Source organism: Solea solea, chromosome 5 (assembly GCF_958295425.1).
Source record: "Solea solea chromosome 5, fSolSol10.1, whole genome shotgun sequence".
In the NCBI taxonomy this organism is placed as follows: domain Eukaryota; kingdom Metazoa; phylum Chordata; class Actinopteri; order Pleuronectiformes; family Soleidae; genus Solea; species Solea solea.
The window spans coordinates 16716263-16860441 of record NC_081138.1 but is presented as its reverse complement, the minus strand read 5'-3'; the positions used below and the strand labels follow the sequence as shown (position 1 = coordinate 16860441).

General features: G+C 41.2%; 4 protein-coding genes and 1 long non-coding RNA gene across 7 annotated transcripts; 4 read left to right on the top strand and 1 right to left on the bottom strand.

Moving 5' to 3' along the window:
• Positions 1-23493: 23493 nt before the first annotated feature.
• Positions 23494-72613, bottom strand: LOC131459344 (uncharacterized). Of its 2 annotated transcripts, none has more exons than XR_009240239.1 (4): positions 72358-72613; positions 44910-45088; positions 27962-30567; positions 23494-27372 (listed from the first exon to the last, which is right to left on the bottom strand). It is a non-coding gene; the product is annotated as an uncharacterized LOC131459344 (long non-coding RNA). The 2 variants fall into 2 exon arrangements; XR_009240240.1 differs by having other exon boundaries at positions 23494-27347.
• irx6a (iroquois homeobox 6a) lies at positions 37528-42507 on the top strand. The gene is made up of 7 exons (XM_058629060.1): positions 37528-37903; positions 39011-39292; positions 40026-40135; positions 40296-40588; positions 40701-41381; positions 41533-41644; positions 41963-42507. Exons 1-6 carry the CDS (start codon positions 37838-37840, stop codon positions 41637-41639), a joined length of 1539 nt encoding a protein of 512 aa, XP_058485043.1. The 5' UTR covers positions 37528-37837; the 3' UTR covers positions 41640-41644; positions 41963-42507.
• A 14946-nt stretch (positions 72614-87559) lies between the features above and the next one.
• Positions 87560-99920, top strand: mmp2 (matrix metallopeptidase 2). The gene is made up of 13 exons (XM_058629056.1): positions 87560-87899; positions 88054-88280; positions 89183-89331; positions 90072-90200; positions 90651-90824; positions 91580-91753; positions 92563-92736; positions 92854-93009; positions 93157-93283; positions 96769-96905; positions 97399-97558; positions 97868-97977; positions 98814-99920. The coding sequence occupies exons 1-13, from the start codon at positions 87747-87749 to the stop codon at positions 98915-98917; spliced, it is 1974 nt and encodes a 657-aa protein (XP_058485039.1). The 5' UTR covers positions 87560-87746; the 3' UTR covers positions 98918-99920.
• Positions 99921-102655: 2735 nt separating this feature from the next.
• On the top strand, positions 102656-111757 carry lpcat2 (lysophosphatidylcholine acyltransferase 2). The gene is made up of 14 exons (XM_058629059.1): positions 102656-102976; positions 103289-103431; positions 105632-105849; positions 106575-106687; positions 106838-106898; positions 107034-107092; positions 107745-107779; positions 107953-108007; positions 108312-108394; positions 108692-108817; positions 108914-109067; positions 109738-109836; positions 110373-110514; positions 110610-111757. Exons 1-14 carry the CDS (start codon positions 102863-102865, stop codon positions 110786-110788), a joined length of 1581 nt encoding a protein of 526 aa, XP_058485042.1. The 5' UTR covers positions 102656-102862; the 3' UTR covers positions 110789-111757.
• A 5511-nt stretch (positions 111758-117268) lies between these two features.
• Positions 117269-143311, top strand: slc6a2 (solute carrier family 6 member 2). 2 transcript variants are annotated; one of them, XM_058629058.1, is made up of 15 exons: positions 117269-117356; positions 117753-118224; positions 119565-119696; positions 121131-121368; positions 128691-128829; positions 129116-129250; positions 130471-130574; positions 132654-132778; positions 132875-132987; positions 134859-134987; positions 135951-136050; positions 136634-136734; positions 138226-138393; positions 141104-141175; positions 141393-143311. In XM_058629058.1, the coding sequence occupies exons 2-15, from the start codon at positions 117927-117929 to the stop codon at positions 141414-141416; spliced, it is 1878 nt and encodes a 625-aa protein (XP_058485041.1). In that variant the 5' UTR covers positions 117269-117356; positions 117753-117926; the 3' UTR covers positions 141417-143311. The 2 variants fall into 2 exon arrangements, with proteins under 2 accessions (XP_058485041.1, XP_058485040.1); XM_058629057.1 differs by lacking the exon at positions 117269-117356 and adding an exon at positions 117604-117623.
• The last annotated feature ends 868 nt before the right edge of the window (positions 143312-144179 follow it).

The window sequence follows — 144179 nt, the reverse complement described above, 5'->3', positions numbered from 1 at the left end:
ATGACGCTCTCATATTTGACCTGCTTCAAATTATCTCTGGGAAAACAAAAGCCTTCTTCTATCCATATATGCCAAGACAATTGTTCTTCAAAAACCTTGGCAGATTATAGCATCTCTGAAAGACACTTGAAAGGTACTAAAGACAGCGTCAGGTACTATTAAAGTGAAGGTCTACAAAAACATGCACTTACATATACACACAGACAGAAACGGAGGTTACAGGCCCAGCAGGCGTTTGTGCGAGTCCGTAAGAAAAGCCAACTTTGCTTGAGTAATTATCAGCCAAGGAAACCATAACAGTGTTCGCACAACAGAAGAATGCAAAAACAAAGGAGCCATTCAGCAGCAATAACACCCAAGGTGTTTTCATAGTGACGGCCATCTTGTCAGCTCAACGAAATGAAAGATAACCACCGCAGGCGACCAGGTGCTTCTTCCATTTCCCATGAGTCTATTCACAGCACATTGAGCATGACTGTGTGTGCCCACGTGGTCATTTGAAACAAAGACTGAATTAACAAAGTGAAGTACCTGTCTCGCTTACACATCTGGTGGGAATGACGTCGAAACGACATCAGTCAGGTAGTCGTTTAGAAGGAAGGATATTTTGGTTAGTTTCAAATAAATGTATGTAAATGTCTAAGTGACTTACATTAACATACCATTATTCCCTGGTAACTTATCGCTCTATGAAGGAAAAGAGCATGACATGGCATAATGATACTAGTGCATAAAGATACATAGTGCTGTACAACTCATTGTCATATGTTTATTAAGCAGAATGACTTAAGTTTTGTTCCCATTTCTTCTGTTTACTGATGACTGAAAGGAAAACTAGATCTTCCCAAACTTAAAAATCCCTAAAATCAGGGATGAAGCCAAAGTTGGTTCACATGGCAAACATGCTGTAAAAAGAGTTTTACTACACGAACGTGTGTCGGTGCACAGGCTTGTGCATGTGTGCAGGCGCCAAATGAGCTGGAGGAGAGTGGAGGTCTCTCCTCACAATACTGGTTATAGGGAGATGATAAATAATCCAGCTGAAGTCAGCCATAAGGAGAGTCTGCCTGTCAGTCCTCTTACCCTAGAACAGCCTGGGGTTATCGTGACGTGCCAGCACATTTGGTGTGAGCATTTGACTGCTTCACCTCCTAATCGTGCCTCCACTGCGCAGCACTCTCCTGGGAGACCTCCCATCTTCTCCACTTCCTGCTACCCATCTGCAGGTTTTGTTTTTTTTCCAGAAGGCTTTCTACTGTTATGCTCAATAGTCACAAAACTATGAATGGGGAAACTTGAGAAGTGTTGGGTGTGTTTCAAAAGTGTCGGTATAAACTCTTTTGTCTGTTTTTGGTAACTAGTGTGCAGCTCTGTTATCCCATACTTTACACCACGTACGATTGCTCTAAGACAGCAAGGAAGGGAAAACAAATAAATGGTTAAATATGTCCTGTTGTGTTCAATTTAAACAAAGTGCTATATGACTTTGTTTTTTTCAGAATCAGCCGTTTATTACAGATCGTCTGACATGCTATTCTTTTCATACATTCCCGTGGGGGGGGGGGGTTGCAGGCCTAAAATGAGTGCCACTGTACTGTACATTCAGATAAACTATACAATGACATGTGGCATTCCATACTGCCACTGCATTGATGAACTAAACAGATTTTTCCAAATCAGTTCATCTTTTTACTGTCCAGCATTATCTGCAGGAATGTAACTGCATATTTCATTGATATGCAATAGGCAACACGGTTAAGACAAATAAAAGAGAAACTTAAATCACTTTTTAAACATATGTACATTGTTAAAGTAACTACCTTAATACTTGTGCAAGCACATCTCTAAATCAAACATTTCAACTAGAAAAAACAGCAAGTACAATGGCACTTCCATCCACAGCGTTTGATTTGTAGTCTAAAAAGATGCAGCAGAGATTATGTAGCACTGCCCTAAAGCACTTCCAGTAAAACTATCCCTTGTGTGTCAGAGCTGACTATATTTAACTCTTGATTGCATGAAGCCAACCATTATTGAGTCGACTATAAAGCTAAATAATACACACTTCAGCGTTTCCACAGTCAAGCGAGCAAAGAGAGCCTCAGTTGAAACAATGTTCAACATTAGGCAGGTTTTGTAGGAGAGAGGAGTCAACCACAGTTAACACCATTTCTAGCTCTGCTTGTTGTGAATGTGTCACAACTATTTTCTTTCTCCATGTAAGCATCTATTTCCATGGCAGAGGCAGGCTGTTTGTATGTGGCCTGCATAGGCCGCATCTTCCTCTGTGGCTTGTTGTACTGCCCATTTCTGAACCCACCCATTTATTTTGGTTTGTCTTAAACTATATTTAAATGTTTCTCTCTGACAAGTGGGACTGGAAAAAGAACATAGTACAAAGAGCAAAATGTGAAAAGTGTTCCGTCTTTAGGTCGAAATAAGTGGCAAAAATTACAGAAGGTATGCAGCATATAGAGTGCTGACATTCCACGATGTTTTCATGACACATAGCAATGCTTGAGCAGGCATGTCATTGGAAGCCTTACAAAGGCTCGCTGGTCAACCTGTTGACAAAGACATACATAATGCAATGTCAAGTGTCCAGGTCATGTATGTGTGCATGCACAAAACTAAAAAACATGAAAACCAAGATGATAAAAAGCAAAACATGAAGCACACTGTTCCCTCAGAAATGTCTGTGAATTAATAATGTTAAGTTTCAGAGTTTAAGACGAAGAAGAAGAAGAAGAAGAAGGGCTTGGGCCCAAAATGTCACCAGGGGCCTCATTTATAAAACTGAGCGCTGGATTCACCTAAAAAGTTGGCATATATACAAAACACAACTGAATTATAAAACCATGCACAGGCACGTCCCGGGTCATGCAGTTTCCCTTTAGAAATCCCCATCGACTTGGAATTCGGCACAGCTTTTGCGTGCTTCCGGTAACGCCCATAGTTGCCCATAAATAGTCCGAAAAATGCCCCCAATTTATATTGATTGATCTGGAATGATTGGAAAGTCATGCAAATGCAGAGAGAAGAGGACTTTCACAGTGTGAAATCGAGTTTTAATATGTCAGATGCTGTTTTTGTCACGCCAAAAAAATAAAAAGGAGGCAAACTCAAGTGCCAGTGGTAAAAGAGTGATTAACTATTTATGGTTAGGTTGTATCACTTTTTTAAAAAACTTACAGGATACTTGTGGAGTTTCAGAATGATCCAAAAAATGATACAGATTTAAAGTTATAGTTTATTACAATAATATAAAAAAAGTTTACAAAAGTAAGTTTTGCTTTATCCAAATTCTGCTTTGATGAAAACATTAGTTATTGAATGAATTTCTTTTTTTTTTCTTCTTGCTAAGCTTGCTATTAGTGAACATATAAATACCCAGCAAGAGTTCAGACTGGTTGCGCTTCTGTCCGCCTCCCTGCTGGTTCAGAGTTTGTGTCTTAAAGTGGGTATAAGTTGATCTCAGACTGCGCTTGCTCGGACTCTTGTTGCTCTTTAAAGAAGCATGGTGACTAAAAGGAAGCTGACACTCCTGTCCACCCACGGAAACCTTCCCCTGACGCAAAAAAATTTGACAGCTCTACTGCAAAGAGCGTCGAGCAGACTGAGCGAATAAGCCACAGCTATAGAGGCTTAAATGATGCAAGACGGTGGGCAGCTACTCAGGAGGATGAATCAGAATTTTTCAGTGCAGGGGTATACACTCTAAATATGAATTATTAAGTTGCTATCATACCCCCATAGTATGAAAATAAATCCAAGGTTGAATGGAATGAGAAGGGGCTGAGGTAGTGGACCTGAATACTGATGTGGAAAGAGTTCCCAGAAGGGGTGCATGTACTAAAAGGCCACCAGGAAGCTCTGTTGGATCCCCTGCTCCAAGCACCTGATTGTGTATTTTAACCTTAGACGAGGATCACAGCACAGACTATGACATTCTGACTAATTCTTAGACACTCCACAAACAATGGACACACATTTTCATCTGTCACCTGGTAAATCAATTCATTGTTAAGATCCATCATACCCATGGTTCAGGATGCATCCTTTTGTGGTGATTCATAAGTTGTTTTAAACAAAAGTAAAAAGTTTGTAGATAGTAGTTATGACTATATTAATGGTATAAAATATGCCTTAATCAACAACCTGAGCCTTTTCTCAACCATATATTTTAGTGGGAGCCTCCTCCTTCTGACCCCTGAAAAAAAAAGGTCACCACCAACAGGAAAAAACCTGGGAAGTTAATTATATTTTCAACAGAGAGATATATGATCAAAGTGAGAGAAATCAAGGTCATAAGAGGGCATACATCCTCCAAACTGTGTCTGTAAGGATGCGAGAGTAATCACAGCCTTGTGTTGCATGCATTTCGGGCCTGTAACACAAAGCATATTGCACACAATAAGTTATGGTGTGTTATTTATAACATAGCTGAAAAGCAGCTTTGTCACTTTTTCACCAGCCACACCCGCAACCCACAATATTTTCTAAAAAGCATGACCCGAAACCTACTGACCAACATGTCAACCCACAGGACCGTGGATTATGAGTCTCACCACCAGTCATAAATAGATACAGAGGCTTTCTTATGTTCATAGGTTTTTAGTATAAAATTGAATGTCCCTAAATTACATAGGAAGATAAGTTGTCGCCGACGCCACACGATCACATTTACGATATCGGAGTTACATTTTTTAACCTGCACGTAACGGTTTACCACCAAACTATCTTTGGTGGACTGCAGTTGCATGAGTAATGTTGCAGGAACACAAAGTATACATTGCATTCACGTTGTTGATCATCATTAATACGATACAAGGTCCTCAAGTTGATGAAAAAACTGTTTTCTGCTGTAGGCATCGGGTGCAATTTGTGAGTGAGGGAGGTTTTGGGAGTAGAGGGCTGAATGTAATAGAGTCTTTCACCACAAGATGGGGTCTGTCTAAGAGGTCTTAATCCTCTCCACACATGCTCCTGTGGCTCTGGGACACAGTGCCCTGGGACTGTCACAAAACTGAATTACATAGCAACGCAGTTTGTGCCTCTGATGTTCACATCATACTCCTCAAAATAAACTCCGAGCTAAAATAGTCTAGTTACGTATCGACCCACTGTTCCATTTTGGGACAATGCCGGCCAACTGTACAAGCTTGATGTGCACGCAGTAGGCATACGGTATATGAAACAGGAACACATTTGCAATTAAGATTTAATTGAAATGTAATTATTTTATGAAGATTTTTTTATTAAAAACTATTAAATTAAAAAAATAAAAAAATAAAAATTATATTTCTCAGTTCCCCCCTCCCCTATATTTTACAGTAGCTTTCAATTTAAAAGTTTTGATTGCACCTATTTAAAGATCATAGTGTTCAGGTTCTACTTAGGAAAGCCACAGAGGACACAAGGATTAGGAAAGCATCTGGAAAACTCTAGCCCAACAAAGGACAGTTCAAATGTTTTGGACCTCACAGCATATCTACGCCCTAACATTTGAACAAGTCGCACCTGATAAGAGGGCTTTAAAGCCCTAACCCCTACATGATTCCCCCATAGAAAGATGTACAACACTTAACCTTTGGGAGTGAAGCAACTAAACCACATCCATGTGTGCAGCAGCATCCAAGGCAGTGCTATGCTCTTTTGGAATGAATATGGTCTTAGAATATGGTCCATTCCCATTGCATGTTAATCACTTTTTGGGGGGTTCACCTGGTTTTAAAAAAATAGCACGTACACCTCCTAATTTCTGTCGGAGAATCAATGCTCCAAGAAGTTCAATGAAATTGATAAAATATCACAATGTTTTGATTTTGTTTCTGACATCTGATAAAGTGTGAATCTCCAGTGAGTACACAAAGAAAAACATGTTTCAACTGCTCAGACTGTCCCATGTAGACCCTATTGTTACTATATGCACTTCTGTAAAGCCTGTGGAGACCAATATATTTCACAACAAAAGTATAAAACAAAACAGAGCATGGAAACTGCTCCTGGAAGCAGAACAGACACCAAGTACTGTATTGGTTGCATTTTCAAATCATGCTTGACCATCATCTTAATTCAACAAAACGCTTGACCATCTGCACTTGATTTTGTGCCTTTCTGCAGCAATTTATATTGTTATATATTTAAATTCCTTTGACGTAAAAAATGTGATATGAAAGGAGCATGATGTTACCCATGTATTAATTCAAGGAATATCTTCCTGTTTATCACATAATCGTCCAAGGGCTCGCTTGAAAGGCCTTACATTTTTCTAAGGGCAAGAGTGTGTAAAGTGCACTAGAAATGCAACAGGTATATCGCTAAACAAGCCTTTTCCACATGCCTAAATTTGTGCCAATAGCGGATACGTAAGGCAATGTGCCAGGCTCTTGATGATGAGTCACTAGTACACACAGTTACAGGCTGATGTGATCCGTTGTCTGTGTGCCATAAAAAATAACTTGTGTAAAATAAGACTTTTATTTAAGTTGCTTTTCTTGCCCTCACACAACCATCTGATCCGATGCGTTTGGCTGCTCACCAAAATCTTGGTTCAGTTGGACGTCTGGAGACAGCCCATGCTCCCAGTGGCCAAAAGTCATTTGAATGACGAATTTTAAATGACGCACTAGTTGTAAAATTCTAGGTCAGTACAGATGTTTAAAATAGCAACAGGAACGCCGAAAGCAGATACTGATAAATGTTTGTTTATTTTTGTGACACAAAAAAAAATCTTCTGCAATCACACTATCTTTGAATAATCATGTTTTGCATGTATTATCAATAAACCAGAGGAGAGACAGCAGTTGCCCGACTGTTCATCAGCCCTATGATTCACTCCTTAGATTGTGATTTCTTAAAACAGGCTGCTATAACCCTGGCTTTTACTTCCATGTTAAACTGGGTCTTGTATGAGCCTGTTAAAAGAGTATCTTGCAAGCTTGATCCCAAAGCACCCAAACTACACAACAAAGCAGAGACACAACTGGGGCCAGTGTCTGACATCTGCTTCCACTATCACAACTGGCTGTTTGTTTTCCTCCTTTCTCTATTGCTCTTCTTCCCCACCCCGTCCATACTCCAAGCACAAAGAAATGTGTAAAGAAAGAAGCAGTATGAGACAAGAAAGAGATTTTTAAAAAGAAATTCAACTTTTATCTCACATACAATGTGTGGCAAACTTAGTGTGTTGGAAGGAAACACTATGAAGTGCTAGGAAAAATTAAAGATGAGAGCCGAGAGAAAGAGAGAGAGAAAGCAAGTGAGCATCTGAGGAGAGGAAAAAGAGTGGGGTGTTATTTCTTTTCTTGAGCATATACTCTGATCTGAGGAGGAAATGTTAAAAGTCATTCCAGACAGATACAGAGAGCGTGGCTATTGCTTTCAATTTCTTCATTCCTGGTTTTGATGATCAAAAGTTCTGACAACTGTCTGCCAGGAATGGCATGATTCACGATGACACCATGCATCATGACAAAAGAGCACTCCATTATTGAGATAATAAATAAATCCATAAAAAAAAAAACAAAATAAAATGTCGGTCCAGAGAAATTATCCACACAAAAATGGAAACAGACGTGTATGTTAAATAACAAATTCTTATTTGGTTCAATTATTATGAGAAATTGACAAACTAACTCTTAATCATTAACATCCCTTATTTGAACCAAATGAAGATAGAGTACAGACAGAAGGCTCTGCCTGTTAATGCTAAAGAGTTGAAGAAAAACTACATTACGAACATGTTTCACACTTTTATCACAATAACGCTGTGAATCACAATTATTATTTTTATTATTAATCAAGACAAGGAATTTCCATAGGTTCCAATGCCTTCTCGCTGCATTACCTATTAATGAACCCTTCATAAATTCCTGTAGAATAATCAAATAAGCTTCATTGTCATTGCAGGCACAGCATACATCGAAATTGGGAGCACTGCTCCGCTTGGTGCATCAGTCACACACTTCAATCAAAACAATCATAAATCAATAATTAATAGAATTAATATACAAGCTCAAATTTGAAAGACTATATATATATATGTATATATATATATATATATATATATATATATATATATATACACACTGTATATATATACATATATACACACTGTATATATATATATATACACACACATATATACACTGTCGGTGTATATATATACACACACACATATATACACTGTCGGTGTATATATATATATACATATATACATATATATGTATGTATGTATGTATGTATGTATATATATACATATATATGTATGTATGTATGTATGTATGTGTATATATATATATATATATATATATATATATATATATATATATATATATATATATATATATATATATACACACACACACACACACACACACACATATACATATACATATATAAATGTGTGTGTATAAAACAGTGTTTTAAACAATCTTCTTAAAACATTAATCCTGTCAACAGAGAGACCAAATAAAGCGGTTTCCGTGTAAATATTACGGGATGTACTGTACACTCTCCTCGACCCTGCACTGCAGTAGCCTTCAGGTTAATTTAAGTAGCATGCATCTGAAGGTGACTGAAATAAAGTTTGTTTGTTGTGACATGCTTTCAGCTCTGATCAGTCAACTATTTCCCTCTTACTGGCAAATCCCAGCTGCTGGGATACAGGAGAGCTCGGTGTAGCAGCTATCTGGCATTGGCACCACAATAAAACTGCTGCGGAGAGGCCCACCATCGCATCAACGTGAGTGATAATACACTTAAGAGCGGTAGAGTTTTGAAGACTGTCGATGCAACTGCCGCTGGCTCGACTGCTGAGTGTTATAAGGAGAGGCTGATTCCCTGCTGCCTCCACATCACTTGACAGGTAGACGGAAAGGGGGAGGGACGGAGCACAGTTTGGGTCTCTCCAATGGTGCATCACTCTGAGTGACCAATGAGAGGTGACGGGGGGCTTATTGACTTGACCACTCGGTGGCTGACAGTGCTGTATGAAGCATCCTTCAACGCTAAACCAAATAGCCAAACGATTATATTCCTTACCTACTAACCTCTTTACACCAGGGCACTCCTGGGATTACAATGCAAGCTGCCCTCCGCAATGCATTATGATGGTCAATACCATGTAAACCAGTTTCATCGCACCTTGAGGAGAGCCTCGGTAATTCAAAGGCTGTGTGTAAGTATTTAGGAGACACAATCCTGCATGTTCTCCGTCGAGAAAAGGTAATGTTTCAAAAGGGTTTTCAATTAAAATACATGAAACTTGTGTTTATTTTATCCAACATTAATTATTGACAGTAAGGATGATGTCCAGCAGATCACTTTCCATCTTAATTAAATGTCACTGTCAATTAATATGAGCATGTTAATGTCAAGAAAAGTGCATCAATGTATGGAAGCGCAGAGCAGCCACAGGGGAGAAAAAATATCTGAGTCGTTTCTCATTTCATAAGATAGCTTTCTTGCTACAATGAGAAAGTTTCTCATTGTAACGAGGGAGATAAGGAGAGGGAGAGTCTAAAAGCTGGTAAGCCATGCCACTATCTCTTTACACGTGTTTCAGCTCCAAGGCAATCGTGGTGACGGCCAATAGTAAAGAAAGCCCCTCTCTCTTCCGACAGAGAGTAAATTAAGATGAACCTACTTGAGATGAACTCCTTATCAGTTGCCAGACGCAGACAATCTCTCTGATGACTAGTGAAAGGTAGTCATCGGAGAGCAGTGTAACATCATTGCATTTGATTGACTGGGCTCTCAACCACTATGGGTTAAGGGGGCTCCTGGGGTTAGCCCGGTCAGACAGAACAGGGGAGAGAAAGAGAGGAAGACAGGAAGATAGAGAAAGAGAGAGAGAGCTGCTCAGTAAATAGATAGTCCATAGAGGATTCTGCAGCAGTCTAATGGAGCCTCATCACAGCCAGTCTGTCTGTCAGTCAGGTGAAACAAGGTCTTACAGGGTCCTAATGAAGACAGCTTCACACCAAGTCATCTTGAAACTGCTCAGGTAAAAAGTTGAAACACTTACTCTCCGTCTCTCTTGCTATGGAATATCACCCACTCAAAGCCCCTAACAAGAGCAAAGGAAGATTCGAGTTGTAAGAACAGGACAGCCAACAGCTGATTAAGCCGACTTGTCTTTGGACTGAAAATAGCACCACTGTAGCACTGTGCAATAGCAACTCACATGTAGAGACAAGGCCCCGAGGCAAACGCTGATGATAATTACAGCTGATTCATAAAGTACATAAATACACTCACATAATGCCTCTTGTCATATCAGCTAATTCATGACAGCCTTAATATAAATATAACAATTGTCTGCCTTTTGTGTGGTTAGCTGGTACAAGCCATAAGACATTATATATGATAATTATTGCAGTTTGATGTAGCTTGAAAAAGTCATTATTAGGGGTATATTGGTAATATGTTATAGGATTAAAAGATACATATATCATATATCAATGTAATTATACTTTATTGATATAAAGGCGCTATGAAGCTGTTATTCTGTTCTTTCCTCACATTGTCTTCAAACAAGTTGATAGCAACAACCGCGGGTGTTAAGCTTTCCTGCTGTAGCTACCGGATCATAGTCAGGAAGCACAGGTGTGGTGAACACACGGACACTCTGCTTGATCCAGAAGAGTCTGGGCATTTATGTTTACCCAATGCTGAACAATGAATCGAAACTTCAATAAAATCGCAAAGTGGTTTACTGCAATTTTCAAATCACAAGAGGCAGAATATTGATTCAAGCCAAAATGCATCTCGAAATACCATTTTTAGAGTAAATATTGTCCCGACATACACATCATATTTTACAGACAGACAGTATGTAAAAAATTACTATTCCCTCTAATATCGCACTCTCACTCTACTGCATTGCTCCCTTTCTCTTGCTCAACTACACACCCAGTGCACAAACACAATGAGAAACAACACATAACTGCAACTATAAGTTTTGCCTCGGATATCTGAAATGTTTTTCTGTTTAACAACATGACATTTTATCACAAAATGATGTACTTACTTAAAAGTGTTATTTATCTAAAAGAATGTTTTTGGTCAATTAGGCAAATTGTAATATTTACAACAAAGTATAAAAGTAGATTTTTCTTGTTCATATAACACCCATTATACTGCATGTAACACTGCAGCCAAACCAACAGGTCAGGGTTTTGAGTAAAGACAGAAACATGCAAGCCCTTAGAGATGTTCTCTGATGCCGTCTGAAGCCCATTCCATAGGAACAAGAAAAGAAACGCTTTAGGATCATTACAAAAACAGTTTATAAACTGATGAGCCACTCATCCCCACTGCCCATCCAAGCCCAGTAGCATTGCCTCAGGACACAGCCACTGGGTGGCCCATAACCAGGCCTTAGCCTGTCGTCTCTATGGTAAGTGCTCTGTCACGAGGCTGCCAGGGGCGAAAGCATATGCCACCAAATCCCTGGCGTATGCCCCATGGTAAACACAGACCTTGCTAATGGAGGCATGACTCTCTGTATGTACTGTCTCTGTCTGAAGACTGACCTTCAGCTGGTCCACTACTCCTCCTCCTCTTCACCAAATGGCTTCACGGCTGGATGACTTGCTGCATGTAGGAAATGGAGAGAGAGACAGACAAAAAGATAAACAAGTTTGAATGAGACAGACAAAGAGAGACCTCCGCATCTCTTCGTGACCTCAGGGTTCAAAGAAAGCAAACAATTTTTCTGCGAGTCCAGAGAACCACAGTGCATGTATGATCTGTTTATAAGGTGGGCAGTCAAAGTCTATTTGTGCACATTCAAACAGGTGCACTTAGAATAATCAAACACTTGTGGAAACACATGCCTTTAAAGTGACACAACGTATGATTTGTTCTCAGGGTCCACTAGCATTTTATATAAATATGATTACACTGTAGAATGATGTAGTTCTTCTTTTGTGGCCCAGACCTGAAACAAGAAGTTACATCATGATGTATCGGCACGTTATTAGTTGAAGTACATTCAAGATAATCTTGGCGACATTATTTGAAAGTTAAAATCCTACATTGTGTCCCTTCAACACACACAAAACATGCACTCAATACATGCTACTAGAACAACTACAAGGATGCTTCATGAGCAACTGTACTGTTTTGGTTTTGTTTTAAAAGTATACAGAAAGTTCCAGTAAGTTGATCACATGTTATTGTCACAGTAGGTATATTTTCATTGTTTCAACACATAAACTCAGTCTTTACACATAATGACAGGCTTCTAAGCCACCTATGTGTAAACAGTCTGCGAGGACTGCTGAGTGGAAACTGCTGCTCGGAAGATCTGACCCATGGGCCTTGGCAAACAAACTTTTCCATATATTTATTTGTGTTCACTCTGTTTATGCCGCATGCATAACGACTTTAAGTCAAGCACACCACTGCCCACACTGTAACCTATGCACCAAAGCACAATCATAAAGTGAAACAGTTTTAACAAGACCCTTGGTCCCTCTTTGCCTCACAATGGTCGGTGCCCCAGTGTGTGTTTGCCATTCTGTGGGCATCTAACATAATTACAGGGTTTTGTAGGTTTGTATTGGGGCTAATTAAAGCTATCATTACTACACACACACATATACACAGTCAATGCACAACCCCAGCACTGGGTACAAAGCAATCACTACAAGTGTATTATCTTTATGGTACAAGTCTATAATTAGTTTTCCCCTTGTTACAGAGTGGGCATATGCTTCTTGGAAGAATGAAAAGAAAGATTACTTCAAACCTTAACCCTGTCCTATTTCTCTGAGATAGTTTTATAGCAGGCAAAGATAAGAGGAGAGCTACAGGGAGGGACTTATAATGTGTCTTGATATCAGAGCGTATGTGGGGAGTTCAGAGGCAGAGTGGAATGAGGAGCCCAAGGCTTATGTCTTCAAATTGCTGCTTTCCCAAGCACTGTCTCCGCTTTTGTAACAGTGAAGATGTCAGAGGGATGGGAATTAGTTTTGACGGTGTACATTCATTGAGGCTCTTGCAGTATGTGGGTATGCATGTTCATTACACACAGCCAATAATTATATCAATAATACCAACTTATAATATCATCTCTCGTGGCTTCTGTCCAATACGGTGCAATTAGTTTACAATATAGCTCCCCTCTCATATCTACATGGTGTTTTAGCAGTGAAGGGGTTTATGCTGGCATCCATAAAACATAAAGGGGTCACATTTAATTGCAAGGGAGAGAGGAGATGAGACAAGACTAATTATCTTTATGGCCTGAAGGCAATATTTTATTTAACTTCAGCACTGCGACGTGTGCTATGGGCAGTGGACATGAGGAGATTTACTCCTTGAGCTGGGCAGGTTACAGAGGAAGATAACAAAAAAGAAAAAAAAGAGTCACATGCAGATGTAATGTATTCATTTTTTGTGAAACAAATGCAAACAACTGACTGAAATAATACAATTCAACAAGCAAACACTGTATTTGTCATCCATCTCATCGCACCCCCCCCCCTCCTGTTGCAGGCTGCACAACCAGGTTTATGACTAATGCAGACTAAGTCTAAGGCAGTCAAGGGGAAGATGAGGCCATAAGAGAGAGAAGATAGAAGGAGAAGATGAAAACTGAAAAATAAATTGAGTGAAAAACTCAAGAACAGAGAAGAGGGCAGGAGAGTGGTGTCATGGGAGCTGAGAGAGACTAGTGCCATGCTATTGAGCGCCTGGAAGAGCACAGTCTCTGATTTCTTCCCCTTCTGCTTTTTTCCCTTTCAAAGAGCACTTGAAAGCCCTTCTGAGGTATCGAGCAGGTGGGAGTCTATGTTAAGGCGGACTGGGGCTGAAAATGGGCAGGGCTGGGTAAAACAGTGAAACAGCTCCCCTCTTTCTCTCCCTCCAACTCACAGAAGTGTAGGACTCAGAGGTCCAAAGGCACAGTGGCCCAGAGCTCCAGCCAAGCATCTCTGAGGAGCCTTCAGCCAGGCAGAGGTGCAAATTGGAGGCGTGAGGTTGGGCAACTATGATGAAGGCTGAGCACAAAGGCTGCCTAAAAAGTATCCACACTTGGAGAAAAAAAAAAGGAGCGCAATGCTGATATATATTTCAACAGATACTATCTTGACACTTGGACTTTCTTTAACCAAAACCACATAACGACTGACACCTATATCCTGAGTACTTTACACTGCTGATAGCATCTATTAATCTACTAACCTGTACTGTTTGCGTGTTGTTCAAGCAAGTTTTAAATGACTTTATTCATACTAAAATATATTCCTAACAATTAATTAAGTTAGAAGCACGTTACTTCAGTGTATTTCACATTAACAATATCAGTACCAAACTATGATGACGGCAGTTTTACTAATATCAACCCAAGCCAATAGTAACAACCGACCTTAACTTGAGTCTTTATGACTCATGCTTTCATTGAGACGTGCATAGAGCACTGCTAAATGAAGTCAGACTGTAAGGCAATATTGATGCAGTCCAGATTTTTTTAAAGTTTGCACTTTAATATAATTGATCAAAACAACGGCCAGCCTTTGAACACTTGGTCCTCTGGGAGTTACTTCAAACAGTATCAATTATAGAAATGAGCACAGAGGAGAAGAGTCAATTCCCCATCAATAAAGTATTCACCGGCAATCACCAAGAGATTAGGGAAGAGATGAGCCGAGTGCAAACCCAAAGGACTGCCGAAATCTACTACGAGGTGGATGCTCCAGTAAACTAAGTAGCTTCAGATGATCAAACAGAAGGTATTCTAATAAAACACTGCATGAAACTACAGTCGCAGGAGCTGTTAATACAGTGTCAACCTATGGAGTGAACTGCATTCAAGCCTAACAAGTGAAGTGAGTGGCAGTAGATTTTGTATGAGCTGCACAGTGTCTATTGTTATCCTGCAGCCAAAGTTATACAAATAAATGTATACAATATGTGAAAATAAGACAATGACGCTGGATTGTGAAGTATAACAAAAATTGACTCGACCAAGCACAGTCATTGACTTTCAGTAATGAAGAGATACTGTCAGCTGTGACTGTTAAATCAATGAAAGAAAATCTAGATAATTACTCGTTTCCTGTGTTTTTTCCTGTGAGAGTAATACAACGTATCTGACGATGTAAACACTAAACAATTGACAAAACCACATTTTCCACCTTTCATGGTTCATATTGAGGTTCTGAAATGAGAAAGTACATACTGTATATAGAATAATAGTCTATTTTCAAGATAAAACTTTACACTTTCAGGTCAAACATTTCACTATACATGTTTTTTTGTTGTTTTTTTTTGTTTTTTTTAAATTTGAAGCTAATAAAGACAAATCTTTTGGCTTTAACTTGTCAGTGTAATTGAGATTAAAGGGGAAACAAACAATACCATCCATCTACAGTTACACACACTAAACAAGCTAATACATTACATACTGTATGTAATTTAAGGTGGCAATAGAGCTAATATTATTCTGTTTATGTCAACTGAACATGTTTAATATTAGATTCTATTTCTTCATAGCGTTGCCTTGTAGCTTTGCTTTGAGTGTAACTGTGGTCTGAGTGACACAGAGAAACAAGGGTATTATTAATCTTCCACTAATGCGTGTTCAACACTTAAGAGGGACACTTATCAGATTGTCTCTGATCTACCAGCATCATGCAGAAACAAATACATGCAAATCGCAGACATTCACCCGCATGCAGACAGAGAAGTACACACACGATACAGTGCACCCGCCCCTCCCTCGTATCAGCATGACTCTGTATAGACCTATGCCATATCAGTGACACCTTCAATCTTTACAGGCCCTTCTCCCTGAAAGTCTCTGTTGCGACACAATCATTACAAATTGATTGCAAAATAGCTAACAATCATGATTAAATCATTAAATTCTTGTCTGCGCTTCAGAGAATGGGAAGAAAATTAACTTCCCACCAACCTCATTTTTTTCAGAACACGAAATAATGATTTTCTGCCAGTCTAATTACAAAGCCAACATCTGATCAAGCCCGCATCCAGAGGGGATTATCACATGCCCCAGTATTAGACCTCATTACCAGCCTGAGTGCAGAATTATTACATCTTGTAATTGGATGGTGAGATTTATATACAGATCAGGCTGGTTTCTGTAAGATTGTAATTACAGGCTTCGTTGGTTAGCTACTTATCACTCAGCACTGGAGTGCAGGAAATCGGCGTGTGGAGGAGCATTTCATTAAGTCTTTGCCCTGACAGTGAGGGAGAACACTGTACCTGCCATGTGTGTGTGTGTTTTAGGGACTACGGCATCGCGTGCACGTCAAACTATTCAGCGCTCCCTCCTTCGCCCATCTCCTGGTCAGAAAAGCACCTTCACGGTCTTGATATCGTCAGTGAACAATTACAGATGCATTTATTTTTTATTTTTGACTGAACCCAATTTTCATTTTCTCCATTCTTAAGATAAAAGTGTAGAAGCTCACTTTACACCACAGGTGTGCATCTGCGTGAGCATATAGAATCCAGCTGTTTGGCTTCACCTATGTCTACAGCTAAGAGACCACTGTATATTTCCCCTCTCTCTGCAGGCAAAGCATGTTCTACTCGCCTTTAGCTCATGTAAATGATTGGATACATTTTTTCCCTTTATTTTTTCTTGAGGAGGCCCTTAATTAATGAACCAGGACGCTTGTTAAACACCTTACTTTCCATGGCACAAATCTGCCAAGTGTGATTAGACGGGGCCGAGCGTGCTGCAGTTCATCAGCAGAGCAAAGGAGTGAGATAGAGAGGCTTCTGCCGCCATCATCATCATTCATCATCACAACTCAAGCAATGGCTGCTCTACTTACAAACAGGTCACTCGAGATAAACCAAAGTAAATCTGCTCTGACAATGTCAAGCTCCGACACCTTTTACATATGGTAATAAATTGAAAATGGGACTGAGGCAAATCCTGTGGCAAATGGAATGAAAAATGACAGACAGAGGGAAAAATGGGAGGTTTGTGTAATGTGAAGCTGATGGAACACAACTCATTTGCTGTTCACGATCCTGCAACTCAGCAGGAAAACACGCCTTGATCCACATGTCAGGGTGACACTGGTGGGGAAGAAAAGGAACCATCAGCACCTCTTCACAGTTAACACCGATGCAACTTTAGTTTCTCGCTGCATATCACTGAGCCCTCCCTCCAGCAATCAATACAGGCCTACATTTTATGAGACAAGGAGTTAACTTGTTCAATTATGCCACAGACAGCTCTATTCTTTTGTAACAAGTAATCTGGATAGTGAAATCAATACTGACAGACTCACAGCACACTAGCTAATTTCATATTACCTCAAGCCAATGAGGGAGCAGCTCGTAATGGAGATGCAGTTCCACTTCATTATAAGAAAGGAGGGGGAATCAATACTTGCACAGACACACACACACATCCCTGTTAACACATACACATGCACACACAAGGAAAAAGGTCTTATTTACACACAAATACAAAGAGGCAAAGAGAGCAACCCGGTCACTTCAGTGTCCCCCAAGGGGGGAAACACAGAGCCGTCTGATTCAGCGCAGATGGGCCAGTCGAGTGGATGGGCATTTAGAGTCACAACCCCCCCAAAAAATAAATTTCACTTCCAATCTTCAGGAAACACAAACATACACAAACGTAATTTTTAACACTGTCAAGCAATTATGAAGTAAACGTTCACATCCTTGTTTACCAGTATTCCGTAAAGCCCACATACTACACATTCACAATTAACGCTTAACTTCCTCTAAGGTCATAATCTGAATCGGAGTTTGACTGCTGTGACGGGAAGAGAATAAGAAAAAGACAGAGGAAAAAAAAAAAAAAAAAAGAAAAATAGGAAGGATAACCTTCAGATGGCGGCTCAAGTCTTTGACCTCTGCAGCTAATTACAAATTAAACTCCATATCGTCTTTTGTAAAGAAAAATATCTCTAGTCTTTTTTCCCATTATTGTTATCACTCTGTAGGATTAGCTGGGGACTAAGGGGATGATGTTGTCTAAGCCGATGTCAACTGTACAATTACTCAACTCATCCATCCCTTTCCAAGAAAAATAAGACACTGTAGATTACGATAAGCCATCTTGAGAAAGAATGGGGATGTAAAGTCTTTGACAATTACAAAGTACACATGGCACAGGGTGACAATTGCACATGGTAAACAAAATAAATACTCATTAGATGAAACTGTAACGTTCTTTTTTTGCCATAACTTCCTATTGTGATTTTAATTTGGATTTATTGCACCCATTAATAATCGTCTTTAACTGGTTGGGCTACAAACACCATGACAACAGGATAGTTTAGTTTTCAGGAAAGAGCATGAGCAGAACAGACTGCTACGTGAGAACACATCTCAACTGTGTTGAGAGAGAGAACCCAATTAAATGCATTTTAATCTTAATATCCTTCAAAGTGGCTTATTACTCCGCTTCAATATCCGAGCCACTATTCCATATGGAGCATCAGTTATCAAACAGGCAGGCTTTATGAGCCCAAGGTGCGCAACACTGTGGCTCATCAACACTCAGCCAATAACAGACTGGCTAAGTCTAAAAAAATAAAAAAGAATTTATATATAGCAAAAGCAGCCAGCCAGGCTCAGTAATAATTATCCTATCGCAATGTTTCAACCATATTTGCAGGTATTTATCGCCTCCTTGCTACCTGAGTGCCCCCATTTCAAACCCTACAGGTTAAGAACAAAGAATGTTTGTTCAGAAACCATCTTAATAACTGATGGTCCCATATTTGTAATTAAATAAATGCCAAATAAAATAGCAGAAATTGACGCAGACCACAACTCTACAAAATCTGTAGAGACACAACCGAGTCAATCCCTTTTTGACGGGATGCTCAGGCAAGTGAGACAAACGCTGAGAAACAGAGACAGGCAGGAGCAAGAGTCAAGAGATTAAAGATTCAGACTCACTCTTGCCCATTTTCACCTCCCATTATCTGATTAGCCTCCCATTTTTTCCCCATCAGTGCAGTGACCTGGATTTCGGTAGGATAGTGATGGTCAGCCAGGGCGGGGTCTGGGGCTAAACCATTTGAGGGTGGCGGCACCATAAATCACCAGCAGCAGGAGAGAAGAGTGAGAGGGATTTATAAAGATGTTGTGCTCGACCAGCCCACTTGTGGACACTGTGATGAATTCACAAGCACATTGCCAAGGCAAACTACTTCATTATACCATGGCCCAGTGGTCATTAATCTCCCTGGGAGGCCAGAATCCTGGGGGATCGCCAGACCAGAGAATTTATTCAGGCCTGGAGGTACCCATTTCATTAGCCATTCAATCTGTTCACTCCAAACCTCTCTCTCTCCCACTCTCTGCCTCTACCAACATTATAGTTTATATTATCTAATATAGAGTTATATAATTTCTGTCTGTGTGTTGTCTTTTGTTAAAAAAATTATATATTTTATAATATTTTTTACAACATGGGATATACTTGGCGTCAGCTAGATTTGTGAAAACAAATGGTATTTATTTATTTATTTATTTATTTATTTATTTAACCAAAAGTGTTTGTTTTAACGGATCATACCAGATGATAAAAACATACTATGATTGCAAATGTTGTGTATTATCCTTAACAGATAAAGGGGTTAAGAAACATTATAAACTCATGTGCTTTTCTTATATCAATTCTTAAACATTGTACATTATCAGCACAGTTTGAAAAAGTAGTGCTCCACTACAGCTGTAGCCACACTGTCCTCCGCCCGAGTCACAGTTGTTTCCCTGCACTTTGACTTCTTCTTTGACTGACTATACTCATATTTTGGTTACTGTGCGCCCTCTCTTGGAATGGAAACAGACCCAGATGCTTACAGATTACTTAACATCCCTAAAATATACAATGCTTGTGTAACTCCTATGGCTATTATAGGAAGGCCAGGTTAAAAAAAAATAAATAAAAGAGAACTGCATTTGTGTACTCTGGGTCCAACACTGCAAGTTCAAGTGCAACACACGACCTCACAGCTCGTGTGACTACAATGTGAGGCAGAGTGGTGACAGAGATTAGATTCCCAGGGGCAAACTCTCAACTGCTGGCTACTTTGGTCCTGTAATGGTGTCATTACTGGGGGCAAGTGCTGCTGGCCCAACATGTTATGGGAGGGACAACATCCAGTGATTACTTATTAATGCTGGGACTCTTTATTCCACAAACATAGAGAAAACAAATATGCTATCCCCTCTGTCTATTACTGTGATCAAACAGATGCACCTGGGCACAGAGAAATAGACACAACAGTGCAGGTTTTAACACACACACACACACAGACCTGAAGGTGCCTGTGACGAATGATAGAAGACATTGATGTTTATCTTGAGCCAGGGCATGCTTAACAATTAAGGTTAATCAGGGTGACGTTATGTGGAATTGTCAATAGGCAACACTGTGTCGGACAAACACTTGTGCATATGAATGTTGTCTGACACGCAGACATGCGCGGTCTCACCGTCTCACACACAGAACACAGGAAACACTGCAAACATCACGGTGAAATGCAGTATCGTGAGGTCTGCACCACTACCACCTCAGCTAAGCACACAAGCACCGAGTGAGTCTTCCATCATGTTCATCAAACCGTGCATCTGAAATTGGAGGAAAACGAATCTTTCTATGTTCCTTTAATCTTCCCCCAGACAGATTTAACCATATATACAGTATATATGAGGAATAATTTCACCAACCATGCTCTGTCCCCATAGACCCTTTCCACTTTAAACAGTTAACGGGCTAAATAAATAATGATGGCTTGTGCACTGTGTGAGTGTTAACGTTAACGGCACCAGGCACTAGCCTCAGGTCCCACAGCAGCAGGAGTCCTTAAAGCGAATAATTTGCTTCCGCTCAGGCCGCCACACTGTAACCATTTGCCAAGCAGATTATGGGCCTTTAAGTAGCAAGCCAGGCCTGAAATGTGACTCTAGGGCTCACGGGTTGCTGGGGAGAAGGAGGCAGTACTCCTCGGAGAGAAACAGAGGGACGGGGACAGAGAGGGCTTGATGACTGGCAGTTAGCAGGAAGTTAAATCTATAAATATGAAGGGAAAAGAGAGACGGAGGGTTGGCTGAGGTAGTGGGAATGCTTCCTCACAGTATGTAAACACAGCATATTACCCATCTAGTGCCCTCCATGGAAAAGGTATGGGATAACTTTTAAATATCTGTTACACAGAAACCACTGTTAAATGAACGTGCACAATAAGCTCCATCAGCTCCACACACATCTCTCTGTGTCTCCCAGTATAGCAGTGTTTAGACCTTGTATCGCTCTGCAGCATCGCTGCACAGCAAGTGACAAATGGAGGCAACAGCAACGCCGCGCTAGTAAAGCAAGACAACAGCAAACCGTTTGACTGAGAAACAAAGACGCGCCCCCAAGTAGTTTCAGAAAGTAATTCTAATCTTAAAAAAAAGTTAGCAGTTAGAGAGGATAAACGCCTCTTGCTCCATCGATTTCTGTGCTGCCACTGTATACACACAAACGCTCCCTTAGTCAGGTCTGAAAGTAGTGCTTGACAGAGCTCATTTTCAGATGCAAATCTTACAAATAATGTTACATGATCAAGTAAGAGATGTTTACCAGGAAGATGTGCACAATAATTTCACAAACTTTATGACCTCAAGTCAATAGGGCAATACATATATCCATAGTGTATGCTGGTTTATCCATCCATTCCATAAGAGCTCCATTTATTATACTCTATTTACTTCAATCAACACCATAGTCACTTGCTCCCTCCAGCCCTGTGTATTTATTACTACATTTCTATCCAGTACACACATTCAAAATATCTGCATATAACACAATAGGAAATAGTCTACTTGCTAGAAGGAGCACACATACTGTGTTATGTCACATAACTGTTCCTGTCGATTATTAAATAAAGTTTCTATGTGCGTGAGAGAGAAAATGAGAGACAGGAAGATTATTATCATTTTAAGATTGAATGGTAACCCTGTTTAAAATAACAGGCTCTTACGTTTGACTGTGTGTGTGTGTGTGTGGTTTGCACATTAGGATTCAACTTTACACCCGTGCAGTGCAAGACTCCAGTGAAACCCCGGAGAAAGCAAGCAGACGCCAGCAGTTGATCTACGGTGCCATCTCCTCACTGAAGAGAGGACAGAAACATGGAGTCCTCCAGAAATGACAACTTAACATCAATACACCATCCCCGCCCCTTCAGTGTGACAGTAAAAGATGTATTGATTTCCACCCTGATGAAGGATACTATTGGGAGCAATTTAAACATACAAGCTGAAGTGTCCTGGCCCAAAGATGAGTGGTGTCTTTCACCATGTATAATCACAGCAACTGTGCATTTCAAAGGAGGGAGATAGATAGATAGATAGATAGATAGATAGATAGATAGATAGATAGATAGATAGATAACTGATGTGTCTGCCTTTAAGTACCGACAACTTATTATCTTTCTCTCACTTTGCTTTCACTAGCTAGCTACATGCTAGCAGTAGCAGGCTCGGCTAAACCACCTGTTTGTGTCGCCGGAAATTACGTGAGACAGTTTGGTCGATAAGAGCTGGAAAAGTAGGTACTTCATTGTAAATGAATGGCCTCTTAAGTACTTACATGAGCTAATCACGGCCGCACAGCTGCTAAATCCAAAGTCAACCACAAACGTGTGCTTCAGGTAAGTGTGGAGCTGTTGGATTCCATCACCAGCGTGATCCGTTTCTTCAATTCGTGTGGGTGGGAACAAACGTGAACGTACCTCCGGGATACTTCACGCTTCCTGTAGGGAAGATATAAAATTCGTATGCTCTTTACATTATATTTATCTCTATTCTATTTTTCTTTTAATGCTTTCTTTCCTTTTTAATAACAGTTATTATTAATATATTTTATTCTATTTTGTTCATATGCCTTGTTTAATTATGTGCTGCTAATGTTGAAAAGTGCTCAATTAAAAACAAACAGTAACACCGTTTACTCCCACCTAGTGAGTCCATAAAGACTTTACAAAAGCAAATAATTAATCATTACAAACTAAATCTCACAAATGTAACTTAATGAAAAACAAAACTGTATTTAACAAATGTTAAAACTGACAAAAGATGTCAGTCCCATTTTAATTGTTTGTGTAACATGCCGGTGAATACAGTCTGTTTAAAGTGTGTTTGAATTAAGTATTAGAAGGTTTCAGGTTTAATTAAGCAAGAATATTTTAATAAATGGATGTTAGATGCACAATAAGTGTCCAGGGTATTGTATTTATTACGTCTGCCTTTGAATGTTATGTGTATAGCTGCATTATTTTTGTTTGTTTGTTTGATTTTGTGTGTGCTGTAAAACTCAAACATTGAAGTACACATTTGGAAGAAATTATTCAAAATAATTGAAGTGATGATGCATGGATCCCGTTTTGTTAACTCAGTGTTTTATTTACTTCTGATATTTTATAAATATGTCACTTCAGTACAATAAGTTGCATATTAATGGCCAGAGTCAGCACATATAGTGTCCTGAAGGTCAAGGTATTCTACAGACAGTGTGCAAACAGCTTACTTCCATGACCCTCGTATCTACAGTACCAAGACAGATGCATACAGACACCTACAGATGTGCAAGTAAACACATGCACACACACACACACACAACCATCCACATTTTTCTTCCCCTCCAGCTGCGCAGCAGTGCTGAGGCCATGTATCCTGATGGCACTTATGATGCTCCATGCAGGCCTCGGGCCTCTGAAGGTTAACTCCCTGACCTCTGTGGTCTCATAACTGAGAGACGCTCACAGAGATAGAGAGCAGTCGTCCTTCATAGTTCACCCGGTAAACAGCACACGGCGCCGTCTTCCATCGAGCGACAGGTATTTCATAAGGGAAGTGGAGCTCGTTATTTATATTCTTGCAGCTCATTACGCTGGTCACACGACCCTCATCAGTTTTTTTTTTTGTCTTTCACTTAACATTCTCCCACGTGAGCAGCTTGTAACACCTGCGCACCAACATGTGGTAATATTTATTGCATCCTAACTGATGTCATTTTCTTCTGATGCAGGTGTGTGTACTTACTGCAGTGTATATGTACATTTCTGTGGATGTTTTATATTTTTGAATGACATATTAGCCATATGATATCTGAATTAGATTATTGAGAATTATTTTAAACGAGCTCGATTTACTGATTTTGATAAAACAAACAATTGTTAAAACAATTAAATTCAACAGTAAAGTATGAACTTCGAATCTATGCATATGACATTTTGGGTTGGAAAACAGTAGAAAAGAAAGAGGACACAAAGCTAGGGGTGAATAATAGGGTTAATGAACTGATGGAAGGGAAAACAGAGAGAGATATAAACACCATCGCGTTTAGTGTTGCAGAACAATAAAAGTGACCTGAACATGCATGCACTTGAACTTGGCTAAATGTTGCTCTTGAACATAGGTCCCAGGAAAAACAAGCCATTAAATCTGGTTCAGGTAAACAAAATGGTTCTCCAGCAGGAACAAGCAAGACTGAAGTGTTGGGGGGGGGGGGAGAAGTGGGTGTCTTTGAAGTGGCTCTGAGTATTCCCCTGACAGTCCTGGGATATTTATTTGAATAATGTGCAGATTCACACCCGAGTGAGCAGAGATCTGTAAGGTGGGTGGCAAGATGACAGGGTTTAATTTCCAGCTCTACTGAGAGAAGTAGTGAGAGTGAAGGAGGGAGAGAGGAACGAGAGACAAGGGAATTAAAGAGAGAGGGGGAGATAAATAAAGAGCTAGATATAGGTGGTGGAAGGCAAATGGAGGTACATCAGATTCCCCCCAAAAAAACATTTTGACATTTTAAACCTGAAGCAGTTTGTGGGCAGTAAATAAAGGGAAGGGAATCAATAGCAGTCAGTGATAAGGGGATAAAGCAACTAAATATGAAATACAGCCTAACAAAATGGTATGGATTTCCAATGGGGCCACGTGACACAAGCTGCTTTGAAATGCAAATAGTAACTTGTGCACATTGTCCTTCTCAGGCCTGGCCACCTATTGATCGGCTAAACAGATTCTATTGATCATTGAATATTTAATGGGGGTAATTAAATCTCTCATGGAGGTACTTACACCCTTTTTCCAGTCTTCATCGCTTTACTCAGGAGACCTGCCTTTGACTCACTGAAGCTTAAGGACTGAGCAGTGTGGAGGAAAAAAAAAGAAGCATACAGCTAATTGCAACAGATCTAGATATTGAACTCACGTCGAGAATATTGCAACTATTTCCTGCTAACTTGTGTTGTCCTCACAGGGGGAAAATAAGGATGGTTCTGTACAATATTGATTATAATAACAATGATGGTAGTGATTCTAATTTTGTTTTTATATAGCACTGTGTGTGACTTTTGAATATAATAACACTACGGATTATGCAGTTACTGCTGAAACGCATGACCTATGTGGTGTAAAAACATCAATGCCATGTTAAGTTATTATTTCAACTCCCTTAAACCCATCTACCCTTTGGTCACTGTTTTTTGTTCTTCTTCCCGTCAGTGATGCAGTTTTTTATTACAAAACTATCTGTCCATGTACAGTACGTTTACAAATCACATCATTTGAGGCAACACTGACAGGACATGATGTTCCTGTTGTAGGGCATGTGTGCCATATAACAACATACGTTCTGTTCCGTTGCTCCCGTACCTTTACTTTATTTGTGTGTGTTGGAAATGCGAGGAAGAGTTATACAACCGACTGACAATATATCAAGAGAGGCAGAATCGTTTGTGAGGTTGCCAGGTATAAAAACCAAGCTGGAAACGTATCAGAAGCTAAAGCACACGTGCAAAACTCAGTGTATTAGGGTCACTCAGTCTGGGGAGTTATTCCACCTCTGTGTGATTACCAAGCATATGGCTGCAGGTATTGTGCAGGGGCTGCTTCACTCCTGCCTTCAGGTGACATAATCTAAAAGTGTCCTTGCATTAACAGGGCAAAAACCTCCTTAATCGACTGACATAATTTATGACATTACGAAACTGACAAACAGGAAAAGGTTGTTGTCAGGATGGTATTAGAGGGCAGATCTCACCGCATGGGCCAGTGTTAAACAAAGTGCCGATCAATAGCCCTTTTATTAGTGACCGCAATCAATGTACCAGTGACTGAGTGAGCCAATTAACGTTATCGACCACCTTGACAGACGAAAAAAGGAAGAGAAGGGGACGGGTCGTAGGGGGGAGACAGCAAAGAAAAATATGGACGGAGATAGCGGACGATGAGCCGCAGAGTCTTCCTCAGGTCTTGTTTTCCTTCTCATCTGTAGGGGGCGGGGGCATCTGTGAAGTGAGCAGACCAGATTCCCACCAAGCGAGAGGCCCCAGGGGTCTGTTGCTGAGGACACCCTGACAGAAAGCAGAGGCCTCCTATCTCCCAGGAGGAAGTGTGTGTGTGTGTGTGTGTGGGGAGAGGGGGGGTGAGGATGGAGTTCAGGGGGAAACTACTGCTTACCCATACGCACACACCCATCCGTGCACATCATCTTCTCGTGCTGGGGGTGAGCTGTACTGGGAACACAGCACCACTCATCTTCTCACCGCTGGTTCTGAATAGTAATGAGGTCACGGGGCTGTAAGGTCTCTGTGCTTGCTCAACTCCACCTTTCTCCCCCAGGGGGCTGACCGGTGTTTGTGTGTTAGTGTGTGTGTGTATGTGTGTGCGTGCGCCTGTGATAACCTATATTACATAATTTCCTGAAGATTCTAGCACTAAAACTGCCCGTGACATTACATGTTGGGACGACTGGGTTTGTCTGAGCTGCATGTACACTACAAAAAAAAATCACATTTGCTTTATGGAAAATTAATGTCTATAGATATTCAGTGTTTGTATGGATGCATTTCTAAAATGAGTACTGTATTAGGCATGCTAATACTACAGGGAATACTCTGTAATTAGTCACAATCCACCTTATCCTCTAATAAAGTGAACATCTTTCATTATTCATTTCTGTCTCTCCATTTTAAGGCCATGCCTTCAACAATATATATAGAACAAAACACGCCACAGTGACGCACAAATGTTTTCATAACAATTTCTGGAGCTCCCAAAGTCTGAAACAAACATCAGGCCACACCTTCTCAGTAGCGAGTAGCAGAAGGGGCTCTGCTGACATCCTCTAGTATTTGTGTTTGGGTATCCTGTTCCCAAAGACAAAAGGGTGAGAGGGACATCTGCTTCATGTCACCTGGCAGTGTAGCACTTGGCTCAGAGGTTATCGGGCTGCTTCTACGTGTCTGTGTCCAGAACATGGACCTCTCCTTCCTGAGGGAAACCCTCCGAAACCAGGGTGCCGACAGCTCGAGGAGGCGCTACGGAGGAAGAGTTGAGAAAGAACTGGACAGGGGTGGAAGGAAGAGGATAAGGATGGAGGATGAGTAGGGGAAAGACTATAGGAAATAACAATGTGTGTAAAGTGATAAGCCCCTGGCAAGGACCCCCTCACCCTGAGGGAGGACTGGGGGCTACAAGACTTTAGCCTCAGCAATCAGTCCTGCCGCCGTCCCCAATGACCTATTCCAGCCAAGGTAACACTGCTAATATTTCCAAGGCACTAGACAACATGTACATGCAATAACTGACTAAAAGGTTCTTTATATGAGCTACTGTTTTGAAGTAAATATAAATAAGAACACCAATAGTAACTGCTTGTGTGATTGACATGATATATGGAAAATAACACAATCATAATAAAATGAAGCCTTTCACTCCTGCAACGTGTTTCTGTTTGCAAGTGTCACTAATGAGTTTGTGGAGATGAGCAGCTGTGGATAACATAATGTTATTAAAAGTGAAACATTGGAAGGAAATTCAACATTGAACCCCTGAAACCTAAGCAACGAGAGAGTTTTTCTTTGGTTTTTACAAGTTCATCCGTTCAAATGTAACATATGAACAGTGCATATGAATTTCAACAGTTACCCACCTGAAATCACAGCACATCAGATGTTCTTTGGACTGTCCCCGTGTCTTCATCTCCATCTGGAACAGTGCTTACTCTCACTGAGGCTTGGCGAACACATTTGAGTGCACAATGAGAGGAGCTGTAGTCTGCAAGTCTCCTGTACACGAGGCATCAAGGTGCTCCCAATTGAGTCAATTAACTCCGCCCACCTACCTGCAAGGCAAATGACAGAGACCAGAACCAGGACAACTCAAAAAAGCACAGCAGGCCCTGCTGGAGCAGGAGGGCCGTCACAACAGCGACAGAGACAGCGAGTGGAGGAAGTGGGAGTGAACGCAGTCAGACTTCAGGCTGTGAGGAAACTGCCAACAGTTTGTGATGAGGGAGCTTCAGATGAAGCAGAGCGAAGAGAGCCCCAAAGCCAAGGCTAAGTGAGCAGATTAGAGGACCACACAGTGTTATCACTCTTCCACTGCATCTACTCTCTCACAGGCAAAGGTCAAGCACATTCTACATCCACACAGAGGGAGAGAGAGACTCAGAACACCATCACCACACATACAGGCTTACAAGACAGAGTCAAAGATGATAAAGCCAACAGTAACATCAGGTTGAGCCTGAGTAACAAAGCTCACGGTGCTTTTGGGCTCTTGTAGAGCTGTAAAGAAATAAAATGCCTTTCATTTGCTTGTGTTACTGCTTTATTTTTATTTTTTTCTAGCAGGAGTCGATTGCTAAGCTCTTTCAAGATTCTGCTCCAGACTCCACTATTAAAATGTATGTTTTCCAGCAAAAATATTCCAGCCCAAAAGATAACTATAACATCTAAACACGTAGTTATGCATACTCCAATCAAACTTTTCACAAGGGTTTAAATGATGTGAGAAGAGACGGGCATTGTAAACCAAAATGTACAAAATATGTCATCTAAAGAGTTTGGCAGTCAGACCATAATGTGCAATCTACTGTAGCTCTGATGTTGCTATATACTCTAGCTAAACAACATGTATAATAAGCTTGTAATTAGTTTGCTTGTCACCTGGCTTTTATTTTGGACAAGAATGGACAGAATTCTGTCCAAGAAAATTTGGACAGAATGTAAAAGTGCATGAAAGAAACAAAAACTACCAGCCAGACACATGTGGAGTCCCTAAATAAATGGAATAATAAGAATAAGTTTAGTTATGACAAGAAATCGACAGAAACAAGGGTTTTTGTACTATTTAAATTTAAAAAAATTGCGCTCTTTTTGGTGCTCTTTAATTTAATTTGTTTATTTGTTGTGCTCTTCTTGTAAGCTTCTAATTAGAAGGTTTACTATGGTGGTTTGTTTACTTTCTTTCTGTAAGTTATTGATTCTAGCATGGAGCAATTGTAATGAAACTGTATTGAAATTTCCTCTGGGATGATAAAAGTTTTCTGATTCTGAAAATATAAAATATGAGGAAAATGAGATACAGTATCGGTACAGCACAAAACATTGCATCATTTATTTTTGGTCTTTAACTTGATTGTTTAGATCCTTGGTTCTCAAACTGTGGTACGTGTACCACCAGTGGTACGTGAGCTTCCTCTGGTGGTACTTGGAGGAACGTATGTGATCGGAGTGCATAGAGAATTAAACAAATGACAGAAAGTAAATAAATAAATAATAATTAGAGTAACCTGTTCTCGTTCCATCTTAATAATTTCACTATGCATTGAAGAGACATTTCTAAACACATTCCCAAAGGTAATCCTGTTCAACTCTAAAGGGGTTTTAAATTTTTTTTTCTTTCCTTTTTTTTTTTTTTTTTAGGATTCTAACTGGTTCAATAGTTTCAAATGGTTTCTCTTTAGTGGCCTGATGCATTGATCAAATGGCTGTAATAGTCCATTCAGTCAGTCTAACTTCCCCATATGTTTTCATGTATAAGGAATTGTCTTCCTATTAATAATGACCTCCTCAGTAAAGAAGTTTGCGGATGGAATCATGTTTCTGTAACAACATCCAAAACCCACACTGGTGCCACAGCCTCGACTGTATACATCATTTACAGAGATTTTAAGTGTTATTACTTGTTCTCGTTTTTCGCTGCTGAGAGGTAAAATACTCACTCTGTGTTGTCACTGATGAGCACTTCAATCGCTGTGTGCTTTTGCCCCTATTTAGCCTAAAGGTAACACCATATATTTACTCTCAACACCTTGGGGTCACACTGCTGCGCTTGCTGCCTGGAATCCAAGCCGTGCTCGCGTCTAAAGAGCTGTTTTACGGCCCCCTCAGACGCCGCCTGTGTCGATTTGTTTTCCCACCAGCAGTGTAAACACGACACTTGTTGAAGGACCCTCATTCACCATATATTCAAGGGAATGCTATTACTCCCTGCCCCCACGCAGCACTTTTCTCCCAATATTTTAGCCCCTGGATAAATATCCTTGAGATAGACGGAAGACATAGCTCAACCTGCGAATGGAAAACATCTTGAACGAAGCAGGGGAAAAGGAGGATCTGAAATGGCGCCAAGTTGAATTCCAAGGATACTGCCCCCTTATTTAGAGGCATCCGTGTTTCTCCGTAGCGGGGGGGGGGATATTGTGGGGATCCGATCCAGTTCCCTTGCTTTCTCCAAAGTAAGCTTGACAATCTGCAAATCAGAAATTAGCCTTAACAAGACAAAGTTGAAACATAAGTGTGTGTTTTCCTCCTGTAATCTGATGATGTATTGGCCACGAGGCCAAGGTCAGGGTTCACTTGGCAACCATGTACGAGGCTCGTTTACATTAACCAGAATAAAGGCTAATCAGAGGTATATGATTTCACCTTTTCTACAGTTAAGGGGACCTTTTGATGTTGGCAATCATGTAACATCTGCTTTTAAGTTGGACAGAATGCAGGGGGGAAAAAAATCTTTTCTCAGACCTGCTGATAGGGGCTGAGTGGAAATCCCGACAGAAAGGCCAGAAGTTTTAGGAAGCAAGAGGTTAAATATCACGCTGGTTGATGTTGACAGTTATTTGTGTAAGTCCGAGCTTTGCAGTGTGACTATAGCGTGTCAGACGTGTGCTCGGACAAAATCCGTCAATGTGTAACGAGAGAGTAGAAATGTACGACAAAACAACACCATTGTCAGCTCTGTGCTCTGACAGTGTGGCTACAGAGGAGCTGAGGGGGGGGGGGAAAAGGCTAATACTGCTACAAACAATATGTATTTTTAGCTGCATCTGGATCGAGTTGGGAGTCGACCATGGACGGACCTCCACTGGCTTTGCAGCAAATGAAGAACAGAAGAACAGAGAGTCCAAACCATCGAACTGTCATTGGTAGAATTGCAATTTCCATCCTATCAGCGGCTCTGGCTGAAACACGGGAGACTGTACTGTGTATCAGAGAAACCTTGACAGACAACTGTCTGGAAGCGGTTAGCACTAAGGAGGCCCACTTACCTGGACATGAAATCAGTCGGGATAATTTTCTTATACGTGAAGCAAAGAGCGAAGTTATGATGACTAGCAATTGGTCACTATGTTGTTTTTTTTCTCCCTGTGGTGGTGTGCAATCATAACAAAAAAGAAAAAGTGCCTGCAGTCATGGAATATACCTTTTATTTCCATGTGTGTAACACGACACTAATTCACCTCTCTCCAAAACTTAGCCTTTTCCTTCCTTTAGTGTCGCCTTGACCTATGGGAGCAAAATCAAAGTGGATATGTGAGGACTTTAAGAAAAGAGACATTTTCCCTTCAGTGCGTTGGGCCTCTGAACTTTTCACTGAACTTTTAGCATGTGTTAAACACTACATTGATGTTATTGAAATTGACACTGCTATGCTACAGGAGAAGAGAGAGAGCAGCTCAGCGTTCTCAGGCATCACACACACACACACACACACGCGCATATGCAAGCAACCCACTGAAAAGTTCACAGTCCAAACTCACTGCCAGCAACGGAGAAGAAGAAAAAAAAATCCAAAACAACCTTCTTCTCTTTTTTTTTTTAATTTTTAAAGACGACCAAATCTAACTGTCAGTTCAATGAGGATTATTCCACCACGGTCGGCTCCCCAACTTCTCCACCGTAATCCACCCAAAAAATTCTTGGTGAAGCCTTTCAAAACAATTTATGCAAACAAACATCAAGCGCTGCTATTTGTATTGGCATCACTTTGCAGTAAACCAGACTGAACCAAGACCAGATGGGGCTGGGCCATTTCTTTCTCAGTGTGGTGCAACACTAGAGGCAGCCCATGCAGACATGCTGAACCCAGAGCACTGTCATCTGTAATGGAGAGTATTTCAATATTTAGACCACTTCTCATCACATTCCCCCCGCTTCTGGGTGTGTACAGCATGAGTGGTGGATTTCCACAAGGTCACATAAAAGCTACAAGGGAAACTTTTTGCAGCCTTTTCAGTGTCGTGTGATTTACACACTCATTTAAATGTTTGCTGGGCCTGCGTCGTAAGGAGGGGTAAGCTGTCACTGTCTGACACCGATCACTTCCTACTCTGCTCTACCCTCAGCCCCACATAATGACTCATTTATGATAAAAAACATTAAACATTAAAGGTTTCAAAATCATTTTACTCGCAGTTCAAAGTTCCCCGTCTCGAAAACATGGCCGCACATGAGAGGAAAGACGCCGACGCATACCACGAGACCCGTTTGGCGTTGACAGCGGTGGCTGTGCTGTGGCCGGTAATTGGACTGACAGTAATAGGAACTGTCTTTCTGCCTCTGTAGGCTTCAAAGATGGGCCACAATGCTGCCGTGAATTTAGCAGCTGCAGTCGGACGGAAACCGTGGAACTGCAATCTTCCTCTTCCGTCCTCCGTTTGAACACGGACGCGATCATTTACGAGTCAATTTCGTGACCCCAAAGCCCTTGAAACCTGGTCAACTGCCAATCCGCGATATCAGAAATACATGGTCGTCAATGAGAGTCCTGCATCTGGCACTCCAGGGGAACTTGTGTTTCTGTAGATACTTGTATTTATTCGGCGTTTTGTTGCTGCTGGCCCTCCGCCTTGGGGGAAAGTTAGGTCTTGAAGTGAGCATCCATCTTGGGGAAGGACCACACATTCAGTGTACAGCACAAACACGGGCATAGGTGTTAAAACACAGCCGACACAGATGCCTCATTGCTGGCGACTGAAAATACATATTTGATCACGTCCGAATGTGAACGCGAATGCTTCGAGCGGATCCACACTGTGTCACCGCAGCAGCCCCGACACGCCCAGCATAGACATGTACACACACCCTTAGCCGACATAAACACACACACAGACCAAGAGCCCGAAGGCTACGAGATAAAAGACGCCACATGGATACACAAGTCACACGATCAACAACCCGCAACCTCCGACACACACACACACACCCCAGGGAGAAACTAGGCACACATTCCCCCCAACTCGTTCTCTATCACTCTATGTCTTAATATACTGTACACACCTCCACTCACACAAGCCGTGCAAGCCGTCTCTTTCTCTCTCTCGCTCTCTATAAGCACTTATTTCCCAGAGTCACTGCCAGCACAGCCTTTCTCTCAGTGACAAGCTACAAATCCCTGACACCACCACTGATGATAGCTTTACAGTAGAGCCTCAAGGGGACTCTGCCAGCCTGCACACACAAACAACACACATGCCCTTTCTTCTGCCTGCCTTTCTCTCGTCTGTCTGTCTGTCTGTCTGTCTGTCTGTCTCTCTCTCTCCCAGGAGCCCCAGAGGCCTCTGGGGTACACGACTCCCAACATAAAATGCCTAGGGTCTGTTTGAGTTTAACATCTACAAGTAATCAAAGTCACGAGGGCACAAAATGAAATAGCAGTTATGCCTGTCCATTCCATGTAAATATCCATGTTTAAATAGTGGGGAAAACTAAACCGAGTGGGTATACAGTACAGTGGGGTATAAGTGGTCTCAGACTTTCAGCCTCCCTACTGTAATTGTGTCCTTTCATAATGCACACTGTCTCTTAAACTCAAGCTCAAAGCTTATACCACAACAGAGTGGCATCATTTATGTAGCAATCAAACATGAACTGTCACCACGTACGTACGCCGCTCCTTCTTTTTTTTTTTCCCTCTATAAGGGATTGATTTATGAAGACATCACGATGCCATCCTTGCCCTCTGCCTTATTTTTTCTGTTTGATGAAGCTTTAATGACTCCCTCTGTGCGCTCTAAGTACTCACCAGCCCCGAGGATGTTTGTTTTGGGTGTTAACAGGCCATTGCTGTGACCACATCCTCCATCGCTCCATTATTTCTCATTACAATATTTATTACTTTTCTTTCCATTTTGGATAATTTAGCAGTACTAATAATCCCCTTCATGGGGGAAAGTTTGTGTGTGTGTATGTGTGTGTGTGTGTGTGTGTGTGTGCAGTGTATGTGTGTGCTTGTGTAATAATTCCAGACCAAAAGTGCCTCGGATTTATTGGCATATACCAATTTGGCTTTAATGAGATCAGACACCTCCAGGTATGTGCCGCTTCATCCCCTGCTCGGCTCATGGTTCTCCCTCCATCTTCCTGCCCTTATTACCATTTCGTAACCCCCCCCCCCCCAACTTCCATCTGATGAAAAAAAACAGGAAGGCTTTGTGTGGTTCATTAAGACAGCATAGGAAATGTATTAAGCAGAATAGGGCTGGGAGCTATTGAGTGTTGACTTAACCTTTCCAGTTTTTTGTTTTTTTTTCCACCCAGTGATACTTTTATGTAATCGAGGACGCATGCAATACCCACTCTCATTAGTAGCCACATGGATCATTTAGAGCAAGAAATACTAATAGAGGTTTGGACTAAATAACATGAGTGGATCCATTGTAAGGGTAAATGTCTTTGTCTGCCTGCAGTTAAATGTTCTATTACATGATCAGTCTTGTGTGAAAAGACATAGCTACAACACTGGGGGAGTTTGTTTCAGCAGTTTCTAGCTCGTACACGGTTACTTTGAGTGTGTATTGTGAGAATGCAGCCGAATCTAGAACCTATATGGTCAACTCTTTCTTAATTTTTATATAAATTCTCCAATGAATGGAAATTGCATCTTTCTACAGTCCCCACACATGTGCCGCTCCATAGAGATGAAATGGGACAATGGCTTGGGTTGAACAATTGATTAAATCAAAACTTATGCACCATCCTGTTAAAAGATCCATGCAGGTAAAAACAAAAAAAAGTCATGATATTAATTGATAACATACAGTAAAATCCCTCAAATGACATATTACATTTAAATTAAATGAGTGACATTTAAATTATAGGACTCACTAATTGACATAACAGTGTAACGGCTGAAAAGAAAACAAGCCTTATTTTGTGATTACTAACACAGACAAACACAGTGCAAAGAAACGGCTCATTGTTATAGGTTGTCTTACATGTCTAGGGAAGGGCACTGTGGTCAGTCTGCCATTACAATTAGTGTTCATTTGGGCCTGATTCAGGGAGATCTACACTGACTGCTGGACATGCATTATGTATGAGTCTGTCCATATGCACTTGGGCCATCATGCGTGCCCTTGTAGATATGCATCAACTACCGGCATCATGCAATTACATTTAGCTTCTTTTTTTTTTTTCCCCCTCCAACCTTCTCATGTGCACATGCTCCGGTGCATCATCCTTGGATAATAAGTTCTCATCTTACAGTAAATAGACAAGTAATGCTTATTGTTGACACATCAGTGTTCATATTTGTTTTTCGGAAGTGTCACTTTTTTTTTTTTGCAAAAATCCCCACCTTACGTCATGGAAAACAGGCATTTACATGGTCTTGCTGGTCAGATATCTAATCTGAAACACCACAAATAACCAACAGCTGTTCATGTTTTATTTGCCTCATGTTCACACACATCTTCACAAAATAACATATACAGTATGTTGTGATTTGCACATACTGACTATAAGTGAACTGCCGTGTCTCTGTTTTTTGTATTTGGCATTTTTTTTTAAACTAACAAATCTCTGGGTGCAGACTCACCCCTGCGATGAGGTGAAATATCAATATGTGAGACTGAAAGGAGCGACTGGAGAGGGAGAGCGTCAAGAAGGAAGTTGGAAAAAGTAGAAGTTGGGGCTGGGCTGCAGTCTGCTTCATGAAAGGTTTAGTGCAGCCTGGTAACACAGGGAATAACTTTTACTGCTGAGGACCTGAGTGTACCTCCAACAAGTTCTCTTCTGTCTCTCCTGACTTGTCAGGGTGGTGGTGTGTAAGTGAGTGAGCAGCAGATAGAGAGAGAGAAAAGGAGAGAGAGTAAGAGAGAGAGAGGGAGAGAGAGAGATGGCACTTCACACAGTCTGGACCATAGCCACTCTGTCCACTTTCATCTCTGTAGAACAACTGGCGGGAGATCTTGATCTGTTTCACGTGGCTCTTTAGCGCCCCTTGGAGAGGACGCACGTAATCGCACATGCGTCTCCAGGGAAGGGAGAAGCCAAACACACTCTAAGTTTGAAAATACAGTGTTCCAACCAAATGTGGCACACGTTATCAGTCGAGACAGTGGTATCCTTACACCACTATAGAGAGTCAGAAAATGCAGATCACGGGACGGATCATCTTTGTCAGTGTTAAAACAAACACGTTGTGATTTAATGGACACTCTCTTCCTCCTCCTCCTCCTCCTCCTCGCCTCAGCTCAGCATCACAGGAGGAGGGGGCACCGCTTGTTTGTGTTTATGGGAGAGAGCGAGTAAACTGGTGATGGTTGAACTGCTGATCTAATAAGGCTTAAAATTATTTCTCGTTGCATTCACTTACACCATTCCTTACCCATCCTTCAAGTGAGCATCATTCAATTAAAATGCAATTCTCGTCGCCCCCATCCACGGATATTTAATTAGACTGGAGAGAAGGGCTTCCACAGTCTTTTTTTTCTCCCTCTAGAACAGCTCTTCGGATTTCACCTCTAAGGCATATTTTCACTCAGTAACTCGTTGGTTAAACAAGGGCATGTATCCATTTGTTAATTGATACAATTACGCATTACGCGTAATGGTCACGTAGGTCTCCCGGCGCGCATCAATCACTGGTCTATTGACCTGCCAAAACCCCCCCCCCCTGCTAGGACTGCCCCTCTCTCTAATAGAGAGAGATAGAACATCATAGTCATTAACTTCGGGATGGACCTCTGGCCAGAGTGCTGGAGGCGAACGGACGTCGACATAAAAAAAAAAAGAAAGTCTCATTTAGGTGCTTAAACATCTTGCTTTAATTACAGTATATTATACATGAGTGATTCATGTTTGCCTGCGTGAAGACGAAAATAAATATAATCTGAAACAAATGGGTTTTTTTTATTTAATGTCATTTATAGGGGATTTCTATGTGTTACCACGTTGCAATTATTTATGATGGACAATAACACAATCTTCTCTTGATAAGTAAAAAAAAAAATAATAATAATTCTGTTATAAGTGCGGGACAGGGCTGTATGCAGGGCACCTTAAGAAAACCCTGTGTTGGATGTGATTGGCAAAGACATTATTCTATCCTTGGTACCCTGCCGTTCCGGGATTACAGTGACGTCACGCTGATACCCTTGCATGGATGAATGCTAAAGAACTATGGAGCCACAAATAATAGCACAAGCAGAGTCCATATCTTCCAAGTCTTACGTTATCCTTTAAGCCTCCTTCAGCTAACACAACAACATTTTTTTTTTCTTGTTGTTTTTTTTTTTTTTTTGCACTTAACGACGCTTAATTTCATTTCTTACCGGGTCCTTAGGGGGGATTATTCATTCATATAAAACAATCTGCAGCTGGTGCCAGCCCAAAGTCTCCCTCCTGTGAGTGAAGTCATCTATTATTGAGCAAAAGGCCGTGCGTGGAAATGTGTGTAAGACGGTGGATTTGAAGTAGAATTGGTTGCAATCGATCAAGGGTGAAGAATATTGCTGATGGTAACAAAAGAAGCAGCTATGTCTTTCTCGCAATTCGGATACCCTTACAATGCAACTTCACAGGTAAGACACTGCCTTTTTTTTCATTTCTACAAAGTTTGGTGTCAGCAAACATTGTTTTCTTTTTGGCATAGTTGTATTTATTTCACTGTAGTATGAGGACTCGTCTTCTTTAAGAAACATTTGGGAATGAGTGACTGCTTCGACACTATTGACAGCTCTGTGTTGTTTTTTTTTTTGGCGTGGTGCTTTTGTTGTTGAGCCAAATATCAATATACACGCGCCCGTGTCCAATTACACTGAATTATGAATGAACTCACGTGTTTTTTTTTCTGATGACAATAGAGATGAATGTCACCTACGAAGTGTAATGGAGCTGAAACGCATGTGCTTTGGCAAACTTTCTTCTCAAATTGCTGGGACGTGTATATATATAAAAAATAAAGTTATAGTTAAAGCTTCTAAACGTGATTTAAGTGATTTAGTTAGTTTATTTTTAGACATTATTGTGCCTGTTGACAAGTGCGAAGAAGCTGAGGTGGATAAAGGGACAGAGTTGTTCCTTTGGCAAACTTGTCAAACAACTTTTACCTCGAAAATATTTTTGCTATATTATGTATACTATATGTACAACTATTTTAAAACAAAGTGGCGATTTATTTTTGTACTGACAGGGCTTGATATTTTTTTATTGTCCTGTGTAGAAGTTTACATTTTGAAGTCAATGATAAACTGGAACAAGTCACTTTTTACGCACGGATTACGCACATCACTTTTCATCTTGATACGCTCTGTAAAATATCCATCTGGTGTCATTTGCTTTCCTGTGCGATGTTCAATTTGTTTTTTACTTCCGAAAAGGGGATAATGATATCACATCGCTTATCACTTCTTTCTACTCCCCCTCTCTCACTCCAGGAATCATCTAAAAAAGTGACTTACCTTGAATTACGGCAGGTCACAAGTTAAGATAATGCCACTTGATTTATGATATTTGATCTGAAAACCAACGAAAGCAGTTCTTCGCTCGTTTTAGAGTTAACACTAGCCTGCTCAACTTGTTTATTTTGCTATATTTTTTTTGCAGCGCATTAGTCACAGTCATTTCAGAGCTGTCACCATCCGACACAGCAAATGACCATGTCTATATCCACGATTCTCTTTATGCAGTTTTTCGTGTCGGCAAACCCCAGTACGACTTGCTGCGATTCGATTTCCAGGTCGGTGTCTGATGGGACAGGCGGCTCTCCGTCCTCCGCCGCCGCCGCCGCCGCTGCTGCTTCTATCTGCTGCCCGTCCTACGAGAACCGGCTCCTGGCGAGCAGCCGGACGGAGCTGAACGCAGCACTGGGAATGTACAGTTCTCCCTACGCTGCAGCGGCCGCCGCGAGCCAGAACTACGCCAACTACTTCCCCTACAGCACCGACCCATCTGCCATCTACTCCACTCTGGTGGGCTCACTTCTTCAGCCTCATCTGATGCGCAAAGGGAGGAGGGGGGCTTAGGCTGATCGATCAACGGGGGTTTTGTTCAATCAATTTATCACACAGTGCAAACACATCCATCACGACAAGCCGTTTAATCCAGCATGCAACCGCGTCCTCTTCCCCTTTAAAAACAAGTTTAAAATGGAGAGAGAGAGAGAGGGAGAGGGAGAGCGAGGGAGAGAGACAGAGGCTGTCACTGAAGGGAGAAATGCACTTTCTAACTTCAATATAATTACATTTTAATATTGCACAGTAATCAATAATGTCCCCTGTTTTTTTAAATCTTTGTAGTGGTTCCTGTTTCGCTAAAAGGTTAAATCATATCACTCCCTGTTCAGATTTGCTGACAGTGTGAATAAAGGGCTTGATTTTATTTGACTTTTTAAGAGCAGCTGAAAGTTCTCTTTCTTTCAGCAACAATTTACTGTGGATGAAAATGAAATAATGAAATAATCGTACAAATTGTCGTTCTTAGCTCATGTATAGCACATTTTAAAATAGATTTGAGAGACATGTCATTTAATTACTGGAATTCATTTTATTATCGTCATTAGTATTATTATATTTTATTACTACATAGCTAAAATCACTTTTTTGAGAAATAAACCTTAAAGCCAAATCTCAGATAGTTGTTGTGTTGTAACAATCTCCTCCTCTTCCTCCTCCTCCTCTCCTTCTTCTTCTTCTTCTTTAACAGAACCCACAGTATGACATTAAGGACAGCACAGGCACTTTACACTCTAGCATCACTCAGACTGCTGCATACTACCCGTATGATCACTCACTCGGACAGTATCAATATGACAGGTAAGGTCTGCTCATTTGTGTCCATTATTATGTGTAATGAGCTTGAGGAAACTGGGCAAAAAGTATTCTGCCATTCACTGGGGGAATGTGTCACATGCAAATCAAGGATCAGAGTGTAACTACACTTTCTGTGTGTGTGTGTATGTGTGTGTCTTTCCAGATACGGGACAGTAGACTTTAATGGCTCAGCGAGAAGAAAGAACGCAACCCGTGAAACCACCAGCACCCTGAAAACATGGCTGTACGAGCACCGCAAGAACCCTTACCCCACCAAGGGAGAAAAGATCATGCTGGCCATCATCACCAAAATGACCCTCACTCAAGTATCCACCTGGTTTGCCAATGCCAGGCGGAGGCTAAAGAAGGAGAACAAGATGACCTGGTCGCCTAAGAATAAGGCCAGTGATGACAGAAGGGACGACCTCAAGAGCGACCAAGACTGTGTCACCAAAGGTATGAATTCCACTTTTTGAAGTAAAAAAAATATAACCCTGAAAGTTTACAAAGTAAAAAGTTTTTCTTTATTTTGTCTATAAAAGTAAAAAAAATCTTTAAATTCTGGCAGATTCCAGCGATTGCAAGGATGAAAAGGATCTGCATCTAAGTGATCTGGAGGACATGGAGGGGGACGGCTGTGACAAGCTGATGAGTGACTCTGAAAAGGTGGCTGCAGATGAGCAGGAGCTCCAGAGGGTCATGGCAGCATCTGGGGCCCCTCAGAAAAGAGACTGCAGCTCTGAGCTGCAACTGAGTTTGACGAACAGCTTCCACACGTTCCCCTGTGCCATCAAAAGTATCACGACCCTCCCTCCTCTCCCATCTGACTTTTTGGATCCCATTGCATCCAAGGCACCTTCCTTGACCAACACTGCCACAGGAACAGTGTCACTGTCCCACTTTGAAGCCGCCGATAAACCGCGTATCTGGTCCCTGGCTCGCACGGCAGCCTCGGGAGTCTTACTGAGCCCTCAGCAGCACAGCTCTGACCTGAGGACAATCAACTCACTTGGAGACTGCCAGCTTCAGAGCACCAGGCTTACCAGGGCTTCCACTGGACATTGTGGGGGTATGAGAGGCCTCCACGAATCCAGCATCAATGTCAACAACACTGAGAGCCCCTTCACTGAGGGCTCATCCTTGCACTCTAAAGTCTATGGCACTGGCAGCTACAGTCACAAAGGCCTCCAACTGCACTGTGCGTCCTATGCTGCACTCCCAGACACGTGCCAGTACTCCAGCATTGAAGGTATTTCAGCTTTCCCTTGCAATTTTTAACACACATATAAAAGCTGGCCTTAACTAGGATTTATGCACAATATGTTGTTAGAGTATACAAAAAAACACACAAGGTTGTAGCTCGTCAGGACTCCTAGATGTACTTGTGTTTGGGTGTGCAGGATTCTCTGTTGGCAAAGTGGAGACACAGTCATTGGACCTCAGTGAAGCCTGTGGGACTGTGCAGGACGACAAGGTCACTGCATTCAGACCAGTGATGAAGAGGTGAAGCAGGTGAGCGTCTGCACTCAACTGTGGAAAACTAGTGAAGCCACGACGGGCAGAAACATGACAGCCCCACTCACTGTGAATGGAGATGCATTGTGCAGCTTCATTTTCATCTACTGTTTGTTTCATGCATGTTGTGATGTTATCTAATGACTGAAACATGACATGACATAAGTTATGCATGATGATACAACTCAAGAGTTAGGTTTTGTTAAAATATCTCAACTTATTTGAGACTTAAGGACTGTTCTTTTCCTGTTTTTTTTTGTTTTTTTCCAATTTAGGTGTTAATTATAATTGCCATTGTCATTTTATCCCATATAGATTCCTGGAAGCTGCACCACAATAAATAATGGGACGATTATTATGCACTAAAGGACACACTGGTAGAGTAACGGCCTCAGTATGACGCATGGGAGCTACCTGGCGCCGCTGCAGCGACAGCTGTCAAACTGTGGACGTGGCTATCATTTTTGCACAACATTGTTTTTAAGGTGTAAAAGACTTTATGCAAAAAAATAAAAAAAAGAAGAAGTGGACAAAAAAAAATTCTACATGCAAAGGAATGAGAATGGCCAACTGAAAGCGGCCGAATTTGTATATGGCAATCGTGTAGTGTAGCAAATGTATTTATTTATTTATTTATCTGTGTATTTATAATTTTTTTGTTATGTCGTATGTTTGCTTATTATTATTATTATTATTATGATTATGATTATTATTTATGGTGTTCATTGGTTGAATTATGTGTATGTCATTTAAGTATTTTGTTACATGTTGCGTTAAACCGTGGCTTTGTGTAATTTTACCTGACGTTGAAGAGAAAGTCTTTAGCCATGAAGACCATAAAAGGAAGGGGTCCCCTGTGTTGCGCGTGGACTGGAGCTTTCTGTCACTGTGTTTAAGTGTGAGCCTCTCCTGTATTTTGTCATTAATGACATCTTTTCTAACAATACATTTTTTTTTTTTTTCCAAGAGCTTCTTAGAGTTTTCTCTGTCATGGTTAAACGTGGAGCTGAGCGCTCCAATGGCCAATTAAAACAGTTGCTTATATGCATTTGATCAAAGTTTGTCATCTTGACTCAGCGCGTAAAAGCGCAGCGCTGACGGAGTTCCATCATTCCGGGCGAGGACGTGAGCGCACTGCACAAGTTGCGGAAGAAAGGGGACAGTGACTCTCCATTGTCAGCATTTAATCAGAAGTGGCATCAAACACTTTGTTAGTGTTCAAGCCATGCAAAGAGGCAGGAATACGGGGGTGAATGCTGCTTTGTCCCCAGTGGAGCGAGCCGCTGCACTAACTTAACACTGTGTTAATTAAAAGGTCATTTGTGGGATCAAACCCGGCAGAGATATTCACATGGTCCATCAAAGTCCCTTTGATTTGCCTGTTTTGCCCATAGTCCACCTCGTTATGGGCTAACCCTCCAAGAGACAGCCGTATAATAAGATGAGCACGATCGCCTCTGATGCGCGCTGGCGCGCTTATACTCATCCTAAAAAAACTTTTTTATAATCAAATGGTTCCACAGCATTTGACAGACGTCTGTGCTACAGTATGTCAATTTAGTTTTGACGAGGTATTGTTTCGACCCACTCCTCTATAGTTCACAAATCTTATTATAAATGATTAAACTTGACAAAACTTGCCTCGCAAAGCGAATGGCAACTTTGGAAAGTGTCTGCCTGACCCTTTCGTGATCATTCATGTCCAATGTATGAAATAATCATGTTTGATTTATCTGAGGAAGTGTTCCACAACATCCTCGCCAAGGTCGCATTGGTGGGATTATGCTTAAAAAGTAATAAAAAGTCTCAAAAGGTATTAGGGCAATTCAGACTCAATTTCCGAGTCGCTGTGGTCATCCCTGTGTCCTTCGCCAGTGGCAGAGCTGTCCGTTACGCAGGGAGCCTGGTAAATCCAGGGCAATACATGATGAGGAAAAGGAAGATCAGCAATAATAATTTAGGCCCATGTAGATTTTTTTCGGTTTTAATCTGATGCCCAATATTGAAGCTGAGGGAGGAAACACGTTGTCCATTTACAATCAAGAATATAGTAGCCAGTCTTGCTTTACTGACTAACATTTTCACATTTTAACGGAATAAAGGCATCCAAAATAGGTGAGTCATATTTGGATCACATGTAGGAGAGTTAATGGGACATATACCAGCCAGAAGCATTTCCTTTTGAGATAATCCTTCATTAGTCTCACTACAGGGAAATGTGCTGTGCAACAGCAGCACAGATAGTTACTAGCATGCATTCTAAACACAAAGAATTATAATACATAATGTACAAAAGTGTAAACAGTGAGACCATTTGTATCTGTTTGTATGGCACAGTTACTGTGTGTGGATGGAAAAAAAACGAGGACTAGTGCAGTGCCGGGTGTACAAATAAAAATGTTCAGTGAAATATCTGGAGGTAAAAGTTCACCTACTGTAAGATAGGAATGACGGCTCCTGATGTGACTGCCTGTTAATGACAAGCTGCTAACAGGGGGAGCTTCTCTCTCTCTCTTCCTCCTCAGCAGTAATCAGTCACAGCACCTGATTAGTTGCTCTTTACATTTAAGTGTGGGGTAGGTGTGTATCAAATATTTACAGGCAAATTCAATTAAATCGCGGGCTGTAAAGAAAAGCTGCCGTATGCGATTGAAGGTAATGATGCATGAGCAATGAGACTGCCAGCATGGTGATATACCTGGGGGAAACAGATAGACCTAATGGCCATGATGGGCTTGCATAGCTGCTTATGCCTGAAGCAGCTAACAGGTCAATAAATCGGTGTTTTACATGTGGCTAAGAAGCAGCAGTATGGTGGAGAGAGACACACCAAAAAAATTTTTCATGCACTACTATTCCCAAAAGTCACCTAAAATGAAAGTAACAGTGGGAGGAGACACAAATAAGGCATTTCCTTTGTCTGCCATCTCTAATCTGAGGCCAGACATAAAATCTGTGGCAAAATCTTACGTATTTGATGTTCCCTAGGTAACCTATATAAGTCTATATACGACTAAATCTCCCTAATACACACCCTCCTGTTGGTAAATTACATTTTTCAGAGGGAGGGGGTAAATGAGGGGATGCCTGTGCAAGCATGTTTGCATAATCCAAAACAGATTTTAGATAATCTGTGAATGAGGCACAAAAAAAAAACCAAAACGAAAAACAAGCGATGGTAAACATGAACACTTAAATGGCTTTGACATTATTAATCTGTGACCAGCCATTGTATAAACATAGAGTGTTTCTTTATACTCACATGCCTGTTATTATCAAACACTTCCATAACATCCTCTCTCCACCCCTCCTCTCCAAACACGCCTCTGCTGCTGCCGTTTCGGATCGTTGAGCTTTTCTGGGCCACCGTTGCTGCTCTCAGCCTCTGCTCTTTTCAAGTCAATAGGGCAGCTGCGTGTCAGGGACTGGTACACGAAGCATCTGTAATATAAAGAAACAGGCTTTTCTTTGTATTTAATATTGGAGATTGTCGACTGAACACCATATCGCTGTTAAAAAAAATATTTCATTCTTATAGTTTTCAAAGTGTAGAAACATACATAATGTTTTTTCCCCGGTACATTATTATAAGTAGCAGGAGTGTGTCTTTTGGATTGCAGACAAGTGACTGCATGTATGAATTTTTGCATTTCGGACTCCAGTCAAACACACAAATATAACTTTGATAGCTCAAATGTCTGGGAAGAACAGGCACAGTATGGATAGTTTAGAGACCATCCCACCTTTTAAATGGTTTCACCTTTTATTTATGCTGTTTCCAAGTAGCGACTGGCAGTGATGTCACCCATAAGCCTACAGATTTGCAACCAGGCACCTATTGGATGATACCAGCTGTCCATCACACTGGTGTCCCCTCATACATGTCACGATTTAGTTTTTATTTTACGCATAATTTACAAAACACACTTCATTTTCTATTGAAGATGACCCAAAACTAGCAGGTGAGACCATTAACTCCTCAGCCAAACATTTACTCCCATATTCAAAGGGAGTTCTTTTTGCAACCAGCAGATTTGCCCCCTAGTGGCTGTTGGCCTAAACCATCAAACTGGAAGACAACGTCCATTTCATCCTTTACTATAAAAGTCAACAGTAAGTGGTGTATTACATATAATGTTACACTTTCAGTGACGGGTTAACCTCTGACAAAACAGGGTCAGGAACATCTATCACATGTGCTCTTTCTATTTAGGCCCCCCCACATAAACATTTATAAATCACTCTGACACAATAGCACATGCCGGTCCACATAAATAGAAGCCATAACAATGACAGCAACCACAACATACCACACCACAATTTGTCCTCAAGTCCAGCAAATGAGCCCGCATGGAGGTGGTATTTGTTGTGTCCCACGCAGGGCAGCTCAGGCTCAGGCTCATAAAACAAGTACGAAGTCTCTGTAGCACTGGCGCAGAGTTCCAGACGAGGGGGACAATATACACACTTCATTAAATTTTGTCAAAAGGCGCAATGAAATGTGTGTGGGGACATTGTTTCTGTGCATGTCTCCCTCCATGGAATTTCTGATTGCCGATGTTGCTACACGGTCTCCGCTAATGAGTTTTGTCAAAGACAATTATGGACTTGGTGGAATGGCCAGAGAGGGAATGAAAAGCTGGCTTTGTGCGGTTTGGTTGGTTGTTGCATCGCGACCCCTGCTTCTTTCTATACCCTGTGATTGACCTGTGCTTCATGTTCGCAAAAATCCAGGCCCGTGGTATCCAAAGCGGAGGGATCTGCTTTTAGCACCTTTGAACTCTTCAGACTTCATGTCTTTATTCCAATTTACGCGACCAATGTGTAAGCAGAGTCCTGGAATCTTCTTTACCATTTAAAAAAAACCAAACCCTGTGGTTGTATTTTGCCTAGAGAATGGACTTGCTGCTCCTATAGCGCAAGTGATACTATTTACGTGAGCGTCAAAAAAAGCATTTGATCCTGTGCCAACGGCTTCTGCTACTTGCTGACTGATTCTGTTTTAATGTGTCAAATCCACTGCTAAAAGTGGCAGCAAGGTCATCTTTCCTCCACGAGCCATCTGCATCTACTGGAAATAGTGCTAAATGTTGCTCAGGGCGAAGTATGAGCACCAATTGCTAGGTTCATTTTCAGCTTATAGAGAGCCAAGAGGCTCCCATCACACAATGAGAGGCAAACATGCGCATTTAACGAATCCCAAGAGCGGATTTTACGTGCAGCCTTATTTCCTATATGTTGTATCACAGATGTGGTGGTTACACAAATAAATATCCCCTTGTTTCTCTTTCTGTACAGCTAATTTGACATGTCAATCTAATTGTGCACAGACACGATTGGAACGGCTTAAACTCAACTTTCATTCCATCCAAACATAAACTCCTGTATGCACTCTCATGAGGTAAGATGACAGTCTGAAGGACAACATCGTCATCAACCCTTTAAAACTTTCAAACAGATTTGATTGTTGATTCTTCATGTCCTATCTTGTTAAACTGCATGGGCTCATTGCAAACATAGCTGCTGAGTGACGGTACTTTCCTCTCAGGAGCTAAAACTGTGTGCCCTGTTGTTGCAGTCATCGTGTTTGTTCTCCCATGTTTCCCTGTTGGACTCGCACTTTTCTATTGCCGATCCCAGGCTGGGCGTTACCACCATCATAATAATCTTCTGTGTCATTTTAATGCCCTTTCATAATCCCCTCCATCGCATTTTTTTTAATCGCCGCTCTCTCCTTCTGTTTTTCTTCCCCTTTGTGATTGGCATCTGTTGGCCTTTCATGCCGGCTGTTGAGGCTCCATGTGACTTTTAATCAGGGTGTATCATGTTATAGCCACGACCACAAACCAGGTATTAATCCCACTGTATTCAGGCCAAGAGACATGTAGCTGCTGTAAAGTTAAAACTAAATACGGTATGAAACGTAACACCCCATATACAATTCCATGAATCACATGAAAGACGGGAAGAGATCGTGTAGCTGTGAGGAGCAGGGTGTTGAAAATGAAGTGTCTGGCATTAATTCAACGTTAGCTTTCTCTTTCAAGAATTGTACATCTCATACTAACCAAAAGTTAATTTAATCACTGCAGTAAAGCAGCGTTATTATTTTTTTTTCCCTAATCATCTTAACAGTGTTTGCTTTTCTTTGTGTTGTTGTTGTTTCAGTGACTCCCAGAATAATTCACAGTTCTATTTGAGCTTTTCCTAAGTGCAGCAAAACTCGAGCCCTGATAATCCACTGTATTTTGAAGACATACATTTGAAATATACATTTCATGAATGTTTTGAGTTTTATTTTGAAAATCGAATGAGACAATGACAGGTGGGTGTCTTGTCCAGGTTAATTATAAAATAATTCTAATAATATCTCACTCACTGTTTATTTAATCCACAGATGCATAAATGTACTGAAATGTTGATTTATCCAAGTTTTTTTTTTCCGTTTGTTTCACAGAGATAACAATATTTTAAAAGACATATCTTCAAAACCACCCGTGCTTACGTGTAAGTCCACATTACAGACAGAAATCACATCCGAGGTAGAAGTTTTGGTTTAGGTTCGCTTGTTGATTTGTAGAAAAATAAAAGTCGCAGCGAGTTTATTTTTGTGGGAAGGCACAGGTGACAGCCTGCGGTAGCAGTTCATTTTGGACTCGCACATAACAAAACATTCCAGCAACAGTACCCTGCAAAGCAGCAGTGGGTCTATCAATTCTCTTCAATTTATGTCTCCAATTTTCTGGGTTCAGCCTGTGCCAACACTGCTGCACATTTGACAGATGAAGTCCAGCATGTGAAGCCAGCAGCTTGTCTCTCTTGAAGACTCTACACCTGCCTACTTTTTTTCCCCCCTCTCTTCGCGGCGATGCAGCACAATGAGTAGCAGTCGCAGTAGCACCTATAATGAACAGCTCCTCTACCTGAACACTGAGTATTTCCACTACATTAGTTTCACTGGCATCATGCAGGCAGGAGGAAAACTCACAGCAGGGCTGTGTAACAGTATGGTGTCGACAGCACTCCTCTCCACTGGGCTCTGCTTGGGGGCCTGCCTCTCTGTGTGAAGCTCCTGTGTAGGATTAGACGCCGGTGTGCAAGTCAAATGGTTGCTAGCTCTAATGGTGTCTCCACACCTGCCTGACATCTACATCAGCTCTGCTGCTTACAGTTACTCACGGCCCTCATGCATCAAGGAGACGCGTTTCCAAGAACAGTATCTCCGTGATTACTGAACGTATCATTACTGTGACAACGCCGACCTCAAAAACCTATGCATGCAAAGTGACTAAAATTACACAAGTGCACTTTGAAGCAATTATGTCATGTTGAATACCTACACAGGGCCCCCCCTGATCAAAAACAAAAGTAATTTATGACACCGGGGAGAACCGTATGGTCAGTAAATCAAATGATATCCTTTAAATACGTCGTACAGAAGCCATGCAAATGTGAAGCATTGGCTTTGTTTGTCACAAACAAAGCCAATGGGCTCTCATTAAGCAACATCAATGCACGCTATAAAGCGCCGTACAACAAGCAGGCCCGGGTGGTGAAAACAAGGCATTGTTGTTGTGGCGGGCATACCAAACGTGAAGTGGCTTTGATACAGCGGAGCAGTTAGAGGCATCAAAGAGGGGCAGTTACAACACGCTCCGCAATCCACGGCAAGGTAAACAGCTGAGGGGAGGGGAGATGGATGAGCTGGAGGAGAGCGAGAGGGGAAGTGATACACTAGACCACACATTTTCAAATTTCACTCTTAAACACAGCAGGCTCATAAAAGTACAGGTCCCATTATTCACGGGTGGGATTTTTTTTCCCCCTCTTCTCTTCTCTCTGTCTCTCTCTCTCTCTCTTATAGCACGCAGGCAAACAGCCCAAAGCCCCGAGCTGTGTCAAATGATGGAGCATCATAATTACACCCTTTTTATTGGCCATCTTATTCAGCTATGACTGATGCAGCACCCAACCCTAAGTGTTTCCATTTGCACTTTCATGTGGCAAACGAGCAGAGAAGCCACGGCTCGCCTGCCTTTCAAAGGTGGGCTGACAAATATTTATGGCCTGACGTGAAGTCACTTTTAATCAGGGCTGGTGACCTGTTCATAGGGAATCTGGCTGCTGGAACATGCTTATCTCCTCTGTAATAAATGAGCCTTCAAAAGGCCCACTGTGCTTGCATTATGCAGTTGTCAAAAAATAATAACTGACACATTTCTTTTGAATCACTCATAATCAAGAAGCCGGAGGAGGCAAATGCAGATCTGTGCTGTAATGAGGTAGAAATAAATCAATGACCTCCCTCTACTGGTCAGAGGCTTAACTACACTAGAGTGAATGTACTGCCCTTTGACTCTGCCTGCTTTCACGACCGGTGGAAAAAAATCCCCGTATTCGAGCCGGGGTTTGGAAAAGGAAACTCTAAGACTTACATGACACTTAATAATTTCTGTTCCTGCATGAGTAAATATTTAAAATCCTAAATGTCATCACACTGGGGAAAGAGGGATTAGAAACTGATATATTTACAAAATACAAATTATTCACTTTTGGTAAATCTAAATCTTTTAAAACTCATGGAGAACACGAGTCTGGGAGCAGTTGAGGATGTGATGGATAGCGAAGGATGCCAAGTATAGATCTATTAATAGAAATTACCCCAAACTCACATTCAAGATGTTCTGTAATCTTTAGCTTGGGTTAAATGTTTTTTTCACTATTGTCTATCTATCTTTAATCCTGCACTGTGTTTTATGCTGTCTGGTTTGAAATCTGGATTTATGACACCAATATGTTCTTTTCCATGCTTTAACAGCCTATAAGGCATTATGGGAGTGCTCCCTCAGTGAAAACAGATATTTTTCTCCATATTAGGAGTTATGTGGAGAGTGATCCTTAAAAATGAAAGCCATAAATCATTTTTCCTCTACGATTATACCATTAACAGGAGCATGGTTTTGTCATTTAGGTCATGCTAATAGTTTGGGCTTGAGGTTGTGGCCGTGGGGGAAGGAGAACAGAGCACCCGTAGCCAGGAAGAGGGAGGTGTTACGAGAGCAGAGTTTATCTTGGTGGTCCAGCGTTAGTGCTTCAGCTTTTTTAACCTGATCACTTCAGACGTTATCAACATCTGCTCTGGATTTCTCCTTCTTTTTTTTTTCCCCCACCCACCTCCTGTCTTCCAGTTGGAGCTTCTATATTGGGTCTGGTTGTGGTCTTCTTGAGAGACCCCACGACAAACTATCAGAGCATTTTGCACTCTGCAAAAGGCACAGGATGCCAGCAGAGTGCATATTAAATTTGTTACTAATTTTAAACTTGGCATGGTGGACCACGAACTGTAGCTGCCACTAGCTCAGTGGAAGCAGGCGGGTTCAGCCCCACTGTGACCACAACCACAATACAAACAAAGCATATGGAACAGCAGCTTTAGTGTACTACTGACAGTAAATGTTTAGAAAAGAAACTTTTAAAAATAACCCCCGCGTAATAGAATTAGTGGCAGAGAGGCGCCTGGCAGCATGTTCTCCCCCTTTTTGACTCCCATTCAAGATTAAAATAATAGTTTGACAAGCATAACCAATTTAAAGGAAAGTATGAAGCAGCTTTTGTGTTTTTAATTTCATTCTTGCGAGTCTGCTGCGGCGAAAGAAATGTTTTGATTTCTACGTCTTGCCTTCCCAAAGAGAGCCCGTTACAATCCGAAAATCAAAACGCAATAACTTCGATAATGTTGCACACTATGGTATGCCTTCCTGAGGTTTCCCCCTATTTTTTCTTTCCTTGTACAAGGGATTTTGTGGAATTTTTCTTCACTCAATGTGAGGGTCTAAGGAAAGAGGTCCTCTTTGAGTACGATGTTAAATAAAAGTTGGAAAGGTACACCAGAAACATGGGGATGAGGCCACATTTCATTTTCTGAACCTTGTCTGGGAGCAGACGTGTGAAATCATGCTGATTTGGATCTGTAAGCTTTTTAGTAAAAACGGTTGCAAGGTGTGTTTTGCATGTGCTTGTGTGTGTGTGTGTGTGTGTGTGTGTGTGTGTTGCTACTGACAGTGTGAGACTTACTGTGATAGGTCCTGGTTTCTCTCAGCTTTCCCACCAGCTCAGTGCTTTTGTCTAAACGGCTGTGTTAACAGGATGTTGTCAATGGCCTCTGCTGCATCTGTCACCCATGGAACTGCAGTGACCTCTAGAGACAGTTCTCTCCACATACAGTACAGAGGCAAGCTGACACAAATCAGGTGAAGTGTGTGTGTGTGTGTGTGTGTGTGTGTGCGTGTGTGTGACATCAGAACAAAATTGCACATTATATGCTAAACTAAAATGCATACCAGCACTCACATGACCTTAAATAAACACAAACACAAATAGAAAAGACTCTGGGCCACCCTGCAGATCGCCCCGATCAGTGTGAGGGCCATGTCTTCTCTCATCTAATATGTTTAGCAAACATTCATGTATTCTTCCCCAATCAATAACATTGAGCAGCATGTGTTTATGACTCTGCCTTTACTCACTTAGTTCATCTGCAGTTCACTCGAGCTGGCACGCTGGCCTTCCCTCAAGCCTCTCGCTTTTCTTTTTTTTCCCCTCTTCCAGTCAATGAACATGTCTCTGTCACTCTCTTTATATTACCCTCTCTTCTCTGTCACACACACACACACACACACACACACACACACACCTTGTTTTATAATTTACATTTCTCTGTGCTTTGCAGCTAATGTGACATTGCACCACTACTACAATATGCCGGGAAGCATTTGGATTAAAGAAAATAATGTAATATTTTTCATTACATACAAGTCTGACTGGATTTGTGAGGTAAAATCTTTGACGCCACGACTGCAGCAGGAGAGAGGCAAAATACTATTTTACAGGTTTCCTCTTAACAAAAAGAAAATGTTTTGATAAGGAAGCAGACGGAGATGTATTTATTTCCACCTAATTTCGATGTGCAAAACCACCACACGGAGAGACTCTAACCTTCAGCTGCACTATGAAAGTAGACTGTATCTATAAAAAAAGATTATACGGCATCTTCAAACATGCTGAATGATTCGCTACGGAGCCTTTACACCCCAAAATTCCCAAGTTCGAAAATTATCCTGAAGAAAATGTTCCAAGATGTAGCTGTGAATCAATATCAGATGCAGGGCTGAGTTTCATTTTAGGGTAACCAGCACTTGCTTTAACTCTGCAGTGAGGAGCACAGAACACAGGCTATTGAGAAGAACAGAGCCGATATAGTCCCGCGTGTTGAGGAGGTATTTTATATGGGTAGTTATTATTGTTATCATAATTATCATTCTGAGTGTACCATAAAAGTGGATCATGAAGGATATGTGGATGGCTGAGGCTTTAAATAATGGCTGTGGTGGAGGGCAGTAAAGCTGTCCTTTCTTTTCTGTGGCAGAATAAATAATGTGTGTGTGTGTGTGTGTGTGTGTGTGTGTGTGTGTGTGTATGCATGCATGGGCTCAGTGCACATCTACACTCATTCCTCTTTGTTCTGTGAGGTGGATGCAAACTAAGTTACCCATAGGTCTTTTCCTGTGGTCTCTACAACTATGATTAAATGTGATGAAAGTCATTTTTTTTTATATTGGGTTTCAGTATTTGTGTGCAGTGACGAGACAGGTGAAGGCGTGTGCGCCATTTGCACCACAGTTGTACTGTTGTGTGTATTTAAAGCGCTTGCCATAAGCCATGTACAGTACAGGGGCTGATACACAGATGCCCTGAGTGGTGCCATACGGCCGATGGCTCATTAGAGCTCAGATGGAAGACATGAATCAAAGGAGCAGAGGCAGAGGAAACAATCAATCTGCCTAATGGGAATCCCCTGTGTGGAGCGTGGGCCAGCCGTCCTAGTGCAGCTGCAGCCATCTTCATATGTGACCTCCCAGCTTACGCGACGCACCAAAATGTCCCCACTTTTGCCCGAAACCACTGCCACTGGAGAACACAGGACGCACACCAACAGACACCAAAGCCCCACAACAAGCTATTAGCGCAGCAGTCTCCCACTGAGTGTGTGTGGGCGTCGCATGGTGGTGATGTGGTTTCCAAAGTGGAGCCTGGGAGACCTGACGCTCCCATGCGTCTCCGGCAACCCCCCCAGCCCCCCCGCCTCCCCCCCTTGCACATGTGTTGTCCATATCCTTCATACCACAGAATGACACCCAGTTTGATGTGTGGAGCTATCAAAGAATCGGGATTTATAGCGTGGAGGGCGTCTATGTGCTGGGAGGCACGCAGAAATTGTATGTTTACTGTCAGTGTGTGAGGTTGTGGCCAAGGTTAAGACATCATTGTTGTGGTGCAGCCTAACGAGCGCTTCATGAGGTCAAGGTCAGGTTTCATCTCATAGTTTACCTGAACTTTCTCCCTTCCCCTTCAGACAGCGTTCATAAGCTTTGATCTGTTACGCTGAACAGCCCACTCTGTAAGACTACTTATCTATTCAGCGTGGGGTTGCCGGCAGCGCTTTAAGAATCGAGTTATGCTAAACAGTGGTTGATTTAAACCAGAAGTTGACCTCTGACCTGGGCTTAGAGGATAATGTCCTAGGCAAGGAGAGCAAAGTCCTGTTACCATCCATGAATTAGACCCACACCGACATTATTTCAAAATTGCTTAGTTGCATGGAACTCCCTTTAGTGCTGAATGGAGTTTCATAAAATTGATTTTCTGAGTACACCCTTTTAGCAGCTATAAGCTTGAAATATGAACCCTTCATTGCTGAAAGCATTTCATTTTTTTCGCCCCTGTGACTAATGATCCAGGGAAGAAGTGTGTTTGAAATTATCCTCGGCAGCCATTTCCATAATTAAACACTGCTAATTATAGAGCTTTGGCTGACTTTAAACAAACAGGCACAGTTGCCGAGCATGCTCGCACGCCTTACATTTTGAAATTTATGCAAATTGTAACCATATCGTGTGTTTTCTAAGATGAAACTGACAACATTAAGACACATTGCTTGTTCGCACAAAGATCTGACAGTAACGCTGAGCAAAAATGCTGGGGAGAAGCCGACAAGCCATTGGTGGTTTGGGAGGAAATACCCTGCACAGGTATGTTGCACTGTACAATGAGGATAAAAGCCTGCACTGCAGAAGTATCAGATGATTGAATGTGTTCACATACATGTGAATGTGTGTTTGTGCAAACATGAATATGCATTCATTCATCGCCAGGAGTGCCCCTACGGTAAGGGAAAAAAAAAAAAAAAAAGTCCCTGCCTTGGCCAACAAACATTTCTGCATTGTTGATTCTAGTGCTATGATACTGCTTGTCAATTTATCAGCCTTTGACAGCAAGTCACTAGAAGCCATTATATCAGACAAGTGAAAATTATATATGAAGATTAACATCAAGTCATTTGTTAGGGAGAAAATAATACAGCGTGGAAATAAACAGGGTGCAGGACTGAGAGCTATGCTGCCAGTAATTCACATATCAACAGCATTTAAATTATTAAAAAGATTGGAAATCATAATTGGCCATATATTTTTCCCATTCTTCTCCACACAAATGGCTCGCCTGGGGTACTTGACATTCACCAGTGGTTTGTAATGTAAATGACAGAATGTATTTTCTCCATATCTTAACAGCGGATGGAGTGATTGACTACTGAATATAAGCAAGCTACAGGTGGGGGTCAATTATCATTTGAATAATCGAGCATCAGCGGCTGCCTGGCTTGGCTGCGAAGTGTGACACATTTTTATCTCTATGCATTTCAATGAAGTCAGACTGGTACATAAAAGGTTATCACCTAGGAAACATATTTGCCTAGGCGCAAGTTAAACAGCCAAGTGAGATCAGCATAGATATTCAATTTAACCAGTCAACCCTGACCCATAAATATTTCAACAAAACCCAATGAGGAGCCCTCCCTCCGCTCCAACCCCCTTCTCTCCGTCTTTGATCCAATTCCATTTCAGCAGCGGGAGATACGAAGGAAAAGAGGGAGGAAGGACGTGGGGGGAAAGAAGGGAGGGCACGAGCAAAGAAAGTCAAGCATACTGTTGCTTATCTATTAAGTGAATTGTTTAATGCGACGCGCATCCTCTCACCCGAGGGACGGACACCGAGTGTGAGGGGAGAGAGGGGACAGATTTACACTACAGGGCACTGGTGGTTTCAAAGTTGAGGAGGAGACGTAGACTAATCTATAGTTGTGAGCTAACAAATCTGGCTCTGACACGGTGCTCTGTTGCGGGTAGACTCAGGAGATGGACATTAATCACAGTGTGCGCTCTGCTGAGAGCACCGGCACACTGGGGACACCTCAAAGTGAGCTGGAGGTTATACAGACGAGGGGATTAATCAATATAGCCCAATAACAACAGCCAACCACTAGCACTTAAAGCCCCACTGGTACCGAGGCACAACACACTCGGCCCAGCCATCTAATACAGGGAATCACACTTGGACATTTTCCATTCATGAATGTGTGAAAGAATTTCTGTACACACCTTAGGCAAAAAAGGAGATTCAATACAAAGAAAACATTCCATGATCTGTCAGAGAGGGATCAGTAAGAAATGAAAACAAAAGTAAACTTAACTGGCTAGTTATATGTCTTTAGTATTTCTTTCAGAGTGAATGATTCTGAAAGCAACAAAAATAATATTTTATCTATACATGACAAAAGCAATTTAAGTAGTTGTAATAAATACAGCAAGAAAAAATGAATTGAAATATTTCCTATCGGACTGTATTTAATGAGCAGAGAGCCTTTCAAACGCTCCATCTCATGACCACGCCTCATCAGAGAGCCAGGTGCACACTCTCCGATGCCACACTGTGCTGGGACTGCAGCGCTGCCTTGCCAACACCAAACTGACAAGCCCTCTCAGCTGGGAGTAGATGGGGAGCGGGAGGCCCAGTGGTTTTCTGGAATGCCCCACTGGCACATCCAACCCTAACCTAGTGGTTTGGGTGTGTGTGCATGGGAGGTGTAGTGGGGGCAGTGTGCAAAAGACAACTCGAGTCACTCGTGAGCAAAGCGCCCCCAAAATCTGTCAATGGGCAGCACCATCCCCACCCCACCCCTCCCTGTTTGTAGTAGTCTGCCACCCACAGAGACCTCGATCAGCAGCCCCGGTCTGACAGCAGATCTGTCAGCCCTCCCGCCCCCTCACTTCATACAGTCAGTGAGGGCTGGTTTAGCTGGAAGCAGACAGTGTAGCAGGAGGTGAAAACTCCAGCTATTTGTCAACGTGGCGCCCGTGTCAAAATGTCAGGCCCGGGGACATTCCCCGTGCAGCTGGGCTGTTAGCTAAGGAGACAGGCCGTATGGTCGGAGCAGGAGCATGCTGTCAACGACCAGTCAAACTGCCTGAGACTGGCAATCACGAAGCTCTCTCCCTCTCTCCCTCTCTCCCTCGCCCCCTTTATCAATCTATCACAACTCTCCTCCATGCGCTCACACCGACTCTTATCTATCTGCTGCATTTTTCCTTGACTCGCTCAATCTCTCAGCCCATTCACTCTCACCCTGTCATCCCGCACTTCCTCCATTTTCAATCCGGCCCCATACATTTTTTTGCTCATAATTCAACAACAGATCAATCTGTCCTGTTGTTTGTTTGTCGCTTGCCACGGTGGAGACAGAAATATTTCATAGAAATATATCATACAGTCTTATTTGTTTTGCTGCATTTCATGCTTTTCCCACAGCAAAGTATTTTTCCAAACTTCTAAGAGATTACGCTGAAAAAAAATAAAGGACTTCCCTAAGTCTGGACAGGCTTGACACACAAACAGTTATTTCAAAAATATGATCCTCACATTGTGAATGATGTTGTTTGTGGCAGATGAAAAACAACTATTCCTGCTGAAATATCATATAGCAAAATAGAAAACATGTTTCTATTTGCCTCTAAGTGCCAAGTCTGCTATAGTGATTTTATTGTCCATCAGCCTGACTAAGATATACTCACCATGAAGAGCTCCAATCCCAGAGGATTAAGAGCTGAAATAACAATAACAGGAAATCAAATCAAATGACATATGAAACGTGAAAAAACAACATTAACTGTATTCATGAACGGCAAATTCATTGCTCTGTCTTTTCTTAAGCTTCTTTGACTTAGCATTTGCTCGGGGAGGATGGAGGACGGAGGATTTACTGTGGCAAAATGCAAACAGGGTATTTATGGGTCAAGCACAGCCTAGCTGGCTTTATGACAGATTATGCCCCCCCCTTTTCCAGAGAAGAACACAAAGTCAGTTTGATAGTGGTTTGATAACATTCGGAGGCTTTGAATTCTGAATCTCATTAGGACTTATAATCAGACTGCTAAAGGGGTGGTGCAGGATTTGGGGTGCAAATGACGGGGGGCTGTAGGTTGGGGCTGGTTGATCTTTCATGACAATTTTGACAACGTTGTCCATTAATTGTTTGCGTGTGGCAATGCATGTGTGTTGTGTCTCTCTTTCAGGCCTGTCTATATCTCTCTTTCACTGTCCGTTTTGGTTTTTTTCTTATCTTAACACCCCTCGCAGCGTCCATCTGGCACCTTTGCGCCCCCTCAGAACATGGGCTGGTGGAATTCCCAGGCCTAATTAATGAGCAGACACTCACAGACGGCCAAAGGCTCACATGTCTGTCTCTGTGCACCACCTTGCCTCAGGAGGCCTTTTATTGAAAGTGGAAATAAATTAGACGAACTGGACAGAATGTACCAACACGCATGCACAGTTTAATGACCAATACAGTTATTTAAGAGAGATAAGATGCTCTCGGATGGATTTTGTCAATTGTAGTATTGTCTGATCAAACGCAGTAACATTTTCTCGACGCAAAAGACAAACTCACTGTATCTGTTGGTGCAAGTTTGAATGTGTTCATCTATATATGCAGCGTCAGAGCCTGCAAACGTCGTCATGGTATCTTAGTTGTGACTGCATAGCTGTTTCTCACCAAGTTAGCATAAAGAAATACTAAAAAAACATATTAATAAATTCTACTTAAAAAAATTGGGAAATTCTATGATAGAGTAGCAGAAACCAGTAGCTGCCAGTCCACCCAAAGGACCATGCTGAGATCCCGAAATCATATCAATGATTTTATCTCTCTTTGCCATCCAACATGCCAAACAAGTTCTGGAGAGCTCACAGGACCAGAATAGAAGAGTTGTAAAAGGGAGACAGGCTCTCGCAGCTCTCACAGTCTGACTGAGTAAAAGTGAACAAGAAATTATGTGTTTGAAAATATTTGCCTTTTTCTTGTCTCCTTTTGAGTTGTGACATTAGTCATGTGGGACATCAATCATGCAGTGAGTTAATGACACATCCAGCCCATGAATCTTTCAGCTCCTTTCCCCAACCTCAACAAGGCATGCTGGGGCTGTTCCTGCTCAGCAGCTGCTGGAACAAGGCTGTGCTGGAGCCTGGGCGGATTTGCCAGCATCGGCACTTTGATCTCAGCTTGTGGAACAGATAGCTGTGAGGCTAGGCCTGATTCTGGCTGGGATGGAGGCTGGAAACTGCACTGCACGGTGTACACACAATTCCCACAGACGTTACTCTCCCTTTCTTACTCTGGAGACCTGGGTATGACCACAAAATGTTCAAAAAGGTGTGTTGAGGAATACAATACTTGTTTACAGCTGCAATTATACATTTGTATGGGTGTATAGGCGGAAAGCTTTGTGTTTTAGTGGTTGCTTGAAAATGTGCAAAATGCTGATTTTTATGTATCAAATTCTAACACTTTCTGACATTTTGACATGTTACACACTGAGAAAAACCTTAAATAAAAGAAACTACAGGGGCTTGATATTTTTCATGTGTTCACACCCAACTCCATAGCCCTACTCCCGAACTTTTCATTTTCTGTGAAGCCAAAATTCAGGAAACAGCCCGTTCCATTCACACTCCCTGGACAGCTCCACTGACACACTTTCCCTGCTAATGGGGCCACCTGCAGCTCTGTGCAGGGCCCCGTCCGGACAGAGTCAGAGGGGAATGCAAAACAGAGCGGGTGGTGGCATGGTGGTGCTGGACATCTGTGACTGGCACCAGCATAAGAGCCCTTTCATTTCCCCCTGTTCTGCTGAGTGCCATGGGCACACACACAGAGCCGGGCACGGGCACATGCCAGGGAACCAACACATGTCAGGAAATACTTTCTCTGTGATCTGAGTGAGAAGGGCCCAAGTTAACGCCCCCCTGATATTTGGGCAGCCGAGTGAAAGCTGCAGAAAGCACAAAAGAGAGAAGGATCACCTAGAAAATCCATGCATCCATGCATCCATCCAATGCGACTACTCAAGAAATAATATGAGCTACTGATGCAACTGTCACATTTGTCATTGTGTCCTTCCTTGTGGTAAATGATGGTAGAAATGAGGGTATGGTATCAATCCATGTTGTGTTTACTAATGTTATAGCGTCATATACATACAGTATGACATGTTATAATGTGATTATCGATCCATCTACTTTACCCTCCACATGAACCAGTGATTGGAACCAATCCTAAATGACATAGGGTGAAAGGCACATCGCCAGTCCATCACAGGACTGACATTAGTGTCAGTGACATTGTCTGAGTTTACATTGGTCCACGATGAGCCTTGCTTTCACTATATTCTTCTTCTGGCCACTGGGACAGAGTTTTCACAAAGAAATGACAACTTGACTTACAAACTGCATTATTCCAAATCCAAAATAATGAAGTGCTTTTAACACAACACAACATCAGTTCTGAGGAAAAGTTCCTGTTACCTCCGTATACTGCTGTGTCTTTGCAACAGTCACCAAATACACAGCACTAGGGCTATGAAAATTGTCTATGGCCTCTTTGATATTTTCAACTTTTGCAGCACTGAGCAAATGCATCCAGCGGTACAAGAACAGTCTTTTGATTTGTGTACTTAAAAGTATAATTATGAAAAAATAAGACTCACAGTTGGAATCCATCTGACAACAGTGATAAAAAGGGCACTCAATTAACAAAGCCTGGGAAAGCATGCTACCTGGGGTGTAATTTTCTTTAAATACCATCCTCACTAGTTAAAGAAGGGTGTTAGCGAGAAAACACCGTGCAGTTCTGACACACCGGGCCCTGCCTTCAGGCAGCTGTGCAAATTTATGGGTGGACTTGGCTCATTGCACCAGAGAATAATCTGACTTTCAAAACAAACCTACAATTTTCTGGGCCTCCGAGTCCCATATTTCGATTCCTATCATTAGCCTATCATATATGTCTATTGGTTGTAATTGCTCTCCAGGAACAAGAATAAGGAAAAAAAAAAATGATCAAAGACACATCGTTCCAGTGCTCATTTCAACAAGATGCTTCTCAAACTTTCCATTAAAAAACGTCATGAACCTGAATGCAAAGATAATGCAGGACATATTCACACATCTAGGAATCGTGTTTTAAAAATAACATAAAATACATTTAAAGTATTTAAAAATGACTGGGGTTTTTTTGCCCTTTACAATGTTGCTAATATCAAATGATCAGTTATTTACATGTTATCTGGCAAATCTCGAACCACTGCATCATGGATCATGTATTGATACTGACAGTCGTGGTAAGACGAAAGATCAGGCATATACTTTATCCTGAGCAATTAAATGCCACACACACACACACACACACACACACACACAGAGAGAGCAAGAGAAAAGAGAGAGAAAGAGAGACAGACAGACCAAACACTCAATCACTACGAGCAGAAACTTGACTCTCCATTCAGAACAAAGTCGAAGAACGTAGGCCAAGTTAACAGAGAATCAAAAGAAGAACGATTTAGAAATTCAAGGGGATCAAATGGTAGCTTTATTAGAAGCTGAAGCCGCAGGGTTGGGTGGAATGAAAGCCGAGTCTGTGTTGGGCCCTTACTGGCCAGGTCAGGCGAAACACTGAGTGAGAGAAAGCACTCAGGCCTGGAGAAGCCTTCACACCATCAACCAAACCCTCAGGGGGTCATCCCACCCTCCTGCCTCAGCATACTACGGCATTAATGTCTTTCTCTACAGGTACAGTGAGCACGGGGGCATCCAGGTAACCCAATACTGATGGGATCAGTTGGCCTGTGTCAAGGCAGGGCAGTCATTTTTTGTGATCATCATGTTAGCATGGTCTCTTATGAGATGGCAAGCTTTTAGGTGAATGGGCTGAAGGAATGGGGGAAAAAAAACATTGCGCTGAGCCGCGAATGCAGGTTGACGACAATTCAGGTCAGAATTAATCTCAAGTCTTGCAGGGGTGTGTGGAACTAATTCAAATTTGCAGCATGGACAGAAAGCAAATCAGGCTAAAGAGGATATCATTCATAATTACAAGGCTTAGCCAAAGCAAATGCCCCCAACAGAGAACCGCAACAATAGCCTGAATTACATTTTCCCCCCCCAACTCCACCTCAAAGTAAAAAACAACAACACAAAAAACTAAAACATGGATGACAAATTTGGCATTGGGAATCCAGCTCATGGCTACTCTTTGTGCCAATTTCACTTTTTTGCTACTTGCCAAGACAAATCATATTAACATTTTACTAAAGAATACTAAAACCTTTTGGCGACATACCAGTCTACTGCTGCCAGTAAACTTCATTAAAAAGAAAAATGCTTTTAAGAGTCCTTTATTTGGTTGCAATTATGAATAAGTTCCTTCTTGGAGCTCCCCATCATGGGTGGGCTAACAGCCCAGAGACCACTAGTGTGCAGACAACTGATCACTAGCCTGTATAGAAAGCAAGCCCAGAGAGCCAGCTCAAGTGACTGCTTTGTTACAGAATTAATGTCAGCAACAACAGTTTACAAAGGACCATTTGTCTACATACCAATGCAATAAAGTTCTTTAATTATGGTGATGACTGCCAAAAAAGTATCAGAGCTCATCAGGGAAAGGTGAATTGCCTGTTCTGACATAACACACACAAATCCTTGGTGAAGATTGTGTAATAGAACTTGGACTGAGGAGCACAAAAGACTTCAGATCCAGTGTAAACATTTAAGGTGAGCATACTGGAGCCTCAGTGTGCTACAAAAGTGGAGACTTGCATATTACCGCCAAAGGCGACCATCACTACTGATAAAACAAAACTCGACCTGAGTTGCTTTCCATAATTAAATTGAACTAAAACATACTAAACGTGCAATTCATTCAAGATGCAAATCTGGCAGGGCGCCCCCTTAAAGACCCAAGAGATATGGACAGGCACATAATAACAGTTTTTCAATTGCATTATTAATTACTACAGGGGAAACTGCATGTCCACCCTGCCTGCTAATGAGCTACCTTTTATAGCAGGTAAAAAGTCCATGTTCACAAACACATTTGAGCAGTTCACAGTTCATCTTAGATTCAATTGATACAGTAAACGTCTACATTGCAAGTTACATTTCAATTATAGGATATATTTTCTTTCAGATTTTGTTTGTTTTTTTCATATCTCAACAATATACTGTAGTTCACATGAGGAGAGGGTTGTGGTGGTGGTTATCTGTGTCAAAATGGTGGCCCTCCAATCGATTACATGCGGCCCGCCCACCACTGTGCAAGGTGATGGCATAGAGACAGAATATGAGACTAAATGTATTTGCCTCTAATATTTTTATAATAGTAGTAAGACATTTAGTTGTAATCATTGCTTTATTAAATGTATTACACTCAACATGAAATGACATATATTTAAGCTGTTTTAATCACAATTATCCTCGTCATTATTTGCTAAATTTTCAATTTAATTCTCTGTTTTTGTGCATCATAAATGTGTTTTTTATTATGAATCATTTTCTATCAAAACAAGCACTTTTACTTTGCAATTCTGTCTAATATCATAATGAATATCTTATATTGCCCTCCGGCTACTAAAAAAACTACTAAATAGTAATAGTTTTTTTCCTCTATGTCGGCCCCCGCTTGACCAGACTAGATGCTCATTGGCCCCCAGGTCACCCCTGCTGTAAAGCATCAGACCACAATTTGAGACAGTTCAACAAACACTTGTGCATTGTTGTAAGATCATGTTGATGCAATAGGGAAAAAACACATAATCTTTTCCAAGCAGCTGATTTTAGTGCCTTAACCTGGGATGCGTGCACCTTTACATTATCATGCCTTGCAATGCTGAACGCAATAGTTACAAAAGTTGTGTCAGTTCCGCCAATCCAATTTCTTTTAAACTATGCACGCAATGAATGACGTCCTGGCTTTGCTTTTACAAGCAGGTCTACACGACCACAACTGCATGGTTGTTCATTGTGTTGAAACTGTTGAGTTTCTCTTCTCCCCTCTCTATATAATATTATAAGATATCTTCATTATAACATAAAGTGCCTTGAGATAATTACACAAATTAAATGTGATTTGATGGTGTCTTGCTGACAACATTTTATGGAGTAATTACCAAAGTCCACACATCACACAGGAAATAAGTCAACTTGCATATTGTATCAAACACTGTTTGTCACTGTCACAGAGAGATGTCTCAATCTTTTGAAAGCCTTTTAGGATTTTAGAATGTGTAAAGAAAGAGGAAGTGTTTTATTTCATTTTATCCTCACCTGGCATTATGACAGCGTTATTTTACTGACCACACGGTAAACTGGGGTCAGTAACTGTGTTGACTTCCTGTTTATACATAGACTAGTTTCTGGATAGGCCTACACTGTCAAGCAGTTTGGAGCATGCTGCCACACACTGATCATAAATCATAAATAAGACGTGGTGGGCTTTGCCATGGTTCTTTGAGTAAAAAAGAGTAAAAACCTAAGTGGTTAGGTTGAGGTTGTGCCTCAACCTACCACATTACCACAGAAATGCCACAAGAAGTTGAAGTATTATTACATTGTTATTGTATAATTAAGTAATATTATTTAGTTCAGTTTTGTGGGAACATAATGTTTTTTTTTTTTTAAATAAGGTTTCAGATGAAAACTGATGTAATTAACAATGCTTTCTTTCGGTTTCCCTGACATGGTTTGATGATTAACAGACAATTAGAGATAATCATCTGACATTTTGGAGTTATGAAATCATGTATAGGATTAAAGTATACAAGCCTGTATGTTGTGAAGACATAAGCGCTGTCATTTCTCAGATGTCAACATGTTTTTAGCTTTGCACAAATTCTTCAGCTCAGCCCTTCAGATGAATTAAAAAAAAAGTGCGAGAACAAAGATTGGAGCTTTGGTTCTATTTGAACTGGTTGCTTCATTTCCTCATCTGTTACGATGAGTTGCTCAGTGTTGAGACCTACTGACAACGTATTAGATCCTTTTCATCTGCAGCTAACCTCCTGAGACTTCCTTGACGAAGGGCTATGAATGAGGGGATTCTTTAAAGAGGCCAACCAAAGGCAGTCCACCATCGCCTCACCCCTCCATCACTCAGTGATCACTTCACAGGACACACCAAACCAATCGGCTGAGAGAACTCAAAGATTTTTTGCCTTACCTGCTCCGAGTGGTCCCTAGTCAGTTAGCGGACCCCTCCCCTGATAGGCAGGTCAGTGGCAACCAGAGGAAGACTTTCATTTCAGAGAGGCCATTAATCTTTCTACCGTTTCTCTCCGACACCTGAACCAGATCCACCCAGCACCCTGCCACTTCACAACAGCCTCCTCTCTGGGCTCCATGAGATCTGATCAGAGCTGCACAGCAGGCCACCTACAGAGAACCAGCAGCGCTGCACTGCATCCAAACACGTGTAGAACACGCTCACATATATTGCACATCATGTAAAAAAAAAATAAAATACGATATCAACCGCCACAAACATACTTTTTCTCAGTTTACTAAGAGGAAACCATCTGAGACTGACACTGACAGCACGATGATCCCTTCCCCTCATCCAAACTCACACAAACACATCTCGAACTGACACCTTCTCTCATTGTAGTCAGACGCCAAACGTAGGGGAGTTGAGGGGTTTTGGAGATGACTTCCTACACACACCGTGAAATGAGACACCTTAAAGATGCTCTTGAGGATGGGAGTTTGCCTAAATGCATGTTTGTTTGAAAGCACACACAGGTGCATTCCCGCCCAGATGTTATGTTACTGACACTAAATTGATGTTCCTCCCCAAAAACACCTAATACTGATGCTTCCTCGTGAACTGGGGTGGAATGTTGTGTTGACAGTAGGTTCAGAAGATGCCACTGATGCACAGTGATACGACAGCTTACAGCTGTGATACCTGTTTAGGCTAACCCTCTGACAACAAGATGTGTCACTGAGCAAGGCGTTAGCACATCTGATTCCCTCATAACAAGATGTTGCCTTGCTTGCCTATATGAAGTATGGAGACTCTCACTCTCTCTTATGACAGTTAGCACTAAGCCACAATGTTTACACAGCCCCTTGGGGCTATTTCACTTTCCAGCACCAAAATAGCAGTCATCTCCCAAATCTTCTTGGGAGAAAGTCTTGTTGATGAGGATAAGAAGAGAAAGGGACAAGACAGGCTTGGGGATTAGTTGCCCTAAACTCCTGCACAGCACACTCCACTGTCTGGTACCATGTACCATCTTGACAGGAAGAGGCCACATGGCATTTGAGGAGGTATAGATGTGGTCATGGTGTGCTGCTCAACAGGGATTAGGAGGCATGTGGCCCCTTTCAATCAAACCCTTCAAATCAGGTCAGATTACAATGGGATAAGCAGATTCGACACATTGCTTGGTTAATACTCCTCCCTTGATGGATCCATTTTCCCTGCAACTGTAGAAGAGGTCTCCATTGTGTCAAGAGAACGCCAATTTATTTTTGTAATTGCTCTTTACTTCTAGGTGAGCCAAGAGTGATGAAGATCAACAGCTATCTGAACATCTAAAAAATATTGTTAAGTGGAATTTTTGTGAAGTTCAGTGTGTAGTTTGTTAAATCATTTATTTGTATAGTACGCACTTTTTTCCAGGGGCTTACAGAGGCTTTCTCCAGTCCTTTTACATCCTTCCTCTTTTTCTTTACACTTTGGTCCCTCGGGGCAATGTGCTCTGCCCTATAATGCAGACCTTGTGCTGCACAGTTGATTGAATTTGAAGTAACTGTATATCAGGCAAGTTAGTCATAACTAATTTTTATTTTCTGTTCATAAACAACAAAGACTTGGCCTGTCAACCATGAGACTTTCCCTGAAGCCTTCATTGGTAAAGAGCAGAAAATCGGTTAATGTCTTTGATTTATGTGCATCTCTTTAGATCCATGTCAGGCAGATCACAGGGGGGAGGGGTTTGTCACATCACACTGTTTTACTAGTTGTTTCAACTTTGTAGAGCTTTTCTCGAGAGTTAGGTAAACAGTGTTAACAAGATAGAGGTTTTCATCATCTGACTGAACAAAAGCCGGAGACGAGGCCCTCTGCCTGTGCTTCCATCCAGCGTGATCATTTTTCTTAGTCTGGGAGTCAGACTGCATACCTTCTGATTTCTCTGTATGAATGGGGAGAGGCGAGCGGTGTGGGGAACTTCAAAGGGGCAGGGAGACGCATATGTCTGCTAATTTTTCAGACTGGGCATATATGGTGGGGAGCTTGGATTTGAGGCTCTTCTCTTACTTCAAAGCCAGGCACCTTAAAAGGTCTGGCTGTGTTTTGACGTGGATCTGCAGAGGTGAATGAGAATCAAGCACCCGCTGCAGACCCCTCAGAAGTCAGGCTCACTCTGTTTAACCGCCCAACCACCACCCACCACCCACCACCCCCCCAATTCTCCCTCTGCACACATCCACACACTCCTCCCTGCCTCGACAAAGAGAAGAAGAAAAACAAGAAAATTCAATAATGCCTTAGAGAGGCAGGATTACCTGAGGAGACGCCTGTGCTGCTATGCCGTGAGTGAAATCTCATGTGCCCTCCTCTCCTTCTGCTCTCATCACCTCCCTCCCTCCCTCCCTCCCTTTATTCACTCCTTCTACTCCCTTGCCTGGCTAAAGACAACCCTCAAAAAGCAAATCAAAACTCCCCTTTGATGCCATGGCAGACAATTAACCCCTTGAGTCCAAAATTACAGATTGCCAGGGATGTGACACATTTTGGATGGATAGGGTGTCAAGTGTTTATGTGCCCCACTCAGTGGGGCACGTGTGATTGGGGTGGGTGGGTGTGTTGTTTGTTTGTTTTAAAGCCGGCTCGTTCCTTAATGAAGCGAGTGATGCCGTGGCAGATTTGAGACAACCCATTTCTGTCAGTTTGAAAAGTAAAGTAGGGTAAATCTCCAGAGAATGGGCGAGCTTCACCAGAGGAAGTGTGTGCACTCGACTATTTGTGCTCCTGCTCACTTCTGATGAACAATGCTGCAATACAGAGGGAACAAAGGAGCCAGGCGAATTTTAATTAAGTTGTGGTTGCAGCCAAACAATGCTGAGGTATATCCCATTTTCAACTGTGTTTTTGTGCCACTGGCTCCAACTTGTGTTGCTTTGCGTAAAAAAATAACAATTAGGGTGGGTTCGAGTATAGGACTATTTGGAAGCGATAAAGGTTAGTGCTACCATTACTGACGTTAGAGTAGGTGATGGAGTGCCATCAGCTTATCTGCCACAGTAAAGCGGTGACTATTTTGGAACTTTGTCCATCATAAGGTGTGTAACAAGCCTTGCCAAGTATTTCAGCAATACATGAAGTGTGACAAGCATGATGTGACATGTGAGACCGAGTGTGAGTCCAGTCATCCAGTGTGTGCTGTGACTGGTGACCCTTGGCAACTGGGGCTGTCCGTCTGATAAAGTGCTATGGCAGTCGCTGTCCACCCTGCTGACATAAAACACATCAAAACATCCGCATTGTATGGACTCCTGCAGTCTATGCACTCCAGATCAAGCAAATATGCAGCGCTGTGATCTTTTAGCATGCATCCCAGCAGGTGGCTACGCAGCATCAATCTGCAGTTTTTCCCTCTGCTGACGACCATTGAGTCATTGTTTCCCCCTCACATATGTACAAATGTCTCCTTGGCTTTTTATCGTGCCAGTGCCAGATACAGACAATGCGGCTTCTGATCTCCTCAAGACATTTTTAAAGAAGAGCTTTTTGCGCCGCCCTCCCCTGGCAGACAGTGTGATTACACAGTGATTATAAGTAACGCAATATTGTATGACAGCCTCCTCCGCGAAAGGGACTTACAATCATGTTTCATTAATTCGGCTTGAATGAAGCCTGATTTCAAGCATAGAGGAGCTTAAGATTTATGCGAAATTAATAACAGAACAGATGTCTTCGGAATATCATATTTCTGGTATAAATAAGAGAAATTTGATTTTTGGAAAAAAAAACATGTTCATAAATACATAAAAGCTTTAGACATGCATTAATTTGGTTACTAGGAGTTAAAGTTCTCTTCATTTACATCATGTATTATGAGCTACCTGAGGGGAAGTCAAGTGACACATTTTTTATCAAATGGCCTTATTTAACACCTTCTATTTGCTTTAATACTGCAAACCATGACAAGGATCATGTTGGTTATATCAATTGAATATAATCACCCAGGGATCTTACTGAAACATGGCATGCATCAGAGTTTTCCTTTTTTAAATTTTCACGAGTTGCCATTACTTCTCATCTATTCTTTTCTTCTGTAACAAAATGCATCTGTGTTACAAAAATGTCTCATGCCTTTTGTTAAAGCTCTGGGATAGCTACACAAGATAGCCTCGGGCCAGAACGGCGGTACTCCCGTTCCCTTTTGTATGCACCGTCTCTGCATAGACTAAATATGGGGACAAGAGCTTTACAACCCACTGTCTTGTGTGGTGCTGCCCTCCCCAGGTACTCCATGAGTGCAGCTCAAACAGGCAGTGGGGAGGCAGCGTTTCTCTGCTCTTCAAAGAGGGAGAAAATATCAATCATTCAGGTTGCGCTTTTGTTCCAATATGCCATGGAGCTGGGATCACAATCCCCTTTTCCACTAACTTTGTTTTCCGGTATAAAATTTCTCGATGTGACTTCTTTGGCAGGTTGTTTATGCAATCACTAAAAATCCTCAAATTTCAAATGACGCCGCTAATGTGCTCACTTTACGAAAAGTGGAGCTGGTTCATCGTTTGGTGAAAAGAATGGCCATGTGTCGTTTAAGAAAAAAAGTACTCTACATTACCAAATGCTTAAATAAACAGTGTACTGTAGATAAAAGTGCTATTTGAAAAGAGTGACTGAACAATACGTGTAAGCGCTGAGATAAAGTGTGAATAAAATATGATTAATTGAAGTTAAACTGACTAACTGACAATAATCATTGTTATTCTGGAAACTATTTAAGCTGAGACAGAGAGTGATTTACTGTGTAATTAATTTAATCACATTTATTCTGCTCCACTAAGTCAGTTGAACTATGAATTCAAGTTTTTGTCACCCTCACTGAGGAGCGCTTGTATTTATTCATGCTCCCAGTCATAGAAGTGAGTGGTGTGTGTGTCTTTGTCAGTGGGAGCAGCAGAACTCTTGTCTCTGCCAGTCTGCCGTGCAGCCTGGTTAAGTCGTTTAAAGGAATACAATGCAAACAGAAAAACAATAAAGGAAAATCAGAGTTATTAAACTGGATATTGCAGTAATGCATAATCTAACTTCATCTCAATGAATCCGATGGAAATTCTTTGTTTAGCCAGAGAGAGCTGAGGCACTCTAATAATTGAAAAACCAATTCAAATTTATATGAGAGCCGGGTCTATGCAAAAGTGGGTGGATGGAAGAATGAGGTGTAGGGGTGCATTAATCTTTATAACATTATTATTTTTTTTCCCTTCATTTCTAAAATAACAATTGTCTTCTGTATAATAGAATCAAAGTGAGTTTGCTAATAATGTCTGAAGAAGAAGGAGCTTACAGTGTGTCAGTCAAATCCTTTCTAATGGTGTCTATAATTCAGTCTGTACTCAGGAACCCTTTGCACTGCTCGCTCTGCTTTACACATCAATGGGCACAGTAGCCCTCCAGCTCCTGCCGAGAACACAGTCGGACAGAATGAAACACAGCATTGTACTAAACTGCTTTTAATATATTCACTGTTAGGGTTTGGTTAATGTTCGCTGTGTCTCTTTTATAATTGCACCCAGACAACTACTCGAACAACTCTTAACATTCATCCGACATTCTCACTACATCACACCATCACACCAGGGGAGGTGTAGAGAGAAACTTTCTTCAAAAAAGCAATTTTGCCTGTCACCACAAATTCAGTTTTCTGTCTATGATTGACACCCAGATACCTGAGGTCATGGTGGTCATTCAGAGGATTTCAGGGCAGGTGGTGAGGGAAGCGAAAGCGTATCAGTATCATGACATTGTGTTAATTTGCTAATAAACAGGCGGAGGGAGGGTGACAGGACGTCCAGATGAGGGGAAGTGCCCCTGCTTCTGGTCCCTGGGGCGACGTGTGAAGGAACACGGAGCACCAGAAGCTCTGGCCACTTGCCAGTGTTAACTGTACTTCTCCTGCTGAGAGAACATCCATCTCCCTCCTCAGCCTGACACTCTGTTTATTCCCACATTCATTTGTCATGTCCCCAATCAGCTGGATGAATAGAAACGCTCTGATCATGATGGATGGTTGTTCTAATTAAGACCAAAAAAACAGAAAAAAAAACAAGCTACATCGAACTTGAGGTGCTATTTTCCCTTTTTCCCCCCACCCTTTATGTTTATTTAATAAGTGATAACCCTTTCTTATTTTGTTGGTGGTGGTGAGTGACCATTGTCAGTCAGCTATAGGTCATCAGAGAGACAGTTTTGCGGTGATGGGGAGGCAAATGAAGTAACTCTGGACCGAGGATGCTTTGTTTGTTTACGGTGTTTAAAACAAAGAGTGCATGGCATTGAGAATTCTATCAGAAGGAACTCCCCTCAGAGATTAGTTATTCAAAGGGATGCAAATGACATCGCAATGTGCTGGATTACAAGGGGGTTGTGTTCATTTTGGTTCAGCTTAATTGCTTCATTTCTAAAATAACTTCTCTGTTGTTTACCACCACAATGCAGATAAAGGTTGTGGAGCACATTTGAAGCATCCTCCTTTTTTTTTGCATTGTGTGCATTATTTCACTGGTTCTTGTACAATGGGTTTATCAAAAATTCATAGGCTGTTTTTTTTAAAATACATTATCATGTGGCTGATCTCCTTCTGACGGCAAAATTGCAAACACAGAAAAACGGAGAGTCGGTGAGTCGAGAGACATCTTATACAGAGATCACCTGGACATTGTCTGTTGTGCAAGACAGATGGTCATGCTTTATATCATGGCTAACTGCCAGAAAAACTATATTATAATGTGTTTGTGTTTAATTCTCACTGGTTAATTTTGTTTTTGACCAGCTTTAGCTTCAATCTCCATTGGAGGGAATGAAACACAATAATTTATTTTTTTCATGTTTGGCATCAATGGTCCAGTGTCTCTTCTGTTGCAGCGCTATGAAGTTAGCATAGTTATAAAGGTTTGCAGGAAAAATACTGGCTGGTGAATTTTTTTTGGGGGGGCACAATTGGCAAGTCAGTTTTTCACATGTGTCACCGCATATTACCACTAGGACACGCCTAAGCACCAGCCTGATACCACACCAAGATTCACTTAAATGAAAATAAATATACACACAACAAAAAGTTTTCCTTTTCCTTTCCTCTCCTTTAAACATGCACCCTTCTCTACCCCCCTTTTGTTCCCATAGCATTGTCAATATGTGTCCTTGCCTGTTTGTGTTTTTTGCTCTTTCAGATAAATGTCTTAAATACCTGTATGAATCCAGGCTTGTTCGATGTCCGGCATCTGAAAGAGGAGGCAGGGGAAACAAAACATGACAACCAGTTAGCCAGTCCTTCTTCTCATACCAGCTCCTGGAGAAAGAACGAGTGTAATTCCTCCCTGTCTTTCGTTAGCTGGTCAGGTCCGAGTTCTATAAGCGTAAAGATACGGCTTATTTTGCAGCGAAATAAAGGTATTTTGGTGCTTCTTTTCCATGATGAAACCGGCAATTAAGCGCTGATAAAGTTAGCACAACTTACATAGAAGCGAGTGGAGGCATTTCCGTTTCCGCCGGCATCAGGCCATGTCCGTTCGGCATAATATTCTGTGCCATATAGTTTTCTTGTCTTTTGCGCTGCAAGGGTATGTGTATGTGTATATTTATTTAAAGTTTCCATGTTTTTATAAATTATTTTAGATTATTCCTATCTTCTTCTTCATGTGAGACTGGTGGGGCGGCGCCCTAGCGCCCTCTATGGACGGGTCGCCACTGCTAACCACCATAACATTATTACTGGTGTTGTTGTTTTTCACCGAGTTCACAAATCCTGAGTATATATCCGCAAATTGTTTTGGCCGGAGAGTGGAATAATTGCAACAGTATGTTATTGCCCGGCGAAAACTCAATAACAGCTTTGTTTTTCTGCAAATTTAAATACACAGACAATTACGGTGTTGAAAGCTGTGTCATGTAAAACAGCACAGAGCCCACTTGAGATCACATATTTTACCACTTAAGGTTGAAACTGGAAACTGAACATACATTAGTGACGAGGAAGAAAACATGAATTGTTCACTGTGTTTGTTTGAATGTCTTAGAAGATGAGTTTTGCTTTGTTTTTTATTGCTTTCCTTACTGGGATTTGTGGAAGATTCCCATTAAAGCAGGTGGTGATCTTGTAAATGTGCAAAATGCACAAAGACTGAGTTGGCTTTTTCATATGAATGATTTCAATTAGCTTGGAGAAAGCTCTTTATTTATTTCTTTTATGTTTGTTTGATTTCCTGCTCATATTGAAGACATTGGAATAAAAGATGATTTACCTTTTGTAAAAGATAATGCCATGTGGGATGGACTAGATGCCATCACATGGAAATTAAAATAATGCACATTTTGCAAAGAACATGCTGAAATTGTTTCACACACTTTGCAAATATTGGGTCATACTCTTTTTACTCTGCTTTGCCTCGTAAAAATACAACAAACCATTCAAAGCCAAGTCAGGTGATACATAAATAAATACAAATGAGAGTATATATATATATATATGAACAGACATGGCCATTATGCAAAAGGATACATGGAGAATGTGATAATGGGCATAATCCTGTGGTGGAGGCCCAGCTTCACTTGTGTCCAAGGGAGTTAATCACTTTGGTTAGGTGTAGAAAGGCTGGATATAGAATTACAAGGAAGCGGCGTATCTGTGGAAGGAAGCCATGCGTGACATGGCTGCACTCCTTTAAACATGCAATGCCAGCAGGGGCCTCAGCATTTTCAAATCATTGAAAAGAATCAATTATTGTAAATGCAACAGGGTTCAGTCAAGCATGTAACATTTGACATATCTTCATAGTTCAGTTTGAGGAGCCTGGAGTGGCATTTGGATTATCTATTGTAAATGGTAGCCAATATTATTCTAAACTAATTCAACTGGAATTCATGGCACATATTATAGACCCGCCGTAAATCTGTGAATCATCTTTTTGTTAGAACATAATATAAGCCAGTGAAGAAAGCAGGTAAAATTTCCATTTAAAAAAAAAAACCAACATAATAATATTAATGTCATTTGTGATACCTTCATAAGACATTTTCTTCTGTCAACAAACAGTTTTCCTAAAATAAAATACCAAAAATGAACACTATTATAGTACTGTAGTAAGAAGTAGTATTTATTTTACAGTCCCCAGAGAGAAGTAGTATGAAACTATGTGTTTTTGGATTATAATCCAAAATCCTTCCCCCTAAATCTTTCAAAATGACGCCAATATTGCCCAAATATTCTTATTATGTACATCACATAACCTGCTTTATTTCCAATCAGCCCAGAGGACTTACTCCAGCTTTATATCAGCAGTGACATGCATAATCCCATGTTAAATAGAATAACACATAATAAAAGGACACAGTAAACATCCTCTTGTGGTCAAGGCCTAAATCTCTTTTCCATGTCTGTCCTGAGTGGACAAGCAACGTTATTTATTGTGAAACAAGGCGAGGACAAGGATCAGAGCTCCTCTTTGGGCGCCATCTGAGGTCTGAGCCACTGTATCCACCTCATATTCTGGTGTATACAAGCTGTAAACCCCTTGGTGGTATAGCCTAAGGCCCTTTGTTGACACTTGTATATTGGTCCCTCTCTTGATCAGACACACTCACAAATATTGATCGCTACAAATTTCTAACACTGCGCCCATTGGCAAAACAGCAACCTTGAAAAAGATAAGGGGGAATGCAGAAGAGGATTGCCTGTCTAGCTCCATGTTGTGGAATGACACCCACCACCTCCCACCTCTTCCTCCTCACTGCCTGTGTAGACGTATGCTGGCTGTTCTTGTTTGAGGGGCATTGCTTGATCATTTATTATTAGCTCACATCTGTCAAGCCAAACAATGAATAGACTGCTCAAAATTGATGACTATATAGAAGTGCATATGAGCAAAAAGACTTTCATTTAGTGCCCTACTCTCCATGTAGGAGGTGACAGCCATGATGGATATGACACTACACACCAGATTTATCTTGGAAATGGAATAATTATGCATTTAATGCATGACTGGTGGTCTGCATTTATACTGATAGTTAACAGGGCAGGCAGCAAGATAAGCAGAGGGAGTTGGACAGTAAAAAAAAAAAAACCTGAGGCCTTATAGCCTTGGGCCCCATTGGAAATCTTTAACTACAGGAAAATACGTTTTCTTTGGTCAAGGTTAAGATACAAGTCTACATATGCCAAGTGACACTATGACAGAGTCAGCTCCGCAGGGATGGTCATCTCGTTGCAAGGTGACCTTAGCAGAGCTAATGGTGACTAATAACCCTGTAGAGAGAAGCTAAGGGTTGTAACACACCACACCACTTACAGGAACACGATACAGAGACAGCGACTCACGCCGATCAATATGTAGCATTACAAATTCCTCCATTTTTCTTTGTTCCTCTCCACATGAACAGGCATGGAGACACATGATGTCGAAATAATGTAAATTTCCATTCAATCTCCCCGTGAAGGCATAACATAAACACCTTGCATATAAATGCTCACTGTTTCAGGAGAACAACTTTCCATTACAAGTTTTCAGTTTGGCTGCTCAGCTCAGGGAACTGAACAAACAGCTTTACAAGCAGCGCTGCCTTTATAATTGAATGTGCATTTCCCAGACATCAGAATGATCTGAATGGGGCGGCGGAGGCCTTTCTCTTCATTTTACCTCAGTCTAACATCACACAGGGTTCCTCTTCTCATACCGTTGGGGGAGAATTGAATCCATCAGTAGTGTCACTGGGTGTTTTGTGTAACGGCAGACAAATAATCCTTCTTTCTCAGCGGCATGAATGTATTTTACAGGTATCCGTCATCCAAGCGTCAATCCAGCCGGCAGATTTCACACGCCACTGGCACCACCTCACCTCTCCCTGCTCGCCTCGTGATTGCATAAATACTCCCAGTGACACAGTGGACTGCATCCAATTCCACACCTGCTCAGACATCATAGGCAAGTGCATGCACAAGCAATAAGAGAGAGGAGGAGGGGGCAAAAAAACAAAACATTAAGTAATAAGCACAGAGAGTCACTTAAGGACAGGGTGAGGCTTTCATCTGCAATGCTGGCTTTTCAACTCATGAACTCACCAGGCTTCTTGTAAAAAAAAAAAAGAAGAAACTATATATGATAATGTGTAGGCTATATATATTCACTATACTCATAATGAGCATCATGAGCATAAAAAAAAACGAGAGAAGACATTTGTCATTTGGGAAAAGGGTCATCAGCTCATATTAACGCAGCACTCCACACCTCAAAGACAGAGCACTGTGATTAAAGTAATTGTGCTCATTATCCCAGCATTTGTTTATTAATACATTCCCACAGGCTTACGATTACACTGTTGCATTTAGGGCCTTTGAAAAGCCAGCCTGGTGTTAAGCCGCGTACAACAAATGTTACAATGCCAAACTCCAGGTACAGGATGATGAACAGCAGCTGAAAGGAAAAGTGGTTCAAATCCATCTGGCAGCTTCCTATTCATTCTGCTCCTGTGGTTTTGGAAGTGCGTGGAGGTGGCACGTTGTCGTGCCTTTGATCACCTGATGGAGACAATGCAGCTCTCCTTAGCCCCGTGGCACGAGGGTTTTACCTGCTGCTAAGTCAGGTATCACACCCGGGGACCGAGCACCTTAAAGAGGCTTTAACCCTCCCCTGGATCAGGCTGACATGATTCATGTGGGCTGGGTGAGGATTTGAGTCCCTGCCATGGCACAGCATCTTTCAAGTCAGACTGTTTATGAGAATATGGAGATGGGTTTCGCATACTCGTGGGTGTTCCTTAAAGCAGCGATACGACCTCGGGCTGGGCTTGATCCCTAACGAGTCAGAATCTACCTCTCGATGAATCTCTTGTAGCACACTTAATACCCAAAAGAACATGGTGCACAAGGCCCCTCATCTTGGTAACAGAAAGGAATTTGAGAGCAGATTAATATTATGAACAGTAATATTCCCTCAGCGGCATCTGCATGTGCCATGGATTACAGGGCTCTGGGGTGATTACTGACAGGGAAGAGGGGTTATAAGTCCAAAAAACTTTTCTTATTCACCCAGGGCACAAGACGCACACACACACACACACACACACTGCAAGACATATAAACACATAACATAGAACATCTATGTGCATGTCTGTGGAAAAGGGATCTTGTTATGTTCACCACAATATGATACTGATGTTGTTTTTAGTTATTGTGCATGCAGACAAGTGGATACTGTATACATTACAGGATAGTCTGCATGAACCCACTGATCCAATGTCCCCCACTCGGCTACAGCTCTTACAGTGTGTTTAAATTTATGTAATTTACTGTTTCAGCCCTTCTGATATTAACGTATAAAAACAACCGTAAATATATTTTTAAAAAACTCATTGAATCTTTAATTTAACTACATTTAATCTGAAATGTGATTCCTCCAGCAGCTGAGTGCACACATTTAATGGAGATACAACTTTGTTCAGGAAGTTTAATATTCTAGCATAAGTTCCTAAAAAATGTTGCACTGCCAGTTTTCTTTGTTTTCATTATCTGTCTAGTTTGCCCCAATGAGTTTTTATTTTGGAGACTGTGCTGCTCTTCGTCATGTGACACTTCTTCTAATGTATTCGGTCATTATTTTGCTGTAGGACGAAAAATCCCTGACAAACCAGCCTTCTGCTAAATGTAATTTTCTCACCATTTTCAGAATGAACAAATATGCTCCAGTCGTTGCTGCCTACAGTGTTATCCTAACGAGGGCGTCGTAACACATTTTGTCAAAACTGAACAGAAGTTATTGCTCCTTTACAAATCATTTAATGTCCAGTGCTTGATTTGCATCCATCAGTACAGGAAAGCTTAACCAGTTTCCTAATCACTGACATTTTGCCATTTAAGGTTATATATAAACTCGACTTTAACTGTTCTTTAGTATAGTAAATTTCATCATCAGATCTCTTATCACATGAAGTAACAAAAAACACATTTACCTGTACAGCAGCCACTTCCTGTGATTATTTAATCTTATTTTTCCTTCCCCCTGGAGTGTGAGCACTCTATTATTTTAGTGAATTAAGAAAGGAAGCACACAAGGTGAAGGGTAGCACAGCTAATCTCCCCCAGGACTACATCAGAGGTCCCTCAGGGCTCCGTGTCCGGCCCTGTGTATATACCAGTTTTCAGTGAGGCATGAGGACCTGGCAGGCTCAAGATAGTACTCACGCTAAGCCTCATTATTCCCCTTGCCACCAGGCTGACGCCAGGCCACGCGTGCGAAGCGAGCCAAGGAAATCGCCTTCAGGACCTGTCTTATAACAGAAGACTCAGCAATTTCCTCTGCACCTTTTTGCGTGAGGATAACACAAAGTCCACTTTGGCCATGTGCAACCAATAAGTCACCCTAATGAAGGCCAGGCCATGCAGGCAAAGGGGGGCAAGAGAAAGGCCTGAAACGGGCCTCTTGTGTCTGAAACTATCCAAGGGAAAATGTTCTGACACGCTGTTCTGCTGCTAGGTGGTGGCGTGAAAGAAAAGAAACAACACTGGTTCCATTTAGACTTAAGTTGGAATCACAGAGTGCCAGGCATTGCACACAATCCCTTTCTTTCGGGTTGTAATGTTGACTTTGTAGATCCCACAGGGTCTCGGGGATCTAGCAGAGGAAGGAAGGCGAGGGGCTCTGCAGCACACCACCTCACAGAGTCTGAGTGTGTCAGCAGCTCATAAGCCTGGAGTTCAAAGAGCAATTTGATAGGAAAGTTGTCTTGGCAGTGGTTTCCTCCCGTGTGTTTGGCAGGCTGCTTCCTTCCAACTTCACCCAGTAGTCATCAATTAGGGAACTGAAGGGTGCCGTCCACAACCAAGCACGACCACATTTGAACGTGAGTTAAGCGGACAGCTTCGCGGATATAGTTCAGGCCTATAATCATATGGGAGCAATTAACAGCAATGTCACACCACAGGCACCTTTACCAGTCGTCTGCATTCCTCTTGTGTTGGTTTCGTTTGAACTTACTCAGCAAAACACTGAGAAAATGTTACTAAGTCGTTTTAATCTAATGCCTCAAATTATTTGACATAAAAAAAAAAAGTGGAAATTGTTCATGTTTTCAGAAGATGTAATGAGGTGACATGGATTCATTGTCAAGGGTTGCAATATTTTACTGTTCAAGTACAGGATTTGTTTATGCTGCCAGTGTTTTGTTTGTTATTATATATTCAGTGGCTACAAATAGATAAAGAAATCATTTGTCAGGACATGATCATGTTCATATGTCACAAACTGCTTATTGAGATTAAACTGAATCGCATGTGATAAACCTTAAAAAAAAAAAGGAGAAAAGAATGAATACAGGCAACTGATACTGAGACCTTTTTACCTAAGCAGGATTTTAAATCTTGTGCGAGGAAGCCCATTCACGAGGCATGAAATTCATCATTATTGGGATAATGTGTTGGATGAATTACTCTGCGAAAGACGGGTGCTCGGAGGGTGACCTGTGACAATTCCATGCAACACCTCTTTAGAGCTGAATGAATTCATTTTCATCTCCCACTGGCTGTCTTAATCACCGCTGTGTAGAGAGAGTTCACCGTCACTGCTCACGTTTCACACAAAGAGGCTTTAAGTAGATTCCTTTGTTGCAGAGTAACAAGCCTTTTTCTGAGTGCGTAAAAAGGATTGGGCGAGATAAAAACAGCATCGATTACAGTTCCCGCTCACCTTTTTTTCTTTTTTTTTCCGGTGGACTATCATGTGTGAAGAGAGGGATTTATAGAGCACAGTGATACCAGTAACCGTTAAACAGACTGTAGCGTTTACTATATGTCATAATGTATCAATTACAGCTGGCTTTGTGAAATGTTGACAGGATTAGCATTGAGGACACGTCACAGCAAACCATCTGCTTCGGCTCAGTATCGACTTTAATCCCCTGATCTGCAAACGTCAAGTTTCATATCCACTATCTGAGATATACAGATTTTTAAAGAAATAATGATTACTTAATAATATCAAAGGAAATATTACAACATTTTCTTAAACATCAAACACCCAACTGCAACACCTGTCCTTATTGTTCCAGGTTGATTCAATGACACTAGTGAATGTAAACTGTGGGTAAGGAGTAATATAAGAGCAAGAGACGCTGTAGAAATCAATACCCCACTGCATTTATGTTGCTTTGATCACTTACTGCAGCAGGAACAGGAGATTAAGTAATACAGATTCTGCCTGACAGGCTGATCATTAACACTAGTTTGCAATCTGTGTGAGCATCCACTCATCCTGTCTAACACCTCGGGAAAGACAAGTGTTCTACATAAGTGAATTTAGGAGGGCACATGTAAGACAGAGGCTTTAACAGGCCAAACAGCATGCGCATAGGTGAGTGTTGTCTGTGCGAATCATCATCTGACTTCAATCACACCTGAATCCAAGCCAGTTCACTTCAAAAAGAGGAGTATAGGCGAGCTCAAATGCAGCGGTTTCCATTCAAAAACAAAACAAAAAAAAAACAAAGTGTCAGATCCCCGTAGCTGATGATGGATAGAATTTGGGTCAAAAGTGACCATGTCAGAGGTTGACCTGTACCCTTTGTCTCTCTCAAGCTCAAACAGTGTCTCAGTATCTGCTGGTTCACCTTCCGCCCGCTAATCCAGTCAAAGGTCATTATGCTTAAATGATTGAGTGCACTGATCCAAGGACAAGAGTCATGTGCCAATATGTCACTGATGTACAAAATGGTGGTCATATGCCACAAACACACACACACACACACACACACACACACAATACAGAATAAATCAGGTCTCAATACAGCCCAGATGTTGAAATCGCCATCCCCGACACATTAAAAAAAAACTATACTGCGGTGGATTATGCTTTGATATCTGCTCTTATACTATTTTGTGTTAAGGGAAAACACCTGCCCTCTATTCCAATAGGATCAGCAGATTAATCTTGGTAAGACGTAAGACACACAGATGGTCAGACAGGATAAATTAGAAAAATATGCTATATGAATACATTTGTCTTGTGTAATATTGAATATGATTCATCTATCACAGAGATAATGGCTTGATGCATTGGCGTACTTAGCAAAGAGACAAAGTTAATTCCTTTATAGGCCAAATATTTTTCGACCAAGATCCCCAGTAATAAAAATGATTCTTCAGGGAATATTATATAAATTAAATGTAAGCCAGCTCTCTGGTTTGCATAGTAATGGCAGCGCGGCTACCTTGTGTTTTGATTCATTTCTAGTCACATTTTAATGCTGCAAACACAATCCACTCAGGAAGATATGTTGCCACCTGCCACATGTTTCACAGTATATTATTTTATACAGCAATAAATATGCTGCAGTGGAAATCAAACCAGGATATCACTCATCGTTCGCTACTTGTTTTAAGTCTGTTGCATGAAAATCACCGTTCAGACATCTGACTGCTGTGGGATGAAGACTGAAAGGTGATATGGTGATGTAGAGCGGCACAATCGCTGCTCCCTCAAGGCCAGTGGGCCTCAAGCTTCCTGACAAAGGTCTTTTTCAATATCCTGCAAACATGGACGGCAGTGGCATGCGTGCTATCCGGTACTTAACACACATGAGGCCTGTGGGCTGCAGACACGGCCCGACAACAGGACTCAGATCACAGGTGGCAGCAATACTAGGAGGCACGGCTTCATTAGGCGGAGTAATGGTTCATACGTCGACAGACCTAACTAAGCTCTTTTTCATGCAGCCATGTGAAGACAGTGGAGAATGAAACGCTTTTTCGTTTTTCATGAAGAAAGGGAGTGTTTGTTGTTTGCCATAAACCGACTTTCGAAGGCTAAAAATCTTAGTGGCAGAGTAATCGAGGGCAGGTTGAAGTGGCAGTGAAAACTGGCCTATTTCCACTAACATACTGGATGAGCCTGTTATCACAGGTTTAGAAAGGTCTGGTGTGATTCTCGGAAGCCTGCGGGGTAAGAGGAGAACAAAAAGTGAAACTCAACTCCTTACTAACTAGGTGACATGGGGTCACACAAAGAAAAGAAAAGAAAACTTAATTGAATCATGCTCCCTCATCTTCTGAGCTGACATCGATCTTGTTATTGACAAGGAAAAGGTAATTCACTTTTTCTGAAATTTGTGACAGTGGGTTGAAACCATAATAATGTGCGACCTCCTGAGCTTTAAAAGGCATTCCTGTTATCTTCTTGGAAGCAGGTTAGGTAAGGTTACTGTGGTGATTTGTTTGAGTGCCTTATAATGTAACTGGTGTGTGGATTTGGGGAGTAAGAACATAAAAGGGGAGAAAAATGAGGTCCTGCTGTTGAAGTGTGCTGTTTTACATAATGTAGGTATGCAGAAAGATACGCATCAAATCAAATGTATTCTCTTAGCTTGTTTGTGTGCTGCCATCTGATCTGTGTACTACTCTTTTTTCTGATTAACCCCCGGACGGTCACTCCAGGCCATGGTCTGACATGTTTTTTATGACAGTGAAAGTCTTTGATCTCAATTTTCTTTGCAGAGAAATAAGTCAGAAGGAAGCAAAACAGTTTGAGAGCTAAAGACACCACAGTGTTGCCAGGCCTGGCTGTCTTCTTTTAAGTGAGTGGAAGGAAAAGATAGCATATCAGATTTCCCAATGGGTCTGTGTTGTTTTGGAAACACTACTCTCCTTCTTTTTAATGGAATATTACTTAATTTGTGATTTATTAATTTTTTTTATTCCTAATTACACTCCAAGGGGGGGAAAAAAACACAATTAGCTGGTGTTAATGCAGGAACTATGGCTGTGGCCCATCACTTATCAGCCACAACATGTTCAGATAAACTGTCCTGGTGAAGAATAAACAGTAAGGTTTAACCATTCACAATACTAAAAGTCAATTGGAGACAGACATCTCTGAAGCCAAAACAACGTAATAGCTAATCTTCTGTAAGAACTGTCAGGCGCACCAGACAGACAGTTGCTTTTCAACACTCGTTTCATTCACTTGCATCATGCAGACTTTCATTTTCATCCAACAGTTCAAGTAACAATGTTGTTGACTTATCAAAGCTACCCATTTACCATGACAGTCGAACACGATCACTACTGAAAAATGCATCCCCCAAATGTCAGCCTGCGGACAATAAGCAAGAACCACGGCGCTCCGAAAATACCACTTTGAATATTTTAGAATTACTAAAAGCAATCCAAGGTAGACATACATATTTCATCGGCGTGTCCTCATACCTAAGGACATCGTTGAGCGTAATTTGTCTTTGATGCGAAAAAGGCATCAATATTTGAATGTTTTGTAAAAGGTCACACGCGCAAGCTGATAATGTCTCCATCAGGAAACACCGGATTAACAAAACAAGCTGTTTACTTGTTCTCAGTTGGGATGAGCACAACTTGTAGCTCACATTAAATCTGAGGCTATGTGGGGGAATGTGTTCCCGGGAAAATCTCTGATAATTGTATGCTTTATTACGCGAGACTTCTTGAAATCTCTCAGATATTTAACACATATGACCTTGTTGACGGACATCAAACAAAGTAAACCGACTAAAAACACAATAAAACGGGGCAAAATGAAAGCCGAGATGGATCGTGAGTGGAACAAGACAGAAAAGCATTCTGCTTAGAGTACAAACTGTGAAGTGCTGGAGTCGGGTCAGCCCTCCCCTCTTGCTTATTTCCATCTGCTGTTGCCAGCCTCTGCCACAGAGTGGTGCGGAGACTGCTGTGTTGGAGTGAGGCTGGGCCAGCCTCGTGTCCTATAAACACACACAAATCATTTACATGCTGTACTCATCAAAGGCAACTCTTCCTCATCTCCGCGGAGATTTGCTGCTGATCTGAGCTTCCAATATTGCATCTCGGAGCGTTGCGGCTAACCTTTGCAACTGCCAAGAATGTGATTAATTTTTTAAATACAGCTGTTGACCTATTATTGAGATGGAGAGGAGCCACGAGAGACACTCATCTCCTCTCCTCTGTATAATGGAATGCATTATTGCATCAGTGTTTACAAGGCGTGCTAAAAGAGAAACAGAATGAACGAGAAAGCATTAAATAAAGCAATTCGGCTAATGTCGCTTTGGGCCTTGTGTTCACACGAAGTGTCAATCAAAAGTCGCACTTCTTTGATTTACTGCAGTTTGCTCTGGCAGTTGCATCTGAGAGAGGAGTGGTGACACAATGTGGAACAATAATTATCCCACGGTGTTGACGTCCTCCAGTGTCTTGGTACATTCATAAATAAAACACATTCTATATAATGGATTTATGTTCAATAATTCATCACCAGAATGTTTCAAATGGAGTGATATAATATGTGTCACAGTATTCTGTAACACAGTGCTTAGCCAAATTAAGTTATCTTGAAACAGATTTATTGACAGAGCTGTTGCTGCATTCATTTACTCAGCAACCATTGCTTAATTACTCCTGCAAAGCACATAAAACAAACAATGCCAATAGACTGATTTGAAACCACTCTGTGTCAGAATTAATTACATGCCCGGTCTAACTATGCATTCAAGTCTGAACATCGCTGAACACTTTGTCCTCCAGACACTCTACGTAGCTCCTGAGCTGGGGTAAGAGAACACGGCAGTGGGACTGTGATATTTGTGATTATTCATGACTTTGGTGCCAGCCAGCCATACGGACAGTTTGGTTTGATGACCCATCAGAGAATCTGTTTGGGTCCTTGCAGGAGCCAGAGGACCAGGGTGAGCGAAGGAGGTGACATCCAGGGCTACGGTCTGTTCTGCTGGACCGGGGTCAATCAAGTGGGCCTGAAGATCCGGAGCCAGCTGGAGCACCATGATACGACTGGCCTTCATGTCCAGAATGCCCCATTCCCGGTCACAGGAGGAGGCCACGCTGGCATGCTGGAGGAGGCAACTCACTGTCATAATTAATTACATGTGTTTGGTGGACCAGAGTGAGCATATTGAAGCTTTAAGTTGCATGTGTACAACATGCAGAAAGCACCCTTTAAACAAAGAAGTAGTTGTTTATAATGAAGGTGCACCTTTTAGGTACACCTGTTCAACTGCGAGTTAATGCAAGTACAGTATATCATCACATCACAACTCGACGACCTGATGAAGTTCAAACTGTATTACAGGATGGGGAATAAAGGCGATTTTAAATACTTTAATTACTGCTGCTCTGCTGGGATTTTCAGGCACACGCGTCTCCAGGGTTTGCAGAGAATGGTCCAAAAAAAGAGAAAATATCCCTTTGAGCTGTAGTTCTCTGGGCGAAAATGCCTCATAGATGACAGATGTTAGAGGAGAATGCTGGCCAGACTCGTTCAAGATGAGAGAAAGTCAACATTAAGTCAAGTAATCGCTCGTTTAAATCCAGGTATGCATTTCCCTCATGCACAACACATGAAACCTGTGAACCTAATAAAGAGGCCGGCGAGTGTAAATCAGCTCTATTAGTGTATAACATTTCATCAAAATCAACTAAATACAAACAGAAGAGATGCGTCTGCAATCGACACACACACGCACACACGGGGAGATGTTACAATGCAGACAAAGAAAAAAAAAAGAAAAAAAGAAAACAATTTGCATGCAAATCAAACCTTATCATCTCAATCTCTTTATGACAGTTCCGTCCGCGAAAAGAAATGCATTCATATGGACAAACCTGTTCAATCACTGTAGCTGCGGCTCAACTTTTCACATCTTAGCATTTTCTATTCACAGAGGCAGGCCCATGTACATTTAATAGGTAGCTATTCTGTTCCCCGGCTCTGTGAGGGATCACTGCAAGTGTGTCAGTTAGAGGAGATGGCAGCACGTATCAGTGCATGAAATAAAGCTCCTGCTCCAAAGTGACAGGCCCTGGATATTGTTGGCAAATGGATGTTAAATTCACTCTGCAACCACCAGCAGCAGCAGCAGCAGCAGCAGCCCCGGCTATGAAAAATTAACTGTACTCTGGCTAAAGGGAGAGGAAATTGCTTTGCTAGATAATACCACAAAATCCTGTTTGCGAGCCATCCAGCTGTCAGATCTCTTTGCTGGAAAAGTCCTTCAGCTCTCTCTATTAAAGAGTGCACTCTCAAACGCTGCTCAGTGTAGAGCAGTATGAAAGTGGAAACAAAGACACGTCAAAGACAGTTAGAGTACATCCCAGACAACAACACAGTGAAGAAGACTGGCTCCAAGGACCAAAGAAACAGACAGTGCTGCCTGGCTCATGTCAGCCACCAGAGGGCAGTGATGTCAAACATACTGACGACTCTCTGTTGCTGTAACCTCAACCAACCCAATCTGAACAGTTTGTTTTTTGATTTTTTTCTTTTTTAAAATGACTGTCTGGGGTTCAGGAGTTGTGAGTCACCACAGAGTGCTGAGAAAGGGCCAGTTTTACTGCAACACAACACTGAGAGTGATGACTCAGTGCTGATCAGTTCACATCTGGAGAGTTCAGTGGAAAAAACACATTTATTAAAATGTTTGAAACATAACAACAACAACAAAACAATATGAGTAATGTCTAAAGCGGACCTAAGCTTAAGATTAGTTCAGTTTAGATCATCCCTGTATTCACAAAGCATCAAAGAGATGCTTCTAGGAGCCAGTCTGATCATTTTGGCAGCATATGAAAATACTTAATATGTCTATTTCGGTAGTTGTCAGTGTATTACAATTTACAAACAACCAATATTATTATTATTATTTTTTTTTTTTTTTAAATAACAAAATTGTTTTTTATGTCCTGCCACCAGGTGTCAACAGAGCTCTTCAAATCGTGTCTATCCCTTCTGCCACTGGGTGTCGCTGTGGTTCTAGTCAAATGATTCACACAAAAAAAAACAAAAAAACATGTGACTTTTAAAAAATGTACTTTGGAATCTGTAAAGTAAAACGCATTAACCCTGTTGCTGCCCATGTAAACATTTGGGCTCACGAATACTGTGCAATTCGATTAAATCCTCCTTCAATAGATGACATGAGCAACATTAAGATCTTGGGACACTTGTGCTTCCTTATTGCAAGTTTACTAAAAAGGTGTGGTGGGCAAATACAGGGTGAAATAAACTAATGTGCAACTGCGTATGTATTAAACTATGCAGGCAAGTAGTTATATTGTGTTATTATCTGTGTGGGGGATTTAAAAAAAAGTGCACAAATTCCCATTACAAACATTTTATTGCAATTATGCAAAACCATATCAGCAAATGCTCAGCAGTCAGTGTGTGTATGTTACAGTACAATAAACATGACATCATGGTATTTTACCCGAGGATATCATACTGTAATCTCTGTTAATTCCCTGTTTTCGGTAAAAAACAGAAGAGCGGTAAAGAAATCCAAACACATGAGTGAGCATGAAGTTATTCCTGTGTTTGTGGCCTCCTCCTCCTCCTCCTCTTCTGTCCCAACCTGGAGACTGCGCAGATGCGCATCAGGGGGAAAAAGTGCCTGTGCAAGCAGAACTGAGAAAGTTCATAGATCTGAGGTTGCAGGATGTCCCGTTAAGGAGTGAAAAAGGAAGAAAAAAAAACACCAGAGGACCAGAGGCACCACAAACTGACCTGCTGGACGGATCGTAGTTCGGGGTGAACGACATTTTTCCTCACTTCAGATTATTCAGATTGTCTGGGGAAAATGGATTTACCGACGATACTTAGTTGTCGTCGGATTGTTCTCAGTTTGTTTTTGGCTCAGTTCGGTTTTCAAGCAATCTTTGCAGCCCCGTCGCCTATAATCAGGTTTCCTGGCGACGACACTACACCCAAAACAGACAAAGAGGTTGCTTTGGTAAGTTGTTATTGTTTGTTTTCTTAAAACTTAAAACTTTTTTTTATCTTTAGTATAGGGAATGAACGAGGGGATATGCTTTGATACATCCGTTGTGCAGTATAACTAAAATGACTTCAAATGTGCATTTATATGTATTTTTTTTCTCTTTTAGCACTATTTGAATAAATTTTATGGATGCCCACAAGACAGATGTAACCTCATGGTGCTCAAGGACACGCTGAAGAAAATGCAAAAGTTCTTTTCCCTGCAAGAAACTGGCGAAATTGATGCCAAAACTGTGGAAATCATGAAAAAGCCCCGCTGTGGCGTCCCAGATGTGGCCAATTACAACTTCTTCCACAGGAAACCCAAGTGGCAGAAGAAAGACATCACCTACAGGTCAGGAGAAATAACTTGACCTAATCATTTCCAAGGAGGCACTGTGTCAAAAGTGACTTCCTGTTACAGGCATTTAGGACAACCTGGGGCCCGTGGTCACTCTGAATCTTATTCATTGTGCTCAACAAATGGGGAGATTTAAATGTTTTGGAGAGGTGATTTTAGATTGCTTTAGATGCATTCCATGTTCCACATCAGGGCTTTATACATGATGTAATAAAAAGTTGAAATACTCAACTACTGAGCATATTGAGGGATAATATTTAGACTGTATCACAATAACACCACCATCTTGAAGTCTGGATGTGATTCCCAAAGCTGTGTTTAAAAGTATAAATTCAAAGCCACCGATTGTTTTCTTTTAGAGACCACAGCTTGCTCCCTCTCTCTCACTCACACACACACACACACACCACCCACTGACCCTCTCTCCCACACACACACACACACGCACATAACCCCAAGTCCTCCCCACCCCCACCAGTCATGTTTTGCTAACAGCAGCATTCCTACACAGTATGTGCCAGGTGTTTTGTTTTTGTGCTTTTTGAGGTTTATGGAATGGGTTTATTTATATCAGCGGTTTTTGTGCGGCCCTGATCATTCCAGCCCGTCTGCATGTGTGTGTGTGTGTGTTAAGGGAGACTGCGAGCCAAAGACAATAACAAGCAGGCGATCATGGAGACTGTTTTCAGGAAAAGGATGGTGTCCACAGGCACATGACACCGTTTGCGGGTGGACATTGTTTCAGGAGGCATTTTCACCCGATGACTCATGTTCTGTTATTCTGTCTTTCGCCCGATTTCTTTTTCCATGATTTTGAGCAGAGGAGATCCAGTGATACGAGTTTTTATCTTTGTTTTACTCGCTCATGAATGCGTCTCCTCTGTTTTGCTCCATAGAATTCTGGGATACTCTCTGGATTTGGACGAGGAGGTCATAAATGATGCTTTCTTCCGAGCCTTCAAAGTGTGGAGTGATGTTACGCCGCTCTCATTCGCCCGCCTCATGGACGGAGAGGCTGACATCATGATTAATTTTGGGCGCAATGGTATGCCAGTGTGTAATGACTTCAACTCAGATTCCCTTCTCAAATGGAGTTGATGTGAAAAATCAACCTCTTGTGCCCTCGGGGAAAAAAAAAACAATCCACGCCTTCTGCATATGTCATGTTCTGAATTATTGTGTTGGTATATGGAAAACAGTGAATAGACACTCACTTACTAAGGCTATCTCAAGATAAAAAGTAAAATATTGTTTCCCACAGAAGACATCCATCTTTTGTTTAGGTGAAGCGGCTTTCCACTCTCCGCAAGACTTAAACTTCACCGAGTTTAAAAACAGCTCAACAGAAGTGGTGATGGAGCAATAACACATTCTGTTATGGTGACTCTGCACCCTGTCAGCCAATTTGCACGGAACAAAACAAAAAGGGGAACAATGGCAATTGTGGTTGTGACACTGGTTGTTACGCTCAGCCCAGCTAAAATAAGCATTTTGATTTTGATATTTGAGAAGGAAGAATAAGCCGTTAGAGGGCAGCAAAAAAGCCGCCACTGTACTAGAAGCCCTTAACGGTTGTTGTAGCATAAACATTTTGATCTTTAAATAAGCCTGCAAATGTCGTTATAAACATTTCCATGGAGTTTCTGCAGCAAATACTCTTATACAACTGACACTTAATGGTTTACTAACTAGAAGACAGCTATACCAGCTGTTGCCTGAAGAAAGAAAGAGAATGAACTCTGGTGTTTATCTCGATCCATTGATATTGATTGATGTCATTAACAGAGCACGGAGATGGTTACCCCTTCGACGGCAAAGACGGCCTCTTGGCTCACGCTTTTGCTCCAGGGGCCGGAATCGGAGGAGACTCCCATTTTGATGATGATGAGCAGTGGACACTGGGAGATGGCCAAGGTAAGGAGAGTGTACAAGAGTATTTTGCTATTGTGTTGTAATATGTAGAAGTAAAGTGGGGTTCCGTTTTTTAGTGACCCCTAAAAGTTCAGGTAAATATCAGGTGAGACAATGGTACACTTGTTTTAATTGTGTTAACTTTGGCAGAACACAGCCACCTGGGAACCAAATGCAAAAAAAATGATCTCTATTCCCTGTGTTTTATATTTGCACCATTGACCCAGATTGTTGTCTGTCTTTCCCATCATCCAGATCCTCTAGTCTGAATCTATCACATGTGCAAAAAGCAATAGGCCTCATGCAGCACAAGAGTTAACTCACCTGAAATGTCACAATCTTGCTATTAAACGGAACACTGAAAATCAAAGCTAGTTTTATACAGTTTTATTGCTGTCTGGCAAATTCATTATATCCATGACAAGCATCGCTATGATCCTTTCTCTTTCACAGTGGTGAAGGCGAAGTTTGGTAACGCCGATGGAGATTTCTGTAAATTCCCCTTCCTGTTCATGGGCACCGAATACAACAGCTGTACATCCCAAGGCCGCGACGATGGCTTCCTGTGGTGCTCTACCACCTACAACTTTGACGAAGATGGCAAATATGGATTCTGTCCTCATGAGTGTAAGTTCGACACAGGCGTTCGCCACTGACTCTGACAGAACACACGCTGTAGATGACATGGCACTGCATCGTCTTGTGAGTTGCACGTTACCGGGAACACAAAAACAACGAAGACGTTTGGATGAATAGAATCACTGTTCCCTATAGAGGCAAAGTAATACTTCTTATCAGATTATGACCATGTTTTATGCCGCTCTGCTTGTTTTGGACGGAAAGAAAGTAGGTTGGACCGTATGCCAGGAAACTGTTGTTTTTTTTTTGTTTGGAGCTGAGTGTGGAATCATTCTTTTCCAAGTTACCACCCCACTTAATACGACGGGGCTTTTTCAAACATTTTGTTTATCTGTGTTGTGCTGCTGTCCATGGTACTAACATGATCGCATGCCCAGTACATCAGACTGCCAAAGCACACATGTACCGAGTTGTTTTATACGATGCGAACACAACGGAGGACTGTAATGGGGCCACCTGTTATATTTGTGTGGATGTAAAAATAAGCTTCATTTCTCCAATTACCTTAGTTATGGTTTATTTTCCTCTCTTTTCCTCTTTGTCCACTCAAGACTCAAATGGTTCTAGTTTTTTTGCGATAATTAGGTAACAAAAATTGAGCGTTATCATTTTCAACAGTTTCAAATGAAGTACTTAATTTAATAAAAATGTATATGTAAAAAAAAAAAAAAAATAGAATTGTCCATCATGTGTACAGTATGTCATCAATAGTTTATTTCTGCTGATTTCCTTTCGATCTACAGTGCTGTTCACCATGGGGGGCAATGCAGAGGGCACTCCATGTAAGTTCCCCTTCACCTTTCAGGGGGACAAGTATGAAGGATGCACCACTGAGGGCAGGGATGACGGTTACCGTTGGTGTGCCACTACCGAGGATTACGACAGAGACAAGACCTTTGGGTTCTGCCCCGAAACTGGTAGGTGGTGTCATCACCAAGTGAAAACGTGTCATTAACATGCTTAATGTAAGGATGTGTTTAATTGTATGACGTCATGTTTGCACACATGTGTTCAGATGCATATAGCACATTATACTCTTTGTGTACAGTACAGTCTCAAGTGCAGTGTGTGATGCCCTATCATGTGCTGGTCCACAGGAAACCTCTAGCTGGGCGTTCCAGTCTTGCTTGTGGTTTTGCTGAATGCCTGTGAAAGTATTTTAATGTGCAGTTGCAGGGCTTATTTTCCATTTAGTCAGTGGGACTGGTTTTAGTGTTGAAGTGGTGAAGTAGGGATGGAGAGATAGTGAAATAGACAGAAAGTTGCAGCCACTGGGGCTTTTGTCTGTCGCTGTTTTAATGGATCAGGAATGCAGCTTTGTTGCACACACTTTAGCTTGTGCTAAATAAGATACCATTTCTCTTGGAAACAGAACCAGTCTTTGCCGAAGTGAGAATGATCTCTGTGAAAGAAAATCTATTGGGGCGGCTGTTTGGTTTTATGCCGAGGTATTGATGTTGTGTGCCAGCTGCCTTCATTATGGTGTCAATCATCTGTGTTGATTTCACAATATATTATTAACCAAAATGTTGTGGAGAAAAGTTGTGGCTCATGAATGAGTTTAAAAGACAACAAGGTGAACTCAGGTTGTTGCTCACTACCATCTCTGACTTCACTTCCTACTTTACTCTATGCATTGTGCATTTTGTATGGTATTTGACTTCTGGTGGACAATCCAAACCCAATCCAACTTCACTCCATTTTTATGCATCGTTTCCCCCTCCAGCCTTGTCCACAGTGGGAGGAAACGCTGATGGAAGCCCCTGTGTCTTCCCCTTCACCTTTCTGAGCAACACTTATGATTCCTGCACCTCATCTGGACGCAGCGACGGCAAGATGTGGTGTGCTACCACCAAGAGCTACGACGATGACCGTAAATGGGGTTTCTGTCCTGACCAAGGTATGAATGCAGGGAGCAGTATTATAATATGTAATTATATAATAATTATATATTATAATTTAAACAACTATGTCTGTCAGTTACAAATGAGATTCTTGTTGTGTCACATGTTTTCAGGCTACAGTTTGTTCCTGGTGGCGGCCCATGAGTTCGGCCATGCCCTTGGCTTGGAGCACTCTCAGGACCCTGGAGCGTTGATGGCCCCCGTTTACACCTTCACTAAAGACTTCAGACTTTCTCATGACGACATCAGCGGCATCCAGGATCTCTACGGTGAGAGAGGAACTGTCGTGTGTAATGTGTCAGGGATGAAGTCATACATCAAAACAGAATTTTGTTTCTTCCCTTTTTAGAAACCAGGTATTATTAATTGTACTTTTATATATATATAAAATACTCTTGTCAATCTCCCAAAATTAGGTGTGTCCACAGACAAGCCTCTGCCTCCAACTCAAGGTCCAGTGACTCCAATGGACATCTGTAAGGAGCCGATGGTCTTTGATGCAGTGGCACAAATCAGAGGAGAGACATTCTTCTTCAAGGACAGGTGATCACAGCACCCAAAACAGAACAAATAATTGTCAACAATAATCCATCTAAATTTAAAGCTCTTGACCATATTTTCTAAAAGTACAAGCTGGCAGAAATGATCTACGGGAAGATTGACAAACAAAACCCAATCGCCCACTTTATGATTTGTGATGTGATGTCAGGCAGCCTACACGTCTGGATTTCATAATAATCTTCCCTACAAAAACAAGGAGTTTGACACGGGGCGTCCTGTTAATTATTGCATATTTCAGTCTTGTGCCACTTTGAAGATTGTGGTTTGGATGTGTGTTTTAATGACGTGACAATCAGTAATAGGGAGTAACAAACTATTCATCCACACATGCAGTGACAGCCAAAGTAGTCATCAGACATAAACACAGTTTACAGGCCTCTCCTCCACTGGCACCAGTCATTCCAAAAGTCCTCAAAGATTACTGTGTGTCTACAAGCTGACCGTCATGTAGAAGTTTCCTGGAGTGCTCAACACTCTCTGAGAGTCTCTACATTCGTCGATCACAGGGCCACACATAGAGACAAACAACCATCCTCTCTCACACTCACATCTATGGAGAATTGAGAGTTTCCAATTTGCCTAATCCCCAAATCTGCATGTTTTTGGAGAGTGGGAGGAAACTGGAGAGCCTTTGTGAACATTTCAGCAGCTGATGTTAATAATAGCATTCTTTTTTGGTTGCGTTGATTCAAAGGTTCGGTGTGTAAGAATAAGTGATATCTGATGGTGGGAGGGCAGAGTGCAACGAGCAGAAGACGCCACTGCTCACCTCTTCCTTTCTCGGTCGTGACAGGGAACTAGAGTAGACTTTATATGCCGGAAAGGATGTAAACACCCCCCTCCCACTCTCTTTGCCGTTTCTTCCTCCGTCTTTGTTGACGTGGACGGAGCTTAAAACAGTAACTTTCTGCCTCAACGCTTGAAATGCATGTCCACTCAGGCTGCTGCAGAAACATGGCAAAGCAAGATGGCTTAGTACACATGCAGTATATAATCCTTAAAAACAAAACAAGTTTTATTGAAAATCGATTATACACCTGTACAGACATCCTTGTGGACGGTATATTCAATTCCAATAGTTTATAGAACTGTACATCTGTCGTGGCCATCTAAGGAAAGGATCCTGCATAAACGGGCCAGCAGACCTTCATACCAAAGAGTGTAGTCATACTTTTGTGCCTGATTTTTAATCCCCCTGGATGTAAAAACAGGGAGAAACACAAATCCTGCTTTAAAACAGAATTACTTTTCATCCTTACGGTGGCTCTCGTTGTGCACACATTTGCTGTGATCGACAGAGCGGCACATGAGCTCACAGTGTGCTCTGTGGACCATGAAAGTTTGGCCTTTGTGCTGGAAATGAAACTGGTCTGGGACTATATTTCCTTCAAAGCTACAGCCTGAGTTACAAGAATGATAAGCATACCTGCACATCATCTGTGCTCTTCTATTATTTATGTAATTTCAACAGATGTTTGAACCATGCTGTGTTTGGTTCAGCAGGTCACCAAATATTAGTTACTATAATACTTTGTACTTGGAAAAATATGGTGTGTCATTGCTTGAGAAGATTCATCTAAAGACAAGAAATTGTGGAAAATGATGCTGAAGTCAATGTAAAATGTAAGATTAGTTAAATATCAGCAGTAGCCTGTTGTTCTGACCTTCACAGTAACTTAATGAGCTGCCTGAAAGCCATGTCAGGATTATAAGCTGGTACAAACTAAGCTTCAGAGAAAGAGCCATCCCCTCTGGGCCTCCGGGACTTATTCTTGCTTGACTTTTCAGTTGGAAAAGTTTGATCCCTGCTTTTCTGCAGCCTCAGCAGTATTTATGGTGTAGAAAAAAACTCAGCATTAGAATGTGTCTGCCTGTCTGGAGGCTTAAGGGGAACTCAATTATGAAGTCTGCCTCACAGGAAGAGTTGGGCCAACCTGATAATTATGTTCCTTGTGTGTTTATGACTGTCATTGTGAACAATTCTCAAATATAACATGTGCCTGTATCGTATAAAGTTTCCACTGCCTGAGGCTGTTTGCAACATACAACTTTTCCTACGGTCGTTATCCTTTAACCAAACGAACGCTGTTTTACTGAAGATGTCAGTCAAAAATAATTGTAGCCCCAATCTGCACATGATGCAAGTATTTTCCCCATAACAGCAGGAAACGGCGAAGTTGCGTGTTCAGTGTTGGACAAGAATGCCTGATGTTGTATTTCTTCCTGGAGCTCGAGAAGAAGGATGGACTAAGGACCACAGGGGGACAGCTGGAAGACTGGCCAGGGGTGAGCTGGAGAGCCAGAACAGAGACAGAGAATGACAATGGCCGGGAGGCACAACAGACTGGTAAAGCCACTGTGCAGGGCAGAGTTGAAGGCATAGACAAAGGTTGTACTCTCTAGTTGTCTTGCCGGAGGCTAAGTCTATATCCAGTTTTGTTGAAAAACACATAAATTCTGCCTCAGATACATTTGTCATCTGAGCCCTGAAAACAGAGAAGTTTGGGGGCTGCGCTGTAGTCTGAAACTGAAATCGTTAATCTTTCCGTTTACACCGGCACGTGCAAGCCCAGTGCCCCCATTTGGTCACATAATAACATTTTTCAGCTGACGACACAAATGACTCCTGATACAGAGTTGAAATGATCATCTTGGAAGCCGGAGAGGGCCTGGGTCTCTCTACAGACGAAGGAAGTGTGACTGATGAAGGTTGATTTCCTGGGTGGGCAGCTGGAAATGGCGCAGTTGGGACCACTCAAGAGACCAAGTTGGAATCCAGCAATGGTGGACTCATCAGGAAGTGACACAGGTCTCTGGAGGAAGAATTGGAGGCGAATGGCATAGGGAAGATCTCTCTGGACACTGGCAAGTGGCTCCGGGCCTTCAAGAAGGCTGAATGCCTGGGTGAAAGTAGGCGACACTGGTAGAAGCAGGCAAGGGGCAAAGAACAATAACTAATTCATATTAATAAAATAATATTAAAATGTATTACATTGATTAGATTTGGAGAGAGATGGAGGTTTTAGGTTAATAATTAACATTTTCTCAGTCTCAGTCTATTTCCAGCAAATCTGGTTCAGAATCCTGACATACGGATAGTCAAGTCTTCTTTTTATTATCATCCCAAACCATCTTTTCACTGGATTTTTGCTTTTTAAAAAATAGGTCAGTGGAAAAGAGTTTTGGAAGCCATCGTTGTTGTGCAGCTGTGAATTGGAAATACGGGCAAGATGGGTCTTGTTCCGCTGGCGTCGGCAGCCTTAGCCCTGACGAGAACCAGATGCTCATGAATCAGGCCATTGTGGCTGGCTCGGCCAGCGAAGCACTTGCACTACAACCTCCCTCTTTCACACACATATGCACCATGTCATCATCAACCCCCTCTGCTCCTCTCTAACTCTCGCTCTCACTTCATCCCCAGCGCCTCTACCTTCCAGTCACTCACCGACTTCTTCTCTGTCTGCCAGGTTCCTGTTCAGGTCCGTAAACTTCCGAAGTAAGCCCAAAGGCCCCATGCTAGTCGCAACCTACTGGTCCGACCTGCCCACCAAGATAGACGCTGCCTATGAAAACCCACTGGAGGAAAAAACTGTCTTCTTTGCAGGTATGCAAGACAAGACAAGTCACTGTGACGCGTGGAATTAAACATTACTCATTAGTGTTTATACGAAGTTACATTAACTGTGCAGCCTGTTACCATCAACCATGTGTGTGTGTGTGTGTGTGGTTATCAGAGACACAGACAGTTACACTCCCATGAGTAAGAAAAGATGTCTCTTTTACTTTTTGACCATTTGGTTGATTTTCCATTTACAGTCAAACATTAGGAGAAGCAAGAATGTTAGGACACTTGAGATAGTCAGCAGTGGTTATTAGTGGTTCAAGATGCATCCCTTGCCTCTTACTAATATTACAATATTCCTGAATACTAATTAGAAATACAGAAGAGCTGGTTTGGCTATTAGGCAGATTTAATGCTCAAAATGATTCTCATATATGAGATCATTTGATTATTATTTTATTAAGGATATGGCTTCTTCTCCAGTCCTGTGTCAAAGTTATCTCCCGTCAGTGTAACTTGTGTTTTTCTCTCCCAGGCAATGAGATGTGGGTCTACAAAGCGGATGAGTTGGAGAGAGGTTACCCCAAGAGGCTGTCCAGCCTTGACCTTCCCACAGACTTGGAGCGGATTGATGCTGCTTTTAACTTTAGAAAGAACAGGAAGACTTATCTTTTTGCCGGAGACAAATTCTGGAGGTGAGGGCCCACGAGCGGCATTATACAAGCATTTGTGAGCCTTAAACCGTCGTCTGACACACCCTGCTTTTCCTGGTTCAACTCTTATTCAGTTAACGGTTACGTCTGGATTCATTTAGCGTTCAGCACGACCTTAACTGCACCATAAACCACAGCAGATGGGTTGGGCCTTGCACAACATGATAGTTCATAGTGTTGATGACTGTCTGTTTTATCTCCATGGAAAAGTATGTGTGCTGAGTGCGTCGCTGTGTGTTTGAGGCACTTCTTCATGAAACTGCTTCTTCACTGCTGCTCTTCTGTGTACAGATATGATGAAGATACGAAGACAATGGACGCTGGTTTCCCCAAACTTATTGCTGACTCATGGAATGGCATCCCTGATGAGATAGATGCTGCCTTCAGTCTGAATGGCATTGGTAAAAAAAAGAATATTTCTTTGTTTAAAATGGGTGTGTGATTTGAAGTTGGAAACTGTTTACCATTTGCATCATCTTATAGTTTAACGTGTGCACAGTAACATTTGATCGTCTGAGTTGCACCACATTTCAATTCCATCAAAGCAGGTGTTCAATGTATAGAATGATGGATCCATCTACATAATTTCATGACATCATGTACAAAAGCTGTTGCGGTATTGACCAAATAGTGCTCAGTCCATATAGATATATGATATATGCTAGATAAAGCCTCATAAACCTGATCCCGAGAGGTGATCAGAGGAGTCTGACTGTGGGAAAGTAGATATGTCGTACTGTATCTCTTTTGCAACTCCCCCAAAAAAATGTTCTTTAACTGAATAATACTTTAAAAGGCAAGAAGTCTGGTTCAAGGTGAGAAAATGTTGTCTTTATAGTTGCAAACATCCTCCTGAGACTCTGTCAACTATGTTTCCTTGGGGTAAGAGGTGACATGTAGATTTTTTTGTCTATGGCAAGAAACCAGGGATTTTTCCATCACTTCTTTCTGAACGTACACACAGTCCAGGAAGCATCACATAGCCCCTTCTCCACACAGTAAACAAACACATATATATAAAGAAAGTCTGTGCCCTTCCACAGAGGTGCCACTGTATGCTGCCCGATTGACTTAATCCTGGTAGAAAGAGGCTTAAATACTGATTGAATGTGACTGCACAGTTAATCCATTAGCTTCTATTAGCCTGATTATTTTACTGATATTAGAAGGTAGTTTTGTATTAGCTATTTCTTACTGTAGCAAAAACAACTAACCACATTGTGATTGTTTTTCACAGATTACAGCTACTTTTTCAAAGGCAACCACTATTTCAAACTGGAAGACAGCAGCTTGAAGATTGTCAAACTGGGTGAAATCACAAAGGACTGGCTCGGCTGTTGAGCGTTTCAAGAATTTCTTGCTTCTTCCTAAATTTCTGTAACGTTGCCTGGCCTCATGTGGACATTGGCATCACATCATACACAACTTGAGGTCCCTGCAGTGCACACTGTTGTATGTTTTTATCCTGTGTCTCTTTCAACCTGAATAACCAGCCTCCAGCTTTGTAGAAAGGCACCTTGTGAACTTGTACACAGCCTGAACATATAGACAACTGGATATTTGCTACATGACTGTTTGATTTTGACATTGAATGCTGATGCAGACTATGTACCCCCCTGTTTTTTTGTTAGTTGTTTTTTTTTTAAACTCAGGCATCAGGTATGTCCACGCTGCTTTGAATGCAGTGCTCTACTTTGCTGTAAGATGTTGCTGTTTTATGCAAATTAGATGATTGAAAAAAAAGACTGTTTTACACCATATGAGGAATTCATGTTGGCTTAGAGTCACTTCTAAGTCCAGTGTACAGTGTATATCTTTTAATTAATTTTCTCATTGTTGAGCAATACATTTGAAAAAATGAATTTGCACAATGTGTCTGACCGAAAATGGTGCTTTAGACTTTGCTTTTACATATAGTCCTAAATATATTCACGTATACACAACTTATATTCATTGTAACTATGTCTGATGGGACTACTTAGTATCCTCTGAATATCAGAAGGTAGTATTCGCAGGCATTACTTTTAATTTGGTTAGCACTTTTTTAAAGGACTATGTAAGGTAAATAAAGAATATGGAGACCAGATTGTTGTCATGGCAACTCCATGTTGCATGTCTCTTCACTAATGGTACAGAAAGAATTAAAGGCACAGGTTGCCTCTTGTGGCTGTATAAGTTTGCTCCATGATGGATTCATGACAAGAATACTGCAGTGATATTGTTAAATAATCTTTTACATTGTCTTCCCTGGGTTTAAGCAATACAGTAATGGTGTTTCGTGTTGTTTTAAATGCTTGTGCACTTTGTTATTGTCAACAATAAAGATGAAAGATGGTCAATGTAATGTCGATCAGTGATTTATGGTCATTTAAGGAGCAACATGCTATTCTTCCTAGGGCACTGCACTGACTTCCATTCATTTGGACAGCCTAAACAAAGCATTATCCCTAACCTTAACAATAACCAGTACATCAACACACACACACTTGATTGAATACACATTCAAAAATAACACAGTCACACAAACCTAGCTTATTTATTTACACAGATTCAATTTGACAGTTACTATGGTGCAGTATTAGCCCTCCGAACGGCTTCTGACTGCAGTCAGCATTTCAAAATTGTAATAGCACTGGTGCATATAAACATATTCACCTGTACGAGTACCAGTATTAGACAATTAACACTGGTTAATACTATTAAGTTACTGAAAACTTGCTTCAACTACTCTGACATCTGCTGCTACTGTTGCTGCTGCTGGTGTGAACCATGCTGGTCGACCCACTGGACTCATTCTCCTTCCCAGTTCAAGAGTTGTTGTTGTCCATATCTAAAGTATGAAGGGTGGGCGTTGGGACAATGTGGGTGTGGACGAAAAGTTTATTTTCGTGGCATCATTTTCATTTTTTATCTCATGACAGTACTACAGTAAATCAAAACACCACAAGTTGGAGTCAAGCCTTTTTAGGGGGATTAACAATAGTTTCAACAGACGCTTAGTAAATCATAGGAGATCACATTGAATAGTCTAAATCTTTGTGATTTTATTAAATAGATCATTCGGAGATGTTAAATCTCTGACCCTGCCTGAATCATAAACTGAAAAATGTTTCTCTTACCCTCTTTTGTCTTTGGTAGTCTGAGGTTAAGCCAACAAGCTAAATACATATCTTTGCTTATTTTTCTGTCTGGGATCATTTAACACTACCATGGCAACACTAAGCAAGTAGTTTGGAATGAGGACTTCTCTAATCCCTGGTGAAGGTTTTTTTTTTTGCTTTTGTTTTTTTTGTTTTTTACCCAATACAAATCATATGCAGCCACAAAAACATTTAAAACATTTACTAGTTATATCTGTGTGCATGAAACCCTTCCACACAGACTGCAACTGTTACACATTACAAATTTGAATTTATGAGATGTGTTTACTCCATAAATTCAGATATGTGAATACAATCTGCAAAACACATATAAGATGATGTACACTTTCAGGCTCATGATCATCACTTCCAATGTTCAAAAATGAGGTGATCGTTACATTTCTTTAAAAAATGCATTTGCAAAATCACATTTCTCACTACCTTTTAAGAACGTAGTATTAAATGTCTCCGGATATAAACTCTTGTATGTCATTCTAAAATGTTGCAAAGTATGAATATTATGTAGCATTTGAATGAAAATACAAAATATACTTAAGCACTTTTCCATTCCTGTTTAGCAGTATCTCTGTGTACAGAGGGGCCTCTCATGAGTCATGGCTTCCTTTGTGGAGCATGATCATGTGAGTTTTTGTATGAAACTGCTCCATCTTGTGGGCTTTGATGAGAACTTGAGAACTTGTATTTGAAAATGTTCATGTTTATTTAAAAACAGTGAATGATATCCAGAATAAGGACATGTGCAGGTCATTTATTCTGCATGGATTATACGGTTTCTGTCAATTGTGCACTTTATAGCGTCGCTGACAGGTCACCATTTTGCATTTTGACATCTCAAAAGTTCACAAGGAGGATACAAGGAGGATTGTACACATGTATAGAAATGTGCTGACAAGTTAAACGACAGTAAACACACCAAACCTGCCTAAAGGCCAAAGCTATAGGCAGTATAGGTGCCAGATGAACTGTTTTTTAAAACAATCAGCCAATTTAATAGTTTAATACATTTAGGTCAAAACAAGATGTTGGATGTAAAACAGCACATCAAAATGATAAGAAAGTGAATTGGCTGGTCTAAGTAGTTCGGAAACTGCTGATGTGTTAGGATTTTCACACACATCTGTTGGATTTACAGGCAATGGTCAGAAAAGGAGAACCAATTCTCAGGGTGAAAGATCAGAGAATGGCCAGGCTGTGTTGGCATCTAGAGACAACAGTAACTAACAAGTCCAGCTCTGAATGCACAACATGTAGAATTTTGAAGCATGTGGGACAATGTGGGACACCCACTCCCAATGCTGATAGATTATTTAACTTAAAACATAAACACACTGGTGATTCATAAAAGCTATGGGTTATAAATATAGAACCAGTCCAGGGAAGTTTCTTTTTTTTTTCTTCTTTTTTTTAAATTTTTTTTTATTATATCTTCTTTTATTATATCTTCTTTTTTAAAGAAGAAGAAAACAAATTCCCCACCCTTTAGATAATTTACAAGTATAACAACATATAATAAATAATTAAGTATCTGTAACTATGGTTGCAGCCATAAGACATTGTAGTTTAAAGTATTAGAGATTAAATGATGAGATTAAAGTCAGAATTCTGACTTTAATCTCAGAATTTTGACATGACATGGGGGGGCCTTTGATTTGTGGCCATAAAATACAAATGTGTGGCCACAAAATAGGTACAATGAAATTAATAATATTAATATGATTCTCTTGAATTACCTGGAGAGCTCCTTAGAATTCTGACTAGATTCTCATTCATGCTGTTTTATTTATTATTATTTTTTTCCAAAAAAAAATGACATGTGGCCCTAATACTCTTCCATAGACTGATTATTTTGACTAGGCCACTAAAAATCTATGCCCGGCCCTGTTGACCTGGGCTACAACCACGTTGGGGGCGGAGCTTCCCTTGTCCCGTAAACTGCTCCGCTCCTGTTGCTGTGTGTTGTTCGTTCATGGCGTTCGCTTTTCGCCTCTGTTTGGCACATGTGTGTGTGTGTGTGGAGAAGTGAGTGAGCAGCGGCGGCTGCTCGGCCTCTGTTGAGGAAGTGAGATGATAACATCAGACCGTTGAGACTGCAGCGTCTGTCCGTGTCGCCGCTGCGTGGACTGCGATGCCTCCTCCACAGCGAGTGTTCGCTCTGCCGAGGCAGCAATCTCTGCTCCTGCCTGCGGTCATCAACCCGTTTGTGCAGGACACGAAGCTTCCCAGAGCTGCCATCATCAAAGTGAGTATGCTGCTACTGAGCTGTAAACAATCTGTGCACCACCACTACGTATCTGACATGCAGTATTAGATTCACCGACCAGACCAGGGCCTGTAATCTTCTCCAAACCAGCCCCTGCCCCATGGCAATCGGCTTTGAATGCCTTGTTATGTAACTGTTTTGTTGTGGGTTTTCCACAATGCTGCATTGTGTATATACTGCTCAGTGTTTTGTCAGAAGCCTGAGGTGGAATTGACTCTGACAGCACACTTCCCTTTTATGGTACATGTCTGCTCTAATGTATAGTGAATGTATGTGATCCTCTCCATTCAGTGTGTCCTACTGGGAATCTTCCTGGTGCCCATTCGCAGCATCCTGCTGTCGCTGGTTCTCATGGTGACATGGCCGGTGGCTGTCATAACAACCTTCAGGCATCCTCTGAAAGGCACCGTGGAGCCAATGACAGGCTGGAGACGGTAACTAGGAAGCGAATACAGTCTCACGCGGAGTGGACCAGGCCTCGGGGACACCTGGTCCTAGAGTGACATCAAAACACTGTGGCTATCAGACACCCTTTTTAATCAAGTAGAGAACATGTGTACAACAGAACATTGCAGAATGGTTTCTGTGAAATTTAGCACTGACATACTCTGGTTACACCACTGTAATCTTCTAAGAATGGGAAAGGAAGTGACATTTAAAAGCACTTCCTTATTCTCTGATAACATATCATGGTCAGTTTGTGACTTAATATAATACATTTCTTACACAACGCAATTTGACTAATTTGAGCCCCAATATAATCTAATCTACAGGTTTTCAGTCCTGGTCGTGGGGACTCACTGCCCCTGCATGTTTTAAATGCTTCCCTGCTCCAACACACCTGATTCTAAATGGTCAGCTAATCAGCAGGCTAACGACCCAGTTATTTGAATCAGGTGTGTTGGAGCAGGGAGCCACTCCCCCAAAGACATAATCTCCTTGGTGAAGGACTTTAAACGTCCCACAAAGTATGGACCCCTCACTCTTGTCAATGTGTTGCAAGTTTTGTGTTCATTTCATGTTGTGTTGTTTTCGTGATACACGCACACTTCCCCCACTCTCGAGCATCAGAAACATAGAAACAATGTTGGCTGTCACGTTCACCGTTTTTGCACAAAGAAATCAGCTAAAGATTAAGAAAAAAAAAAACCAGTGAGTTCCACTGTTTCGAAGCAGAATCAGTGCTCTCATAATCCGAAACAGTGAAACACAGCAAAGGCAGCCTTTTCTCCAAATAACAGGTCCTGTTGTAACTTGTGCAGAATGTGCAGCTGCATGAACTCCTGCTCAATAATGCCTCTCTAGATTTTTCCCTCATCAGAAAGAGAGGAGTGAAAAGTGATTTACCCCTTTTATATACCAACAATGAATTATTATTATTAGCCATGTTAAGTAATAATTTAGGCAGTAGAAGCTTAATAGACAATGAGCATTCTTTTAAAGTACTATTTATGCATTGTCATATTAATTGTATATGGTTGTGTGGGACTGCAGTATTTCACCTCTGAAACAGGGTGTAGTGTTTATAATTTACAAGCATTTCTTATGCTGTGAGACCACACGTGCTGATGTCATCAAGGACAAGCATGGTGTTCTTATGTTGTCGTTTTGTGAATAACGAAAACAAAAGCACAAATACAAATTCAAATGGCAACATTTCTGTTATAACACTAGAGCTGAGATCATGTGGCCTTGGAGTTAAAAGCTTGTGGCTGCTTTGGGGCTTCCCACTTAGTCCTAGCTGAGAATTGTCATCAAGCAACAGTAAAGATGGACTGTGGGTTGTGGTTTTGACCCAACAATTCAGTAATACATTTAGATAAGCAGCCCCAAAGGTCATGAACTAAGGGACACTCCCACATCACATGTTTCTTAGGGTTGGGCTCAAGCATGGTGTAGAGTCCAGCTTTGTGGGCGGGTTCAATAAGTCAAAATAGTAGTTTAGATGAAACTACACCGTAATATAGACATGTATTTTATTAGTTATTAGAGTTATTTGACAGAAAATTAAAATTGTCCTATTTTTTATTTGTTTTGTTTTTTTAAATCTTGAAATGCAATTATGCAAGTCGTCCTTTTTGAGTTACTGTATGTTTGAAGCTACTCTCAGTTCACAAGGTGACTGTAGTAAATAATATTTAGTATAGGTGGACGTCTCGGTTGCTCTGAACTTACTGCGTATTTAAACAGGCAATATCTAATTCATACAGTGTGTATATTTTAATCCTTGCTGTTGTGTAAAACCCTTTCTACTCTCAAAACTGCTTCACATACTTAAGAGCTTTAAAAACGCAGTGGATTGTTAAATCCAGATTAAGTTTTTTTCACAGTGCATCACTTTATCACAGCTTGGTGCCTCATAACGTGACTTCTCTGGATTATGAGGAAGTGACTGGTGGAGGTAAAATCAAGTTTAGTGTTGCAGAGAAGTACAACATGATGCAACTCTTCCTGTGAGGAAATCAGCCATTTGAAGTACACCCGACATGTTTTGACTCATCAAGTTGATTATGACTGTGGAAAAATGTCTTTATCAGAAGTATTTCTTTCTATTTACTGCATTTAACTTTGAGAAATCACAATCTCCATGTATCCTCATGAACGTGACCATCTAACGTTGCTGTCCATCCCCAGGTTCATGAGTCGGAGGATAATGGCTGCCTTAGGGAGGGCCTACTATTTCTGCATGGGCTTCAGAGTGGTGGTCAAGGGCAAGCAGGTCAGCAGCAGCGAGGCCCCCATCCTGGCTGTGGCCCCACACTCCACCTTTTTCGATGGGATCGTGTGCATTGTTGCAGGCCTGCCCTCCACTGTGTCCCGCGTGGAGAACCTGGCGACACCCATCTTTGGCAGTGAGTCATCTTTTAATTTGCTTTGCTGGAGGTTGATTTAATTGTGTCTGTGAGTAGATACTGTAACATCTTTCTTATTTGCAGTGGGATTGTAATGCGATCAATCCCGCGGTACGAATGTCTCCGTACTATGTTGCCTAGCGTGAAGACATTCGTCCTTCATTGAGATTTCATCAGTTATCATTTTGACGAGAGTATAAAATCTGCTAGCTAAACCATGCAACTGAAGGGCCAGTGTGTAAGAATTAGTGACATCTAATGGTCAGGCATTGAATGAATGAGTGAGCTGATGAGATGGACTAATGCAGGAACCGGAGGCGAAGGCGGAGTTCTGAACACAGGAGCGAAGTTAGTTAATGAGCAGAGTTTAAAAAAGCAAAAAACTAAACACTAGAGTACGTAGATATCTTCAAGAGAGCCGTGACGTTTGTAACAATCTGGCGACGAGTGACTGGAGGACCAGGATATTAGTAGAGGTGCTTGATGATTGGATTGGGAGCAGGTATGCATGCAGAGATGAATGCAGGAAAGGAAGGAGGAGACGCAGGCGGGGATGAAGGCGGGGCATGAGAGATACGTTTATTATTAATAGTTTATTAAGTCCTCCTGTTACATGCTACACACTGGACCACTAACCATGACCTGTAAGTGTTATGATACGAAAAATCTAAGTCCAAGTCTGGTAATTGCGATAATGTACCTTGTTTGTTTTGTGCTGCATTTAGGGTTCGTGCGCTGCCTCCAACCAGTGCTGGTTTCCAGAAAAGACCCTGACTCGCGGAAGAACACGATTCAGGAGATTGACAGCAGAGCCAAGTCAGGAGGTCGCTGGCCTCAGGTCAGTTACAATGCAGCAAAAACAAATATGTACATATAAACTCTATATACACCTTGGAAACCAAAGAGCTGGTATTACTGAGCAGTTTTCTTGGACAGAACTTATGCAGTATCTGACTTGAACATTTCCTGCTGATGCTGTGTCCCTCAGGTTTTGATATTTCCAGAGGGAACATGTACGAATCGCTCGTGTCTCATCACTTTCAAACAAGGTAACATAGAAAATTCAAGTTTAATGTCATGTAATGTAAATATAGTCTCTTGCAACAAGGTGTTGTGAAGAGGAGCAGAAGGATGACAGGCATATGAAAACATATTAAATGTGTGTGTTACCACCTCACCTTTAGGTGCCTTTATCCCAGGAGTCCCTGTGCAGCCTGTGATTATGAGGTATCCCAACAACCTGGTGAGTGATAAGTACATTTCACCTCAGATTTTGGACCGATGATGAGACTGATTTTATGGCCTCTCAGCTTAGAGAGTTGGATATTTTGGAGTTGACGGATAGTAGGAAGGGTTTTACACTTGACATGCTAACAACTAGCCACATGCAAAACTGGAAACCGCCTAATAATAGGGACATCCTAACGTGCTTAATGTAGAAAAACAAATTTCTCATGGACATCTCTAGTGATGCCCACTTTCACTTCTCCAAAGATCAAAACAGAAACCTCAATATTATGGACGATGTCTGTGTTAAGCTTTTTCCTATACAGGGACAAGGACAGTAATCACGATTTAATGGCTACAACCATAACTGTAACATGTGCATGGAAACAAACCGACTACTTAGTTTTCATAGGAGATAAATACTGTTTGGAAGCAGACACAGACGACCTATGCATGCTGTTAGAATACATATAGTACACGCTAATCGGTGATTCCTTTTCATCTAAGCAGAATTGACAGTGGAATACTTTCCTTCACAGAGTGAGACCGATGATAACACTAGGAGCTGAATTGTATCGCACACCTATCAGCTTAAGCGTAGCTATATTATCTTCCTTCTGTTAATATTTTGTGACGCTTTATGTTTTGTTCTCCGTTTTTCCCTCAAGGACACAGTCACTTGGACTTGGCAGGGTTTCAGCGCGTAAGTAAGCGCTTCTACAAGTGCACATCTTCAGCTTTCTCGTGTTTCACTTGTACATTGTACGTTTGGAGAAGGAGGTGTCTACCCTAAAACCCTATTAAAACACAGTAACAGTGTAGCCCTGCTCTACAGTGAAACAATACGTGTCACTGACTTGCTTGTATTACATGCAGGTCGACTCTGCTGCTTCTAACACTGTGCCAGCTGTACACCACAGTGGAGATAGAGGTAACAGGCATTCTCATTTCCTTATATAATAAACGGCAGTACCTGTTTTCTCTTAAACATTAACAGTCATAATAAAAAAGTCTATGTATTATGTGTAGTTTGATGTGCCTTACAGTTGTTTTACACACCAGCTTGTTGTTTTTTTAAATTACTATGGGTTTACTGGTAGTATCTGTGTCACTGTCCATAGTTTGAAAATAATTTATAGGAAGTTATTTCCTTGCAAATGTTTAGGAGTTTGCTTTTTGCTCACTCTTCACTGTGACCTTGTTGTTTTTTTTTTTTTTTTTAAATCCCTTTCTAGTTCCTGCCTCCACATATACCCACAGAGGAGGAGAAGAAAAGCCCACCTCTGTTTGCCAGCAGAGTCCGAGAAACAATGGCACAGTGAGTACACAATCCCTTGACTGAGCATGGAGTAGAACAAAGTGTAACCGGAAAGCAAACATGTATAGTGTCGGGTTATACAAATGATACATATAATGTTAAACTCACAGAGTGTATGTGTGCGTTGATAAGAGTATGAATAGTGTTGAGAGTATGCTGTTAAATATTTAGGTTAAAGGAAATAAATCTGTCTGGTTTTGGCTTTTGTATTACTTTACCATTGTGCTACTTCCTCTCCCGCTTTGTTCAACTCTTTACAAGTACGTGAGCAGAGAATGTGTATCCGTGTGTCTCCAGTGCTTTGAGGGTTCCAGTAACAGACCACACATATGAAGACTGCCGCCTGATGATCTCTGCGGGAGAGTTGACACTGCCCATGGAGGCCGGCCTGGTTGAGTTCACCAAAATTAGCCGCAAACTCCAGTAAGATCATGTCACCTAAGACAGTCAGGGAAGCTTCAAACTGACAAGTAAATGTTGTTCACTGTGACAAACACCCTCCTTGTGCTGCTCACCCAGTCTGAAGTGGGACAATTTGAGAAAAGAGCTGGACGGCTTTGCTGCCATGGCCAGCTCCTGTAAAGGCGGACGGATCACTATTGAGGAGTTTGCCAAATTCCTGAAGCTGCCCGTCAGCCCAGCCCTCGACGAGCTGTTTGCACTGTTTGACAGGGTGAGACACATGTTCTGTATATACAATATTCTTTTCCTCATGACTTTGTTGAATACCAATATACTGTAAATGACCAATTACATATCAAAGTTTGTTTTTGTTAAACCACAGCCTGGGTGTGAGCATTAGGAGCACACGATACATTTAAAAAAAAAAAAAAAAGATTGACAACATAATGTCTTTGTATAAGTCACATTCCTGCTTATCATGTGAAACAGGGAGGGCATCATGCTGTGTGTTCAGAATTTATACAGCCTGGAGAAGGAAACTGTGATCAAAGCAGTTTGGCTTCAGTCCCTGGTATGTCTGTGTGAGCGGGAAGGAGGTGGAAGCACCCGTGTCTTAGCATTTTTCCACTAACGGAGAATTGTTTTTTGAAAACCTAACGTTATTTTGATTGATACATAAACCAGCCATTTCCAAGGGGATAAAGGTTTTTCCATAAATGAGTCACCTCCTTTTTATTTGTGTTATTTCAAACGCATAAACCTTAAGATAAGGTTGGAAAGAAGTGAATCTTAAGTCATGTATTTATTTGTCTTATCCATGACCATTCTGACCCATTCTCTGGGACGGACTCTCACGCAACTCACAGTAATGATTCATCAATTTATGTGAAACTTGACAACTGAAGAGGTTTTGTTGGTGTCACTGTCGCCCTCCCGTCAAGAATGGAGACGGCACTATAGACTTCAGGGAGTACGTGATCGGCGTGACCATCCTGTGTCGACCAGCCAACACTGAAGATGTGCTTCGAATGGCTTTCAAGGTAGAACACAAACAATTTCAGTCTGTTACAGTGAAACTACAGCATTATTTGTGAATATTCAATGAGACCGAGACATGGAAGTGTATCAAGTCATTTTCTCATCACAGTATCAGAAATTATTCATATTCTTCACAACGATGTTGCTTAATTGTGTATTTTAGTGCTCGCACATCGTGCTGTAACTGGAACCATTGATAAATGGCTGTGTACTGAATACATTATTATGTTAACTTTGTTTGCTTAATTTAAAAACTCTACCTTATTATAGAATTGAACTGGATTCTCATTTGAGGCTGTACGTAAACAGACAGTATTATGTAACATGTTCTCCATGGGCGTTTTGTTAGTGCACATTTTCCTGAAAACCCTGGTATTTATTTATGGATGTGACTAAAAAGTTCCTCTTTTGACTTTTCGGTGATGAAAAAGCAAAAAGTAATTCCCCTTTTTTTTTATTTTACTTTTTCTTAACACTGTCCATGTTTTTGTTTTCCCTGACTAACCATATCTCTTGGTATCTCTCCTCGACCACGCAGCTTTTTGACACAGATGAGGATGAGAAGATCACCCACGAGGAGTTTACCGCTCTGCTGCGCTCCGCTCTGGGTGTTACCGACATAAACATGGCCAAGCTTTTTAAGGAGATAGATGCCGACAGCTCTGGTTTCATCACATTTAGTGAGTAGACACCAAAGGTCCAGTGCCAGTCTCCATTATATTCTGTTTCTGTCGTGTTTCCAATAGCATGTAACTTTTCCTCTGTGATTCTTCAGGTGAATTTCAAGCCTTTGCTGTGAATCACCCAGAGTATGCCAAGCTCTTCACTACCTATCTGGAGCTGCAGAGATATCAAGCCATTCAGGAAGTAACCCCAGGCGATCTGGAACTGACTGGTCAGACGTCTTCAGGGGGAAAACAGGAGGAAAGCACCTCTGACAAGAAAGATGACTAAGTGATTGTTTTGATTGCACTGAAAGACAGCAACTCACTTCTAACACGATTAAGTCCTTTGCTACAGCAGAACCATATTCCATGTGCTCAACATCTACTTTCAATTTTAGTGCCTTATAGAGATGTTAAATGTCTCATGTCTAGATGGTACTGTTTTGGCCATTTGTTTACACGAGTGTTGTGCATTGTGCGTCCACTGGAAAAAAAAAAAAGTGGTTTTAGTCGACTTACCATTGCAGTCTTAAAGAGTTTTAATGTGAATAACAGTGTTTTATAATATTTCAACACCAGGTTTTACCAGATCATCATGGCTTAAACTGCCTCTGCATGTTTGTGACTTGTGACACACACAGGTCTGTTGTCTTACCTTAACCTCGTATGGACTTAGATGAAATTAGCCTTGTTAACCCCCCGTTCTCGGTGTTTGTCGTCTTCTGTAAACAAGTGGAGAAAAAAAGTGCCAACACAAATTTAAATTTCAGCAAAGAGTCCTTCCGCTTCTGTGTTGCTGTATATTTCGTGAACAGTAGACTTTATTAATATCTACACAACATGTAGATGTTATGTATTTGTGCTACGTCTACCAAGAGCATACGTGCTGTGTATTTCACATTTATCCAGCGCTCAGGGACACAGACCTTGTAAGGGGGGCTGTATAATTAGCCAGAGGTTTGCTTTGCATGTGTTTCTATTTGCATCTCCACAGAAGATTGTTTTGCTGAGGCAGCAGAGCGTCCACACAGCTTTAAGTTTATTAAAGCTAATCAAACATTGAAAATGAGGGCAATTTGTGAGCAAAAAGGCAACAGTGCTGTTTCACAACAGCGTATTCCAGCGGGGTATGCTTATAGATTATCTCGCACTACTGTTATTTATGTAGCAGTGGGGATTGCAATTATGTGATTCTTTCTCTTTTTTGTTAACTCTGCCAAGTTTGCTTTTTTAAAATAAAACAAGAAAGCAATTTTAACTATTTCCTGACTTGTGTTTTTGAAATTCAAATTAATGTTGTAATGACCCGCACCGACTTGATACTTATACCATACAGTGCAGCAATGAATCAGTTACCTCTGTACTGCTGTTTCATAAAACCACCACCAGGTGCCAGCAGTTACCCATTACAGTTCTTGACAAATACAAGCTTAACTATTACAGTTATGCTTGTATTTGTTACCTTTTGCGGGATGAAAACTCACCTTGTCGAGGCCAATAGCTCTCATGCAAAGCAAAAACTCGTCCATATTTGGCATTTCCTTATTTCTGAGGAAGGTTAAGTCTAAGATTGGAATTATGTCAGACTAAGGTCATGGCATTAAATGGTTAAATTCCAAATTAATGGAAGTCCTTAAAAGGATAGATGTGCAAACCTTTTGTGTGTGTGTGTGTGATGTCCAGGTGTGATTTTGAGTTTTAAACCTGGTCCAAATACTTTTGCTTGACCTCCCTTGACCTTGCCCGTAAATTGAGGCTGTTAAATCTGGACAGTGTCTTGCTCAGTGTGTGGCTTGTATTGATAACACTTGTAGGAAACCACTGATGTGTGTGCAAATGTGGCATGTAATTCATAGCAACACAGAAGGATTGAACTATGAATGATGGTTCTGTTCCGTTTTAGTGTCTCAGCGAGGTGTGACATGCCCATTACCAGATGTACCAGAAACTGAGGCAGCTAACTGTGACATAACATAATGGCCTCCACTGAGTTTAACTGTTTTCCTGATGTAATAATGTATATAAACACTTTTAACTGATTGTTTATTGTACAGAAATGATGATACCTGTTATCATTCTTGTGATTTAATAGTGAGTCTTTAACCTTCATTGCAAACATACTCATCGATGTGAATGTCATTTTTCATATTATTAAATGGAATTCAATTTCATTAAAAAAATTGTGGTATTATTATTTCCCAGTGTTTCTATCTTCCAACATGGAATTATCATGAATCCATTATCCACTGCTGTCAGAAAAGTAGTTCATCTGTAAGGAGGCTATAATGCTAATGCAAACCTAATATATGCTGTCCTAAATACAGTTGACATGATTGTGCGCACACGTGAAAATGCGCCGGAGAGGTGGTAGGAATGACGGATGGAGAGCGGATCACTTAATTAAAAGCTCACTTTTGGACAAAGCTGTGATTACCAGCTGTTTGGTTTCCACCTTCCACTTGTTTTAACCTTTTCAAGCGCACGGAGCCTCATTTCATTTTAATCAAAATTGATGAGATGGCATGGAATCAATTAATTTGCACTGTTGCCACGCTTACTTACAGCGTGATACCTCCCCTAACCCGCACACAGCTCCCACTCTCTTCTTTGGTCCCACACCCTCCCATCCTGCCTCTTCCCTCCTGCATGGCTGTTTTATATTGCTGTATCCATTTCAGCCTTGCCTGGGGACTGATCTTGTCCCAGCATATTGTCAGAGATATGTGATGTTAATTTGATTTGTTCTCCATAGGACCTGAATGAGTGAGCAGCCTTGGGTCTGTGGACCCAAGCTGGACACAGGCCTTGTTTGGATGAGGGTCTCGCTGTGCCAGGCTGGAAGCAAAGTTCAGACCCGACAGAACTCGCTGTTAAACTGATAAGACACTTCCATGTGCCTAAACTGAACCAGGTTTCCCAGCTTTTTTCCAGGCAAAATAAGGAGGAGTTCCACTCCTCAAATCCCAGCACTTCCTTGTCGATACATTAGTTAAATTCATATTTACAAAAGTAAGTAAGTGGTGATTGGCCTTTTTTTTTTCACTGTACTGTAAAAATGTTATGGGCCTCTTAATTAGACCTTCCTGTATAACAACAGGATACCCGGGAGTTTCTATACACTCCTGTGACCCCCTTCCTTTGTCCTGCAGGAGGAACATGTATGGAGAGCTTCGCACGGGCAGCGCAGCGTGTGACATTGTGTTAGAGTAGTGAGTGCTAGATGTTCATAGCTGTATCACTTACCTAATTGGAATATTTAAGATAGCTTGCACATCATTTCGTAGACGTTTTCCTTTTAAATCATGACCACACCATTGAGACACGACGGAAGGACATAGACCTATAGCTTTGTCTCCTCCCACAGATATGAATCTGTTTAAGTCATCTCCATGAATTTATGCTTGAGGTGTTACCTCTGCAGACACCAATGTGGATTTTTTACACGCTGTGTTGTGCGTCATGCGCTCATAAACACACCCAAACATCACACACCACCTTTGACTGCTGCACGATCAAGACTGACAAGTTGTCTCCCACAGCTCTTCAGGGAGTTCCTCCGAACCTCATTGTTCCGTTTCCTTATCGCACCAGATGACACCTTGTTGATTCTCTCCCCTCTATTATTCTCTCAGGAAAGTGATTGTTCCTCATTTCCCATGTTCTGATTATAGGAACAGTAAAGGTCCTGGTGAGGACAAAGTGTTGGGAGCCACATGAAACGGCAGTGGTCTACCAGCGCTATCTGCACCGGTAATCCTCTGCCCAGCTTTGTTTTCTTTCTTAGAATGAAGGGTGTTTTGCATATGTGTATGGTTTTTTTTCCAGATGGCTTTTGGATGAAGGGCAACAACGTTTCCTGTATAATATTTGATGGGTCAGTGTGAGGTTGTGGAAAAGACATTATTTTTTCTCTCACTTGTCAGCGTGATTGTCCAAATAAGGTGGGGGAGCTTTTACGGATTACAGACAGACATCGGCAAATATCGCCAGCCACAGTTTCTCCTTTCAATTTGGGGCAAAATGGAAAAATCCAGAAATTTGGAAGTGTCTCACAAAGTAGAAGTAAGTTTAGTCCAAATCTGATATTTCGTCTTAATCTTACAGCAGGACTTGACATAAATCACAGCCTTTTTTTTTTTCACGCACTCACAGCTTAAAACAGCAATCATGCCTGTCCTTAAACTGTCATGCCTCCTCTTTTGTGCCCCCTAATTACTACCCACCATTCAAACTCAATTAGTATGCACCCCCATTGTGTCCTTCATGTACCACTCACTTGGGGATTGGAGAGGTGTGGCCTACCGAGTGCTAAAACTTTGATATATAGATGAAGGCGAATGTCAGCAAACCCTGTTATTATCGTAAGCGTTTTGAGGACAATAGCACCACATTCCCACATTGTTTGCTTTGGAGTGTGGGCTCGGTTCTGGTCAAAGCGCAAGGTGTGTCGATGCGTAAAAGCTGACTTAATTGCTCTGCACCTTTTGTCGGTGTTCACACGCCACACTTCCCCAATGTGCCCAATGTTGGCTGCAGAGAAAGTGCCGATGCCTCTGGAACTGGACATCTTTTTTTTTTGCACTCTGCTGTTTCTCCTCACAGCGTGCATATAAGCAACAAGACTTAACATTGCGGAGGTACTTAAATCTTTGCACATACAAGTAAAGCCCAGAGAGAATCTTAATGGCACTCTGCCTTTCATTAGGCCCAGAGAGATTTAAACCAGAGTGTTTAGAATGAGGTGCAGAACAAAACAAACCCCACTCCTTGTTAAGACCAGGACTTGATTGCCCTGTTGTAATGACCTGGTGCTCTAAGTGCAAGGAATGGCAAAACAAGATATGCACTTGTTTTTTTTACTGGTGAGGGACGAATGTTCCTTGATGCAGGAATGTTTAACTCCCCAAACGATAGAATCCTGGCACGTATAAAAGCATTATAAATCATGTGGTGAATGTATGAGATCTGTTTGACCCGTAAAGCTGTTACGATGTCGTTTTCAAGACTCTAATTGTGAGGTTTGGATGGGTGAAAGGTCAAAATGCAGGATGTGCCTTTATAAAGTGTGTCTGTGTGTGTGTGTGTGTGTCTTTATTATGCTGTGAGGACCAGTTTGGTTTCATACCATCGTTGTGAGGACATTTTGACCCTGTGAGAACATCTTGGCTGGTCCTCAAACTAATCATTTGACCATGTAAAACCTTTCAAGTAGTGACCTAAATCAAAAGTATAAACCCAATTATGTGCATAATATGTCCTGTTTAAAGGGATTTTGATGGTTACGACTTCATTTTCAGGTTAGTTAGGGTGTGCGTGTGTGTGTGAAATGTGTAATAGGTTAATATACAGTAGTCGCCGAGCATCTTTGTGCACACTTTTAGAGAAGAAGATGGAAAGGACCACAGTCTATGCTGCGACCCCAACCAAATGCTGAGGTGAAATCCAGAGGGTTGCACTGTGACTGTGGAGAGTCTATATGTCTTGCTCGATTAGCTTCTCAACCCAGTGTCGACATGGTGGAGCCAAAACCTTCAAAGAGAGTGAGAGGTGAGGTCTCTGGAACTGTTCACAGTCAGAAAAGTGGATCCAGAACAATCTGAAGTAAAAGGTGAAAGATGATCTCCTTTTGCCTCAAGGACTGTGACAGTTATGAGTTCAGTCCCTTTCTGTTACTGTCCATTCTTGATACGTAAACTGAATTTCAAACTAAGCTATAGTTTCCTTCTTACTTCATATGCTCTGTACACTACCACTGCCTTAAAATTCAAAGAAGCCAATGTGCAACATCATTATGCAATGTTTTTTTTGTTTTAAATCACTATGGTGAAAACACTTTTGGGAAAAAAAAAAAGGTTAATTCTTGGGTAGAAAGGTAACCTGAGATCTATTCAAATGTACCTGATAATACAAAACAGTACAAAAGGAAATAACTAAATGATCACAAATAATCAGTAATAATACACTATCCATCTTTCTTACTTGATCCTTTACCAGCACTGCAGTTATTCAATCTTTACAAACAAAATCCCCGAAACCAGCCCTATTAGGGTTTTATAAAAACAAGCAGTGGAGAGCAAAGAGGACATTCATTGACTTTAATGGGATGAACTGATCAACCATATCTAATAGAAATCATTGCCCTTGGCAAATGCTGGTGTAGAATTGAATTACACATGGAACACAATGCTTTTACTGCTTCTTAGAAAACTGTAATTCAATCTGTTTGGAACAGAGAAGAAACAGATAAAGTCCAAATTAAAACATTTAAAAAAAAAAGCCCCACAAAGTTTTGTTGGAGCCCATGTGAAATTCAAACACACACGTGAAGATAAAGGTAAACAGATCTGTTGCAAAACACTAAACCCTGCAGGATCCATCTGAGACAGAGAAGCACGCTCTGTCCTTTTGCCCTGCTCTTAAAATGGAAAACTATCTCCTTTAAATAAACAAACAAACCCAAAGGCTTAGAAAGTGTTTTTTCTATGAACAAAATATGTGATTAATAGAAAAGGTGAGTATGGCCATATTACACACTACTCATCTTTAGTAGTGTGTATTCATCTTTAAAAACCTGTTCTCCTAGCTGAACTGTCCACTCTTAAGTCACAAGCACAAGCACAAGTTTATGGGAACTTGAGCTCTATGACAAAAAAAAAAGCCATCATGCCAACATCAAACCGGAGAGAAAGTGTTCAATTACAAAATATCACGTGGAAGAGAGAGGGGAACGCGGTTTAAAAGCTGGGATTTTATATCGTGTCCGCTGAAGAAGTTCCTTCAGAATGGGCTGTCGTCCCTCAGACGCGCCTGGACAACATCAGCGGCGGGTCATGGAGAGGTGTCCGTAGTTTTAACAAGTACGGAGGAGAGCCTTCCACTTGCAGTGCTTTACAGTGCTTTAGTAGCAGTGACATATTCTAAAGGCTTTTATCTTTCTCATTGTCCTTATGTGTAATGTTTTAAGTAGTGTTTGGTGGAGCGGACTGTTTTCACGCACAGTGCGCTAAACGGTGCGCGCGGTGACGCAGAGAGGATTTGGCTCAGAATTGTTTCTCGCTTGACACCTGCTACTGCTGCTACTGCTGCTACAGGCACTATGTTTAGTAATGCTGCACTTGTATTAGGTCTGTCTGCTATGTGAGGAATCATTTCCACCTAATTCCCATAGCCATTATTTCTCGCTGTGCGTAACTGTACTGAAACTTTACGCACAAACCTGTCCAAACTCTCTGTCTCTCTTCCTTCCTCTCCAGCCCCACGCACGTGGATGTCTCTGTTGTAGACTCCTCGATCCAGGTTTTTGCCGGCGGGATTGCTGCCCTCACTCAACGGCATCGACAGCAACCGTCACCTCCGACCAGAACCCACAGGGTGGGGGGCCGTGAGAGCATCTGGCCAGCGTGGGCATCGTACGCACCGCAGGGAAGATGAATATCCAGGTTCTGCCAGAACATAAGCTCTCGTCGGTGGCCCCGCTGAAACAGTGCAATGTGGAGAAAAAAGAGGTAGAACTGTTACTGGTGAAGGACCAGAATGGCGTCCAGTACACCAGTTCCTCCATCCTTCCTACGCCTGGCTGCGGCGCAGGTCCTCCCGGATCCACCACCGAGATCGAACGAGAAACTTGGGGCAAGAAAATAGACTTTCTCTTGTCGGTCATTGGCTTCGCGGTAGATCTAGCCAATGTTTGGAGATTTCCTTACTTGTGCTACAAAAATGGAGGAGGTGAGTAAACAGTGTATTTCTGATCGATACATGCGCGTAAATGCTGAACATTTAGGAGAGGTCACAAAACATATTATGACGCGCCTGCCTTCCGGAACTACACCTTTTTTAGTTTTTTTGTCATTTCTTTTGTGAAAACTAGTTTCCATTTTTACTTTTAAATGTTTAAAACATGTGTTGAAGCTTGCTCCAGGTAGATTATACAGCATTGTTTTCAGTTGTACTTATTTTTATCTCGTTTATTAACATTTTAATAGTTTGAGATGTATTCAAGAAGCAGTGCATGTGCTTACATGATTGAGGATATAGATTAATGCGTTCAACAAACATGCAAGTGATAAAAAGGGTTAATGGTTTTTTTAATTTATTATCTGGTAAATCCACAATATCTTATCACCTTTTAAGTATCGTGCATGTTTTCTTTGTATTATGAATATGGATGAACTAACCCTGGATGATATAGTTGCCCTTAGGATGAAGGTCTACTGCAGGTGATTGAAATGTTTGTTTAATGTTTCTTCTTTTTAAAGTTTATGAAAATCGTAGAAGCCCGTTTATTATATAGCAGTGTACTGTACATAATGAAAGACAGACAGACCACTGATGTTTGATAATGTAAAGAATTGCCTGAGCTGTGTGTCTTCATCTAAGTCTGAATACAGTGCAACAGGTGGCCAACTCGCGCTGTTTTCAAAACGATGGAATACTGAAGTTGCACTGGAGTAAGAGACAGAGAAAAAAAAATTACAGTGTGTGTGGCTGAGTCCACAAAAGATTCTTTTAAACAGTGTTGTTTTACCTTCAGCACTCACAACAACAGAGTTCTCACTAGAAGGTGTCTTCTGTCCTCTGTTTGCCTGCATGTCCATTCTCCTGGTAAAAAAACAAACTAAACAAAAAATCAACATGGTGTGCTTAGTGCCGCAAAGAGTGCGCTCCGACACCAGGCTGTCAGTCATCCCGGCCCTCTGCAAAAAACGTATTCATTATTGTAGATAATGTGTCATAGTGATGGACCAAGACAAGAAGAATTCAATTATGAGTGGTCATTTCCTTGTTGGTGGATGTGCGACTGGGGGTGCAGCATGAAAATAGCTGTGTCTTCCTGCTCATATGTTACACTGTTACGTGGGTCGTTTTTCCAAGAATGTCAAGCCTGGCCCACGTCACTTCTCCTCCTTCTTCTTTTGTGTTAATGGTGCTTATTTCCCTATCAAGCACACATATTTTGGGTTGTGTTTTTTTTTTTACGGCAAGACAATGCCAGTCACACTAGCAATGGATTAGCTGGAAAAGAAATGTAATGTAATGTATAAATAACTGATTCTGTCTTTCTTCAGGTGCCTTTTTGATCCCCTACATTCTTTTCTTGGTCATTGCGGGGATGCCATTGTTCTATATGGAACTTGCCTTGGGCCAGTATAATAGGGAAGGGGCAGCAACAGTTTGGAAAATATGCCCCGTCTTTAAAGGTGAAATGTTACTCAAACACACGCACAAGCACGCACACACACACACGAAGCTGCATGTCAATTTAACTCAGCCTCTCTCTAACCTCTTAAACTGTGCTACTTACTCTTCTACCAGATCCTCCTACTTGTCCTTTTGTGCCACCCCTTTTACTCTTGCCCTTTACCTCTCTGGTCACATCACCTTCTTGCTCTTCTCTCTCTCTAGTCTTCTTGTAATGACATAAGGGTTTTGTCAATGGCACACTAAGGAATAGGGTTAGGGTCGATTTAATTGCACATCATTAAATTAATTTAATCAGAAGCATGCCCCAAAATATGTCCATGCGGTGGAGTAGTGGCAACCCGATAAGACCGAGGAGTTTGCATGTTTCTCCAGTTTCCTCCCACAGTCCAAAAACTGTGGGGTTAAAAGTTTTTTGGACACTCTAAATTGACCGTATAGGTGTGAGTGAATGGTTGTTCGTCTCTGTATGTTTAGATCTGTGATGAACTGGCGACCTGTCCAGGGCGTACCACACCTTTTTCTCCTATATGTCAGCGGCTCCTCGTGTGGAGGATAAAGCGGTAGACAATGGACGCAAAATCTCAAATGGAACAGGATCTAATATATTTTTTATTACAGATTTTGTAGATTCATCTAATGTAAAACTTAAACTTGTGCTGAAACCGCTGGGCAATAATGAAATGTTCTTGTGCCCTTTCACAAATGAGATTTTAAAACAAAACTGTAACTGCACGTAAGACCTGACCTTATCCCACTCATCCAAAAGAAAACCATTTCTTTCTGGACCAAACCCCATTTTCAATGGCGTTTCTTACTTTCCTTCATAGAATGATGGGTTTACAGGCCTCTCTGTTTTCTTTTATTGACATCACGTTTCAATGGAGACTAAACAACCCCAGGAATACTGTATACATATATTTATTTTAAAAAGTGCAAAACGTAGAATGTTTGCATTAAGACTCCGTAGGTGTGTGTGAAGGAGGTTCACTGTTGTTAAGTTTCGTTATATGGTGTTTATCAGCATGTACTTTCCGTCACACTGCTGAGTTATGGGTGTGTAAAATACATTTAACAGCTTTAACAGATGAGAATCAGCTGTTGATGAACGTTAATGTAAACAGTCACACTGGGTTGTATTTAGAGAAGACAGGACAAGGTGGTATTTGAACAGATAACGTGAGACAAGATAACCTTGCAAATATGTGATGTGTTGATTTGGCTGCCATAACTGCTTAGATACAATACACCTGGTACTTCTCATGGTTACATGCAATTAAGTTCATCTTTGGATGCACCAATGGATGCATCACATGTAGTTCATATTGCTATACAGTGTATATGTATACACATTACATATATGCTTGGCTGATGGTTGTGTGAGAGTAAACCATCATTTTGTTGTCCCTGACTAATAACTCTGTGTTCTTCAGGTGTGGGCTACACTGTGATCATCATAGCACTGTACGTAGGTTTCTACTACAATGTCATCATTGCCTGGTCCCTCCACTACCTGTTCTCCTCCATGACACGCGATCTTCCGTGGCTCAACTGTGGCAACAGCTGGAACAGTGAGAACTGCACCAGCCCAGAATCTATTAACGGATCCGTCCTGGGAAATGGAACTTCCTATGCCAAGTACAAGATCACCCCGGCAGCTGAGTACTATGAGTAAGTGACTTCATAGTCTTATTAAGTCCTATTCATTTGAACCTAAACTGTCTTGTCTTGATCAGTGTAAAACATAACTATTTTAGTCCAGAAAAAAAGGAACCAAGTTCACAGCGGTCAAACAACTCAAATTCAAATACAAATACAAAAAAATACAAAAAAATTAAGACATGACACACAACAGATATTTAATTACTGCATGCTTCTACATAACATAAATTAAAAGTTCTTAAATGTGATGCTATCACTGTGTTGAGTTGGTAGCTGCACATTCACCCATACTGAGCATTACCTTCAGTCGACGTTGTGTCAGCGTTGGAGCCAGAAGGCTGCACCAAGGACACTGGTGTTCTGTTAGCAGCAGTTTATAGTGTTGTTGTATTTGTAAGCGTTATGTGGGGTTTGCTCCTGTCACCTTCTGTGCGAGCAGCTACCTTTTTGCATTGAGAAAAACTGCAATTTTTACTCAATTTAGCAAATTGAACCCAGGCTTTCGAGCACGTGTCCATCAGGATGACTCAAGAGTAAACAACGCAGCTCAATGTCAAATGTAATCACTTGATGCTTATCATTGGGGACAAATGCCAGCAACGTTGAATTAAGTGTACAATGATATCTATAGGAGCTTCCTTTATCCAGAACCTTTGGGACCAATTTTCGTACCAGTTCTCAATACACATCACTCAGTGTAACTTATTGAATTCAATGTAATCTTATTTTCATCAGAAAGTAGGACGACTTTCAAAATTTTGAGTTAACCACTGCAACTAATCCTTCCTGTATATATTCAATTCTAGCAGGACTGTACCAGCCTTAATGGTATAATTGTACAAGATTATATTATACACTTTTAAGTGTATTGGTTGTACCAGTGCAGTTGTACACAAAGCTATAAATGCATTACACAGCTGCAACTGCATTTCAACTAATAAAAAGTCCTCTACATTTTATTGCATACTGTGAGTTTGAATTACCCAGTTGACGTAACAAATAGATCACATTTTTTCTACCGTGAACTCATTAAAAATTGACCAGATCTAAAATGTGCATAGCAATTAAACTGTATTCGGTTTAAATTGTCCATCTTAAAGGGCTACAAACTTTCCGCGAGACTGGCTCTCCATCTGCAAGCAATGCAGCAAAGTCCTGTTGTTGTGCAATGCTAATATATGCTACACTACTGCCTTTAGTAGTTTGTTTAATGTGGCCTTAAATTTAAAGCAAAGTCATTATTAACACCTTAACATTCTCAGTGGTGAACATCCAAACCCTCCTGACAAAACCACACAGCCATGTTCTTCGCTCTTTACTGTATGTCACATGTGTCAAACTGGTGGCCCGGGGGCCACATGTGGCCCTCCAATCAATTACATGCGGCCCGCCAACCACTATGCGAGGTGATGGAATAGAGACAGAATATAAGACTAAATGTATATGTATATATTATATATATATATATATATATATATATATATATATATAATATATAATATTAAGTATTACACTCAACATGAAATGACATATATTTATGCTGTTTTAATCACAATTATCCTCGTCATTATTTGATACATTTTCAATTTAATTCTCTGTTTTTGTGCATCATAAATATGTTTTTATTGTGAATCATTTTATATCAAAACAAGCAATTTTACTTTGCAATTCTGTCGAATATCATAATGAATATCTTATATTGACCACCGGCTACTAAATAGTTGTTTTTCCCACTTTTTTTCCTCTATGTCGGCCCCCGCTTGACCAGACTAGATGCTCATTGGCCCCCAGGTCATTTGAGTTTGACACCCCTGCTGTATGTTATCTGATCTCCTACAACCACAGCGTTTAAGTACAGAGCATCATGCAAGGAAGGAAATGGAGATTGTACTCATGGAAACACATCTTTGTGTATTTTCACATCCCAATTGTACCATCAAGATGTAAAGATGCATAACTTATGTCATACCTCCTGAGGAATTCCTAGTAATTACCAAAACTGCAGTGCCTCTACACAACATAAGCCTATGATCTCCCACCAGCACCACCCCTCCACTACCCAGTTTCCAGATGCATTAATCATGTCAAACTGCGAAAAGATAGACACTTTTTTAGCAGTAGAATCCTCTTCTTTAACTTTTCGTGGGCGCTCCTTGGTGTCATCAGCCATACCCCGACCTGTAAAGCTGTCTGGCTTTGCCAGCGCAATAGTGCTGCTGTGCTTCTGCCTTACACCTGTCAGTCTTGACGTAAATGTAATGCCTTTCTGTGTGCAGCGCACGAGTGTCGCAACACAAGACTCAAAACAGCGCTATATTGGGAAATACAGGGTCACTGGGGGCTGAACTCATCTGGTAATGGTTTGAATGCAACAGACGCGCATTCATATATGAAGGTAGCACACGTCACAGTTAGTGTTTTAATGACAATGCAACCATCTTGTCATCTTGGAAACAATGGTAGGGTTTGCCTTAGTACAATATTTCCATGACAGATTCTGATGTCACAGCCTTAAGTATCTAGTGATAGATCGAGTGAAAACTGCAATTGTCTGTTTTGCCCTTTTCTTCTTTTATCCTAAAATGAATCCACATAGCTCACGCCATCACTTAATCCCTCACTTAATCCCTATTCATACTGAATATTGTATCGGCTTATCCCTAGACAAAAGGTAATTGATGAGAACATATTTCAGCTTAGTTTTTGTGAACGAAATTGACACCATCGTGTAGATCGTTGGATGGATTTCGACAGTGTGCAGTTTAGGAATCATAATGATTTAATCAACATTGAACACAATACTATCAGTGCGTCGTCATTACTCAAGCGTCAGAACACAGAGTCACACTGCAGTGTCATTTCAAAGTCGAGCAATCCACTAAATATCATCTTTCATGAATGCAGATTGTTTACATTTTAGGGCTGAAACAATGACTTAGATTCATTGATTGATTAATTACCAAATGAATCGTATGAACTATTTTGATAATTGATGAACTGGTTTGAAGTTTTCATATGTTTCAGCTTCTTAAATGTGACTTATGGATTGGACTGTGGACAAAACAAGACAATTAATTAAACATAATTGACTTGGTCAGTTGCAGCCCCGGATGCTTTCTAATTTGGTCAACACCATGCAGCCACCAAACATTTGAAGTTGGTTTCCAGTCACTGGAATATGGACAGAGAATTCTAAAATTACCCAGCCATAAATGTTTGCACAGTAAAAGGTGTATACATAAAAAAAGTTCAAATGTTTTCTTTGAAGTGCACTGAAAAAGCCCCATCTGTTTATACTGTACTTCAAAGACAGCCAGCTTCTGTGAGGACCGACTGTGCGGCCCAGAGGAAGTCCATGAAATGACTCGGACAATACAAGACGCATGCAAAGCATGACGCTCTGAATATATTAGGCGTGCAACCTGGCCAACAATCGAGCTCAGTTAAGTTCCACTCCCACTCTGCGGTTTTAGGACTGTCAGACTTTAGATGCTGTATATCAAAAACAAATGGCTTTACTCAATATGATATTCCTATCAATCCTCCAGTTCTTGCATTACTCTTTAAAAAAGAGTATTAACGCTTTGACAAAGATTAATGCAATGTCGTTAAATGAGTAAATACGTGGCATTCATTCAGGACGTGGACCACTTGAATCGTTAAAAGAAATCATTGGATGGCCATGGACAATCTGGCAACAATTGGGCACTTGAAGGCAGATCTTACATGGTGTTGGGCTGCGGGTGAGATAATAAATCCTCTTTCTTGCAGCTCGCTCTGAGAACAGAAGCAATGCCAAGGCACAGCATGAGGGAGTGAGGCCAACTGAGTAAACAATTCTCTTCCTTCACCTCTTGCACTCTTGTTGCACAAACTGGAACGTTTGAGTAACCCCATGTTACGGCTGATGTTGCAAGTGCCAGTGTATGCCGTATGTAGTCTTTTTTTGGTGTTTTATAGCATCTGTAATGTTGCATCACTGCCACCTTTACGTGTTATCATTACTGTCATGAAGACACAGCACAGTGAGACACTGGTGCAAAGACGCAGTGCACTTTTCTTAGGGAGCCAGTGTGGTCCTGGAATAATCCCACCTGAATGAGAAACAACCTTGTAAATACACATAAATACACCACAACAGGGTGTTTTTTTTTCCACACAGGGTGCTAATTATGGCACAGCACTGGCTCCTGAGGAAGTTTTCAAAAACCACCTTGGAGATAACATCTGAGAATGAATGTATGTGCACACAGATGACGCACAGTTATACTGACTGTGGCAAATGGCAACTACTGACAATTAACTACTGTAACGGTGTGCCATAACATGGCTTGAGTAATTGAGTTCTTGCTTCACACACAGGTTTATAGTATGTGGGGCTGAATGGTGGAACTGTGCATAGCCTGGCTATGTTTCACTGAAACTGAAAAAAAAAACTATAAAAATCCCCATCTGGAAGTTTTCTTACTGTATATGATGGTGTTATTACTGACTGATCTAGCTCAAAGACGGCAAATCTCATGCGCCTTTTGAAGCCTATAAAGTGCAGAAGCTCTCTTCTTGGACAGAGCTGGAGTTTACCCTTCAATAATCCCTCCTCGTATCCCTCTCCTTCTTTACCTACTTTTGTTCTTCTCTCAGCAGCAGTTTCGTAGGGGCTGCCAATGACATTATTGGAGACAGATACCGGGTGAACACTACTCTCTGTCTTGTTTTGGTTATGGAATGGGTAACAGAATTCCTTTGTGCTGCAGAGTCACGTAGAGTCCTCATTTTCCTGCAAAAACTATGCCCCAGTGGCCAAAGGAGCAGCACAGTGCAAGCAAGGCTAATATAACTGATATAAGAGCGTGGCCCATGCACCTCTGCAAACATTGTAAATTGTATTCATTCAGCGAGAAACATTGCATCCAATCCATAAAGCATTTAGGAATCAGCCTTCTCAGAATTTCTGAGCTGTCAACAGCCACTCCCTTCTCTTTTCCTGATATGACGACTTGCAGGATTGTGTCTAAAAGTGACCAAGCAGTCCAAGCACTGATCTGCCAAATGTGTCAGTGCAAGACAATGAGTTGCAGGCCATGTCATACACAACTATCACTTGTGATCTGATTTCATGTCACGGATAAATAGATTTGAGGAATGGCCCTCATTTAAAAAATCTTATATATGCGATTTAACACGTTTGCCAAAAATAACTCACTTTGAAACCAGTAGGTTTCATTTGTTATTAATGAAATACACCAGATAGAAATTAATTTAGACTAATTTGTTTCCCAGTGCCTTGTTTCCCATTCCGTAACCAACGTTAAGGCCTTGCTTTGCTGGCACCTGACACTGTGCCAAACTCAAATACACAAAGGCCATCTAATGGCAGCCCTGTATGTTAGGACAGCAGCATGCCAGCTTGTCGAGTGACGAAAAGGAGTAAATGTGTTTAGTTTAACTGGGCCAAAGGGACCAGGGCTGATGTTAAAGTGAGCATTTACTGGCAGTGCACTATCAATACTATCAGATGAACAAGGAGGCCTTGAGGAGTTAGAACGCAACACAAAGGTCAGGCACAGACTCTAAATGTTGTGCTCCACATAAACTGATCTCGTCACGCAACTATCTGCCTCCCCAAAGACCTTATAGCTTTGAATTTATTATCAGCCAAAGATAAGTAAATGCCAGGGAGGAATTTTGCGAATCCTTTGGTCCCTTTGGATGGTATGTCTGGGCATACTTGAGTTTGCGTGTTCCTGAGGGTTATGTGTGTTGACCCGTTGTGTAAGCAACCTGAACATCAGATTCTAATCCAGTTCCGCTGTTTATCCACCAATAACGTCACATGCCCACTAAGTTTAATCTTTCTCGAGGAACGTCGCAGAACGACTGCGAAGGCAACAGAAAGTGACTTTAAGTGGTTTACAGGACGAGATAAAGTAGAACCTGCTGTTAGTATTTTTCAGCTCTGGAGACACATAGTCTGTTTTAGCTGTTAGATTTATATTTTCCCATCATGAGTCCTGGTCTGACAGAGCTTTTTATTTATCTGCTTGTTTGTCAATACAGCTTTGAAAAGCATTGTTATGTCTTGACTCAGTAACAGCCACATTTTTAAACAATTACACTGATTTAAAACATAAACAAGGGCCTACTGACAACCAAAAAGGGCCATCCTTGGTTAGCAAGTTATGTAACATACAAAGTACCTTCATCAACTTTTAAGACAAACCTGTTCATGGATGTCTGGGATTACGTTTTTTTTCTTCCCTAAAACTTATTCATGAGACTAAGCTTTTCTCATGTATTGGTGTAATCTGCAAAATGAACATCACCTAATGTATTTTCATTCATGGGACTAGTTAATGGCCATATTCGGCCTAAGTGCTGTGCAGTAATCATGGAACAGAAGCCTGTAATGCTTTCTTATTTACACAAATGATCTTGCTTGTTTAAACATAAACGGAAATGTGACCATGACAGTCTGAGATAGCACCAGCCACCTGGCAAAGAAAAACCGTCACAATCACACTCTCCTACTGTTGTTGGTAAAGAAAATAGTACGCCATTGAATGAACTAAGACCTCTGAAGTGTAATTTCTATGTGTTCTGTTAATAATGACTGAAAAAGTCGCATGTACAGTTTGTCCAAAACTGAAAGGAAAACCACATCCATATTTCAAAAGTGGACTTAACACATGTAAAAGATTAATAGTCCTCTTCTAGACAAAAAACATAAAAATATTACATTGAGTTTGCATTTATAAATATATAAATATATATTACTGTTGAATGCAAAGAAATAGACATAAAATACAGTTATGACTGCCATATTGCGAGTCATGCATGGAAATACATAAAGTGCTTTTTTGAGCACAATATTGTTAAATATTAACTTATACAATGCTGTTATGTAGCCTGATTTCTTTCAGAATACAATCGTCCACTAAAAACGAATCAAGACGTTTCAAGTCAAGATTGAGTTTTACTTCTGATTGAGGGATAAAAACAAAGTCAATTGTGGTTCTAAAAACTTCATTGTGCACAGTGCATACATATGAAGTCATCGTATATTGAACATAGTGTAGTGCTTCGATGTATTCATCCCATATTGCGTACTGTTGCCTCTGACACACAAGATTTATCCTGCATGAATGAAATGTGTATATGTGTTCGGTGGACTGTAGAAAATGTACCTTTCCTTTCAGGATGAATAACATTTCCTGTATCTGTACTCTATATCCTCTTTTATCTCGATAGTGAAAGCAAACTATATTGCGATATACATTGTTATTGATTTACATGATACATTATTTCAACATTTTGTCTGTGTCTCCGTGCAGGCGGGGTGTGCTGCATCTCCATGAAAGTAGGGGCATCCATGACCTGGGCCCGCCTCGCTGGGACCTGTCACTATGTCTGGTTGTGGTGGTCTTCATCCTCTTCTTCAGCCTGTGGAAAGGTGTCAAGTCCTCGGGGAAGGTACAGGCCTGGATCACTGTAATAGCGGATCAATGAGTTGCAATCAGAGTCCGCTTCATATTGCATTGCATGAGACCTTCATAAATATTGCATTTGTGCAGCATATAATGTTACAGCAGGACAAGGGAAAAAGAATCCTGCCGACATACAGGAGTCAGAGATTTGTTCCCATTGATTCTAATTATACTCTGTCTCTCACTGTCATCTGTAGAATTGTGCTAAGAAAAGGGACAATCTGATGTATTTTTTTTCTTCTTTTACCTGTTTGACCTGCACATGTGTTCAGGTGGTGTACATCACAGCTACCATGCCCTACGTTGTCCTTTTTGTGTTGCTGATCCGAGGCATAACTCTACCAGGGTCCATGGACGGCATCAGGGCCTACCTACACATCGATTTCAAGCGACTCAACAATCTGGAGGTTAGAGAGTATTGGCGTGTTTCCACTAGTGCAACTCTATTCTATTTACCTTGGTTATCTTTGCTTTTCCATTAGCGATAGTACCTGGTACTTTTTTTTAGTACCTGCTCTGGCGAGGTTCCAAGCGAGCTGAGCCGATTACTATATATATATATATGTCATGTGATCAGACTGCCGTGCACTGATTGGTCAGAGTGCCAACACAGGAAGTGGCCGAACAATGGCGAACTGTAGATCAGTTAAAAAGACTCAACAATCCTGAAAACGTGGCTTAATCTCCAACATTTAGCAAGGAAATGTCTCAAATCTCATCATTGAACAGAGGAGTGTGGTGTATTTTGCGACAGCACTGCTGGAAGTCTGCGATTGTGAGCCGTGAGCCGCGTCACAGACAGTATTCGGTGTTAGACGGAGTCTGTGCTCCGGTCATGGAGGAAGTACTGAACAAATCTTTTTTAATGAACTGATTCTAATGATTCAGTACATCGAAAACAACTGCTTTACAAGTCACTCGTTTGTGCGTGTCGCGTGTCAAACGAAAGTCATGTGTGATGACCCCGCCCACCTTGAGGAGGTACTACATTGCAATGGAAAACCTACCGAAACCGTGTAGATCCGAGCCGAGCCGAGCTGGGACCACGTAGTGGAAACACGGTGTGCTTGTTAGATATCACTCAAATATGAGTGAGTTTTAAAAAGGCTGAACGGTTGTCACATTTAGTTTAAGTTCTCAGCTTTCACTGTGGGTCTCTCATTCTGTTGTTTGCTGACATCTGGATGGTTGTATTTATCTTCATGAGCAACATTTATATCAGAGTCTATGTGGAGAGCATTCTCTCTCTCTCTCTGTTACTCTAATTAACTGGGTGGAGTATTTCAAGCTCTGAGGTTTAAAGGCTGGATTCCTGTTGGTGTTTGTGTATGAATCAATGTACTCTTTAGACATATAGTGAAGATACGATCTTCCAGTAACTGAGCTGATTTGGTATGTGTTAGGGTTGAGAGAAAGTCCATATGTTATGCAGCACACCTTTGACACCAGACATAATTGTCATGTGTAATTACAAATAATTATGCACTTAAGTCACATTTTTGGAAGCACAAATCGGGCTAAAATATTCAGGTATGTAAAGGAGTGTATGTGCAGTTCACACATATCGTAGCTTGCTTTCTAAAGATTTCTTATCCCTATTTTTTTGTTCCCTTTTTTTTAACCATAGGTGTGGATTGATGCTGCCACACAGATATTCTACTCACTAGGAGCAGGATTCGGTGTGCTCATTGCATTTGCCAGTTACAACAAATTTGACAACAACTGCTACAGGTAAGATTTTTGCTTGTATTTGCGTTTTTTGTTGTAGGAGGGCAAAACAGGCCCACAGCAACACACATGTCCTGCTGTTTAAGTAGTTGGCTGTTTCCATCATATAAGTGGATTACAGAGCAGGGGAGGTGATACTAATCTGTCCAGCTGACCCCAATGACCAGGTGTCAACAGGAAAGATAAAGTGCAGGCCAGGAAATGTTGCCAGATCATAGCCAAGGGCTGTGGGGCTGTATGTTGGCTGATAGTGCTGCTCTTTCTGAGAAAAGCGGGTATGAGGTTGGCTGATGTTTTTCCACATTAATAGGTTGCAGAGATGTGGTTAGTGACATACACTCTTGGAAAAAACAAGTTTAACCTTTTGTGATTGTAAAAAAAAAAAAGAAAGCAGACAAACATCTTGCTGTAGATACACAACATCAGGTAACGATATCACTACTGCAGTACACAAACACAACGAGAGAAAGCACTCAGAGAGCACAAACCGCTACCAAGCCAGTTCCGTTTTACAGCCAGACCACCATCATAATTGATTTTTTTGAAAAAAAAAACAAAGAAGAATTACTAAAAGCTTGAACTCTTGCTTCGGGCTCACCTGAAGAACTTACTGTGGTAGTAATTGCAGAAAAAATTACCAATGTACTCCACTACCATAGCAGAGAACACGTCTGAGAGTAACAAGAATGGATGTTGTGATGTTAACACACACACACACACACACAAACACACTCAGCTGCGCCACTCCCTCTCTCTAGTTCGACCACTCGAGCAAAACAAGCACACACACACACACACACACACACACACACACACACACACACAACTGTGTAACTGTTGACATTTTGAAAAATACTGTGATATAACTTTTCGGTCATACCGCCCAGCACTCAATGTTAATGGTTGAAGTGCACTCATAGTGTAAAGCCCTTCAGTGCAGGTAATGGGAATCAAATTTGATCCTTTGATGGTCAAAGAAGAGCTGGAACCAATCTGCCGGCCGCCATATAACAACCATTCACGCTCATAGACTCCAGATTTGGTAACAACACCCATTTTGTGTGATCCGATCACAGGCAGATTGGGCTAAATTTAGATGTGAATGCTCCCAATCTGTCCTGAATGTGTCCTCATGCAGAACTGATTACAAAAACCAAGTTCGGAGATGTTTTGAGGCTCTATGTGTCCGCATTCCTGAGATGCAGTGCATGAATGCAATCAGGACACACTGGAGACTTCCTCCTCAGCGGATGACCTCCAGTTTCACAGGATTTTTTCCACACTAATCCGCTCCCATTCATTTTTACCCACGGCTACGTTATTAACACCGATCACCATACGGTTTATTTGTCTCACGATTAAAATCTTGTTTCATGTCACAGCAGCATGAATAGCGCTTTGATTCACCCTTTTCTCTCTCTCGCCCACTTTCTGCGTCATTCTGTCAAACACACACTCACACACACGCGGACACACAAACACTCTGACAGTGGACACTTCTGTGCAGTCAGACTTGTGAGAAAACATAACTCCGTTCTTGCAAAAACAGACATGACATCACTGTGTACATGAATTAAGGGGTGGGGACGTCAGATCCAATCTCATGTGTTAACAGGACACATTGATATGGTGTGAACACTTGTACTTAGCACCAGCCACGTGCAATGGCATCACCAAACGGGACTGAAGAATAAAAGCTGCTCATAGACGTGGGTATCAGTACTAAAACACAGCATTTTCCTGAAGATCATCTCATGGAAAATGTACCTGCCAAGTAACACATGGCCCCATTTTGACTTTACTTATCTGACCTAAGTACAATGGAAAATCAGCTTCAACTTTCACACTTCAATTACTTACTGACTTTAGCGGTGGTTCAGTGGTGTTAGTGTATGTAACGCCATCACGTTCAGGTCAGAACAATGATACTGATTTCATGGTCTCCTAATACTTAGCCAAGCGAAAAAAAAACTAAAAATAAATAAAGATAATTGCTGACCAACATCACACATGGAAACTGAATACTGTTTTCTTTTCAACTTGTTTTTTTCTTCTTCTTCTTCTTCTTCTTTTCTCTCTCAGGGATGCTCTGTTGACCAGTACAGTGAACTGTGTCACAAGTTTCTTCTCAGGGTTTGTCATCTTCTCTGTGCTCGGATACATGGCGTACAAACATGGGGTGAAAATAGAGGACGTGGCAACAGAGGGTACGCAATTGAGTTTTGTTTTTATGAACTTAAACAGTGGTTTAAAAAGGATAAGTCACGCGTACAAACGTCTACTCTGTATGTGTGTACTTACAGGGGCAGGACTGGTGTTTATCATCTACCCTGAGGCAATTGCTACATTGCCAGGCTCGACGTTCTGGGCCATCGTATTCTTTGTTATGCTACTGACTCTGGGCATTGACAGTGCGGTGAGTTCCAGCAACCTCAAAGCTGCTGCTCTCTCTTTACTGACTTAAGCAAACGTGGGACTCTTTTGAGCATGATGAATGTGTACATTTTTAGATGCATGAACATGTTAACAAGTGTGAAATCAGTTTTAGCATCAGAATGAAGGGACTGAGGTGAGGTTTAAAGTGAAATGACTTGATTTAACAGTCGATTACAGTATTACAACAATAGTACACAACTGTTTCAACATGACTACATGTTTTTTATATAGAGAAGCCCAAAAAAACACGTAGTACTAAATATTGTGACTTTCATGGTTATTGCCACACACATCTCATCCAATAATTTTGTTGCCCTCTGTAATTTTCCATAGATGCATAAGTCTTAAACAGAGAGGGGCAGACAATAACAGTGAGAGGGCTAAGCTCACTGACGCCCCCTTGTTGCACTGGGCTTTTTTGTAATAATAATAATAATAATGAAATACATTCATATGTTCATCAGTAAATATGTTCATCGTCATGGGCAACACAGCTTGGTTTTCCCATGGTTTCAGTTGTGGAGACACTATTGGGAGAGGAATGATATCCACTGACAGTATCATGTTATAAGACTTTTTTAACTGCATCGCCCATAAAATTTCAGTGCTACAAAATATCTCTTGTTTTTTTATTTCCGTTTTGTAGTTTAAGGGTCTGAGCGGCTGTTGAGGAACAAATTAGTGCTATAAATAAACATATAGTAATCTACTGTAACACCATAAATAGCTTTTAAGCTTTTATTTAACAGGCAAATACCAGTGATTGTAAAGCTGTAAAGTTAAGAAATTGTGGTGAGATGTGCTAAAAGGCAGAAGCAATTTAACCATAATATCAGTGTGATGACTCCAAGTCAGATCCCAAACAAACAGTTTAGTGTATTAATGAATTAAAATGTTAATTTTAATTCATTCTTTTGAATCTTTCATCAAGCAGATCAGAGTGCGCACAGCAGTGTTGCATGATGGGAGTAATGCAGTAACAACTGTCAATGCTCATTAGAGCATTTAATATAAAATGTTTTGATTGAAGGCATCTTTACAATCTTAAATTCTGTCTTATTTTAATTATTTGTAATGTATTTAAAAAAAAAAAAAAATGTTGACCTGCATCAGCTCTTCATTTCGCTGATATATACTGTATGATAATAATCAATAATCACTATAAAATACTAAATTGTCTCGGTGTAAACTGTGAAAAACCTACAAGAAATACATTGTGGAACATTTTTCTATTTATTGGATGCTTATTTGACATCGTCAAACTTACAGGTAATAACAGGTAAATGGTTTTCCCTCCATGGTACTAAGTGTTGCGAGGGAACGCAAAAGTTAGGCCTAAATGTATTTCCTATGCCATGACCCTACACGGGCGCCGTTGGTACAGGAAGTGGGAGTCTTGACAGTAGGGACAAAGTCACTCTCCAACTTCCACTGGATAATAAAGTTCTGTTTAGTCTGTTATAATTCAACAAGGCTCTTGTTGTCGCAGTTACAAAATAAATAAACTGTTTTTATATTCCAATGGGTAAAAATTTCCCTTTGTTGCAGGACACTATGGTACATTTTTCTACATTTTCTAGCACTCTTTGTAATTGTGTTGTGCTGCTATTTCTGATTAATTAATATTTCTTATTTTTGATGACTACAAAACACTGTAGGTCATATATATGTTGTGACATTGTTTGGTGTTCTTTTTTATTTTAATTTTTGATATACAGCACTGAATGTGTCTAGAATACGGCCCAATTTTATTATGATAAATGGCATTTCTCTCATTTTAATCTGGGGTTGAGCATAGATGTGAAGTGATTTACGACTGTTTCTCTGTCTCTCTCTGTTTGTGTCTATTAGATGGGTGGCATGGAGGCTGTCATCACAGGCCTGACGGATGACTTTAAGATCCTCAAGAGACATAGGAAACTCTTCACCTTCGCCACAGCCTTTGGAACCTTCCTGCTTGCCCTGCTCTGCGTCACAAATGTCAGTGCCAAGTGTCACGGCCCCATGAATTTACTCTCAGTATTTGAATTATGAAGTCAAAATCCCACTTTCTGCATAATTCTTGCTGACAACTCGCTTCATACTCTCACTCTGCTGTGATACAGTACACATGATAAAACCACACATTGAAGAACCAGTGTGAAATATTGTTCACGTCAGTTTGGAGCTTTATTGTTGTTTTGCAGTTTGCAGAATAGAACTGCAATAAAGCGCAATAGAAAACAATAAGAACAGTAAAAATGGAAATTCATATGGGGAGCCTGTATCTCCATCCACAGACTTAATCCAGAAGCAGATGATCACAACTAGACAGAATGGAGCTGTCCTTGTTTTAATTATTGAGCAAGATACCCTCAAAACAATTATTAAAAATATCACCAAATTAGAAGTGTGTTCACTGAGCACACGGCTTCACCGTGGATAATGCCCTATCTTGCCATTTTGGCACGCCACATTAAAGAAACATCAGCCCGTTCATTCAAGCCTGCTCCAAAATGTAGGTATGCTTTTTTTCTTGGGTCATGCTCGGCAAAATTTCACGGAAATTGGTTCAGTAGTTGAGTTATCCTGCAGACAGAGTACGACAGAGAACCTTTCAAAGATCTGGATCGGAGCAGCTGTTTCGTCACATTAGATAATAAAGGCCCGCATAGAAGGTGCAGAAGGAGCAACACAAAAGCTTTATGTTACCAATTCACATGGTTTCCCCCCACTTCCTTCATTTAAATCAAATCAATGACATTATTAAGGAAAGTGAATGATGCCTTTCCCATGCTAAAAATTCCTCTGAGGACAGAAATCCATCAAGATTCCCCTCCTCATCATGTGGAGCTTGCACTTAAACTTACCTCCAAATGTAAAGCAAGCATTTACAGCATGTATATTCAGTCCCATGTCCTAAAGCTGTAACAAATACAAGTACAAACCTTTCCTTTTCTGCAGGGTGGGATCTATGTGCTGACCTTGCTGGATAAGTATGCAGCGGGGACTTCTATACTATTCGGTGTGTTGATCGAGGCCATTGGAGTGTCATGGTTTTACGGTGAGTATTTCAGTGCTTTGGCATTCAATTATTTTTCTCCTAAAGTTAATACATGGTATATTTTGAATACTTTTAGGAATGCTAAAATACCAATGAAATTAAACTTCTTGGTAACATTTATGAGGAATGTAAAAGAGGTAAAAAAAAAAAACAAATTGAAACTAGAACAGAGACATTTCCGATTTATGGAATCTATACTACCAGGCGTATTCTATCCAATCACTACTTTTGCACTGTCAGAAAATGAAAAAAGAAAGGAAAACTACAGCGATCCCCATGTCAAGAGGGCAGATTTTCTCATGACAGGCAAATTGTGCAACCAGAACAATAAAAACAGAACGATAAATTTGGATAACTGCTTCCTGATCCTAATCCGGAGGGGTCACTTAAGCAAATAAATGAAACACACATGATGCAGTTTGTCATGCCAGGTTAGACTGGAGAAAAAAAATACCAACAGACTATTCCTTTTGAGCTCTTCTCCACAAAAGCAAGATTGCATACTTGGCACAAACAGCCCACACTGGCTGAGATGTTGAACGTGTACAACTCAACCCTCCCTTACTGCTCACGCTCTCTCCAGGTGTGGACCGCTTCAGTGAAGACATCGAGCGGATGATGGGCTTTAAACCAGGACTCTATTGGAGGCTGTGCTGGAAGTTTGTCAGTCCAGCGTTTCTTTTGGTGAGAAGAGTGAATGATGTTTATGTAACTACACGTATTGTAACGTAACATGACCTGAAACCTTCACACACCGTCGTCCATCACCCGCGCTCACGAGATCTGACGATGTCATACTTTCCAGCGTGCAGTTGATACGTAGCATGTCGTTTCACTTACATGAAAGAGAATGATAGTCCTAATTGCATTCCGATCGGAATCAATACAAACTGAAATAAATTATGTTAATAGCTTTGGGTCATTGCTCACAGGAAAGGGCATTCGTAGCGCCACATATTCAATCATCAGCAGAGCTACCTCTGGCTTATTTCCAGAGGGAGGAATGGGACAGGGAGGATAGATGGAACCTTTTCCACCTCCCGGGGAGTTTCTCAATGGCTGGTGAATTAAGCTCTCGCGGCTCCACATGCATTGGAGGAAGCACGTGGCTGGGTCTGCTGTCTGTGTGGGTGGGTGGGTGTGGACGGCCCTGTGCTTCCTTTAATACAAACGGCTGCTGACAGCCTCCCCTCGACAACAGGGATTCTGGAGAATGGTCTCATTCCCTATTCTGAGAGAAAGCGGAAAAATGTCATTGTTAAAAGATCGAGTGTGATATATAAAAACACATTTCTTCCGACTCTACCTCGACTAAGACGATAACGACGACGACAAAAAAACAACAAAAAAAAAAAATACATATATATCGCACTTATGACTAGCACTTCATAGTTTGATTTACTTGAAGCTCTTACTTACTTCTAGCTCTTATTTGTACCCAAATGTTTAAATGCACTTATTGTAAGTCGCTTTGGATAAAAGCGTCTGCTAAATGACATGTAATGTAATGTAATATATATATAGGACGCAACCGCAGTGACAAGCGCTCGCTGTAAAGGATTACATATCCGTACCTCAATTTGTCAACTTAGTGGAGGGAAACAACCGTGTGTCTTTTCTCCTAATGTGTTTGTTTTATCATCACCACATCTCGTCATGTTCTCATCGTCTACACGGTACTGTATATACCTGGAGTATATACAGTACGCCATCACTGTAAATATGTACATATATGGAAAAAAAAGGCCCTTAAACTTAATGGTAATCCAAGGTGGCATTTCACATGGACACAGTAGACTGCGACGGCCTTTTGTATACGGAATAAAAATCAAGTCGTGCACTGATATACTGACCTCTCCATGATACATAACTGCAAATGACGTTTCCGCGGGGGTCAGAGTACACGGAGGCGCAGTCATGAATTTAGTCTCGAACATGTGAATCAGGTTACAGAAAGAGAGAGTTTATTATAGTGCGCGCAGATGCCTGGCTCAATTCAGTTTCGTGAATGAAAACCTTTTTAAGACGTTTAATACCGGGGGTCTGCTCTGAGGAAGATGTTCCGGTTCTTGACCTGGGTTTCACTCCTGGGTCTGCTTTGCTCTGTCTTTTGCTCTTTTTTCAACTCTTTACTCATGTGTGTTTCTCTTCTGTCCATCTTTTTCCTTTGCACAGTTTGTGGTTATAGCCAGTGCTGTAACATCATCGGGCCTTAAGTATGATGATTACACCTTCCCTTATTGGGCCAACTACGTCGGCTGGGGCGTGGCCATGTCCTCCATGATGTTTGTCCCCCTCTATGCTATATATAAATTCCTCAGCGTACCAGGAACAATCAAACAGGTCAGTATCAAACAGTGTTGGGTAAGTTACTTTAGAAATGTATTATGTTACATATTACCAGTTACTTGTGTTTAAATGTTCTTTGCAAACTAACACAGTGCGTTACTATCACGTTAGTGTAGGTGGCGCGTGAGGCTGGGGTTTGTTTCACATAAAATCACGACTGTATAGCTTGTTTTCAACATTATAATCGCCAATAAAGGAGTCTAGGAAATTCCAAGGTTTTGGAGAAAAGCAGGGTTAAAGGAATTTTATTGAAACATTTGACGATCTGTAATACGGAGAGTAGACTTAGTAATGAATCATTATTTTATTACCCATTAAACCAGTGGTGTGAAATGGGCAGTTGCAGAATATCAAGACCATGAAATAATCATCCTCAGTGTTTTATACTTCTTTTTGTTATATATATATTCAGCATGAATGTCAATGACTGTTCACCTCAGTTGCTACGTGAATATCACCTGAAACAAACGGAGGAAAATAACTTTATTGCTAGACAGAGTCAGCAAGTGTCATCATCATTAATTAAGTAACACACAATGTTTTTAAAACGCTCATAGATAATATCGATTAGAAGAGAAAAAATGAAAATGATTTAATCCCAAACTCTGATCATAACCTGGTCTAGATGAGGTTATGTGCAGAGACTAAGTTACTATGGTGATGGCGAAATGAGAGTCTCTTTTGTGACACTGAAGAGGTGCTTTGGTTGAGTTTAGGCGAAAACAAGTACGTGGTTAAATGTTAAATCGCTGACATTGTCTCACATAAATGTGAATGGCACATTCTGCCAAAGCCATGAGCCCCTCATATCTGCAGTGGCACACAACCAAGACAGGGACGGCACATACGCCACATAATTTTTTCTACAGTTTCAGTTTAATTCACAGTAACGTGTTACATTACTTATAACTGGAGTTATTATATTGTAACATGTTGTCCCAACACTGGTCACAAATATCAGTAATAAATGTGTCCTTGACATGCCTCAAACTCCACAATCCTCTGCTGTGCACAGCCTCCCAATTTAGTGGTCCATTTGCGACATCTCTCCCTTTGCTGTCTTTGCCTCTGCTGCCCTGAGTTACGTTGCTACCTGAACAAAACCGACACAGGGCGACCGAGGCGGCGACAGCAAAGTGGAAATTCAACGCCAAATTGGGAGGGTGCATGCGTCCAGTAGAGGATTGCGGAGCGTGTCACGCGAGTTAGCTCTCAAATGTCGCTTCATTTGTCTGACTGAGTTACAATGAACACAATTAAGAACCCGGTATATAAAGCAATATATGATGAATTAGACGTCACTCAAAGTGTAAATCGACATTCTGCTAAAGGTGCTAACTGTATGTTTGCCTGAGAGAATACTTTCCTCTATCATGTTGATGACACTGGGAGAACTTTTTCGCATGAAATTATCACTTCAAAGAAGATTGAAAGTTTAGGTTTGTGATTATCAAAGCACGGGAGAGCTATTTTTATCCCTCAGCAGTCAACAAGTGCTGACCCTTCTGTAACTCTTTTCAAAGAAAACTGGCATTTCCCATTGTTACTCAGGCCTGAGAATTCTTCTTAGGTCCTCGGGACATATTTTCATTTTGAAAACTCCTTTCAAGTCGAAGCTGCGGACTCTTCATCATAACCAGAATCAACATCTCCAAAGGTTCTTGATGAGAATTCCTCTCTGGCATCACTTATCACAGATAAAGACCATGATAACAGTTTTACAAACGTCTGATGTTAGATTGTGTTACACTGCCCTTACACTTCAAGTAGTATGGGAACTCTTCGACTTCTCTTTAATTGTTCTGCACTCATTTAAGAAATCAAAGGGGGAAAAAAAGAATATGATTGTCAAGTAAAATAAAGTAGTAAAAGTTAATTAAAGCTGTGGCGATGAAAGGAAACTGTGGATTCTTAGACAGTCGTACCAATGCAATTAATGAAGAATACACTTTAAGTTCATAAACTTAGCACAAAAAGTAAGGACATTTGTGTTTGATCGAACATTTCTTTGTTGTAACAGTACATCTGATACCGTTGGAAAGCTTGTTTATTTCCATTTTTAAATGGTGCCGTATTTGTAAGGGTTGATCAGCAGAGTTGAGCATATGGGGGGGCGCACCTCAGTAGTATGTGGAAGAACCATACACATCCACTACAGCCTGGCACCTCCTCCTCCTCCTCCTCATGCTGGTCACCAGCTTGGTCCCACACTGTTGTTGGATGGCATCCCGTTCTTCAACCAGCATTTGTTGCAAGTGGGCCACTGTGGTTGTGTTAGTCACTCTGGCACAAACAGCACGACCAAGCTGATCCCACAAGTGTTCAATGGGGTTTAGGTCAGGACTGCAGGCAGGCCATTCCATCCTCTCCACACCCAAATTCTGGAGGTAGTCTCTGATAAACCCCGCTCTGTGGGGGCGAGCGCTGTCACCTTGGTGACCCGCATGATGACGAGGTGCAACCAACATACTCAACTCTGCTGCTCAGCCCACAAATGTATTTCCCTTACAAATGTGGCACTGTTTAAAAAGGGAAATAAACAGGCTTTCCAACGGTACAAGATTTATTGCCACAAGAAGCATTGTTACGACACAGAAAACACAAATCCCCTTACTTTTTGTGCTAAGTTTAGCTGCCCTGAAGATTGTGCATGCGTTGTGAGCTAAGTGTGGAGAATGATGTGTTGCACTTACCTGTTTTGCAGAGGATAGCCCTTTGTATCACTCCAGAGCATGAACATCATTTGGTGGCTGATGGAAATATACGGCAATTTAAAGTAAGGGAAAACTTTTCTTCTTTTCTAACAGTTTTAACTTTGAATTGAATCCTTTTAGTGGCTTAAAATGAGACAATATAACTGACTTCTCTAAATGGTATTGATATTTGGATAGGAGAAAAGCATGCTAATAAGCCAAACAAAAGAGGCAACATTACTAAAGCAGTTGTTAAAATACTTTTGAAAGCAAAACATTAAACTTTCTTTTATTTTCCAGCTCAGTCATTGGTTGGCCATCTGAGGACACAAACCCATACTTCTCCTATCCATTCTCACGTCAGTTGTGTGGACTTCCTGTGTGCTACCAGTGATACAACTCATGAGGAGAGCAACAGGCTCCATCATCTCTGAGCAGATTTACCACCCAAGGCATTTGTTGTCAACTGCAGCGTCAAGCGCTGTCATGCTTATTCATATTTTGAAACCATTGTACCACCTCAGTCTCATAAGGGAGGGGCACACTGCCCATGGACATTAATATGATTTTGTTTATTCTGATTATTCATTATTATAATATTTAATTTCTATAGTTTGTGATGTGACTCTTATCTCCTAAAGGGATAGAAACTAAAATACAATCCAAAACCAACCCCCTTGTCCCTAATCCTGTACAGGAGACAACGTGTTCCCGCATTTAGAATTGTTTTGGGGCATGTGGTTATTTATTATCACGTTAATAATGTCACCTGTTATTTTGTCTGAGGGGCTTATACGTGTCAGTGCCTTATCAAGCAAGACACTCCATGTTTTTTTTAACAGTCCGTACAGGGACAAATCAAATAAAAACTTTGTTGACTCAGGAACCCACGAAATCAAACAACAGTCATCATCTCGCTGTTGATCTTGGTCCTTTGGTCCTTTGATATTCAAGTGAAGGAGCTGTAAGCATCAAGGAGCGCTCCTTAGCAAAGACAAAACAGGCCTGATATAACGCTTTAGTGTGACGTTGAATGTTTGAGGAAAGGGAGTATTGCTCAGCAGTTAAAAAAAAAAAAAAAAAAAATGATGCTTTGAAAGGCCAGACATCCAGGGTGAGGCTGAACCTGGTCAGTTAGGAAGCAAAATAATTCAGCAAAACAAATGGCTCAACTGTTACAGCTTTGTATTCTTGTTACATGGTGTTTTCTTATATTGATTTCATCTGTTATATGCTTGTGAGGGATATTTGTGGCTTCTTTTTTTTTCCCCAGGGAGAGCATTCAGATTGTGTGGTCAGCGATACGGTGCTGCTGTTAGATTAGAGCAGGGGTGTCAAACTCATTTTATTCCAGGGGTCACGTAAAGCACAATTTGATCTCAAGTGGGCCGGACCAGTAAAATAATAGCATAATAACCTATAAACACCAAGAAGTCCAAATTGTTCCCTTTGTTTTACATTTAATGAAGTATCTTTTGGAAAAATAAGTGTACGTGTGCATAACAACACACGTATGTGGAACTGAAAAATATATGATCAGATTATATTTGTCCCACGGGCCATATGTTTGACACCCCTGAATTAGAGTGACCGCAACATACCTCCCCCACTGCACCGTTCTATTAACTACAATGTTAAGTAGTTGATTTATAACTCCTGTATGTTTCATCAACACATTTTTGTGATGTTGATCTTTTTTTCATTACCTTAGAAGTGCCAATTTGATGTTTTTTTATTATCTTCTGATTTCCCATTATTTATTGGATTGAAGTGGAGGTGAATCATAAAAGAACTCCCTTCCTGAAAGGAATAAAGCCACAAAGAAAAAAATCCAACAAACTTAAAAATAGATGTGGAATATATAAGAAGATATAAAATATATAGATATATTCTTTTGTTATATCTAATCTTGTATTTATCAAATTGTTTATAAAAAAAAACGTGAATGTAAAGTATTTTAAACGTAACTGTCCACTGTCATGACATTGTGTTTGATGTATAGCTAAGATGGACTATTAAGAAAAAAAAAATATTCTATGGTCTAATCCTGGGTTAATTTGTCACATACAATTGTGAACTAATATGCCCTGGCTTTCCTGGACTGTGTTTACAAAATACTGTGTACAATACCAATGTCCTGTTGAACGTGAGTGACAACTATCTATGAAGAAGTCTAAAGTATAAAAGAATATGATAATAAAGAATTTCTTCTACACACAAACAAAATGGCAATTTCCTTTTTTTGGGGGGGATTTTTCTTGATTGCAGGTGTGAAAGAGGGGGGAAGTTAGTTCAATAAGTAACAATATTTACATGGGCAGCAGTAATCTGACATGAAACAGATGAAGATAAAAAAGCCCAGGAGATAAGGCCCCTGCAGTTGGCTGTTGGCCAGTCGCTGACAGACCTTGTTGGGCCAGTGTGATCAGAACCATTGGCTCTTATTGGTGTGAACAAGAATCCTGCTGAGGCCTTCACAACCGTTTCAGCATGTTGAATGAGCAGCGGTGGCCATTGATGGAAGCGATTGCTGTAACTGCCAGCGAATCACAAGGCAACAGACCACGGGAATGAGGAAGCAAGCAAAGGACGCTACACTGCAGGCAAGGAGCTTAAATATATCAACTTTCTTCCACGACGTTCCTCATTTAATTTGGACACTTTGGCACAAAGCTGAGGTAGCTGTGCTGTCTGTCGGTCTGTTTGCTAGATGACACACCAAGATAAACAAACACTATGTGCTGTCCAACAGTGACACATACAGACTACCCCACTGTGTAATGCTGGTAAGGAAAGAAGTTTATCTCTGATTCTCGTGGAGAACTTACGTGCTGGTTCGAGAGTTAAAGAGGCCATAGCCCGGAAGTGCCAATTAACGCTGCGTTTGGATGTGTATCTGCATCTATGAAGCCTTAAAAGTCCATAAAAATCAGTTCAGCCACTGCTGAGAGTGCAGGGTTTTATTGTTTTCCTGAGCGCTACAAAGCGGCAAGGCACTTCTGCTGACTAATTACGTCACTGGCGAATTTCACCACTCCTGTAAACAGCAGCGCCTCTTAGTCAGGGCACATCCGGTGACGTACTTTC

Excerpts from the sequence above, each read along its gene's own strand:
- lpcat2 (XM_058629059.1), top strand. The coding sequence starts at position 102,863 with ATGCCTCCTCCACAGCGAGTGTTCGCTCTGCCGAGGCAGCAATCTCTG. Across the intron at positions 103,432-105,631 it reads CCAATGACAGGCTGGAGACG|GTTCATGAGTCGGAGGATAA; the intron begins GTAACTAGGAAG and ends GTCCATCCCCAG. Across the intron at positions 109,837-110,372 it reads TGCTTCGAATGGCTTTCAAG|CTTTTTGACACAGATGAGGA; the intron begins GTAGAACACAAA and ends TCGACCACGCAG.
- mmp2 (XM_058629056.1), top strand. The coding sequence starts at position 87,747 with ATGGATTTACCGACGATACTTAGTTGTCGTCGGATTGTTCTCAGTTTG. Across the intron at positions 88,281-89,182 it reads AAGAAAGACATCACCTACAG|AATTCTGGGATACTCTCTGG; the intron begins GTCAGGAGAAAT and ends TTTGCTCCATAG. Across the intron at positions 91,754-92,562 it reads TGGGTTCTGCCCCGAAACTG|CCTTGTCCACAGTGGGAGGA; the intron begins GTAGGTGGTGTC and ends TTCCCCCTCCAG.
- irx6a (XM_058629060.1), top strand. The coding sequence starts at position 37,838 with ATGGTAACAAAAGAAGCAGCTATGTCTTTCTCGCAATTCGGATACCCT. Across the intron at positions 37,904-39,010 it reads CTTACAATGCAACTTCACAG|TTTTTCGTGTCGGCAAACCC; the intron begins GTAAGACACTGC and ends CTCTTTATGCAG. Across the intron at positions 40,589-40,700 it reads CCAAGACTGTGTCACCAAAG|ATTCCAGCGATTGCAAGGAT; the intron begins GTATGAATTCCA and ends AAATTCTGGCAG.
- slc6a2 (XM_058629058.1), top strand. The coding sequence starts at position 117,927 with ATGAATATCCAGGTTCTGCCAGAACATAAGCTCTCGTCGGTGGCCCCG. Across the intron at positions 130,575-132,653 it reads TTTGACAACAACTGCTACAG|GGATGCTCTGTTGACCAGTA; the intron begins GTAAGATTTTTG and ends TTTCTCTCTCAG. Across the intron at positions 141,176-141,392 it reads GAAATATACGGCAATTTAAA|CTCAGTCATTGGTTGGCCAT; the intron begins GTAAGGGAAAAC and ends TTTATTTTCCAG.